The sequence below is a fragment of the Poecilia mexicana genome, unplaced genomic scaffold (genome assembly GCF_051168715.1).
Source record: "Poecilia mexicana isolate PSO_F unplaced genomic scaffold, ASM5116871v1 scaffold_19, whole genome shotgun sequence".
Lineage (NCBI taxonomy): Eukaryota > Metazoa > Chordata > Actinopteri > Cyprinodontiformes > Poeciliidae > Poecilia > Poecilia mexicana.
In genome coordinates this window covers 18114045-18256872 of record NW_028263388.1, presented here as the reverse complement: position 1 = coordinate 18256872, position 142828 = coordinate 18114045, and the positions used below count along the sequence as shown (strand labels likewise).

The window sequence follows — 142828 nt, the reverse complement described above, 5'->3', positions numbered from 1 at the left end:
CTGAGGGTTGTCCTGAAAAACTTAGAGTGGATTTAGGGACAGAAAATGTTAATGCAGCTGACATGCAAAGATATTTGCATCTTACAGAAGATCAACCTGAAAGTGATAATGTAATATTTGGTCCAAGCACTGGAAATCAGCGGATTGAAAGATGGTGGTTGACCCTGCGAAGTGAATGTATCCAGTTCTGGATGGACCTCTTTGACAAACTGAAAGCAGATGGACACTTCTCGGATAACTTCTTGGACAAAGCTTTGATCCAGTTCTGTTTTCTCCACATAATACAGGTGAGCTTGATTTGAGCTGCTCTGTCTTCTCACCTATTGAAAAAATGTATGATTGCTATAAAGTGGTTATAATGTGCAAAGATTTATTTTCTGAGTATGATACTAAATTAATAGCATATCTTAAATATTGCACAGATTGCATGTTTGGGTAGTTGCTTGATTTAAACTTCCCTGTTTTTGGATAAATAGCAGTCATGCTAGATTTACACTTCCATTTTACTTTTGAATGCTTATTTCAAAGCTATGAGTTTAGTCTGGTTTTTGTTTTCTTCTAGAAAGAACTAAATGAAGTTGTTTCAGCTTGGAACCACCACAGGATACGTCCAGCACACAATTCACGAAGTCCTCATGGGCGACCATTCATGATGTACACAGTACCTCAGGCGTATGGAACCAGAGACCATCTACACAGCATTGATCTGAACAGGGTTGAAGCCTGCTTGGAAAACTGTGTTTTCAAAGACTTTCCATGCGATGAAGATGTCTTCAGTATCTGTGTGGACCTGATTTCAGAGCATAACCTGGATGTCACAGATGATGTGTTTGCAACAACTGATCTATACATAAGACTCAGACAGCTGATTACCAGAGATTTGGAGCTGCATTGATAAATGTAAAAACATTTTGTTGCGTTGACAGTTTGCTACCTCGTCCATAGTTTGGACTTCAGTAGATATTTGATGACATTCTGAGAGTGGCAGCATTTGTTTCAACACATTGTTGCACCAGTATAAAGATGGGTCAAAGCCATTCACAAGCTCTGTAACTAAGCAAGAAGAGACACTAAAATAAGATCAATGCATGCTGAGCTGATAAAATAAGTCTGACATTAGAAAAATATATTGATGCATTGGACTAGTATGGACAGATGATTTTTGGTTTTGATATTTTCCCTTTATTATCAATATCATTGCATTACAGTTTGAACATTATGCTGATTATTCAACAGGAAATAAAGGAATTGAGAACTGCTGTAGAAACCTCATTATTTTTCAGGTGTGCAACCCAATGCTGGTTTAAAGCTTCCCCCTCCCCAAATAAATCACACATATAAACTGGAAAAAGCGGTTTATTGTACTTCAAAATTAAAGTATCTATTTAGCTATTAGAGAAGCCTTTGAGTGTTTTAAAATAATTCTTTAAGATAATGACAATGCTTCAAGGTGTAAAAAAAAGAAAAGAAAAAAGTGTTCTTTTTCAGTTGTTTTCTGGTTAAATCTGATATTGAGCTACTGCAATGGCACCAATCTGTTATTGAAACTATTTTAAGGTTATGTTTACTTAAAACAAAAATATAAATAAAATGCTGAGTAAACAAAAGAACATTTTTCAGGAATAAGGGTAAATGAAACACTTTACTCCATTTCTTCCAGAACTGCATTCAAACAGGGTAGCAACATGTTCATCCACTTAACATTTAAATTATGTGACTAATATAAGAAACAAAACATCAGAAATTATTCATAAATTAGTTATCCAAATAAGAGCTGCTTGTTTTACAAGCGCGGCAGCCATATTGCATTTTTAATTGTGGAACAAACCAGCTTTTGCAGCCTCAAGTAAAATTAAACGTAAAAAAAATTCTAGTAACAATATAAAATATTTAAATTTAATAAACCCAAAATATTGAGAAAATACATTTTACTGCCAACTCAAATTTATGCTTTAAACTTCAACTTTGGAGTACTTTAACAGAAAAAACCCCCAAAAACACTAGTAGTAGAGTGCCTACTAAGACATTGCAGGTCTTATAAATACTCCAGAGAAAAATAAATTGCAAAAAGTAGAAACTCTGTGGAGTTAAGATGAGCTAAAAAACTTAAGATAATGCTAAACTTTGAAAGTTTAATACAAAAAGATTTGGTAACACTTTATTTGAAGGGGTGTGCATAAGACTGACATGACACTGTCATAAACATGACATAACATCTGTCATGACCATGACTGTTGTCATGAAGTGTCATTCGGTAAATAATGACACTTTTAATGCTAAGTTGCTCTAAAAGTTGCATTGAAAGTCCATCAAAGGTGCCAACTTTGCATTAAATTATCATAATTCACAAAATCATGCAAAGTTGGCACTTTTAATGGACTTTTAATGCAACTTTTAGAGCAACTTTGCATTAAAAGTGTCATTATTTACCAAATGACACTTCATGACAACTGTCATAAACATTCATAAAGACTCCTTCATGTTCATGACAGATATTGTCATGTTTATGACAGTGTCATCATGTCAGTCTTATGCACACCCCTTCAAATAAGGTGTTACCAAAGATTCCTTAAATTCACATGTTCTTCAGCTGATGTCTGTTAGACTATATCCATCACCCATACACTACTTTCTAGGACCTTGTTTATTTCGTGTCGAAACTCTGGATAGTTATCATAATTAACTGGCAACTCTAGGTAGCAACCGCATGTGTGGGCAACTGGCCGTCTCTGAATACCTTGAAGTTGAGTGAAGCTAACACTGATAGTTTTTTGAAGAAACAAATAAGATCCTGTGCAGAACCGCAGAAAAAGTGACAGGTGTTGGGAGTCTGATTCTCTGAGATAAGAACTTAAATATTTGCTGATGTTTTTCTGCTGTGCATTCATGACTGCAGGATATACAATTGAATGTATAACCTTTCTTAATGTTGGCTGGAGATTTTCATATGCAGTTGTAATACTTTCCATCTCTGACCTAAGCGGGGAAAGGACAGTGCTCCACTGCTCAATAACAAAGGCAGGTTCCTGAATGAGCTTTTGGTGGGCAAGCTCCTCAAGTAGTAGCTCTATGTTATCGGCTGTTGGTATTCTTCGACAGTTATGGATATCCATGATTTCCAGAAGCTCTTCTTTGTCAACACTCTGAAAATCTGAAAGGCAAGATTCAAACACCATACGATCGTACTCTGTAACATACCTTAAGAAGCTATCAACAAGAGGACTCTTTATAGAACCAAGAACTGCTTGTTCCAGTATTACTGGAGCAAGTTTTATAGGCAGGTACTTCTGTTTTTGCCAGCCAAAGGCAATAATTCGGCCAATGCTTTCCCATTGTTGCTGTCCAAAATCATGACGCAAGTAGGGCACCTTAAAGTTATTGCCCATTGTGCACTGTTCATAAAAGTCCTGCCAAAATTCTGAGAGGACATCCCTCAAAACTCCTCCATCATCAACAGCTTTTTCTCGCCTTCCATCAGGGAGCACCACTTGAATACATATGTCCTCCTGAGTGACACCTGGATCACAAAAATGTGAAATTAGTTCTTTCAGGATCTGGCCACGGTGAAGAACAAGGATTTTCTTAATCCCTTCTCTCTGAACAATTGGCTCGTTCAAAGAATCAAATTGTGAAGAAGAAAGCACTGGACTAGATGGCTGTGGAAACAGAGGAAGGGTGTCATCAAGACTGAGACTATCTGTGTCAGAAATGTGTCCTGTGAAAAAGGTAACAGTGCCACTGTCTTCTAAAATGTCCCCATTGATTCCTGCATCTAGCTCTTGGACATTATTGGACAAATCACCCATGTCATCAGTAGAGTAAACTAGGTGAACATTATCACTGCTGCTGTTTGTCAGGACACTGCTGGTTCCAACATATACGGCATCAATGCTGTCTGGTGCTTTGGATTGAGTCAGTGGTGTGCAAACTTGAGAGTGAGTAGAAAACCTTAAAGCGTCTTGGTCATTTCCACTGGGGTTGTCTGGTTCTGAGTCGCTGCCAGTGTCCTTCTTTTTGGTTGTTAGGTAAAAACGCAAAACAGGTAGTTTTGTCTGCTCATAAAGTTCTCCAACTGTAATATGTTCATCAAGTGAATGTTCCTGGAAATCTGTCATGTCAACCTCAAAATCTGTAATTCTTCCCTGTGAATTTATTTGAGATGGAAAAAACAAACCCACTGCCTTCTCAATTAATTCATTTTTTCTACAGTCCTTTGAAACATCTATTTTTCTTGTTCCACCACCTTTCTTTGTCCGAACTTGAAAAAACTTCCCATCTCGAGAATTCATCCATCCTATCTCAACTTTTCGAACACTTTTTTGAGCATTTCTGATGCTAACATTTTCTGAGATCTGCTTTTGATCGTTGCCTTTGTTCCTTGAAATCTTGGCTCTCAATCGGTCAAAAAGTTTTGATTTCCGGCCAGCAGGATCATTTTCCCTTCGTCTGCAATATCCGAGAAGTGCCAGTCGGTCACCATAAGATGGGAGATACTCCTTAAGCTGCTCATCTGTCATGAGCAGAAGGACACTGGAGTCAATCTAGAAAAAAAAAAAGTTAAAACAGTTATTTAACCTATAAAAATGGGGCGGGGGGAAACCCAGTAAAAACAGCCACATGATAAAACTGATCTGTATTCACCATGTCTCTATAATAGTGTTGTATGATAACTTCTAAATGTACTGATTTCCTTAGCAATCTAGCTACCTTATCCTTTTGCAGTCTTTGTATGACTTCCTCTGAAACATCCCGTGATTTTAAGAAGTCATATATCTCCTCCATCCTGTGACAATTACACACAATAACTAATGAACAATGTCTAATAAAACATAACATTGCAAACAATTTATTATGAACATGAGAATAGGGTTGAATGATATTACTGAAAAGCATTTCACGATACAAGCATTTTTTATTATTTTACATCAATTTTTTTTTTTTATATCTGAAATACTGCCAAACTGGTGATGTGACCTTTCCCATTTTATCCACAGCTTTCACACCATAATGGTTTTTAAAAACATTTATGAGGCACAGTGGTGAAACATTAAACTGCTGCTCCGCAAGTTACTCAACAGCTTGTTGCTAGTTCACCAGTTAGTTAAATTATGCCATCAACCTAGATGAGCTAGCCTTGAGAGGTTGAGAAGCCTTGACTGTGCCTACATCCTCCAGAATGGAATGTGGTTCTGGATCAGAGTTTAGAGAATATTCTATTGAATATTCTGTCAGACTTATCTATTGATATTGATCACGTGTGTATCGTGATACATATAACTGATTTATTGTCCAACCCTACAAGACAGATAGAAACTGTATTTCAGACTCAAGCTCCTGCTAAAAAAAAGACAATAGACAACCAAACAGCTGTACAGATCTGCAATAATAAACCAATACACAAAGAAACTACATAAAAGTAATAAAGAAAAATCTACCAGTTTCTCCACAACTAAATGGTAAAATGTAGAGCTTAGGTCTGAAAGTTCTGTTTACATTTTTCCCCTAAAATATTTCAATGGTTGAACAATTCTCAAAATGAAATTCCCATCTTTATAAAAGAGTCAAGTACATGAACATCATCAGAATGATTTTAGTTTTGATCTTAATTACTTTCATTTAAACAGATAATATGATAAATTGGATTTTCACAAGAGTTGCAACTTACCTCTGTTTAGGTTTAGGTTCAGGTCAAAGGAACCTCCTCTGTCTCTTTTGTAGGTATCCTGAAAGTTGAGTAAAGTTGAGGAGTTAAAATTTTCAACAGGGCCTGCCTTGTTTTGGGGATTTTTAAAGTTCCTTGTTTTTCAATTTTTCTTATTTTGAATTGCTTTTATAAATATTGTCAATGTAAAGCTGTAGATCTCCAGCATTAGCTTAAGTGTACATGAAACTGCTAAGAAAACAGTTTGAAAACTGATGCATATTGTACTTCCATATTTTACTCTTGTCTATGTATTGACAAAAACAATTTAACGGGAAAGATATTGAATCACATTATGCATAACAAAACGTGCTAGTATTTATGCTAGCTAGTAAATAGCTAGCATAAATACTAGCTATTGCTTGTAGTTATGCCACAAAATAATTATACATATTAACTTACTGAATTTTTGGAGTACAAACTTCTTATCGCACTCTGAAATAAAAACGATCTAATTAACGGACTACTTTAAAAAAACCTGTTAAATATGCTATAACAAGGTTAGCACGCTTTGACGGTTAACCTGCAGCTAGCTCATGTTGCTAAAACAACGACGGATGTACATAACACCACACGATCAAAAAGCATTCAAAACGAAGGAATCTAAACAAAATCAAAAATCAAAAAAAGGCGAACCTACCTTTTACTGACTCTTAACGCAGTAGCAAAGGTCGGACCTTGGATTTAGGACCATATTTAACTGGGAGCTGGAGCACGCTGTTATTCTAAGGAGGCTTGTCTCCAACTGCTCCGGTATCTCATAATTATGACTTTGAAAGTCGAAATTATGACTTTGAAAGTCGAAATTATGACTTTGAATCTCAAAATTATGACTTTGAATCTCAAAATTATGACTTTGAAAGTCGAAATTATGACTTTGAATCTCATAATTATGACTTTGAAAGTCGAAATTATGACTTTGAAAGTCGAAATTATGACTTTGAATCTCATAATTATGACTTTGAAAGTCGAAATTATGACTTTGAAAGTCGAAATTATGACTTTGAAAGTCGAAATTATGACTTTGAAAGTCGAAATTATGACTTTGAATCTCATAATTATGACTTTGAATCTCGAAATTATGACTTTGAAAGTCGAAATTATGACTTTGAATCATAATTATGACTTTGAAAGTCGAAATTATGACTTCCTGTTGGTCTTTTTTTTTTTCATGGCGGAAATGGGCTTCCATACAAATCAGCACTCCTGCAAATGCAAAAAATAAAAATGCTAAATTATAAGTGTAGCCATATCATAAACTTGTACCTCATGGCTGCATGATCAGGAGCAGGTGATCAAAAAGGAGGAGAGAGAGAGAGAGAGATTGCTGATTGACTACAGGACCAATCGATTGGTTTGCCTGTTTGCATTAGTTTGCATTTATATTCTGGCTCTCTCAAAAACCTAATTTGAATTCTGTATTTCATAGATGCAGACACCTGCACAAATCAGGTTTTGCAAGGTGGCTTTTCAAAACTGTCATGAAAGAAGGACTGTTTTATTACTTGCTCTTTTCCTTGAGTTTCCTCTTTGTGAAATTATAAAATCTTACTGGCAGTGTTTTTATGGAGTTTATTGCAAATGGCCTTTAGTCGCTACACCCTGCTGTAGCCCTGCCCTACCCAGCCCTCTCTCTCTCACTCTCTCTATGTGTAATATACACATCAGGGTGCCTAAGTTTGTCTGAGTGATTTTTCTTGCGTTACTGGTCTGGCATAGTTATAAGTCATGATTCTGCTTTTTTTCCAGTCATAAGCTGCAGCGTATCATGTCAGCTTCAACCAGGACTCTGTACAGCACCTCTCAAAAGTCGACTTTGGTGTTTAGCTGAGCAGCAAAAAAAAAAAAAGAAAAAAGAAAAAGAAAAGAAAATCCTCCACTTTTCAGCAATGATGATGGGTCGATCGCTTAAACTTTGGTCTTTGGTGCTGGTGATATCGGCCACTATTATCTTTTTTATTATGTTCTTGGAAAACTCAGCAAGAGAAAAAACGTAAGTGCTTTTGAAATTTCTATAACAAGAGATTACAACTGTTTTACGTTTAATTAGATCACAGTTTTGGTTTGTCGTGATAATTAATATTTCTTTTAGTTTAAACTACAGCTGGATTTCCATGTCAGGAATGTACAAAGTGAGCGGAGAAGACAAGCTGCTGTGCGCCGGTGAATTATTGCAAAAGAAGGGAGAGTTGGCTACAACAAATACAACAGCGCTGACATCTGATCCGGTTATTACCGCTTCTTCTGAAACTCCTATTCCTATGATTTTGAAAAAGTTTTTCAAGAAACTTCCTCAGTGGAGCTTTGAGGATATTTACAACTTGGACGCTCCGCCTAGGCCTATGGTAAGTATTTTAAGATAAGATAAAATCATAAATATATGTCATTTATCGTTGCCAGCAGTTCAGCTTGGACTTATTTTTACTTGTTTGCCTTTGGTGTGGATTCATCACTGAATGTCTGACATCTTTGTGTGCTTAGCTGTCTTCTGATCAAACTACAGAATAGTCTTGTGTCATAAATCTTTTAGATCAGTTTTAACTTCGATAGCAATTTTTAAAAATGGAAATTAGGAATCCTTGCTTTTTGTTACAAACAGATTCAAAGTTTTACAAATGATTTTTTTAAGAATCTTTCCATTCATTCAAGAAAATTGTATTTTTTTGCGTTTCTTATTTTAGTGCATTTAACGCTTTCCCCTTTTGAATATATTACAATATACCAAAACTGCCATGAATCTAAAACTTATTTTAGAAAATCTCGGGTTAATGACAAATTATTTACCTGAGATCTGATCAGTGTAAGATTATTTTATTCTGCACCAGAGAGGATCAAATGCAGTCGTAAAAAGGTTGGGACACTTCAACATCACCTGAACAGATGATTTCTAGATGATGCCGCATGTTTTCCGTGGCAAACAGAAACCAAAGTCATTTTTCAACATATCATTGGGTGAATATATTTATGCAAAAATAATATTTAGGGTCCAAATATCACATGTACGATTTAACCAAAATTATTCATATCCCTGGCAGATTTAGGTTTCAAGTACCGGTATTTTTTATTAAATTAATAAGTTTACTTCTGACTGTAAATGAGACATGAGTCTCTTAAAATGTAACAAAGTACTACAAAAGGAGTATCAACTTGAGGACATTTTTTTATCTAGATTTATTCAAATTTTCATTAGAAAAATGCTAAATTGAAAACTATTTATACTCATAATTAATCACTGAAAAAAAACTTTATTGTGATTACAGCAAGCCTTCTTTTAAAAAAAATTTTTATTCATACTTAAAGTAAAAAAATTACACATTTTTATTTTACCTACTAAAATAAAAATGTAGGTAAAATACATTTTTACCTACATATGTCTTTGGCTAAAATTAGGCTGTTTTTAATAACAACACAGTATTTTCTCATGATTGTTGATTTGATGGTACTGTACAGTTTATTGTTAGTTCTGTTTTGTGTAATTCTACATGCTGTGACTTGCCTGTCACTTTGCTACTGTTACCCCTGAATTTTATTCTTTACATAATTAATTGCTTGTTTAAAGTGCCTCTCATTTCCAGTGGAAAGTTTCTTGGCTCTTTTGAATTTTTTTCTCTCCCATTTTCAACTTCCAGCCCTTAAAACTTTAGGTGACCATCACTTAAAACATCTACTACCCGTCTTACATCAAAATCATTGTCGAAATCTTATTCACCTTCACTTCCAGAACTTATAATGATCATTTTCCTGGCAACTGGGTCCCACTTCACTTTGACAAACACAACATGTCATTGCAATGTTGTGAAATCTTGTGCCAGAATATCACATCATCTCACCTGTGTGAATTTTCAGTCTTAGTTTTGCTTTATCTCGATGTTTTCTCTGGTCAGACTTGTCCACAGTCTCTGCGTAACTCCAAGGACGAGAATTTCCAGAAAGCTTTCCTTCCCAACATACGCATGTTTCTGCACAAAGACAACTTCAACATCAGAGAGTGGAACCGGCTCTCACATTTTAATAATCCCTTTGGTTTTATGCAAATGAAGCATGATGGTACGTATTCTCTTACACATAGTAACTGAGAGCTACTTATAATTGTTCTACTAGGATATTTGTACAGCTCAAAAAATTTGAATGTTTTTTTATATAATATATGGTCATTTTATAGAGATTCGTTACATAATGAGTGTAATATTTCAAGCTTTTATGTTTTGCAATTTTAATGATAAAGGCTTTCGGATAAAGAAAACTCAAAATTGGGTGTCTAAGAAAATTAGACTAATCAAAAATGGACGTTTGCAGTATTTCGCCCATATCATCTTTCAATTAGATTATTACATCTTCACAATGCAGAAACAAATACTTGTGTAAAAGAAAACTGAAAATAAGTGTAAATATGAAGAATCTAAAGGTCTTAAGTTACAATCTACTAAAATATTTTAATATTTACCAAAAAAAATGTATGGTTGTAACTGAAATTCATTGAATTTTTTTATTTGCAGATGTAATGCCTGTAGTGAAGCTGATCTCAAAGCCCAAAGAGCCGCTGCTCCTCCCAAAGCCAGGCGGGGACGGCTGCGTCCACTGCGCTGTGGTGGGAACCGGCGGCATCCTGAACGGCTCGAAGATGGGCGCCGAGATTGATGCTCACGACTACGTGTTTCGGTAGGAAAACAAACGAGAATAGACCTGTTGGTTGATTCAGCTGAGCAACTCAGTGAATGTAAGGCATGCAAATTACTGGCTGGTTAAACCGGGTGGATGCAGCAGTGTAGGTTTTCACAGTCTGTCGCACCTTCAAAGATTTAATGGACAAAAGTTATGCAAATAGGTCACGAATTACATAATAATTTAGCAAAGTATCTTTTTTTCACTGTTACTTTTAAGAAGGAAGCTGTTCTGCACTCATCTTACCGTGTGAACTCAAAGACCTTTTATCTGCAGAATGAAAACACTGTTTCAGTTCTAGGATGAGATAGAGAATTCATTTTATTTTTACAAAGATTATTTAAATCCATTATCAACTATATAGAACAGCACTCCACAGATGTAACAGAGTAATTTCTTTAACAAACATAAGCAAAAAAAACAAAACATGGAATGTATAGCAAATATTGCAAAAGTATTTATGCCGCTTGAAATTTTCAAGATGTTGTGATTTACTTACAACCACAAACCTCACCATGGCTCACATGTGATAGATCAATGCAAACCGATTATTGTACAAATGAAGGAAAATGATAGATGTGACATAAATTTAGATTTCACATGCTTTACTCTGATATTTCAAAACAAAGTTCAGGGTAAGACATTTCCTCATGATTATTTAATAAAGTCCACCTGTGGGTAACTTAATATCACCATTGTCTAAGTGTGAAGCAGTGACAGCCAAAATATGAGGAATAATTGTTTTAATGAAATATAGAAAGAACTTGCAAATGAAACATGCAGGTAAAAATGACAAGGAAAACAAAAAATGAATGCAAAAAGTCAATGAAAAGGGACAAAAGAGCAACAAAAGAATCGAGAAGGGAATGAATAAAGTCTAGTAACTTTTATCTGATAACTGGATCAGAAACAGTTGGCTGGTTAGAAACCGGGTGCAGCTGAGAGAGGAGACCAGTGAGGCAGGCTGAGGGAGAGAGAAATGGCAGCAAATCCAGACGTAAACAGTGGCTGCAAATTATAATTATGAAGTTATAATTATAATTTGATTTGTTGATCACTGAAGTGCATCACATCACATAATCAGTCCATCAATAAATCTGATTAATTGTTTCAGCTCTATTCAAAATGAAAATTCAGGTGGAAATGATTGATTTAATGATTTAATTTAAGTGTATCAGAGAAAATGGTATTTACAATAAATTCATACAACATGTTTTAGAGTTTTATAAAGTGTTAAACGTTGTATCATTTTGCAGCCATTTCACAATGATGAAGTATGTTTTTCTGAGTTTCAATTAAAATCATTTAAAGTCACAAAATGCTTAAATATTTAAGAGGCTATGAATACTTTAACAAAGCACTTGGTAAAATCTTTGACAACAGTTGAAAACTTACACAAAAAAAAAACATGGAAAAACATAAAAAGATTTAACATTTGTTGAAGCAGACAGAATCACTGAATCTATTACAGTTATATAACACTTTTTGCAATTGATCAGCATAAACACTTACATCTGGATTGTGAAATTAATCTGAAACCAAAGCCTGTAAACAGTAGCCGCCTCCTCAGCTGCTCTGGTAGTTATCAGAGCAAGGTGCCACATTGATATTAAGCCATTAATATTTCCACACATTTGATTTTCTCAAATCACAAGGAGTGTCTTTGGCTCAACATGAGCACATCATAAAAGCATTGCTTCATTTATGAGCAAACTATAAATTAATAAAACAGTGATTGTAAATTTACCCACGCATGTGGAGCTTTTATAGTTCTCATAATGTTTCAGAAGTTTTTGGTTCACTGCAGAGAACAAAAAGGTGAAATATGAGTTTTGTCTTTCTGGGTAAACAGAACAAACCTAAACACTAAAGTTTTGCTGTTGCAACTATAAACCAATGCGTCTTTTTATTTTTCTTTCTTGCATTAATAGCAAAACAAAAAAGCACTGCAGTGCAGACTTTTTTTGTTTAAATTTATCTAAGAAAGAAAAGTTTCCATTGCGCACTTTATTCTTGTTTTTGGTACTGTTACTTCACAAAATGAAACAGGAACAAATCTTACATTTTTCAAGTGCAACTTACCAAAATTAACAAATAAAATGACTCGTTTAAACCAATCCATCAGCTTTTTTTTTACTAACACCTGGGAATTTGTCAGACTTTGACCACCTGACACCATTCCAGTGGACAGCTCTAGATTTAATTTCTTAGCCAGCTTTAATTTCAAATGATAATTTATGTGACAGGATGAACGCCGCGGTGGTTGACGGTTATGAGGAAGACGTCGGAAACAGAACATCAGTTTATGTTCACACTGCTCACTCCATTACAGCATCCCCTATTTTTTACCGCAAGTTTGGATACAAGGCTGCTCCGCATGATGAGGTATTAAACTAACAATTTATGTAATATTGTGTTTATATTCTATAAAAAAAATAAAATAAAAATGACTTTGTCCTGCTTTTTCTTCTGACAGGGTATAAAATACGTCCTGATTCCTGAGGGCTTGAGGGACTTCCAGTGGCTCAACGCCGTCATCAAAGGAGAAAGAGTCCCTGAAGGGGAATATCGTAATAGGAAGTAAACATCAGATTTTACACATTATTATTATTATTATTATTATTATTATTATTATTATTATTATTATTAGTGAAATTTTCTGAATATTTGTATGGGAGTGAAAAACTTGGGTATCCGATACCTATACGATTCAGATGCGACTTAACGTCCAGGTGGAATTCATTTGATCTGAACGTCACTGTTACTCGACATACATCGCTATTCTGCGTCCTGATACGCTCAAGCGGGAAGAAAAACAACAACCATGGTGGTTATTGTTAAGTTGTTAAGATGCTACTCCGGTCGGATAACAACTTCAAACGTGAAAGTTATGCTCCACGTTAGCATCCATGTTTACTTCCGCAAACACTGAGCACTTCTTCTTCTTCTTGAGGCGGTTGGCAAACCTGAGAACGCTGGCGCTATTGCGCCCTCTACCGCGCATGCGGGACACTTTCAGGTCGTTTGCCCGTTCACACTGCAGAACGCATACAGGTCGCCTTTATTTTGGAAGTGTGAACGGCAACGACACAAAAAAATCCGATTTGACGAAAAATAGAAATTGGGTCAATTCAAGCTGCAGGGTGATTTCCTGCTAAGAACCATGGTTTGATCAGGGGTCATAGGTCAATTGACCCAATCATTGATGGATCATGGTTTTAATGGAAAATGCACGATTAAATTACAATATTCATGATATATTATGATATTTTATCATTTTTATTTTTTTTCCTCCATAATTTAGGGACATAATTTACCATAAATTACCACAAAAGTATTATTTGAGTGCAAACACAGCGGATGCGCGCAACTTGACTGCAAAAAAAGCCAGCTGTTACCAGTTGCCATGGTTACTCACATTTATCTTGCTGTTTTAACATTATCCTGCATGTTGTCGGCTCCTACAACTGTTTATCACGGCATGATAAGTTGTGCTACAAAATTGACATTAGTGAACGAGTCATAAGCAGCTGAGTGGATATATGATGAGAAAAAATGCCCAAAACGTCAATGGCCGCTAGATATCACTTACTTGGAATATTATAGCAATTTTATTCACGGTACAATCATCAGCACGATCCATGGTGAGAAAGAGTTTTTTCTAAAACTTAAAATTTTTGTAGAAAAAAAAAACAAATTCATATTTATCCTACAAAGGGCAAATGAAATATAATTTCTTCCTATTTTGGTCACAATTAGCGGAAAAATTAACATGTATTTGTAGCCACTAAGGCAGTTGGTAAACTAAGCCATCAGAAATTCAAAGTACAGCAGGTTTGAACGGGAGGCAGTGTGAGATACAGAGATGCTGTACTACAAATAAAACCTCTGATGCAGAGCTGCGTGTGCGAGTTTCCCCGGGTGAAGAGAGATGATCTGCGCTGGCTGCAAGTCGTAAATTACGTCATCAGCCTAACTGTAAATGGTTTAAATAGTTAGAAGAATGTATTATCGCTTGCTTTCTGCAGGCGGCATCCACAGTACAGCAGGTGTTGACGTAGCGTGACTGGTAATCCCTTTACATGACACAGGATGAAATGTGTGTCTCCCCAAACTGGCAAACGCACCCAAAAACCAGAGCGCAAGCTCCAGTTTCTGGCAGAAGTGAATAGATGGGTGGAGGTAGTGTGTGTGAACATTCACTCTGTGGAAAAAATAAATATACTGTTGTGAATGTTTTTTTAAACACTCCTCAGGGTATTTGGCAGGAATGTGATGCCATACTTGGGGATTAAAAGCATCAAAAAAGGAGTTTTTCATAATCGTGCCACTTTAGAAACCGTTTCAACCCATACAAGTTTGAAAAGAAAATATTTATCTTTGTTTTATATTGTCTTTTATTGTTTTGCCTTTCAGCGCCAGGACCTACTATTCAGGCCAGTACAATGAGACCCGGTTTTATGTCCTTCACCAGGACTTTCTGCGATACGTACGAAACAGGTCAGTGTTTCCAAACAAACATCCTGTAAATTCACTTCTCTTTTCTACAATAAACATGAATTTTAGCTTTTTCTCACCTAAAGATTCAGTAAGATGAACTAGAACTGTTTTATTGGATTTGGACTCCATATCCAACAAAACAAATGATATTTAGAGATTTTTTTGGGGTGTTAGCTGCGTTAAATCAAAATGTATCCAACTTGATGTCGTCGTTCCCAGCGTGTAGCTTATAGTGTTGTTTCTCAACCCTTTCTCTTTGCCCACAGGTTTTTAAAATCAGGCAATCTTAATCGGGGCTACTGGGCCATCGTCCGACCAACCAATGGGGCATTTGCTATTTTTACGGCTCTGCATGTTTGTGACACAGTAGGTTTATTTTTATCATAAAACCAGTATTTGTAAAAGAGGTGCAGCCATTGTAGGTGTGTACTTCTGAGAAACTGTTGCTTTTACCGGTTCACTTTGACCTTGTCAGGTTATTAATGACCATGGAAAGAAATGTTTCACTGCTTCTAAAGAATCTGAAAGGCATGTTATCAAATCATATAATTATCTCATCTACAAGGACAATGTTGTGTTGCTTTGCATTTCAGTAGCATAGGAATGTGTGCATCTTTGAGTTACATAAATATTTAATAAAGTGGTGATTTTTTTTTTACATTTTGCAAAAACACCAAATTTGCACGCGTTTTATAATCACAATAAATTATTTTGCAGTATTAAGACAGGAAGTAGTTTATTATTTATTTGTTTTCTCCCTGTTCTGTCATCCCCAGGTGAGTGCGTACGGATTCATGACTGATGACTACAGTGAATACTCCAACTACTACTTTCAAAAGTACCTGAAAACCAATGTAGTTTTCTTCGCCAACCATGACTACATTATGGAGAAGAATTTGTGGAAGAGCTTCCATGAAAGAAAAATAATGAAGCTGTTTCAAAAGGCTAAACCACAGGAAAAGACAGAAAAGCCGCCACCGCCCTGACACTCTGAGTCAAACCGTTTGCCGTCCTGATCAGCAATATTAAAAACCGGTTAATTCTGCTGCATAATGAGCACTTTAAGAACATTTTAGTTACTTATGCTGCTGCACTTGAAGAGCCATAGTTTTATATTTAAAATAAATCTGAAGGGTACATACAGAGAAGACTTGCTGTAAAGGAACAGACACTGTGCAATTAGATGGAAGATTTTGTGTTTATATACATCAGGCTAAAACTTTCAGGGAATCCAATTTTCTCAATTTTACAGCCATTTATTGAATTTTTTTTTTTTTTTAGCTTTGATGTTTTTTATTACTTCAATAACACTGGTTAACCACCAAAAAAAAATTGGCTGGGGTTTTTCAACTGTTTTAGGGTAATTTTGATGTGCTGAATGCAAAAATCGCGTTGGTTTTGCTCAGTCAGGTCAACTTTCTGAACTAAGGATGAAACACGAGCATCAGTGTTTATTATTCTATTCCCAGAGATCCAAGTTTGTAACGTTTAATTAAAACACTGTTAGAAAACGATTTTTTTCTTCTAAAACCTTTTTGGATGAGAAATAGAAATGAACTGAGAATGTCTCAAAAATTTAATCAGTTAGTCAGAAGATTGGATTTCTCTGAATCAAATTAGAATAAAAACCTGACTTGATTGAAAAAAAAATTATCATTTTTGGATTCAGCTGTGCAAAATAGTCCTAATTCAGTTGAAAAAAACAAAGACAACTTACCCAGTTTAATTTATATAGCTAGGTGGGTAAATTAAGAAAAAAAAACTGCAAGTGAAAAAAAACAAGTGATCCAAAGCCATTGGATAATTAAACTGTCAAAAATACAGCAAATGACTGGTTTGTTTGCGGTCTTTGAAATGCATCAGAGTTTGACAGATTCCTCAGAACTGATCGTGAATAACACTCTACACCCTATTAATATGAAGACACGTTGAATGCAGATAAACACAGATAAAAAGAAATGACCTCATGAAGATTTTAATAAGCTTAGTTGTCTTTGAAGTAGTTTTTGAAAAACTAAGAAAAACCTTTTCCTTCTTGTCGTCAGCAGCTCACCCTGGTATTCAACCTGCTTTGCTAAAAGACTTGTAGCCAAGTAGAGACTGGAGAGTAAAGCATTTTTACTGTATTGGCACAAATTGAAAAAAAATTCATCTCAAATCGGAGTTTTACTCTTTTCTGTTTGTGCAAAATGTATATTTTCACAAATAATCCAATTTGTCCATTTAGGAATCTTTTGTGCATATGGCTTTCTGCACGACTCTAAATGTATGCAATAATAATTAGGCAAAAACCTTCATTTGTTTTGAAGATAAAACTTCTCCTTAATATTAATATATTTTGGCAACACGAACGTTTCCCAGTTACAGCTGAATGTTTTTAAAACTGTGTGAGCTATTCTCAGCACTGAATATCTGTTGGCAATTTTCTTTTTACATTTAAAAAAAATTTCCCTTCTATTCACATCCGAGGAAAACTGTCAAGCGTTTTAATCTTAAATCCAGTTTTAAGAGATTGTTCTGAATTGTTTCTCCTGATCTTTTCTGGTTTATAACTTTTTTTTTTTTTTACTTTTAAAGGTGTATATTTTTCCTCTCTTAGGCTTATCTATGTATTTAAGAATATGGAACAATTACTTTTGTTTTTATTTAACCATGGTTATGAATTTTATTTTCTGTGGACTGTCAGGTTTATATAACAAACATTACACTAGGTTGTCAAACAAATTGTAATGCATTCAGTAGTTTGTCTTTATTGGAGTCGTAATTTCATAATCAAAAGTCATTTAGTTTGTCATGTTTTTGTAAGAGATGTTTAAGTGTTTGAATAGTTTAACAACAGATGAACTCCCTGATCATAAAGTTAAAAAGCCTTTCTCTCTCCCTTCAACCAGATAGTTCATGAGAAGAACAAATAAAAATAAAAGGGAGTGTTGGCAAACCTGCCAGCTAGAACAAAATGTTTACTGGAAATTCAAACTGAAACTAAACTAAACTAAAGCCTATGGCCTTTTTTTTTTTGTCAGGACAGAATGACTAAATGTTTCTGTTGTGAACTTTTCATACGTCGGTATTTTAAATAAATACGGTTTGTTTACAGCCTTCAATAATAGTGTTTTTTAATTATAATCTAAGTTGTTTAAAGTTAAATATGAAGAAGTCAAGAAGTGGTTTCCACAATGCCAATTTACAAACTTGGTGTAAATCAGATTTACACCAACTTGCAACAGAATTGGATCAATATCAGATCAGTACTTCAGTTTCAGATTTCCTCTTAAAATTTAGTTTTATTTTTGTGTTGGAGTTTCTCGGCTCAACAAAAAGATTTTGTTTTGCTCTGAAATAGTAACATTTTGCACTTAGTTTATTAAGGAAAAAATTTACATTTGTTTTGTTTTTTTATTGTTTCTGTTTATTTGTTTATTCTTAATAAACAGATTCATAAGCTTGTCCAAAAATATTGAAAGGAGGGGAAAAACAAATTTTCCTAACGGTCAGAAGTTTGATGATATATCAAATTTAAATAATAAAAAGTATTGGCATTGGTACTGTCCCATCATTTACTTGGCATCTGATCAATACCAAAATACACCGCACACAAAATTAAAGGGTTAACTTTCAAATACTTCAATAATTAATAAGGTTCAATCAGAATGAAAACATTTGCACTTCTTTTTTTTATTGATTTTTTTAAATAGCCTTCCATTTCAAAGAATACATCTGACTCAAATTTAGCTGTGAATGTTTTTATTTTGAGTATTTGAATGTAATTTTTAATGTGTTCTTCTTTGATTTGACTCATTAATAATTGATCTCAGATCATATTTTAACTTTGGTTCCAGTTAATTGCATGCAAACAAATTAATAGGATCATTTATTCTCCTGCATCATGAGCTTTGCCCCTTTATTTGAACATCTTAAAATGTTTTGACCAGTGATTGATCTGTACTTGAGTTCCTGATCACCATGGTTTCTACATTGCTGTTTTATCTTGAAGATTGATTTATAATTAGCTACAAAGTTCACATTTCAGGAGCTCTGCTACATTTAATGTTTTGACTGGGTAAGTTAAACGTTTATATTTAACATTTATAGTCCTACTGTTGGAAGCGTTAGCATCTGATCAGTCGTTTTCTGTTGTTTGTTGTGAATAAAATAACCACCAGTGGGATGGATGCTGCTTTAAGCTTTAGTACTTTGAGGCAGAGTTAGAGTAAAAATGTCAATAATTTAGTCTTTTTGGAAGTATTTAATGTGCCCACTCACTGATTCATGGCTTACGGTATGTGGGCGAAATGTATTTATTTTTCTCCCAGTCCTGAAGGAAACCTGATGTATTATTTTAATTAAGACTTTACTGCTTTCGTTTTCAGACCACCGTTTGGGGTTCGTAGTGTAACGTCCCTCGCTTTTAGCATTTGTTTGGAGTCTTCCAGGTCCACTTTGTGCAAATCTTCTTGGACGTGTGATTGATGGGAGCGGAGCAGGGTGGAGTCTGTGTGCTTTCCACTGTGCAGGACGCTGCACTTGTTACAGCATAATCAACGTCTGCATCTTACTTTCTTCCTTTGATCAACAGGATAAGCTATCAATCATCTATTTAGACTAGAATAAGCAGTGCAGGGCCATTGTTGGACTTCTCATTTACAAAACCCTCAATGGCCCTGCCCTGTTTTACACAAAAACAAAATTAATCCATCTGTATCAAACCTTTCTCTCACAGTATGCAAACTTGCACTAGCTCCTTTCCTGGGTCTGGGATGAAGATGCTCTTTATGCTTTTAATTTTTACCTGAAACTGTAAATGTTTGCATAGGATTATGTAAATATGAAACTTTAGTTATTATAGACAGAAACTAGTGATCAAACCCAGAGTAGTGATGGACTCAGACTTGAACCTTTAGAGACACATGAAGACAGTTGCAAAGTCGGCCTTCTATCACCTGCAGAACATTTTTAGGCTTAAAGGACTAAAGATGTCCTTTAAGCCTAAGGGACATTTTTAACTTCTAGAGAAAGTTATCTGTGTGTTTTTCTTTGGTTAGAATGATTACTGCAACAGCGTCTAGATCAATCAGGCTGCTGCAGATGATCTTCTGAACCAGGTCTTCTGGTTCTGGTCTGCATTGCATCCCCAGAACCAGAACCAAATGAGGAGAAGCAGCATTCAGCTTATATGCGACACAAATCTGGAACAAACTTCCAGAAAACTGCAAAACTGCTGAAACACTGAGCTCCTTTAAATAAAAGCTAAAATCCCACCTGTTGCTTTTGATTAATAATAACCAGAACATTGATCTATACATCGGATGTATATTGGATGATTTTGAGGGTGTCATTTGACAAAATATAATGTTTATTGCTTGTTTCATGTTGTTATGTTTTTATGGTGTCTTTCAAAGGACTTTGAACTTCCTTGTTGCTGACGTGCAGCACAACTAAACTTGACTTATCCAAAAGCAAATCTCTTTCAACAAATTTACCATCAGATTTTGACTTTGGGTTACATTAAAAAGTGCCATCTAAATAAAACTGAAGTTTTAAGTTACCCTGTTACAAATAGTGTTCCAAAACTACGTTTTACCATCCACGCCCTCACAGCAGCAGGTTCCTATTTCTTTAAATCCAACATTCATGTGACATCCATGCACACCTGCAAGAATCCGGTTATTCTGCACCACTAATCTAAGAAAGGGCAGTGGAGCATTGTTTCTGCTGTGACTTTTGAAAAAATACCAAATGTTAATAAAAAAAACTAGATGTTTCAGTTTTGTCTTACTGCTGCTGTTCAAGTGTTGCAGTCCTACCTGGTTACTTTTGTGTGCGACTTCACTATCTTTGAGCAAATTCTTCACCTGATCTTATGGGAAGTACTCGTCTGACGTTTCTGCAAGGCGTGTTTTCGTTTCTGACATGTTTAAAGAAGTGTGAGTCCTCCTTCATAAAACATTTACTTATCAGGTGCACCCTTGTCCACATTTTTCACACCTATATTTCTCAGGAATGGCACGTCAAGCAGTCAAGCTGTTTTCTTTTGTGTTGGTGATTTTATTCAGTATTGTACTTTTCATAATGTCTCAGGGAAATTTACCAAGTAATGTCAGGTAAGTGCTTTTATGATTTCTTATTTAATATATATGTTGATATGTTTTGTGTAGTGCTTTGTGATCACCTTTTTTTTTGTTGTTATTTTATCCAAACCCAGATATAGATGGATAGCCATGTCGGCAGTAAAACATTTCAAAGGACTAAGCTTTTATAAAAATGAAAGATTGTGGCAAATTGAAGGAAATGTGACCTTACTTAATGCTACAAGGGATTCACTGATGCTGTTAGAGATGGATCAAATGAATAAATCTCGTGTTGAATATCCCATTCCAATGATACACAAAAGATACTTCAAGAAGCTTCCTCAGTGGACTTTTGAGGATATTTATAACTTGGATGCTCCGCCAAGACCTACGGTAAGGAGGGGAAAAAAATGTAAGTGTAAAATTGTAATAGGGTTTAGCAGGTCTGGTAAGTCTTCTGTTTACTTATTAGCTTTTGGTGTGGCCGTGTTGACTTTCCTCCTTATATACTTTGGTTTTACCTGAAGTATAGGTAAAACCTCAGGTAACTAAGTTATTAAAGGACAGTGGAGCATTGTTTCTGCTGTGACTTTTGAAAAAATACCGAATGTTAATAAAAAAACTAGATGTTTCAGTTTTGTCTTACTGCTGCAGTGCAGTAAATTCACAGCAGCAGTGAATTAATTAATTTGACAAATTTAATTTGTCAAATTAATTGTTTGACAAATTAAATGTCAAGCGTTTAATTTGGCTCTAGCCAAATTGAATCTTTGGCTAGAGCCAAACAAATTACATTCTGTTTTCACACCTGATAGTCCAGTAGACTCACTTTGATTGGTGATCAAAATTAAAATGTTACATTTTCACCTGGTGCTGTTCGCTTTACTGCACTGTATCAACCATCCAAACTAATAGGAAAAAAAAAAAAAACTGTTCTCCTCCTCGCCTGTGGTGGCGCTGCTCCAAGAACTATTAAAGGAAACGGCAGAAAAACCGCAGAAGAAGACATGAACTCAACTTCCTTCTTCACAAAATGTAAACGAAAATAGAATAGAGTCGCATTTTACACGCTGCAGGATTTTGCTTTTGTATTTGGCAACAGACCACAAACTATTTCTCCCTCTGACGTTAGAGTCTTGTGTTTGTTTTGGTTGTATTTACCCAGAATGCTCTGCACTTTAGTATACTGCCTGCGGTCTTCGGTTAGACCGCAGGCAGCATACTAAAACAGGACTGGTGTGAATGCTCCCTAAGATAAAAATAAATAAAAAATCATATATATATATATATAATCATGGATAAATAAAAATACGACTACTGTTTCATCTTCAGAAATGTGCCCAGTCTCTGCGCAACTCCAAGGACGAGGACTTCCAGAAGGCTTTCCTTCCCAACATTCGCATGTTTCTGCACAAAGACAACATCAACATCAGAGAGTGGAACCGGCTTTCTCATTTCAACAATCCCTTTGGCTTTATGGATATGGCATATGAAGGCAAGGGTTTGCTTAGCTTGTAAAAGAAACATTTTCTTCACACTTTCTCTTGATTTTAAGGTATTAGTTAAAGGGGTTGCACCAACATGTCGACAAGTCGATTCCTTTCTTTGCAGTGACTTTTTGTGTGGCTAGTCGACTCGTCGCAATCACATAACAAAACTGATTTTTCAAGAAGACGAAAGACGATGAACTAGTTTGAATTGTATACAAATATGAAGTAATTTAGAAAAGACTATTGGAACAAGTTTGAACATACTTTTAGCTAATCTAAGCCTTTATTTTGATGGGTGAAGAATGTTCCATTATTGCAGAATTTAATAAATTTTCTTATCTTTCATTTGACGCTTTGTACTGGAATAGAAAAGGTAATCTACTGGCACATCACCCCCACATGCTGCCACTGAGCGTATCTTTAAAAATCACCATCAAACATATGTTTGCTTTTGTCTGCAGATGTAATGCCAGTGTTGAAGCTGATCTCAAAGCCCAAGGAACCGCTGCTCCGCCCAAAACCAGGCGGGGACGGCTGCATTCGCTGTGCTGTGGTGGGAACGGCAGGCATCCTGAACGGCTCCAAAATGGGCGCTGAGATTGATGCTCACGACTACGTGTTTCGGTAAGAAAAGAGCAGACCAAAGCAGGCTGCTTTAGATAATTGTGCACTACGTATTTTAAACATTTTATTTGCTGGTTTTGAGATATTTGTTGGAGTTGCTCGCCCTGAAAAATAAGCTCATCATTGAAAAGATGTGCAGCAAAAGCTTGACAGAGCTTCCCCAGTTCTGCAGAATCAGAACAGCTAACGCTATTCTTGCTGACCCAAATCCCCTTCATTACAGCCATAACAATGTATGGTGGTAAAATCCTCAAAGTGGACTATCATCCCTTTGAGGATGATTCCTTTCATAACATTCTTTCTGACATTAGACTATCAATTGTCTTAGGGGGATGCTGTCGTCCAATTCACCAAACATTGCGTTGCTACATAATTTTCATAAAACCTTACAAAACCCAAAAGCCTCTGAAGACATATTTTCATCTCCAAAGAACTCTGATACAACCATCTTAACAGTTGAGCATTTTATTTCTCTGTGTCCTGGTCTTCCACAGTCAAGTAAACTGAAAGTTATTTTAACGTTCTCAGGCTGGTCATGGTGCCACCATGACATGTAAATAAAACACCATGACGTGTAAATAAAAGCATCGAGAGAAGTTCATATTTGTGTAAGGATGCTTGGTTAATAACGGCCTCTTAAAATCACAAACCGCCCTTGTGGTTTAGTTTTTTGTTGTTGGAACATCTTTGTTTTTGTTTCCATTAGAGATCTGAAGCATCTAAAAACAACAAGACGTAATTTGAGAAAACCGAATCGCAGATAGACATGGCTGTTATTAAAAAGTCGAACCAGAAGTTGGAAAATGTAAATCAACAACAAATCAATCAATGTAACACAAAATTTTATCCTAGTTTTCAATTTTAATCCTTATTGAAGCACTTAGCTTTTTAATTATGCTTCCATCTGTTCCTGACTGTTCAACAATACAATAAAAAGATCAATGAGCAAATTATGAAGCCAGTCCTAAAGTAAAATATCTGGAGTTTTGGTTCTTCATCCTCATTTAAAGCTAGTCAAGATGTTGCAAGAATAAAATTGTACACATTTAGACTAATTTGAAACCTTCTGATCACCAGCAGCATCAACAATATCAACTTTAGAAAATGTATTAAATGTTTGAACCTCAAACTCTTCTCAGAAATCCTGCTTCAGCGAATCATGAAACATCTAACAGGAATTTTAAAAGTGTCTTTAAGTGAATCATCTTTTGGAAAACATATTAATTTACTATCAATTTCTTGAACTTCTTGAAATTAATTTGCTTGTACTGGCATAATATTTGAATCAAATTAAAACAATTTCCTAAGAATGTCCAGCTTTTTACTCTTGTTCTGTTACCCCCATTTCTTACTGAATTTGATCGTTTTGGGGAGTTGTTATGCGTTTGTGGTTGCAGCAGAGCAAAAGTGCAGACAAGAACTCATTTGATAAAACTTTGAGTAAATGAGAAAAGGAAAAAACTCTGGAATAAATAATAAACTAAATATGGCAAGTCCTGTTGAGCAACAGACGCGTTTAGATGGACAAAAGTAATTGGAATAAATAATAAATGGCCAATCAGAATAAAAATGTATAATTTAAACGTCTCAGTTAGAATGATTCATACCGACTGACAATCCGAATAATTTCCATGCAAATACTTGTTCTGACCATGTGATCGTATCATTGTTGTCTGTGACAAACTGATCTGACCAAGAATGTGTGTCCTTTGTCAGAGTGACATTTTTACGACTTCAGTGGCGAGAAAACATGTCGGGGAATCAAAACAGACTTGTTAATCTATCATTCAGGAAAACCTGCAGCTACTGTTTTACCTGTAGCTTAGTGATAGAGTACAGTAACATCTCAAAATATACTCCTGCAGGTGTTTTTATGTTCAGCGCTGACAAAAACACAGCTCTCATCTGTGCTGAACATAAAAAATGTGTCGGTGCTTCTATTCTGAAAAAATTTATAGATTTGGATTATTTAGTTTGAATGCAGTCCAGGTGTGCGCTTGTAAAAGATGAGACACACAAATATAAAGAAAAAGGAAATGATTGAAGAACAAACACAAATGAAAACCGAAAGTTAAACAATCCAAAAATGTGATGTTTGTGTCTTAAGTGTTACTGCTTTACATAAACAATTTTTATGTAACCTAACATCTCAACTTTCTTTGGATAAAAATATAAAATGCAGAGTATTCGTTCCACTTAATTTATGTCCCAAAAACGTAAATAAAAAATTTAAAGGGAACCAGTCGTTCTATAAAAAGCAGGAGCTTGACACAAAAATATCAGCACCGACTTCAACGAAGTGGGAATGGTTATTTTCCAAAACAATTCAAAACGTTTATCATTGATGAGTGAGATTATTTAAGACGTCTGCCCACCAACTTCACCTCCATCAGATCGCTCACCGAAACTGTGAAAGAGCTTCACTCCAGGCTTTACGTGACTCTTCCCGCAAAATAAGGCTTGGACTTCGTGATAATTATATGAACAAGTGTGACTGGTTTACTGCGTTAATGCCTCTTGACAAAAAGGAATGCAGCAGCATTGTGGTTTACTTATTTTAACAAGTGTATCCACCAGAAGTCTGGCACAATGGCTCTTCTTCGGTGACGGTGGTGGCCTTTTCATTTCGACTCAACCGAAGCTGATGAGTGTTTCTGAATCTGTGGCTAATGAGCCGTGAATCCTCTACAAAGACATCAGACTGAGAGGATTTAGCTTAGAGTTTATTTTGTTTAGGATCCACATGTCACTTCATCACAACAATAAAACAAGTTTTAGAAATTAAAGAAAAACATGACAGAATACAGGTAACTTTAGGCTAAATACATAATTAACTCTGAGCTGACATTACTTGCAGTTTACAAAAATATTGTTTTATTCGTCCTTTGAAAGTTTTACTATTATTAAATGTTGAATTAGTTGGCATTAAATTACAGAGTTGAATACCACAGAACAACACATTAGTTCTGACTTTGGTAAAATGCATCTAATTTTAATAGCATAACAATAGCATAAATATTCAACCTCTTAACAAGAGATTGAATAATTTTAAAATTTGAAATGCTCAATCGCTTGCTGAAATAACTCTTTAAGAGTTTATTTAACTCTGCCAACTTCACATTTTGACCAAACAATACATTTTGAAACAAAATCACAGTTGTTCTTGTGTCATAATAAACACCTGAAAGCTCTGATGTGTTTTTGCGGCAGGATGAACGGCGCCGTGATCGAAGGCTACGAGGAAGACGTGGGGAACAGAACATCAGTGTATGTTCACACATCTTTCTCCATCTCTTCGTCCCTTTACATATTCAAAAAGTACGGATACAAGTCGGCTCCACATGATGAGGTACAGAAGCATCAGCACAAAGTGTTAGTCACCGTGTCCATGAAACATTAAGATCCCAGCTGATATTCTGCTCTTTTTTGCAGGGTATAAAGTACGTCATGATTCCTGAGGGGATGAGGGATTTCAAGTGGCTCAAGGCTCTGATCAGAGAAGACCAGGAGTCTAAAAAGAAGTGAATATCATCTCTGTTTACTTATTTATTCCCTATCTGTAGAAGATGCAGATGAACAACAAAATACTCTGCACTAAACAAGTGATAACAGATTAAAAAGCTTCAAATTATCTGCTAAATCTGATTATTACATAAAATCTTTTCGGTATATTTACTCAACATTTAGCCAATTCTCCGTTAGCTTGAATTGATGCAGAAAGGTTTTGTGTCATTGAGGCAATCTGTCCAAGTGGTCACCTTGTCTCTGTTGCTGGTTCTGGTGTCTTTTTATCTTCCTGGTGAAACAAACTCCAGAAATTTTCTAGAAAGTTTAGATCTGGCCAGTTAGCTGATCAAACAAGCACAAACACTAAAGCTGTTTCTCACACTGTTCAAAAAAAGTATTAAGCAACTTTCTATTCATGTTTTTTTTTTTTTGTTTGTTTTCATGATGTTTTCTTCGTGTTTTTGTCCTGCAGCCCCAGAACTTACTATTCTGGCCAGTACAACGAGAGCCGGTTTTATGTTCTGCACCAGGATTTTCTGCGATACGTACGAAACAGGTCAGTCTCTGATCATAATCCTCTTTAAATGTCTTCAGTGTAAGCTACAGCTCATTTATGCAAAGTGACAACTATTTAAAATGTCTTTTCTAAGTAGGTTTATGTCTTTTTAGTTGTTTGTTTAACTTTAATGGAAATAAATATGTTGAATAGTTTCCTGAATGTCCAGAGAAGTGAACATGTAACTTTTTCATCAGGATGAAAGTTAACATCTAAAACAAAATTACAAAAAATGTTATGCAAGTCCCAAAAATTTGAAAAAATATTCAGGTCTACTTTTAGAAAATGATGCATAAAATATCTTAAATAACATAACTTGCATATCAATAACTTTTTGACTAAATAAAATAAATCTGATGAACAAATAATGCAATTTTGACACACCACACATCAATAATATTGTTAAAATAAAACCCTGTTACACCTATAATTTCTTACTGTATAAGTTTACCAGTAGCGCGTCAAACATTGGTATAATAAGGTCGAACTTTCACAAAAATGGAGATTAGAAATCAGCCATAATGCTCTGATTGATGCATATATATTAATAAAATATTTTTAAAAAGCTTTTGGACGTACCTTTAACCACAACCTTTTCCTTAACTCACAGGTTTTTAAAATCAAACAATCTTAATCGAGGATACTGGGCAATCGTTCGTCCAACCAACGGGGCATTCACTGTCTTTACAGCTCTGCACGCTTGTGACACTGTAAGTACATCAAACTGCACTTTATTTATGAATACAGCTTTTACTTAATGCCTTTTTTTTTTTTTTTTTTTTGCTTTTATGTAATTCATTACACTTCACCTTTCCTCCATGTTCTTTTTCAGGTGAGTGCCTACGGATTCATCACAGAAGACTACAAAAAATACTCCTGCTATTACGTCGAGAGGCACCTGAAAACCAACGTGATTTTCTACAGCAACCACGACTACATCATGGAGAAGAATTTATGGAAGTGGCTTCACGACAAAAAGATAATAAAGCTTTACCAAAGAACTTGATCACAAGACAGGATCAGCAAACAGTTCTGTGAGGGTGACTGTTGCATATTTTAAAAACAAAATACGGAGAGTGTATTTACTTTGGTTTGGGTTGTGCTTTTACGATGACTTAAATAAATGTGACATGTATAGGCCAGTGAAGATTTTTGGTATAAATGTTGCAGGTGATATTAAGAAATGTAATAAACATTGTGTGACTGAATGAAATGAAGATTTAATTTCAGTGTCTAACCTGAATTCCCAGAAAATATGTGGCAAATTTAGATTTTATAAGATTTGTGCAAAAGAATGTCCCAGAACTTACTCTTTCCTGCAGAACAATGGGACTTTCTGTGATCTGGTCAGTATTATTTTGCAGATTTGTTGGCACTTAGTGGTCTTTATCGGATAATATAAACATTGCGGATAATATAAACATGTTGGTTCGCCATTACCATCTTTTATGTCTGGATCTGGAAGTCCCACAGGATCTTAGCTCGGTCATTCTCCACCACCTTTGGTGGGATGGGGAAGACTTGCAGCAAATTACAGACCAGAAATCAAACCCAAAACAACTGCATCGCGGTTTATAGCCTCTTAATTGTTGCTTCATCTCCAGAAACTGAGCCATCCAGCAACCCAAGGTCAGTATTTAATCATCATAAAGCGGTGGACACACTTTCGCTAATGTGCTAATGACGGAGCTAATTTTTAGCTTAGCGGTGCACCTTAAACCTCAGAAACTAAATCCTATGGTCATAAAATAAATCTGTGCACCTCAACATCAACCACCCAGCATTGTTTGCAAGACAATGTGTGTGCAAGTGATGCATATTATGTGAGTAAATGTTACAAAATATATTTGCGTGTCCCGAACTGCACTCGTAACCGCACCCCATCGCATCGGTGCCAGAAACATGAGATTAAAATGTTCCTCACCAGGAAGAATTTTCTGGTTAAAGTACAATGCGCTTAGTCAGTCCTTTAATTAGCACACTTTTTATGGATTAAAAGTTCATACAAGGGTGTGAAAAGTACGGAATGTTCTTTCAGTGTCATATTTTAAATCCAGCTTAGCAATATGTTGGTTTCCAGGGCCACATATATTTATTGAGCATGACGCCGTCTCTGTTTGCTTTTGTGATGCACTTCAGAAGAAGAGAAGGCATCAAGTTGTCTGTTTAGATTCCCGATCATGAATCATCTGCAACACAATCTTCTTTCTGCAATTCTTTCTCTTCAGCTACTATTAAAGGCAGCTAGTGCCACAAAAAAGTGCTCACTGAAGCTGCACCAAACAAACACTTAAAACGATCAAGAATAATGGTACATTATCTACAAATCTGGAGAAAGTTTGGAAAAACTCGACGCATCCTGAAGCATTTAACGATCAGGTTTTAATTTAGGATTAAAATAAACGTTGGTATTTTTGGTATAAAGACTATTGGCAGCATTGTTAAATTAAATCAAAATTGTATTTCTGTCAAATTAGATATTGGAGCTGCTGAATGTAATATTATTGTTATGATGAATTTATTAACTTACACCCACTTCATTCATAATTTATCGTGAAAACTTTCTTTTCACGACAATAATTTTGATTCATTGTTGTCTTGATAAATTCCAATTAATAAAAAACAAAACTGATAATGTTGTCTAAAACTTTATTCTATTATTTTCTCCATTATTTTGTTCCACAAGAGCATCAATAAATATCCACAAATAGTCAATTGTGCAGTTTTATTGACATAAATGGCACTTCTTTAAGAGAGTGATGTCCTGAAAGCATTTTTTTTTTTAATGTTATTCAGGAACAGCATTTGTGTTTGTGATGCTATTAATGCCATGCCATAGTCACAACCATGTTGTCTTCTAACAAGAAACTAATATTTTTATTGCAATTTTTGTGATTTTCACAATAATACTATGATAAATTCTCACCCATCTCTATTATCCAGTCATGTTTTTGGACTGTAAGGTTACACCCAGAGCGAATCCATACCCAGTTACATGCAAACACCACCAGTTCAGAACATGAAAACAAGGAGGGTGTGTTTCTGGAATATTGTCTTTCATTTCAATGTGAGGTTATATCAAAAGATTACAAGGTTACAGTTCAAACGACAGGACAGAACAGGTCTCCTATTAATCTGAAACTGAACTGGACTGCTTTAAGCTTTGTGACCAAATGTTTACTTTCTAAACTTCACAGATTTTTAAATGTGCATTTATAGATCAGAGCAATGTCTCCAAATAATTAAATTAAATGTTGAAAATTATGAGACCTTTTAACCAATTTAAATGCTTTATTTCTTTCTCTAACTGCTTTCCTACACTCTTCATTCCACCATGGAACTAACTTTCTCCTATTTTTCCCTGATGTTTTTGGAATAGCCTCCTCAGCAGCAGCTAAAATATGCTGACTAATCACTTGGTTCATACTTTCAATACTCTGATCATTTTGAACATTTAAAATTTTCCTATCACATAAATATTTCAGTGCTATGCACCTGGCCCATCCTTATTTTGCTGATTATAATGTAGTGATCACTACCAAATGACTTATTTTTAACTTGCCAATCACATATTGGAGCTAAACAGCTAGAAACAAATGTCAAATCTAGTACAGATTCCTTACCTGAATTTATATCAATTCTTGTCTTCTTACCATTATTCAAGCAAACCAAATTATTATTATCTAGAAATTCTTCTAAAATTTTCCCATTATAATCTACTTTTCCACTACCCCATAATGAATGATGTGCATTAAAATCTCCACACCAAATAACATTTCCTTTCATATCTATCTCTTCAAGTTTACTTACCTCAAGCTTTTTACAAGGATTGTAAAAATTTAGAATCAACAGTACCTTCTCTTCCACATACTTCCACATAGTTGCAACATACTCCAAATCTCCTTTTCTTCCAATAACTTTATACGGAATACCTTCTTTAATCAGAGAAAGACCCTCCCCCATTTCCTTCTTCTCTATCATATCTAACTGCAATATATCCATCTAATTTGAAATCCAAAAAAGGCCTCAGCCAAGTTTCCTGTATACAAATTATATCAGGTTTTTCTTTTAATTCATAAATAAACTGTTTAAAATCTTGCCCATTTGACAGAAGACTCCTCGCATTCCATTGCAATATTGAGACTATCCTTCTTGACTTGCCTGACTACACAGTTCTCCCCTTATGTCTTCCCACCGAATATTCTTTAAGTCTAAACTATGGCATGCTGCCTTTACAATAATCTGAATCCTTTCCGTTTTTGATTTCACATCCAATGTTGCATTTATAACTCCTGCAATAAAAGTCACCATTTTCTTTTTTTCCTCTTCAATTTTCTTCTCAACCATTTCCATAATTCTTGAGATTACTTGCTTTTCTCCTGTTAGAGATTTCCCAGTTTGTTTCTCTTTCTCAACTATTTTACACGCTTCTGCATATTTTACTTTCTGCGTAACTTTCGTTTTCTGTATAATTGATTGTCGTTTCATTACTTCGGATCCCCAAAAAGCGACACTATGCTCTCCTACACAACTACAGCACTTTGGTTTAACTCCAACTCCATATTTACCATATTCATGGTCTCCAGAACATCGGGCACATCTCCTTTTTCCTTTGCACATTTTTGCAATATGGCCAAATTCCTGACAGTTGAAGCACCTCACTGGTTTGGGCACATATTCCCTGACACTAAATCTTATCAAGCCAAAGAAAACCTCCCTTGGCATTTCTTTTGTTTCAAACTCCAACAACACAGTTTCTGCTTCAATTTTCTCTGTATCCCTTGTCATTCTTTGTGCCCCTTTTACTTCCTTGTTTCTTTCTTTCAGATTCTCAACTAAGTCCTTCATGTTAACACTCAACAGCACTCCTATTATAATTCCTTTGCTTTCCTTATTTCTTTTTTCACCCACTTTAACAACTGCTCTGACTTTGACTTTACACACCCATCCAAGCTTTTTCGCCTTTTCAACCTGACCTTCAGAATTACATCCAATCAAAAGATTTCCGTCTCTCAGTATTTTAGCATGTTTAATTTCCCCAACATGTGTCTTAAGTGCTTTTGTTAGTTTAAGTGGATCAAGTTTAAGTGGTGCAAGTAGCATTCTTGTGTTTTTTAGGCAGCAAACTGTTTATTGTCCTTCCACAATTCCTTTTTAGTTCCTTTGGTCTCTTTTTGTAAAAGCTGGATGTTTAAATTGGATGACTGCAAATGTTAAATATAGCACATTACCATTATTTCACATACATGCACACACGCACTGTCATGGTGTAAGCAAACCAGACTGAGGCGACGTGTTGCAGAATATTTAAAGAATATGAGAAAACATGAATTAACAAAAACTAAGGAATCGCGACAAAAACCAGAGATGAAACAAAAAGCCACACCGGAAGTAACCAGGCAGGGAACTGAGCAAACAGAAGAATCCAGCAAAGAGTGGACGAGAATGAGGATCTTAAATACGTAGGAGCAAATAGTAGCAGGATGCAGCTGAGAGCAGGGACCAGAACACTAACCTGTTGGTTTGTCTTCTAAAGTGAAGATAACAAAGAATTCAGAGCATAAATGACCTTAAGTGGTCTGAAGACTTCCCAGACTCAAACCTAAAACTGACGGCCTGCTGAAGCTTTTCATTCGTTCTGGCTGAGCTTGAAATAATCTGTGGAGACTAAATGGAAAAAATACTTCTTAAAAAATGTGTCCCAATCCTTTAAAGACATACCCCCAAACTATTAACCCATTTGTGCTTTGATTATTTCATTTTAGGTGTTGTGTGAAGATTTTCCAGGGGAAAATAATTAAACCACTTTGGAATAAGGCAATAACATTAAGAAAGGTGGAAAATGAAACAATAAATGCACTTTGGTTGCACAGAATGTTGTTGTGGAATAGATCTGACTATTTTTCCTGCATGACTCAGTTATGTTGTAGTGTTTTTTCCTCTGTAAAAAGTGCTGTTTTCACCATTTTTTCTTTGACCATCCCTTCAGGTCACTTTGAGAAAAGTCCTCTGTTGCACTTGTCTGACTTACTTAAAAAGGTGCGATCTGAGTCGTCTTGCAGTCTCAAAGTGCCGTAAATTGTGGCATTTCTATTTTTGTTTAACTCTTTCCAAGCAAACTTTCTACCTCAGGCTGAGGGCAGGACAAACAGTCAGGAATTTATCTTTGGTTCTGGTGATTTCAGTCACCATTAGTCTTTTTATTATGTCCCTGGATGATTCAACAACAGAGAAGTGGGGAGTATTTTCCTTCTAGTCCTTCAGGGATTCAAAGAAGAAATATTCTGATAGTTAATTTTTAATCTGGCTAAATTACATATTTTGCTATTTCATCAAACCAAAATACAGCCAGACAGCCTGGTCTGGAATAAATGCACAAAGCTGCTTGTTTGAAGCTGATAAACTATCTGGGTCACAAAGAGAGTCGCTAAAACCTGATCCGGTCAGCACCTCTCGCCCAGAGACTCCGATCCCCATCATAAAGAAAAGTTCCTTCAACAAACTTCCTCTGTGGAGTTTTGAGGATATTTACAACCTGGACGCTCCACCGAGACCTACAGTAAGCAAATTACCTCAAGAAATGCATTAGTTTTGTTTGGATTGTCTCAAACAGCTGATTCCTTAGTTTTTTTAAATTAATTTTGTTTTGTTTAAAATGTCTTGTATTCAGATTTGTGTCCAGTCTTTGCGTAACTCTAAGGATGAAACTTCAACATGAAAGAGTAGAACCGGCTTTCACATGTTAACAATCCTTTCAGATTTATGGACATGAAATATAATGGTAGGTGTTTTTTCATAAAGTCATTTCAAATTGCTGAGTTAAATCAGCAGGAACACAGTTAATGGAAATATTACACAAGAAAACCAAAACAATGTCTGGTCTTATATTCCTGCCCTAGGCTATAATCTCAGAAATAATACAACATGTACATTTGTACTTTAATAAAACCTCTTTTTTGTTGCTAAGGCTACAAATGCTAACAGTTCAAAGTTGAACAAGGTAATAATGTATCTGGTTAATTATGGTGTTCCTCAGGCTTGTGCACCAAGACAATTGCTATTTTATTTATGCTGCTACGCTGATGACATTCCGCTTTATTCATCAAATAAGCTTGAGTAATTTAATTTTCTACAAAATACATAAGTTTTGGATGTCTAGTGTCTTTCTTTCACTGAATCAAGTAAAACAAGTGTATTTTTCTATTCTGAAAGAAAACACAGACGTAGTATCTGTAGATGTTTATCTTTGTTTTCTAGTATCGATGTGAAAAACCTTGCAGTTGCTTTTAGTGTTTAACAGCCTTCTTCCACCTTTATAGCTGCAAAAATCAAGGCACACATTTTGTCTGTAGACGTAATGCATGTAGTGAAGCAGATTTCAAATCCAGAAGAGCTGCTGCTCCTCCCAAAGCCAGGTGAGGACGGCTGCGTCCACTGCGCTGTGGTAGGAACTGCAGGTGTACTGGACGGCTCAAAGACTGGAGCAGAGATTGATGCTCATGACTACGTTTTCCAGTAAGAAAAGATAATTAAGAGGAAAAACCTGTTTTGCTTGCAAGGTTGGTTGAACAATAGGAGTCCAAAACATTCTGCCTGTAAGTGCATCATCTAATTATTGGCTCCTTAAGGTTTGTTATTATTAAGAGGTGAGAATGCTCATGTGTTGAGAACGCTTGATGCTCTGATTTTCTTTTCTTTGAAGCTTTTTGTACAGATCCCCTTGGTGTTCCTTTAAATGTAAAACATTTGAAGGTGCTCTAACTTGAAAATGAAAGTCCAACTTCTGCCTTGGAAATACAATTTAGGTCAACAAGAAAATTGTTTTGGTTTTAACTCAGAAATTAAAGTTCATAAAGTTAATTTAACAAGAGATGAGTAGTCTAAGGATTGTTTCTTTTTTTTTTAAGTTCAATCATCTTGAATTGTGAGTTTTAACTTAACCAAATAATTATTTTACAATATACAAAAAATGTCCTCATCAAGTTAAAGAGCACACGTTTGTCTTTTATTTTTACTCACAGTATGAAGTTAAAATAACAACGTATTTTACTTTAGAATAATTTAATGCAATGACACGGCGCCTCCCCTAGGGGGCGCGCCCCACAGTTTGGGAACCTCTGCTTTAAAGTAAGTTGAACATATAAATAACAAGGCAACAGGTGTATCTTTTTTCAGTCCTCAGTGCGACTACACCACTATTTGATGCCATCTGTGCAGTAGGTCCAGTTCTTACAGCTGTGTGGCATCTCTTCAGGAGCCGTGTTTTGTCTTCAGTCTGTTCTGCATGACCTTCGTTCTGGCAGGAATCCAGCTGACATGAAGTTGCAGTCATCTTGTTCCTCCAGGTTCCCACGGTGTTTCCCCCTGCTGCAGGCTCTCTGTGTCTGTCAGCCTATTTATGCAACAATCTTTGAGCGCGGAACCAGCTTCGCTAGACTATAAATTAGTTTACTGCAAAGTTTCCAAACCGTACAGTTCAGTTAGCAGGAACCAACATGACAAATATCTGGAGAATTTGCCTTGCAGGGCCAACAGCCTCCGGATAAGGGCAGCTCTTTTATGCATATGTTGTTCACAGTATAATTTAAAAATTATACTGGCTTTAATTAAAGCGTCTGCATTTTTCTATTGTTCTGTTTTTAATGGACTGTAAAGCATTTGAGCCGCATTTAGTTGTGCCCACTATCTTCTACTCTTTAAGTCAAATAAATGTATAAAAATGGGTATTGATACGTCAAGCCTGTACTACAATCACATGCTGAGACAAAAGAAGCATTATTTAACAGGGAGGCAAAGAAGAAAACCTAAAATATGTGGAATTTAATGTTTTATTTTACTTCCCATCAAAACTCCTCTTTTGAAGAAGCAGAACTCTTTCAAAGTAATTCATGAAAGTACTTCTAGTAAGTTTCTCAGAATATGTGCCTGAACTAGTTTGAACATTGTTACTTTGGCAGTTTCATCCTCTCTTCACTATCATGATGCTTTCTGAGCGTGATAGTTAAGTGACGAGTGAAAGTCAAAAACAACAAACAAAGAAAACACGGAGATTATTTACATTGCAACCGGAGATCAATTTAATCTCATCCAGACTGACTAAGTTTCTTTTTGACTCTCGTCCAAAGACAACTTCTCTCATCTGAGTTTAAAAGCAAAAGATTTTAAGCCCTGCAGCTTAAGTCTTCAAGACAGAGTGTATGCTTGTGTGTTTATGCTCTTTGTTTCATTTGTGTTTCTGTTTTGATTTGTTCTGGTTTGTTAACTTGCTTAAATCTTGCCTCTGTCTGTCATTGAAAAGTTTGAGCTGACTGGAGTTTTGCTAATAAAGTTCAATATGGATGCAAAATATAAATATTTATGGTGTAATCTTTGACTTTGGCACTATGAACAATGACCATGTATGTCCTGAATTACACCCTCAATAAATTAATCATTGCAACACAACAATGGTGATTTTATAAAAGGAAAAAACAGAACTATATCTCCACATTTCAAAATATAAATACAGTTGTTTCCGCCAACACAGTCAGTACATCAAGCTAGCATATTTTTGACGAGAGCTGCATTATGCACATATTCACTAATTTATGTAATTTCTAGTCAGGCAGCATTGTTTGCCTTGCACTTAAAACAAAAAAACCCCACAAATATTAAGGTGTGGTGTTCACTTCTGCTCAGGTTCACGACAATTTGAAGCACTCTGGTTTATAGAACCAGAATATCAGGATTATTTCATACAATAACTAATTACACTTTTAGTATTTTCATAAATAAGCTTACATCTAAATCTTTTATCATAATTTTTTATATCTTCCCCCTTAGACAGATTATTTACAAACATGATGGCATGTCCTCCTGTCATATATACGCTGATGATATTCAGCTTTAATGTCAAAATGTTCTCCCTTAACCAGCTGCTCAGCTGCTGTCAACCATTGATTAAATAACTATTTACAACTGTGCTCTGATCAAACATAAACTCTGATTGTCATACTTTATCTCTGAAAAGCTTCAGACCTGAAAATCCTCATTTCAAGTATTGATTTTTAGATTAGCAGCCATTATTTTATGTCTTCAGGACTTGACTGTAGCTGCAGTCGGTTACTTGTTTTAATAGGAAGGAGCTTGACTCCAGGGCTGCACAGTGGCACAGCTGTTGCCTTGCAGCAAGAAGGTTCTGGGATTCAATTCCCAGCCCCGGTCTTTCTGCATAGAGTTTGCATGTTCTCCCTGTGCATGCGTGGGTTTTCTCCAGGTACTCCGGTTTCCTCCCACAGTCCAAAAACATGTCAGGTTAATTGGCCTCTCCAAATTGCCTCTAGGTGTGAGTGTGTGTGTGCATGGTTGTTTGTCTCTGTGTTGCCCTGTGACAGACTGGCGACCTGTCCAGGGTGAACCCTGCCTCTCGCCCGGAACGATAGCTGGAGATAGGCACCAGCAACCCTCCCGCCCCCACGAAGGGACAAGAGTGTAAAGAAAATGGATAGATGGATGGAGCTTGACTCCCTCCTAGTGGCACAAAACGCCACTGCAAGGATTTAACCGGACCTCAAAAGAGAGCCCACATGATGGCTGTTTGGTTATCTGTGAAGCTAAGAGTCAGTTTTAAGATCCTGAGCCTCAGTTGGGGACATTTCTTTTTGAAACAACCTTCTAGTTAGTTATAGTTTTACAACCAAACATTTAGTTTTAATCTTCTTTTATTTGTTTCTTTGCTCTTAACCTCTGTTTTATGTAAATATTTTCCATTCACTTCACTTTCTGACTGTCTTGACATTTATAATGAAAACTGCAATATAAATGTATAGATGTACTTGCTTAATGTGATAAAGTCCAAAAAAACACAAATGCAAGTTGGAGGTTGATTAAGCGCATTGGTTCTTAACATGTGGCAGGGATTGCTACCTTGATAGGAGAGGTTGAGTGTAACATGTTGCTACAGATATAAAAAAAAATCTTGAAATCATGGATACAAAAAAATAACACATTTGATGACATTTCAATGGGGCAATGTGTACTGGAAGAAATCAACAGAAACTACAAGGGATATAAAACATAATCTGGCTGCAATTATTTATTTGGTTTTATAAGTGCACATCCCTAACCTAGTACCTTGTGAAAACACCTTTTGGATCAATTGCAACATTCTGTCTTTTGTCAACATGCCACATCTTGACTTGGGAATATCCCAGCCTCCCTTGCAAAATTTCTCAAAGTGCCTCAGATGGTGAGGACATCTTTTGTCACTTCTGTCAGATTTTCTCTTAGATTTATTTCTGTATGCTGAACCAGAAGTCTGCAAATTCACATGTTGCTCTTTGATCCCTCCACTGTGGCTCAAACCAAATAAGACATGTTTATAATTATAAATATCACTGTAAAAAAAAATGTAATAAGTAAACGTTTTGTTGTTTGTGTAACAGGACGAACGGCGCCGTGATTCCAGGCTATGAGGAAGATGTTGGGAACCAAACACACATGTGTGTATGTTCACACACAGCCCACTCAATCACTGCGTCGCTCACCTTATTCAAGAAATACAGATACAAATCTGCCCCACATGATGAGGTACTATAAATGCAAAGTTGCAGTGTTTCCGTCTACACTCCTTAAATTGGCTTTGAACCTTCTGATTTTGTTTACAGGGGATAAAATATGACCTGATTCCTGAGGGGTTGAGGGATTTCCAGTGGCTCAAGGCTGTTATTAAAGGAGAGAGAGTATCTTCAGGTCAGTTCCGCAACAGAAAGTGAACATTAAGTCTTCTATAGCACCTGAAGAAGTTAATTTATGGAGCATCATCATGTCTGTCTTTACCGTTCAGAGAGTCATTTTCTTTGCCAACCATGACCTCATTCTGTGAATTTCACCTGAAAATAATTGGGTTGTGGAAGTAAAAATCATTTAGCCATTTAAATAATATATTTGCATAATAAATATGAAGTGAAGTTACAGCAACGTTAAATTACCAGATTATTAATAAATGTAGAATAAAATGCATGCTGTTATAAATATATGTGAGGGACAAGTGGTGAATAAATGTCTGACCTTCTTATGGGAATCGAAATTATTAGAATAATGAGGGAAAACTGAGAGCTTTTCCTGAGAGTCTGCGACCTGTTGGAAATCTCCTGAATCAAAATTGTTACAAGTTTGGATTTTATTGATCAAAAGGTTGTAGTTGGGGGGAGTTACTTCTCCCTTTGGTGTGTTAAATATTTCAGTTGTTTTTAAGCTGTTTGTAACTTCTTTTAAATGTGAAATGACCCATTTTAAACGTGCAACAACCTCTAGGGTGGTACAGAATGACGACAGGATTGCTTTGTGTGTGTTAAATGTGTGTGAGCTGCGTTGAATGCAGCAGAGCTGACATCATTGTCGTTTATGTCTTTGAATATTAATTTATTCTTCTACTTCTCTCAAATTGCAACTTATTAACTACATAACTAAGATTATAGGGGTTTTGAGCCGAAAACCTAAAAAAAAAAAAATTGCAACCAGAAACAGCTGCAGATCTATTTGTGTCTTGTTGGTTGCTCACTAATTATCCTGCTTCTGCTCCTTTGACAGAAGCAGTTTGAAATGTCGATCCTCCTCCTTTTCAAACAACAACTTCTCGTCTTCACTTCCAGCAGAGTTATTTTTGGGTGGGTTGAGTAAATAATTAACTGCCATTTGCAGCCCAGACAGGTTTTCTATTGTTGTCTCTACCCCATAAAATGTGTACATTTCCCTTCAGGTGGCAAAGCCAAAGTAACAAGTTTAATATGTTAATCTTCAGCTGTTCTCTAAAGGTTAACAGAGGAAACAATCGGGTGGCTTTTGTGTCAAAAATATGTGAATATTCCTTCATGTTTAACATGTTTGCCTGGTGATACATTGAACCAGAATTAAAAACTGTTTGAATTGGGACTTTCTTGATGTTATTTTAGAAAAAACAAGACAGTAAAAAGAAATGTCTTTGAATTCTTCCTTGCAAGGTTCTGTCTTTGTATTGTAAATAAAGAATGGCTGCTAATTGTTTTAAATTACCGCTTCTAAATGTCTTGTAGTTCATTCTGCTTGTTCTGTTGTGTAGATGTGTAACTTTTATCTGAAAAACAATCTGATTATAATTATATTTTTTCATAACTAATTACTTCCTCACTTATTTAAATTGCCTTGTTGCTGAAAATGTGCTATATAAATAAAATTACCTGACCTTACCTTACCTTACCTAATCGTCATTGCTAATTGCCGCTCTCTTGAAGCCAGTAGTTTAGTCTAGCAACCAGCTGACATAATGCGTATTTCTCTGCAGAAAGACCAAACGAACAGCACCACCTGCTGCATTTTTATAGTAACTACAGTAACCTGCTTAAAGTTACATTTTAACAAAACAAGTCATTTAAATTTTGAATTTTGAAACATGACGGTGGCAGCATCATGCTCTGAGCAGTGATACATAAAATGTTCATAGATTATGTAAAATGCAGCCAAAGGTGCAAATGTATTGTCTAGATTAAACCATATACATGTTTGAAATTAACTCTTCAAAGGCCAGGAATTAATCTAATGGAGGATTTTTATCCAATTTGACTGAATTTGGGGTATTTAGCAAAGAAGAATGTTTCTTCTGAAGTTTCTTCTGAAGAGCATGATGTTCCTCCTGTCTGTACGTCGCCAGTAAAATGGTTAAAAAACATTTATCATATCAACTGATTTTCCATAATTGAGCTTATGTAGCTATATAATGCACTGTGTTTTTTGTCACCAAATGCGTGTGTAACGAGCTCCGTGTGCGGAGGAGCGATCATAAACGGCAGAGAACAGATTCTAATAGCAGCTTCTGGCACAGCGATCACTTATTAATCATCGCAAAATAAACGCTAAGCCTAAAAACACACTACTGCAACAGACTAAATGTTTTGGTTGTGTGGGAAACATTTGAATGTTTTTGTTTTTTGGCGTTGAATCCTGAAACTTAAAGTGGCATTGTTGTCAGTTGCTATGCCAACGAGTCTGCGCGTAGCTTGGACGATACAGAGGGCTAGAAACAAGTAGTTTTGCTGTTATTGCATTTATTTTATTTATTTATTTATTTTTACAAATTTTGTTGCATAGAAACTCAGTTTGTGGTGAGGTGTTTTTGAGTATCATAATAATTTATAGGGTTATTTGTGATCATAATAAGAGAGAAAACCGTTTTAGACAGAGATTGTTTTCTTTTACTTTATTTCATTTGCAAATGCATTTATCATTTCTGTAAGTTCTTCCACACGATAAATTGATTACTATTGTGGACTAAATGGCAAAATAAATGCGATTTCTTAAAAAGTAGAAGAAATAGCACCATCTGGTGGATGATTAGAGTCCCTACTAGCAATGTTTTTCAGCGTGTATTTCCAAAACTCACTGAAAATCTGGAATATTAATTACAAAATCAAGAACAAACATGCTGCTTTCGATTATAGGGCATTAATTTTGTATTATATTCTAAATTCGGGTCAATAAACACAGCTTTTTGTTTGTCTGTTATGCCTTACCTGCTAAACTAAATCGAGGGTGGGCGGGGAAGGCAGTAAAATCCCATCATGCATTGCGTCAAAATTGTTAAAAAGGTTTCCTAAAACAAATAAAGTTAAATTATTTTTCATTAAAAATAAGTGAAAACATAGTCTATGATATGTTTACACTTTTTCAGATAATTTACGTTAGTTTATGCGTTTTTTCTTTTTTCATCTCTGAGACCGTCATTGAAAACTATTTACCCGTGAATATAAGGGCTTACTATCAAGGTACATATCAGTACACTCTTGTTTCTCTTCAGATCGTATAAATCTTTCGCCTTTTACTAAAGATTTCCGTGGAGAGGAACAATAAGAGTTTGTCTCAATTTTTGAGCGCCCTGCGAAAGTAGGGCTTTCTTTCACTGTTAAATTTTAACTGAATGTACTGACAAGGCGTTAACGTCATAGATAAGTAGATAAGAATTCTCGCTGTAAGTATCGCGGTATTTTATTGAGCAGGAAGATGAAGCATATTGTATAAATACTTATTTCATAATCAGTCAATAAAAACTGGAAGTGTTTCATTTAATCTCATAATTACGTACATAATTTCACTATAACCGAGTGAAATTATGTGTTGTGATCAACTGTGACAGTTGTATTACCATCATTGATAAACAAATGCAGAGTTTTAGATTAAAAGTTAGTTTTAAACAGAAATTGTTTACAATGTTAGATTCTTTAATTTTTTTTAATGTAATTTTAGTTACCTTTTCACATAAAGTTGAAGAAAATATTAAGATATGCTGTAAAAAGTGGCATGCAACATTATGTTGTCACAATTTGTTGTTAAATCAAACTATATTTCCCCTGTTTTTGGTCAGTGACATAAAAATTATTACTGTTTCTGAAATACATAATTATTGTGGATCTTTATTTATTTTATTGTTGCTTTGGGTGTTTGTGTAATTTATTTTCTATTATTTCATTAAATTCTTATCTCAGTTTCAAATAAATAGCAGTAATCCATTATTTCCTCTCATAATTCGGTCTTCTGAATGCAGTTATGGCACAGACTGCTATAAAAAGGGCTTCTTTCATTTAAAAAAATTTGTTGTTTCTTTTTTTTAAAAAAAAGATGTTTTAAGCAATGGAAATTAGAGATCTCTTAAACTTTATGCTTTTTACCCAGCAACAACTTCTAAGTTACATGAGTTCATGCGTAAATTCATCATCGGTGAATTAATTTCTGGTGGATGTTTATGGAATATGGCTAAAATCTCTGAAGATCCCACACATTCTGGACACAACATATAAGACATGCAATGCATGTATTCTGTATTTAAATATTGGCAATATTTTCAATTTCCCTTCTTATAACTGAAAATTTAAATTGCATTGAATCAAAACACAAACAGACTCCAACAGGCAGAAGCTTCCAAGTATAACATTACCACCACCATGCGGTTGTTATACATTTACGATTTAAAATCTTCACGTAATCTTCTTGTTATTGGTTTCCCATCGTTCTTATTGTTGCTCAGTCCAATAAGAGCTGTGAAACAGCTCCTTTTTCTGCTGTCAAAGAGAAACTATGGGCTCCAATCAATCACAATCATGTCAGAAATTAATAGTTAAAAGTAATTCTGATCAAATTATTAAAAGATTTTTGGACCAAATTTTAATTATTTTAGCTTATGTGTGTAATTGTGACTATGTTTGGAGAATAGAAAACAAAAAAGAAAGTTAAAACCTTTTCATTCAATCTTGTTTTTTTATTCTTCAAAATCCATGTTCATGATGAGTGTATGCAAACTTTCTACTGTACTTGAATATATAGTCAGTGAAACCCAACCATAGTAGCAATTAAAAAAAGGTGTAAGCAATTGTTAGAATAAATAACTAATCAATTCTACTTCTATGTTACAAAATGGACACTTAAACTTCATCTTTTTAGGTCTAACTTGCTGGTAGCTGATATTTGGGTATGATTTTATTGCATAAAAGTGTACAGGTTGTCCAAAAAACTGCATGGTGAGGGTCCAGGTCTCTTGACACATACAGTAACCCCATTAAGTGTAATTCCGGCCTTTCCTCCCTGGTGTGTCCAAATCACGTGACAGTGGAGCTGGTAGGAAGGTGGAAGAAGGAAAGAGGGGGCGGCTCATATGGTTAATGTTGAAGAGAAACTGCGTCAGGTCAACCAAAGAGTCGCTAAATCAAACAGGAAGCTCGGCCATTAGGTTTCAAAATAAAGCTCAGGAATGACTGGGTAAGCTTTTTGACCTTGATTTTTTTATTTTAATTTGAGCAACATTGTGTTTTAAAAATATTTCTTCCCCTTCAACTTTTTTTTTTTATTTTTTTTTTACATTTTGTCATAATACATAAAATAAAATAAAAACCTAAGGTAAAGACCAATATATTTGTGAAGTGGATGGAAAAGTATGCATTGCTTGGTTTTCTTTTTCTTTACACATACAAATCTAAATTAATTTTTTAGACTTTTGAACATTTTTTTAATAAATAAGATCTGGCTCACCCCAGATCCGTAGCTCCATTCTAAAAACATAACCACAAAAGCCAAAAGATAAAAAATATGGCTTATTCAAATCAACTGCAAATCATCTTTGATTGTATTTTGTTTGAAAATATTTGTACTGTAATGCTACAGTTTTGCCATAAATTAAAGAAATTGATTTGTCTTTAACTAGCTAGCTAAGAAGCTAATTTGCTATAAGCTTAAAAGCCTTAGTTCAAAATTTCACCTTTCATTTGTCATGGCAAATATGTCTGAGATCGTTTATTTGACGATTTATTTTTTCTTTGTTTCATTAAAATATTGCATGTGGCTTGCTCACCTCTGCAAATATGCTTGTAAAATGTATATTCATATAACCATATCTGAGCGAAAACTGGATCAACACTGGAACTGAGGTATTTTAGGGAATAGAAATTTAATTCTACAGAAGGTTTTGACTCCCAGAAATAGGAAATACATTCAGGAGAAGTATCTGGTTTATAACGAGAAAGTTTCTCGTTTTAACAAGTTTAATGGGATTAAGGAACATATTTTTTATATCTTACTTTAACGAGATATAAATTTGACAGGTTACGACTTCCTAAAAGTTCATAAAGGGGACCCATCTGAGTCTCCATTTATTCACTCTGTTCTTCAGGGCGACACTTGAAAAGGTGTTGCTGTTTCACTTTTATGACATTTCTCATTTCAAGAGAACATTCTGGTTTTTATTATATAAATCTTGTCATAAAATGAGTTCTGTGTCTTATTAAATTGACAAAGTATCTCACTAAAATGAGAAAGTTTCTCTTTTATCCAGTTTTAAGGATTTTTGTATCATGTTACAATGTGGTACTGTTTCAGAATTTATTCCTTAGCTCTGGCAGGTAAGTGCTTCTGTACAGTTCAGAGTTAAAGTCAAATTTATGTTTTTAGTGGCTCTAATCCTCTTCAATATCCTTCAATATCCAAAAGGTAATATTGTAATGAATCTTTCTGTCAAAAAATCTTTCAAATATTAGTTACGTTTTAACTCTGCTTCTGTTTATTTTTAGGTGTGTTGCAAAAAAAGAAATAAGTAGAAAACCTTTAGAACGCAGAACTTTATTTTGAAAAGCCCTTCCGGAAGTGGTGTGCTAACGCTGTCGGTCTTGACTCAGGTTAAGTCAGCTTGTCTGCATTCCTCTTCTCTCCCCACAGCCTGGCCGATAGAGACAGAAAGAAAAGAGAGAAGAGGAAGAGGAGGGGGGGAAGAAAACACACATTATTATTCACAACCGTATAGGATTTTATGAAGCACGGAATCGACTCATACCGGATACATCAGGCCACGAAACATAAGCATAAACCCCCCCTCCGGTTCAGACGGCTCCTTCAGGACTACAAAACCGAAAGAAAGACAGATTTGTATTTTTTAGTGACGGGACTTTTCCTTCGTATATTTGTGCGTAGCTCAGCTATCGAAAAGCAGCTTCGTTGAGACAGCCTACAGCCTTTTCTCGGCGGATATTTCCTTTTCTTTTTTTTTCTTTTTTTTTTTTTCCTTTTCGTTTTTTTTTAAATGAGGATTTACAAGATGGCTGATGACAGCTAGCCCCAACAAGGACAGAAAACTGCGACGTCCCCTTTAAGAACAGGAGGGTATATTTTTGTATTTTTATTAGCTAAATATAAAAAAATATGGCTGCCTCGAAAAAGCTATTAGTGTAGCTATAATGAAAGGCGTCTGTCCGGTGTTTGTGTACCTGTGCTACGGTAGAAAATGGTGAGGTGACGTCTGAGGTAATTTAGGCGATTTAATCGAGATAAGGAAGTGGGACGAATATGTTGTTGGCTAAAGGCTGAGGCATCGATAGGCTAATAAGGTTTGAGACCAAAGTACAAAACAAACTGTACTTTTGGGGGGGGGCGGGTATTGGTGGTAATAATCATTGTTTAAAGGAGATATTTGATAGATGTGTCAAAGCGAGAGAGAGAGAGGAGAGGAGGGGGGAAGCAAACGGCTCTGCAACGACAGCCAACATTCCTGCGGATCCTAAAAGCCTTTGTTTTGTGCGCAGGAGCTGGACTGGACCATTAAAACGATTAACTATGCAGTAAACAGCCTCGACGTGATGGCCTGGGTGTAATTTTCAGAAGAGTTAGATTATAAGGCCTTTTGTTGTGGGAGAGAAAACTGGATAAGGCATAAAAAGCAGAAAGCAGAGGCCTTGTGTACATATATATGCCACATTCATCAAACAGAAATATCGCTTTGTGTGTGTGTGTATGATTATAAAGACAGGAGGTTGTGCTTGGGGTTTTTTCCCCCTCTCATCTGAGCAATACGACGGGTTTTTCTCAGCCTGCGGCCAAACGATCGCAGGTTGTGTGTGATTAGATTGCTGCTGGATGCTTATTTATAATTCAGCGGACAAAAGCATTGCGCTGCGTACTCATTATTGAGGGAATCAGGCGTCCTTGAGGCTCCTATGGAATACAGTCACATTTTCAGAGGCGTTTCTCTGTGTGAATAGAGAATAGCAACCAGGGTGTGGACCTGAGCAGCCCGTTTTTCATTCTGAATTGGTTGCTATAGTCGACCATAATCCGTCGTTAGGTTAGGGTGAAGGCCTGGAGTGGCAGCAGGAAAAAAGATCAAGATCCCTGTCATGTGTCACATGGAGATGCATGCATCTGGGTGATGGTACGCGGTTCTCTGTGCCTTGGTTTACCTGTAGCGGACGGGGTTTGGTTCTGTTCTGTGAGCACACACTGAATCACTGAAGACAGGTCTGGTGGTTCCGAGTGTGACTTGGAGGAAAGGAAAGCACCGCTTCCTGTAATCTGAACAGCGTCATCCCCCCGTCTGTTTTATGTGTTGAAATCCACCAAGGTGTTTCGCCTGAAGCCTCCTTCAGCTCAGTTTTCCGGGAATTTGCCTTCATGCTGCATTACTAAGCAATACTCGTCATCTGTCAGGGAGGGTGTGCATACAAATATTGATCTTTCAGGACTCGGGTTTTTGAGTGTCGGGTTTCCACTGGGAGAGAGACGCACAAAGCGGCCTAAAAAAGGTCTGATTTGTATGCCTGCCTGCACCACCATGGCCTCTGACATGGCTGAGACGTGGAGGAACTGTTTTGAGGAGGAGCTCATCTGCCCTATCTGCCTGCACGTGTTCTCTGATCCCATCCAGCTGCCCTGCAAGCACAACTTCTGCCGGGGCTGCATCAGCGAGGCCTGGGCCAAAGACTCCTCACTGGCTCGCTGCCCCGAGTGCAATCATGCCTACACGCAGAAGCCCAGTCTGGAGAAGAACCACAAACTGTCCAACATAGTGGAGAAGTACAACGCCCTGAGCGTGGAGAAGGCCAGCACGCCGACACTGCAGTGCATCCTGTGCCGCCGGGGCCCGCCGCTCCCTGCCGTCAAGGTGTGCCTGCGCTGCAATGCCCCGTGCTGCCAGTCCCACATCCAGACGCACCTGCAGCAGCCGTGCTCGGCCCTGGGGCACCTGCTGGTGGAGGCGGAGGCCGTCAAAGCCTGGACCTGCCCGCAGCACGACGAATACCGGCTGTACCACTGCGACGCCGAGCAGACGGCGGTGTGCCAGTACTGCTGCTTCGCCCGGTGCCACCCCAGCCACGGTCATGCCGTCACCGACGTGGAGCTGCGGCGCAACGACATCAGAGTAAGACGCACTAAATGCCGTGTTCACACATCAGTGCTTTCAGTTTAATGTTTAGTTTATCTGTAAAGATGAACTCTGTTCTCTCCAGGCCTGGACGATAAGTTGTCCCATTATTGTTGTTTTTTGAAACGGTAAACTTACTTTTGTAAAGAACTCTTCAAACTAGAAGTGGAAGACATTGTAAATATCCACAATAAGACGCAAATAAAGTCAACTCACAACGGAAACCATAAACAAAATGGATTATAAAGTCTCTGTAAGCAAAATTTCCCTTCAAAAAATCTTAATAATCAGAATGGAAATGATTAAACTCATTCAATTTTATCATACGATTAATTGCAACATAATGAGTTGAATCTAATAATGGAGTCAAAATCAACTGCAATACATTCCAGTTAAATCCGGTCAGATTCAGTTTTTAAAGCCCGGTGGGTAAAGAGTCTCTATCTCAGGAAGCCCAGCCAATTTCATAGTCATTGAACGAGCTGCTGCCGCTCCTTCTGAGGAAGTATGTGGCGACAGTGGGAGGGAACCACTCCCTTCTAACAGAGAAACATTCTGTCAAAAGTAGGGCTGCAGCTAAACGATTGAACAATTAATTAAATCGGCTCATTCTTCAGGTATTTCATTTAAGCATTTTATACATATAAGCCAATAGTTAATTTCCTTTTTTTTAAAAAAGTATTGCCTAAGATGCAATAACACAGCGTTCCTTTACCCTTGATTATTTGTACCAAAGGGTGCATCTGCATCTAAAAAACTTTCTAACCTTGCTGCTTGACTTAGCATCAATACATCAGTTAGTTGTTTAATAAATGTGTGGCAAAAGGTGCTTATGGTTTTTGCACAATTTGAACTGGGAGAAGCTAAAACTATGCCACTTGAGGAGTTTTGTGCAGAACATATTTTCAAAGTTTTCGTATCTTAAATGAAAAATGTGTATATTTTTGTCCAGTTTCGTATAATTAACTCAGGCTGTTGATGCTTCTGCAGTTAATCAGGATTAATCTGATTAGTCATTTCAGCCCTTGTCAAAATGGATTCATTTTCACAAATTGCTGCAAGATGACACAAGAAGTAGTAAAATAAGAATCAAAGGAGGGTGACATGTTGCAAGGATGATTGATTATGTAAAAATAAATATTGAATTTAACTCAAATTTAAAAAATTGTGCTCAGAACTGCACTTAGGTTCTGAAATATGTTTCAAGCATTTTTTTTTTTATTATTTGTATAACGGTGGGAATGACCATTGAATCTCTTTATTTTTTTATTGGATTAAAAATGGCTGCATCTATCAAAGAGCCTGCAGCACGTTTTGGACTAGAAAACATTTTATAATCCTTATGGGAGAAAAACTGGGAATTGGCCAGTCAGCACTAAAAAAACAAAAACAGAAATTGGTATCAGCCAGTCAGTGCACCGCTATAAGCAGTTAAACAGGCTATTGGTCGGTTTCTCTTTTCCCTAATTCACACCTCTACCTCCTACTCACTGAATTATCTATAATTTTTTTTTAAATTTGTTTTTCAAGTTTTCTTCTGAATTCTAAACAAATAACCAAAAATCAAATCTCTCATTTTTAAATTTGATCTCATGTGTTTGTCTGAAAGACATATATTGCATCCAGTTTCAATTATTCAAGGCTTTGACTCCCATTTGGGCGAGTTAACTCTTGCAAAATATGACAAATATGACTCTAATCAGGCCAAAATAAACACAAGCAACCTCCTGGGAGTCAATTTTAGGCATCGGAGCCAAATGACACCATTTCCTCACAGCTAACTGATTAGATCATTAATAAAAAAAAACCTTAAATCATCACTTGCCATAGCAGCTGTGAAACATCCCTAAAATATTCTGTGGCAATCGACTCCTTTTCATATCCAGTTAAATCCAGAAACAACCAAAAAGGCAAACTGACATCCACTTGTAAATTTTCCAAACCTGACTTGTTGGAGTTTGTTGTATTATGGTTATCAAGAAGGAAAGTTCAAGTGTATCTATAATGCCACTTCACTAACCAAAAGAGTGTTCTTTACATACATCTACTTTATATTCTTAACATCAACATAACAAGTGCCACATTCTGTGGTCTCTCGCTGTCATTTAAAATTACTTCACTGGAGAAATTTGGGATGAAAATCTGATGGGGGGGGAGGGGGAATATCAAAATCAGATGTTCATGTTTTTATGAAATGCGTGCATTTTGAGTGCTTCCACTCTTATCCGGCATGTTTTCAGTTGCGGCCCGTTCCAAGCCTCCATTCTCATCTGTTGGAATGGCAAACAATGCGGTGGAGGGAGGAACAATGAGGGCCCCTCAGAGGGCCTTATCTCCCCAGCACAGGTGCATCCGAGCACAGGGATCACCAGTTGTCGAGGGGAGGGGGCGGGGCAGTTGGAGAGAACTCGAAGGAAAGAGGGATTAAAGTGATTCATCACTTGCCTCTGCGGACTTTTCTTTTTTTCTTTTTTTTTTTTAACCTATTCGGTTTCTGGGGGAGGGGTCCGGGTGTTCACCACCTCTGGTTCGCACAGGGGTCACACCGGTTGCTCTTGCCGGTTTTAAAAACGTTTAAATGGGGTGTGACAACGCAGCTTGTGCCGAGAGGAGAAACACGAAGGCGTCACTTCTCACTGACTCATATAGTTCACCCAACATTTTTAGGTGTCAACCATGACATACTAGGCTGCCTTTCCTGTTGGTAATGCTATGACTCAGCTGTACGTACAGTTAAATGTCCTCTGAGGGTCCGTGACATGGCCGTTGGGTGGAACTATTAAAAACTGAACAGAGTCTTCTACTTTTACTAACATGCAATGTTACAGTTTTACCCAAAAAATGTATAGAAACTACTTTTTAGGGCTGTACCTACTGGTTATTTTAATTATCAATTAATCTATCTATTGGATAAGAAAAAGAAAGGCACAATCTACAGATTTTTCTTTATTCAACCTTCTTTATGCAATATTAGAAAAACATTAAAAGATGCAAATGAACAAATCAATTCCCTTTATACATTAGATAATGAAGATTTTATTGCCCAACAAACATTCTTTTAGTGAACACTTAAACATTTGTAACAAAGCAAAAAATAAATAAATACTTCTAACATCAACACATAAAAAACTCAGTGTAGCATTGATCTGTTTATTGTTGTTTTGATTAAACGATTGATACATGGATAGCCAAAGGTGCATACATTTTTTTACAGAATTTGAACCAGGTGAAGCCAAGACCAAGATATTTTAGTGTTAAGTGGAAAATGTATGTTTTTTTGTGTGTTTTTTTTAATAGTTTTGGCTTTGTGTTCTTTCAGCAAATTGACTTTTTTGAATCTTTGTGGTTCAGCTAACCAATTACTATATTAGTTGACAGTATATATCAAAAATTGGTTCGTCACGATTAATTGTTTCAACCCCACTACTTTTGGTGTTTTCTACCTTTGGATAATTATTGAAAAATAATTTTAAAAAATTGAAATTTTAAGGGTATTTTTTTTATGTTCTATGAACCCACAACCATATAGGCTACCAGGTCGTGCTATTAGAAACATTACACGTTGGTGTGGAAGTTGCTCCTGAGGGAAGGCTAAATGGTGCACAGCAAAGGTTTTATCTTTTTCAACTATCTGCATTGAATATTCTGAACTTTAAAATATTGACAGCTTTTGTTAAACTAAGGCTTTGTTGGTCTGTTTTTAGTCTTGTTAACAATTCTGACCCTTAACAGCATCAACATCTTAAATGCTATTAGCTTAAAATCTACACTGTTATCATTTTCCTTGTTTAACATGTGACCTCTGCTCCCAATATAAATAATTACTGCTAGAAAGACTGGAATAAATATATTTTCAGAGCTGCTCTTATAGGTTTTAAAAAGAAAAACTAGTACCAGCAGGTTATGGCTTCACAGAACTTGGCCACCAACTTGTGATCGGTGGATCCCTACCCATCACATTTTTGTTTATCTTTGCAATCTGGTGGTTTTCATGCGGTTTGGATTGTATGAGTAATAAAACATTTGTTAAAAACAAACATCAGCAGAGTTGTCACCATCCAAATCCAACAGATTAATGGATTAGTTTTTAAATGTAAACTTCAAATCATTTTATTTTATATACGTTTTCTATATTTGACATCTACATCCCTTGGTTAGGAAGCCATTTGTTGTGTAAATGTTGTATTGCTTTTACTTTTTTATTGCCATTTCTAAAATGCCCTACTTTTATTTGTCCCAAATACCTACTATATAAAATCCCATCAACGCTTTTTCCAATAAACTTTTAAAACTAACATCTTGATTTTGATTTCTAGTGTAAGAGATTTTATTTGCACTGTATTGTCCCACCCCCCCCAAAAAATACATTATAAAATATAAAATCTAAGTTAGCCCACTAGACGTGTTAAGGCGGTTAAAATTTACAGGTAAAACAACTGAAAGGTGCTAAATCAGGAAAAAACCTGCATGTTTCCATTTTTATGTTTTCTCATATGCAGACATAACACTGAGCACAAATAGCCCCGATTAAGTTTTAAATATTCTAACTTGTGCTGTATTGATCCAGGTTATTAAATTTGTACCAGATGGTTAAAACAGGTCTGATGAGCATTTTCATATTTGGTTGCACATAAAAAAAAAATCAGGTTATTGGTGCTGTTGCAGAGATTAATATCTATTGGCTATCCATCTCTAATAATGTTTTGTAGGTGTTGTTCTTGTTTCCCAGATAAATTCCTTTAGAGATCAAGACTTTTTTTGAGCTACAGCTCCTGTTTTAACCAAGACTAGTGTTTTAAAAAAAATTATATATTGCTGCACAATACTGGTAATTATTGCGATGCCAATATCGGTTGCTATTTTCTTTCTTTGTCCAATTGGAGCACCTTCTGCTGTAAAGCTTTGTCCACCTGGTTAAATGTTACATTAGCATGTAAAAGGCAAGTTTGTAGTTCTTTGTGATATAAATATTGCACACGCTGATATTGAGATTTTATTTGCACAAACAGAAATTTTAAATGTGAAAACTGACAGTTCAGAAAAAGTGCAAATATAAACCAGTTTAAAAAACTGCTTATGCAACATTGGGAAATATGTTGCATAGATTCGGTGTCCCAAGGACCAAAAATGTTGTTGTCGGTGATAAAAATTTATAAATGATTGTATATTTAAGGATAAGAATCAGTCATGTAATGTGGAAATAATTTAAGTTTATCTGGTGTTTAGAGATTTAAATGTTTGTAGATTGATGAGTGTGAGAGGAGCAGGAAATCATAAAATCGTTTATCTTCAACCTGCTCTTTTTCGAACACACAGTGCAAAATTGCGTGATAATTAATTTTATTTTATTTTTTAAATTGTTTTTACTTTTTGTCTGTTTGAAATAAATAAATAATGACAGAATAACTTTCTGAAATTTTGAATCTTGCATCTTAAAATCTGTCCAGACTGTCCTGGTCTTTATACTAAAAGCGACCTGCACTGCTGACGACGGTGTTGGGGGCGTCTGTGCTGCAGCAACATGTTTAGCACTGACATGGTATTTTAGGCTTTAATGACTTTGGTGACTGGCTAACTCCTTTTAGCACAACTTGACCACAACAATAGTCTTTTTGAAGCAAAACTGAGTCCCCAATGGTCCAAGACAAGCAGCTTTGTCATCCATATATTTGTTTGCAGACGCTGCTTATGCGTCACTTTTATGGACGTACTGGAAACACACAAGAAAGGTTCCGGCTCGGGACTTTTAGATGCAGAAAAAAAACAAACGTGATTCACTGGGTTAAAATGTTTAACACATTAAGATTTATGTAATTAATTAATTGAAATTGACACTTTAAAATCCTGGTCCTAATTTTAATATAATGTAAATATTACATAAAAAGTCATTTTGTTTTCATTTATTTATTTATTTCAAACATGTTTTTGAAAACAAGAAATCAGTAGGACAAACAGCAAACATGCATACATAACTGAGAACAAAGTAATAATAATAATAATAATATTACTTACTGACTCAATAATTGTCAGAAATGTGTAATTATGCGACTTTAGTCAGCCGCTGTAGGACCAGGACCAGTTCATCCAGATATTTAGTTATTTGCCACCATGTCCTCATGATGATGATGATGCACTCGCCACCCTACAGCCCCTCCCTCACCCTGCAGCCTCTCCCTTGCTCTGCTCTCCACCTCCATCAGCCCCCAAAACTCTTTCACCTCTCTCTCGCCATCCAGCAGCCACCCAAAGCCAGACCCGACCTTCCCCCTAGCCCTCCTCTCCTGCGCTGATGGAAGGGGCTCTGTAGTGAAATGACAGCTGAAGAGCACCCTTCCTCTGTTTTTTAACCTCTGCTTCCCTCCCCCAAAGGTATCCCATACATGTAGCTAGACACGCCCCCTCCTCCTCCCCCTCCTCCTCCTCTTCTTCCTCTTCCTCCTGGTCCTGGCTTCTGCTCAGAGCCTAACTCAATCAGTCAGCACAACCAGGTCACCGTCCTGGATCCAACCAACTGTGCATGTAACAGAGCTATGTAGGGCAGCGATTCCCGACCATGTGCCGCCGAGACCCGACACTGTGCAGCTTTTCCTTCCTATCAGCCTCTGAAGCAGCTGATCACTAATGGTAAAATCAGCTGCTGTGTGCTGGAATGCCTCTGTGCTGAGGATGATGATGGCATGTGAAGAAACCTTCAGCTAGAGGGAGCAGCTGATTGTTTAGGATTCACTCTCTCTCTATCTAAAGGCTTTCCTGCAATATTAATGCAAGTTTTCTGTTTTATTTGTGAGGATATTTAAGTTTTCAGATTATCCCCGATACTAAATCGATGAGGATTACAGAATGTTTATAGGTAAATGGTTTTGAATAAAGAGGAGTATTTTCATAAGTTATGATGAGGTTTTATTTATGTAGGTTGGTTCTCCATGTTTGATTATACAACTAAATGTTGCCATTTAGTTGTTTTGGGTTGCTAAGTAGATGATGGTGCTGTCTAAGTTTGTTCTAGAGTAGTAAAGTACAAAACTGAACGTTGATTCTCCATGTTTGTATAAACACAATAAAACAATAATACTCTGATAGTATTTCTAACACAAGAAGAATCAGACAATAATAAGACTCATAGGCCTATTTTATTGTTTTGGAAACTCTGCTTTGTTATTCATGCAATTTTTCTAGCTTTAAATGATAAACAACCAGAAAATGTTCTGTTATTGGTTACACTGTAGACATGCTCAAGCATTTAATTATTAAATTCAGTACCCTGTAAGAGTAGCATAATCTATATACTTTTTTGTTTGTTTGTTTGTTTTTTAAATTATGATTCAGGGGCTTAAGAAAATCACTTTGATGGCCTCAAATGGCCCCCTGACCACAATTTGGACACCATTAGTTTAGCAAGTCCAAATTAATTAGTGCTGGACAATAAATCAATTTCTATCAATTATTAAAATCAAATATTTTATTTTTAAGCCAGATTGTCCAGTTATAATAATAATAATACATTAATAATAATGATAATAAGCACCTGTGTCTAGTTTATTTGCAGCTAAAGCTGAACATACTACAAAAACACAATCTCTTAGTTTTGTCTTATTTCAAATTTACTAACTTAAAAGTAACTTTTCAACTTTTGAAAGAGTACTAGTTATAAATGAAATAATCTGCTAGTGAAACTAGTACTTTTTGAATCAATATTAAGGAATTGCTGACTTAAAAAAACTCCTATGTCTTGCTTAAAAAGTTACTTGTACGTTTTGTGTTATTTCAGGCTTGCTAAGATATTTGCACTTGAAATTGCACCAGAAACACCCGATAAGATGTTTTTGTTTTTGCCGAGCAGGGAGATGGTTTGGCTGAGCAGCCGTCTGCCACTGCTCACATGCCATCCTCCTCCCAGAAATAACAGGTGCTGTTGCTAACACATCGCCACGGCTCATGGAGCAGCCTCCAGTGGGTGATCTAATGTCTTTTAGGAGGAAAGTGCTGGACGGGGGAGGAAGAGGAGGAGTAGGAGGAGGAAGAGGCGGAGGTGCACCAAGGGGAGAGCAGAGCTGCCGGAGCTTTTTACTGACCATTTATCTATCTCTGCTCTCTGCCTCCAGCTCCCCCAACTTCGGTCCTCACTCTCTAATGCAAACACTAAATAGCTGCTGGTTGCCATGGCAGCATCCCCCTCCTTCCCTCCCTAGCAGGGATTGCATGTTGGATGGAGACTAAATTAGCCAGCTCCAGGAGCTCTAGTATCTCTGGTATGGTGAGCGAATGCTTATGGCTAACTGGAGGTTATAACTTCCCTTTTTTCTTGGCTTTCTGTTGTTTTTTTTTTTCAGCAAAACCTGCTGAGACAGCAGGAGCGCGTGGAGGAGCGAGTGCAGGAGATAGAAGAGCAGCTCTGCAAGCTTGACTCTGACAAGTGTACAGTGGAGGTACGTATGAAGGACTTTATTCACACATTTTAACTGTAAAGCCTGGTGACCCGCCAGGCTTATAATAAACTGGGGGAAACCCTGAGTATGGTATGAGACAGATAATCTGTGAAAATATCTAGCTCCTCTGCCTTCTCACAATGAGAGCGAGAAGGCAGGTCTTAAAGCTAAGGCTAGCTAGAATGACCAACTAGCCAATAACAGCAGGTAACTGGTTTTCCTGTAACTGTAAGTTGTTGTCCGTCATTAGCATTTTTATCAGCATGTACATTAGTTGATTGACATCACTAAGACCCGCCTCCTGACTCCGATTGGTTGTTTTTGGTCGGGAGCTGTGCATTTCTGTAGACTGCAATATTAGCTCAGGGATTGCACTGGGCTACTAAAAAATATATTTTGGAAATTGTCTGTTTTTTCCATTGAATTAGGACTATTTTACACCACTGAATCCAAAAATGCCATCCATTTTTCTCAATCGGGTCAGGTTTTTATTCTAATTTGGTTTAGAGAAATCTGATCTTCTGACTAAATTGATAACATTTTTGTGACATTATCAGTTCATTTCCGTTAAGATTTCTCATCCAAAAAAGATTTTGGGAGAAAAAAAATTGTTTTATACCAGAGTATATTAATTAAATGATACAAACTTGGATTTCTGTAAATTGAACCTTACGTCTTCACTGGGGCATGAACTTCTGTTCCTTTGAACGCCTCGTATGCTGAGCAGCAGAAATGTCCAACAGTAATCAGGTGTCATGACTGCATCCCAAACTAATGCGTAGCTCAGTTCAGAAAGTTGACCCGATTGAGCAAACCCAACGTGATTTTTGGATTCAGCCCATCAAAATCACCCTAAAACAGTTGAAAAACCCCAGACAATTTTTTTGGCTGTTGCCCAGTGTTAACTGTCTCATACTATGCTTTCACAAAATGGAGACAGTGTTTTTTCTGGAAATATCCAAAGAGCAGTTTTAATTCACTCTTAAACCGTCCACAGGACAGAGTGTGTGAGCTGAAAGAGGAGGTGCGCCTGCAGTACCAGCGCATGCATCAGCTCCTGGAGGAGGACCTCGGCCGCACGCTGGAGGCCCTGGACCGGGCTCAGGCTCGCTTCTTCCAGGAGAACGCGGCGCAGGTTCTGGCCCTGGGGGAGCAGCGGCACGAGGCCCAGAAGCTGCTGAGCTCCATCCACACGGCCTTCAGCAAGGCGGAGGAGCTGAGCTTCATGAAGAACACGAAACCCGTTAAAATCCTCACAGACAGGTCAGAGAGCTAAACGAGGAGATCGCCTCATTTTTTGCCTGCCTTTTGGGTGATACTGGTGCAGAATGAGCAAAAAATTCATTTCTTTTCAGCAGTCCAATTCATAATGTGAACTCATGTATTGTGTAGATTAAATTATTTACATGCAAATAAATTTTTGTAATGTTTAGAAAGGGAAAGTAATAATTTTATGAGAACTCCTACATGGAAAATAACAAAAAGTCCAAATGAGGAATGTTGAGTGTCTTGTGAAGTTGGTTTTACAATAAGCAAATACTTAATCTTTTAACACATTAGCATCAAATTATTACCAGTAATAGAACTTTGAAACCATTTTAAACAGTTTAATTATAAAGAATCACATGATGCTGTCACATCTGAGCAAAATAACTTATCAAATTGATCAGTCATTAAAATGTTTTTCTCGTAATTTTAAGTTGCTCTGGAAATCTTATGTTTTTATTCTGCTAATATGAAGACTTTATTTTTGTAATTTAGCAAACATTTTCAGCAACATCACACCACTCACAGAAGGCAGGCTTTAAAAGAAAATGAATACATTTTTCAAAAATGTTTTCTGTCATTTGTAATTTTTGTTTTAGAAAATAAAGTGAGAAAAAAATCAATCTGGTATGAAAAATGTTTAAATGTAATTTTTTAAGCCATGTGGCTCATATGCGAACTGTTGCATCGATGCAGCGTGACATGCAGGCGATCAGCAGCGGCGATTGCACATTTTGTCTTAGAAGTGTCGTTTAGCAATTTACTGAAAACAGGAACACGAGTTCCTGAACTGGTTCAGTTCACAGAAGGGAACTTGATTTTATCTACCAGATCGCAGACGGCCATCGTGCTTGATGATGACATGTGAAGGTGTCATGTGGGGGTCATCACCCTAATATGTGAGGGTGATTAGTCAGGACAATTGATAACTAATTTTGCTGAAATTAGAATCGGATTTGAAACTTCAGCCTTTGATCTAAACTAGAAAGATGGTTTCACTTACTGTGGAAAATTTCACACTGGACTTCCAGCTATTTGGATTCTCTGGCTCTCCACTTTTTTATTTTATGTACCTTAGTTTTTTCTTCTCCTAAACTTTCCATTAATGTTCTTGGATACAGTACTTTATCAATAGCCAGCCAGCTTCTCTAGAAATTAACTTTTTGTCAGTGATGATGCAGCCATAACTCTGCATTTCTGCATTAAAAATATTTCTTAATAATCTTATTCAATATTTAAGTTTTCTCTATAACTAAATTCCTTAACAGGAAAAAAGTGTTTGAAGAATATCACTTTGTGTGTCGTAAATCAATTTTAACAAACGAGTTTAACTTTCTGAAGTGAATTACAGAAACAAACGTTTTGATTATGTTCTACTTTATTGCGATGTTTCATCATGATTTCTTGCTGTTGTCACCTTGTTGCAGGTCGCAGGCATGCGTGGGCAGCAGCCTCCCTCCTTACAAAGTGGGGAATCTGAACTCTAAGCTGTTTCTTTCTGAGATCGCAAAGCGAGAGAAGAGCTTGAAGCGAACGCTTGAGGGTAGGCAGCGTTACATTTGGCACGTGGAGAATCAGCCTGACCTCTGTGATTAAATGTTTTTTAATTTGTGTGTTTTGTCTCAGTTCCTCTCACCCCGCCGTCGGCGTTCCTGCAAACCGTCGCCGCTTTCCCCAGTGGCCAGAGCTCCGGCTCCGGCTCCGGGGCGGAGAAACGGAAACATTCCACCGCCTTCCCGGAGGGAAATGGCAGCACGGGGAAAAACGCCACTGCGGGTTTCAAAGACTCATCCTCATCTTCCTCCTCTTCTTCCTCTTCGTCGTTAGCCAAGCAGCCCTACTTGGGGTCCGGCTCCGCCTCTGGAGAGGGCCAGTCCGCCAACCAGCAGACTCTGGGCCCCTGTGCGCCGCCTCACATCGGCGAGGGTGGCGGCGCCGGGAGCGGGAGCGGCTCCCTGACCAACCATCACTCTGGCTCCGTGTTCGGCTCCTCCCACTTCCCGCCGGGTGGCAGCGGCTCCTCCCACTCCTCCCAGCAGGCCGTGCTGCCGCAGTACGGCGGCAGGAAGATCCTGGTCTGCACCATGGATAACTGCTACTGCTCCGGAGTGCCGTCGGTGTCGGGCCACCGCAGCCACCCTCCCTACCCGCGCTCGGGCTCCTTCCCCTGGGTGAGCCCCCAGGACTACCCGCCCCCTCCGGGCCTGGCCTCCGGAGGGCCGTCCATGCAGGGGCTGGCGGTGAGGGACTGGATAGACGCCTCACAGACGCACAGACATGCAGATTTCTACGGGCTGTACGGGCAACCGTCCACCAAGCACTACGTCACCAGTTAACGCAGCGGTTATGCTCTTAAAATAGAGACGGGCACCAAAATAGCACACACCTTTACAGATTTATAAACCTGAAATCTACAAATAGTGGCTGAGCTCACGAACACTGCAAAAACAGAATCCGACCAAGTATTTTTCTCTGGTTTCTAGTGCAAATATTTTAGTAAAGTTGAAATAAAACCAAACTAATTTTTCAGGAAGATATAGGAACTTGTTTTAAGTCTGTTCCTTTAATATTAATGAAAAATTAGTAATAGATTATTTCTACTGTTACATGGAGAAAATGTCTTGTCATAGGTGAAATAATCTGCCAAGTACTTTTTCAACAATATTAAAGTAATCATTGACTTAAAAACAGGGGAGTCCAAACAAACAAACACATGAACCAAAGGGAGGTTGGGGGGGAAATGGGGGAATTTTTTTTGTAAGAAAGGGATGTTATTCATTCAAAAATTAAAAATAATTTTGCACACTTACTGTTTTAAGAGGCATCTTGTTTCAAATTTAAAATTTTTTCAAGCTCGCTACATTAAATTTATTCTCAGTAAAAGGATAAATTTGAGGCTGAAGAGTTGCTTTCTTTCAAAACATTTGCTACAAATAAGACATTTTTAATAGAAACTAGACCAAAAATATTTGGTAAGAGTTTGTTTTTGCAGTGAATGAAACTGATGTAGAAGACGCACACACACACACACGCGCACACACACACACACACACACACACACATTCGGGGGCAGGGTTGATCCATTTTAATTGTTCCTTTAATTTCATCCAGTGTTTCATGTAGATAAAACACAAACTCTGCTCACTTCGGCACAACTCGGCTCTGCGTTTTTACACAGGGAAGAAAAAAAAAACTTTATCTGGAGACAAGAGGGTGATGTTAATCTTTTTATTTATAGAATAGGATGCAAATTGATAGAAAATGAACTGTTATTAGAAAAAGTGTTTTCATTCTTCTACACAATGCTTCACCGAGGCTAAAGGGAAAAGGAGATAACAGGCTTCTGGTTTCAGCTCGTGTTTCTCTTGATATAATCACCCCTGCAGTTATGCTGAGGCCCAGCTGCCTTATGATGTTCATATATTATTTTTGTCCACAAGCTGACTTTGTTTGATCCTTTTTCAAAAAGAGGAGGAGATGGCCTCCACTTCTTCCCGCTCTCTCCGTCTCGTTTTGATTTTTTTATCATCTCTGCACTTCTTCTTCCTTTTCATTTGCTAAGTTCAGGGATGCGTCGCACAGCTTGAACGCAAAACGCTCTTCCATGGAACACCCACAATGCACTTGTGGACGCCTTCCTGCTACAGGGGTGGGACTACAACGCTGCGTCTTTGGGCACAAGCAGCCCCCTAATTCCTTAAACTCCCTTCCTGCTGCCACAAGAGGGCAAACAAAAACCTATGAAGACTGTTTTCCCCCTTTCTTTGTGATTACTATGGCTTTGTGTTATTTGGTACATCTGTAGGAATCATGTAGAGACAGAAACTGGACAAACCAAACCAATCATGCATCTGGACGATCTGACGATGCTGTAACTGTACTTCCTGCAGGGCAAAGATGTCACTTCCTCTCAAAAAAGAAAAAAAAAAAAAGCACATGAGCTCTTGGCTTCCTGTTTGCAGCTGAAAGCATGCAAGGAAGAATTTCTTTCTGTTTTTTTTAAGCACTCAAACGCAGAACAATGGGGAAGGGGGGGACTGTATGCTGTTTTAAATGACTATGAAAGAAACAAACGGCGGGAGGAGGAAGTTTTTCATGAACTTTTTCTAAAAGAACAAAGATGAGAGATGTAAGCAGTGATTCATCGTCCTATAAAGGAGTTGTTACAACAGCTAACATTATGGGAGGGGAGAAAAAAAGTATCTTTTTTTGTAAATATTTTGTGAAATGGGAAGTAAAAAAAAAACAAAAAAAGGAGGGGAAAAAAGAAAAGTTTCCGACGTGATTTGGAGATGGGTTCCAAATAAACGAATACATTTAATCTGGTCTCTGCTGTTAACTGTTCACGTGCAAATCCCATCATCTCATTTAAAGGATAGAAGTGGTGATATCCTATATTTTTGTTACTGTAAATAAATCCCATAAAAAAGGCAAACCAAGAAGTGTGTTAGTATTCAAATACATCCTGTTTCACGCCTTGATTCCTCATTGTGAAAGTCGTTTGTTCCTGGGGATGATCACTTGTTTTTGCAGATGAAATTTGATTAGAAGACACTCAAATTAAGTTGTTTTTACAGTTAAAATAGTAAAAAAAAATTAAAATAACCCTTAAAAAAAGAAATAGAAAAGAGGTCCTTTTTTTTTTTTCAAAATTATGTTTTTCATCTAAGCTCAAGAATATATACTTGTTTTTTTTGGGGGGTGGGGGAGTTGCTTTATGTCTCTTTAGAAATTCAAGAAAATTGATATAAAACACATTTAAGATTATTTGATAGGAAATATAATTGCACCATCATTGCAAAACATGGGGAAAATGTGTTATAAGTGAAATAATCTGCCAATGGAACTAGTACTTTTTCATCAATAATAAGAAATTATTGATTTAAAACACACATATCTTTATAAGTTAAGACATAGGAGCTGTTATCTTATTTAAATTGTACTGAGATATTTGCACTAGAAGCTAGACCATAAATAGTTGGTAACATTTGTGTTTCAGCGTACAAATCATTCTCGATTTCTCTGCAACTTGTCATGGGAATATTATCAAAATTTTAGACTCTGCGTGAATTAAAGTTATTCTAACATGTACTGGCAGTTCTTGTTTCCAGAAAGAATTACTTGTAAATCTAGAATAGCTTGACTAACCCAGAAAAAAAAAAAGTTCTTTGGTATGAATCCATCAGTTGTGCAATCAGACAATTTATTTCCACAAACCAGTGCTAGCTGTGGCTTTATCTTACTTCCCTACAGGACTTCTTTTGGATGATGCAAACAAGCACAAAAATACAAACAACAGTTCATTTAACCATTATGTAGACTTATGTTTAGTTTATAAGAAAAAAATGAGTAAAAATTTTTATGCGTTACATGCAGTTGATACAGTTGGTGCACAAATGCGACGAGTCAATGTGGGCGTTATGTTCTGCTGGTAAACATCCATCTACTCATGAGGGCATCGCTTTGACATCTACGACTGATAAAATTCATAACTTCTTGCAAATTCCTGATGGTAATTTGCTGTACAGAGCCAGCATGTTTTTCAAGCAGCGTTTCCGAGTTTCTCGTTTGTGTTCATGCTTGTAGTTCACGTTAGTCGATGTTCGAAATCGAGACTTATGCACCAAGCTAGCTCAAGGCGATATGAAAAGCGCCGGTGCTGCGAGGACAAAGGTATAGTGAAGTCTGCTGCTTGAAATTGTGTTAATAAAATTAACACAAATGTTGCCTGAGTACAGCGGCTTGTAGACGTAGCATACAGGCACCTTACCCAGAGATTTAAAAGCACTCTGGCAAGCTCAGACTTTTAACTCCCCACAGTGGAACATTTACAACAAACTTTAAAACACGTAAGAAGATTCTGACAACGTTCAGGTAATTAGTGTCACGTTGACTGATACAGGTGTAGCTTAACCCTAACTCTGTTTCTCCAGGACGTTTTACATTAAAGAGTCTTGCAATTGCCACACAAATCGGTTTGCATTTTACTCACTAGCTGCACTACATGGCTACATAGCTGTCCTTCATTTGGCTCAGAAAGACAAAAAGAAAAGTATTGAAACTTTCCTTCTATATTAAAGAGTCAGTTTCATTTTCCTGGGTCAAAAGGCTTTTCCAGTGGAGAAGTTTTAGTTTTGCATAGATGATCTTTATTGAAAATGTGAAATATTTCACTTTACTGCATTCATTTGACATGAAAGGTGCCAATACAGACAGGAAACCATCATAAATATATGGACAGCTAGCTGTTTTTGTGGTTACTGCTCAAAAAGCTGTGTTAAAAATGTGTGGTTTAATATTTAATATTCACTTTGAAAGAAACAGAAAAGTCAGTTATGATTCATTTGTTTCATATTTTCCAGAATTGTACGTTTTTAAGCCCTTTGACCAGTTACACTGACAGTAATGAGAACTCTGTCTTTCATCTGGATTATCAATGCGATCACTTTCTGTACAGACATGGGACTCTGAAGTGTCAATACATCAAATTACATGTAATTACATAACTATAGTTTAACACCACCTGAAGTTATAGATCAGTTTATGGCATAATAAACCAGAAAGGTCACAATTTTGCATTTGAGAAGCAAGAATGTGGATCTTACAGCGTTAGTAACTCAACGTTTGTTGTTTTTAGTCTTAAAGCAACAGAATGACTCACATTGAGGTTCAAAGACATTACCTTTTAGTCAAAAAGTTTCAGATTCTTACAGTTTAAATACAATTTGTTTTTTTTACCTCTGCAGTTTAACAAAAATACTCTACAAAAAAGCAAAATCTTACCTTAAATCTTAAGTGTTTTTGGTCTAGTTTCTTGTGCAAATATCTTACTGCACTTGAAATAACACAAAACTATCAAGTAACTTTTCAGCAAGATAAAGGAGCTTGTTTTAACTCGGTTCCTTAGAAAAAGTACTAAATCCACTGGCAGATTATTTAACTTATAATGTGGGACAAATTTGTCAGTGGAACTAGTACTTTTCCATCAATACTAAGCAATTATTTATTTATAGGAGCTTACTATATCTCGTTGAAAAGTTTCTTGTAAGTTAGTTTTGTCTTATTTCAAGTGCACTAAGATATTTGCAATAAAAACTAGACAAAAAATACTTTGTAAGATTGTGTTTTTGCAGTACAAACACATGATCGAAAAGATAATTGAGCATAATATGAATGTAGACATGGTAATAACACCTTAAAGGTAAACCGATTTAACATTTCCCACAAAATAACATTTATTTTTTATTTCTTCTTTCCGTGCTGTAAACCCCCCAAAGTAAGTCACAACAAAAACACAACTTTTCCCATTTGCACTGTAACGTTACACAAGTTTTACTGTGCCCTCTTAGTTCAGCAACTAATCTGCCTGGCTCCGCTGTTCTGCTTGATGTGTTGGGTGTTCGTTTATCTTAAAGGACGCGTTGATGGTGGAAAAACCCATTTAGTCAAAACCTTAAATACTTCTGTGTCCACTCAGTGCAAAGAAGGCTCAGGAGTGCATGGGGGTGGATGCCTGCAGAGAGAAAACAGGATGGAAAGTCTTGAGATGACTACTCACTCAGAGAGTGTGTGTGTGCGTGTGCGTGTGCGTGTGTGTGTGTGTGTGTGTGTGTGTGTGTGTGTGCGTGCGTGTGTGCGTGCGTGTGTGCGTGCGTGTGTGTTCCCTTCAGCCTGATTAAGCCGTTGCATTACTGCTTTCCCCTACCCAGCACTTTGAGCCTCAATCCCATTCACACAGCAGGGATGATCCAATTGTGTGGAGGAGGGTCTCAGAATAGGAATAAAATTTAAAAAGTGGAATAATTTGTTGATATTATGACTCCATTTCAAAACAAGTATTTTAAAACCTCTTGTGATTGTTTTTTTTATTTGCCAAGTTGGTGGTTAAAAAGAAAGTCTTGAAGAAAAATGAACTTCTTAGATGCAGCTGAAGCTTTCTAAATGATCTGCAGCGATTAAATGTCCTCAGTTTTGGTAAGAAATGTATTTATTTACAGTTCAAGTCTTAGGTTAATATCTCCTGGCCTCTCAAGTTTATGCAACAAAAATGACAGAGTATTAGTTTCACGCTGAGAAAAAAAGTTAAATAATAAAATTCTAAGAATAAAGTCATATGAGAATACAGTCAAAATAAACACAATATGACTTTATTCTCTAAATATTATAACTTTATCATATTATTACAACTATTGCTATTGCAATTTTGCTTTGAATTCTCCTACTTTTTTTTCTCTTACTCAGTCACCAATTGGTGATTTTAGATATTTTATATTTAACACAGGTTGATTTTACTACAGTCACATTGTACATAAAAGTGACATTAATTGACTGTTTATGCTTTTCTGCTCTGATTGTTTAAAAAATGTCTGCATCACTGCAGGAAGAAGATCTTTGTGGTCACATATCCCCATTTAGTGTCCGTGCATTGTCCTTCCTCCCACCATTTTCATACCAGTAAACAAACCACTTTGTTACCCAGTGCTGCACAAAATCTGTGCACTTTTCTGCACCATCTGCTGTCCAATAAGAACTATTAGCAGCGCCACCATGTATTTAATTAATGCTATGCTAAAGTTATTTACTTTGCTGCAAAAACACAAAATCTTACCAAATATTTTTGGTCCAGTTTTTAGTGAAAATGTCTTGGTACACTTGAAATAAAACAAATACAACTTCTTCTGATTGTTCACTTATAACTAGCACTTTTTCATCAATATTAAATGAACTATTGACTTAAAACATGTTCATATGTTGTTGAAAATGTACCTTTAAGTCAGTTTGTCTTTTAAAAAGATATTTGCTCCAGAAAATAGACAAAAAAGCACCTTGATTTTTGCAGTGCCAACAAGGTAGGAGGTGAAATAAGTGCAAAAACCAAACGTACTGATGCAACTTAAACCTAAACGACCCTGTTTTTAAGGTGCTTCAAACCTTAAAAACAGGATTTCATCTCATGTTTTCTTCTTGGTTTTGTTCGGCAGGCACTCATTTACATGTCAGTTTCTGAGCGCCATGTCTCCTTCCCGTCTAGCAACATATCGCGGTTGACATACACGTAAAACCAAACATTTCAGTCATTCTGCATCTCGCTCCACCTTCGTGTTCCTCCCACCTCTTTCTCCTCTCGAGATGAAGCACAACTCCCTTGTGCTGCGTTTTTTTTTTTTTCTTTTTTTTTTCTCACGTCAGCAAACCTCAGCAGAGACACAGGCAGCCAAAGAGCCGAGGGGTCGGAGGTGCAGCATAAATTACAGCGCCGCTTTTCTGTCTTTCTCTCTGTGTCTCTCTCTCTCTCTTTCTGACACACACTAACAAACACTCCCTCTTTTATCTCCTGACACACACACACACACACACACACACACACTCACAGTTTCTCACACTTGTGCACACAGCTGCTGAACAGCTGCTTGATCCGCAAGAGAGACAGTAAGCCTACGTCTCAGATATGGATCTGTTTCAAACACACACTGTCCTTTAAATTACCCACACAGCAAAGGGAAAGAAAAGTAATTACTCAACTCTGAAAAGAAAAAAAATACAGAAGTGTTTGTTCCTTCAGTTAAAGGTTTGGTCAGAAACTTAAAAGGCAACAAATCTTTTTTAGTCACACTGTAAACTATTTTCCTCTCCATATTTGAAGTTAATGGTAGAAACAATCTAACATTTGCAGAGACACAAATATACATATCTGACTGTCTCCATGGTGAGAAAAAGAGCTAGCTAAGTTTAGTGTAAGACTTGTTTTAGTTTATCTGGTTTCAAACCATAAATAGTCTTCTTCAATGAGTTGGGAGATGATAAGGATTAAAACGTAACAGCTTGACTAATTTGTTCTTTCATAATGTGCAAAGCATCACAAAGTCAAACCAAATTTGGCAAAAATTGTAATTAAATCAAGAAAAGTTTGAAGGTAATTGCACTGCACAAATTTCAGGGCATTTTATCTTGATTTTAAATGGTAGACCAACGAAGAGTAACACATAATTGTGAAGTTAAACAAAAACGATACATTCAAACGAATTTGATATCTCTTGAAACATCCAGTCTTCAGTTGTCAACCAGTAAGTCAACAGAGTCCATTCTTGTGGGTAATTTGATCTCAGTAAAAATACAGCTGTTCTTTTCAGACCTCAGACGTTTCTAAGAGAACAAAAGCTTGACTTTATGCGCCAAAACATATATTTATACATATGTATAGAAATCTTTGACATCTAGTTATGTTCCAGTTTGCTCTTTATTGCTCTTTCAATAAATAAAAGCAAACTTTCGAAACTGCTTCATGTGACAAACTGATCTACAAGCAAACCTAACGTGCCGCCTCTAGATGGAAACTAAGATAACGTTTCCTGAGCTGAGCTCACAAGACAAATACAGACTTGTTCTAAATAATCTACGGAATTTAAAACATTTTATTGACACGTTTTCCTCCATGTCAGCAGTGAATGATCTGTTTGCAGTTTGCAGTTTTATATTAATTGTCAGGAGAAGTTTGACAAAAAAAAAGTGGAAGGGGATTTTATTTAAATCAACTCAAAAGGAAAAAGGATGCAATTTTCATATCTTATACAAATAAAAAATCTATGGTGTATGCTTAATATTTAGACTCCTTCACTCTGTATAGTTAGTGAATATTGGGTTTCGGGGATGCTTTCACTGTTGTTCTATTGAATAAAATATTAGTAAATCTTTCCATCTATATTTTATTCCAAATTCACTGATACACTGATGAATACTGATTAGCGTTGCTAGCTAATCACATAAACTGGTGTTAGGATCCATTAAGCTCAAATTACTGCACATTTTCAGTCAAAGTAACTTAAAAATGACTGAGTAATATTAGAAAACGGACTTGTAGCATAACCTTGTTGCTTTTCTAGGTGAAATACGTTGGGGGGTTTTTAAGTAGCCCTCGTAATGAGGTCATGCTAACTCTTTCACCACGTAGCATGTTAAGCTAACTGTAAGCTACACTGTTTAATCTACACTTCTGGTTATATAAAATCTATAAAACCTTTTTAAATGTGAATCTGTTAGTGTTTTATGTTTTGTCCAAGGGTGATAATAATGATAATGTGAGACGGATAAAAGCCACAGACAACAAGGAGCAACAACAACTCGTACTTTCTGCCTGTGTGAGTTGAAGAGGAAGGCTGAACAATGACAATCTTTGTGAGGCGAGAAGAGGAGGCTGCTTAAAAGCCTCGAAGGGCCTCGGTATTATTCGACACAAAGCCAAGTAAAACACTTTGTGCACTGTTCCTGCAGCAAGAACACTCTGTTAGACATTTAACACCTCCAAAAGTCCTCAACTGGGCCGCTTTTTATTATCTGAAAATAACTGTGTTCTGCAAAAAGCCCACATAAGTCAAACCTGCTCATGATGGCTTTGAAATCAGACATTTCAGACAGGAAAAATGATGCTCTTGTTTATTTCTAAATAGATTTAAGTGGATTTAAGAATAGTTGAATTTGTTGTCAATGTTTTGCTGATCAAATATAGTATTTCACCTCACTTCTGTTTACTTTTTTTTGCTGTTCCTAAGGTCACTGTCATGGTGTGTGACCCAGCATCTGGTCACATTTGACTCAATAAAACTTGTGGCATTAATAGTAATAACAGGTAAAGGAGATAAAATCCAGACGTCCCTGTTTTCTGCGACATTTACTAGCTCATTCTGAAGAATCCCATGGTATTCCCAAACTGGATGGGAACAAAAGTGCCTGGAAAATCTCCAAAAGAATGTAATTTACAGATATTTAAATATGTTTATTTACAGATTCATATTTCTACTCAGACTCACTAAGTCTGGAAAAGAAACAATATATATATTGAAATAATATTAGAGGTCATACCACTTTATCAATAAGTGAAACATATTATATAGATTAATAACACAGAGATGGGTGTTTGAAAGAACTAATTTATGTTAATTATGATGATTTTCCACCTTCAGCATTAATGTTGACAATATTACACCAGACCATTTAAAAACAGAAAGTATGTTACCTGCTTAAGGTACATACTTTATAAACATAAAATCAGTTGTTTGATTTTAATCAGACAAGCAGGGCTCACATCAGGATGTATCTAATTTATTGAATATTAATGTATTTTCCAGGTCTTGGTAGAAAAAAAAGGATTAGGGAAAAATGCTATATTTCCAGATTTTATTCTTTTCTTATATTCTTCTTTTTTCTTCCTTGTGTTATCTTTACCTCCTTTAATCCCATTAACACTTTTTTTGTTATTTCGCTCTGTTTTTTTGTTTCTTTTCTTCTTTTCTTCATTTTTTCCTTCCTTCTTTCTTTCTTTCTTTCCATTATTGATCCTTGTCTTCTCCTTTCCCCATACTTCCTTTGTTGAATCCTTGTTTTCTTTCGTTCAAGTATTTTTAGGTTCCATAATTAAAACCCGATCAATGTAAAAATATCTGGCATAAATTCATGTTAAACTTCCGTCATGTATATTTTAAAATGTATAATAATAATAATAATAATAATAATAATAATAATAATAATAATAATAATAATAATAATAACAACAACCAAGGACCAAAAATAAAGAAAGAAGAAAAAAAGAAAAAGAAGAAAAAACTCTAAGTTTAGTCTGGAAAACTCGAACTTTTACAGAAATAAATCTCTGAATCATAAAAATAAACGCCTCCTGAATCCTGCTACAAATGTTGGCTCTTTAGTGGACCTTACATACATTCCTCCACAGGGTGGAGGTTCAGGACTGTCGTCCAGCAGATGTTTCACCACTGCAGATCCCTGCAGCTTGCGGGTGGTCTCGGGAGAAGCAGCGGTTTTTCCAGGTGGACGAGGCCCGTGTTTGTTTCCTGGAGTTGTACAGCTTGTCCTGTGCAGCCTCTGGGCCGTGAGGCTCTCACACTGGCAGCTTAATACAGCACCACCTGTCTGCCTGTCCGAACAAATCAAATCTGATCTCAGATCGCAGCTTTTATTCCGCAGCTCAGACTCACAAACAGAGCGTTGAAACTCAGAGTTATTATTTCCAGGCACAACCAGCGGACGTAAAGCAGAAAATCACTGGTGGACAGCTGTGCATTTTCAAGCGCAAGGATTAAATGTGCTTCTTCTGTATCTAAATAAACTTGAATGTCCAGAAGACGTGTCAAAGTCAAGGCCCGTGGGCCAAATCTGGCCCGCCATAGATATTGGCAAGGTCCTCTAGAGTCCCTCCCATTTTAAAGGTAAACTCAACAGATCCCCACATAATGCATAAATGTGCTTTTTTTTTTCTTTTTCTTTTACGAAAATGGTCAAAATGGTTGGGTTTATGTGACGCTAACTCCCACCTGCAGGTGGCGGTATTTCTCACTTCTACTATACAGTTAATGATTTTTCATGAGTTTGAAATTGGCTCATCTTTTTCCCCTTGTTGAGATAAATGTGATTTTATTTATGCATAAATTATCCCTCCATCCATCAGGCAGGCTGATTACTTCCATACAACGGTGCATTGATGCAGTAATTCATGCAAAAGGAGCCCAGACCACGTAATCAGTGGATATTCAGTGGTGTGAAAAATGTTTTAAATGAAAGTACTCTTTATTACGGGAGGAAAAAAATCAATTTGAGGTTTTCCTGAGCTCAAACAAATGAAATTAACTTTATGATATTGTGATTTATTGAGATGCCTTTTGTATGTGAATGTGTTGAATTCTTAGGCAGCCATTTTGTTCAGCCAACTTTTCAAACCTCTTTAATTTTTCTTTTTTATGCCACGTACATTTTCTTTCAAACCGGACAGATTACATTCAAGAATAATAAAAAGAAAATGCTAAAACAGTGAATTCCCTCACTAACCCAAGGAGTACATAGAAATGTTTCAAACCATACAGTACATTTATCTCTGCCATGTTAGAAATGCAAACATTATAGACTACACGGTACAGCAGGATGCAGAATACTCTACGACATGACAAAAAAGGGCCGGTTTATATACAACTGATCCAAAAATGTAGTGTTCCTCACACATTAATTTATTTGTCTTTTTGTACATATTAACACAGTATCATTTTTAAAGGGGAGAGTCCAGGCAATTCTCTCGTTCTACTTCACCATAAATAAAACAGTTACAAAAATATACCTCACTTCAAACAGAGCAGTAGCAGGAAATGGGCTGGGAGCCGCCGTGGAATGATTAAAACAAAAAAGTAATAAAAATAAAAACAGGAATTCATCAGAATGAGATGGAGACGTGCCGGAAGATCCTGCAAGAAGCAGCAGATGAATGGAAACGCTTCCAATAGGCGACAGTAAGAATCACATGGGTGGTGCTGGTTGGTCCCTTTCGAAGGCTAACGCCTCTCTTCTTCATGAAAGCCAGACGACGCGCGGAGATTCGTACGCATCTGCGATGTAGCGATGCTTTGGGGGGGAGGAGTTAGAAAAAGTCCACGTCGGATTAGTAGTGCGTGTACATTCACAGGTAAATCCCACCGTACTGAGGCTCAGGACGTGTCGCGTGTGTCAGTGTGTGTTTCGCACGCTGCTGCTGCTGCTGCACATCCTGAGTCGTGAAGGAGTGAAAGCGATGCTATTTCTTCTTGGAGTTGACGCTTTTGCAAACCCAATTCATGCCCTCCTGAGGAGCAGAAGAAGAAGAAACAGTTTGATGAGCGCGGAAAAGCCTCCGAAATACAAGTGAATCTAAAAGAATATAATATTAACAGTCATAGTGTTTCATTACACACACAGTGATTTATTTTTGTTGAAACACACATCTGTTTGGGGGCGAAATAATCTGGGTGTTCATATGTAGGCAAACATATTACTGGAAAGTTTAGTGGAAGAAAAAAGTGCAGTGCAGGCTTCAGGCACTTAAAATTCAAGGGCTTTTCAAACTTTCCAAGCACCACACGTTGGAGATAAAAACAATACAAATGACCTAAAAAAAATAAAAGACAGTTACATAATATAATTTATTATTGTTATAAATAATGTCTTGTGCTAGAGTAACAACATTTTATGTTTTAAAATGTCTCTCACACACCCTTTACACCTGACTGGTTTGAGAACAAAACTCTACCTTAAGAAAAAAATCTCCCAATTTCATTTACGTTATTAAATGTATAAAATATAAACCAACATTTATTTCAGTTACACAGATCAATAATTCGCCTTTTGAGAAATTAGGAATAATAAATTTTCCTTACAACTATCCAAACAAATTGTGTTCAAATTAAATGCTTAAACTCAACACGATGTACAACAACGACAACCTGACCATCCTCAGCATGAGATTGTCTTGGGAAACCAGAGTGTCTTCAGTCAGAGGCTTCTTCAAATTTGCTGTAATACAGACTGCTACAAGAGACCCTTCACGATTTACAATAACTCTTTGAAGAATTTGAATTCATATGAGTTACAACATTTAATTTCCCTTTAGGTTCAGTAAAGCATTTTTGAATTTGAACGCCACAGGCTGATTGCCTCCAGCCTCACTGATCCAGTAATTCATGCAAAAGGAGCCCTGACCAAGTGCTGAGTGAATCTACTGTACAATCACTTTCACTAGACCAACATCGCTGTACTTTAAAAAAAAATAGTGGTACTGTTTAATATTCTTATTTTCTAAAAAAAATTAATTTGGGATTTGCATGCTGTGACCCATTTTGTGAATTGCTGACATGAATTAACTTTCTAATTCATTGAATACTGTTTAATGTTTGTGACGAGCCAGACGCTGGGCTTCCTGCTCACCTGAATCCCCTCTCCAGTGAGAGCGGAGCAGGACTGGATCTGCCACATCCGATCGCGGATGGTGTGCAGGTTGAGTCCCTCTGCGATCTCCGAGGCTGGAGCCGCCGTCAGCAGGTCCTGCTTGTTTGCAAAGATCAGCACAGGAACGCCGCTCAGCTTCTCCTCGTCCAACAGCTCCGCCAGCTCCTGCAACAAACACACACATCTGTCCATCAGACACACGGATGAAGCCAGGAAAACAGAGGGAATTCAGCTGTCTGCTGGTTAAAGCCAACAAAAAAACAGAGCCTGTAGTGAATCTGTTTTTACACATTAACACAAAATTTAACTTCTGTTATAACATAATTTAAAAAAAATCATGATCCGTTCAAATGAATGTGTCTTTCAATGAAAGGGATCAAAAATGAATCAAAGTAGAATTTTTCTTATTGAAATGTTCTTAATGTATTGGATTAAATCACTTATTTGGGAATAATTTTACACTTATTTTGGTGTTTCTCGATAAATAAACAAGCACAGCCAAAATTGAAACAGCATCTTATCAAAATGGGTAGTTTTTTGTTTTTCTTTTGTGACAGAAACAACATTTCAGAGTGCTCAGGAACAGAAAGGGCACCAATAATTCATGATAATGCCAGGTATCAAACTAAACCTAAATATGTTTTACCTCAGCATACTTAAACACAAATTGCAAAATAAATAAGAGCAGGTTATCATTTCCTGTATAAAACAATAAAATTACAAATTATTGATTAGCTATTGCAGGATCCAATTAGTGGCTAATTTTTTTGGTATTACCAGAAAGGTTTAAAAAAAGAGAAAATATACTTTTTAGTTCTTAAAATTTGAATTTCATTTAATTTTACAACAATATGTTAAAAGTATAGAAATGAATCTCCTTATTGCACATACCTGCCCTGTTTCCTCAAACCTCTTTCTGTCAGCACTGTCAATAACGTAAATCTGAAACGAGGAAAACCGTTCAGTCATCAACGCAAACATCTTTATTTAATTCAACGACTACAATATAAGCTCCCAGCCCGGGGGTGGGGAGGAGCTCCCCTTACCAGCACATCTGTGTTTTCAAAGTAGTTCCTCCAGTACGGCCTGATCTTCCGCTGGCCTCCGATGTCCCAAACGTTCAGCTTAAACCCCTGAGACTGTACACTCTTAATGTTGAATCCCTGCAGAGAGCACAAAGCACAGAGCTGCTGCCAATCCGCGCTGGAAGCAGGGAGCGGAGGAGTCTTCGGCGCTTTGCTACCTGTGTGGGGGTGATGTGGCTGATGTCCTCTGAAGCCAGCTGTTTGAGAAGCGTGGTCTTCCCCCCGTTGTCGAGACCCAGCAGCAGTATCCGAACCTCCTGGTCTGGAGTGCTTTTTAGCTTACGAAGGATGGACAGCAATCCCTGCAGCAAACAGTGGCAAGGTTCATTGTTCCAAGGGAAAAGAGAGATTATAATAGCAGGGAAAATTACAGAATATGCAACAAATTTACTAACAAATCCATAATTGTTGGTTTAAAGTAACAACGTGACAGAAATGAAGCATTGCCACGAGTAGACAAACAAATGAACAAAAAGAAAATGGATGTGTTTGATGAAAACTTGACAGATATCACTTTAAATTAAATTACTATATGCTTGTAATATATTTGAAAAGTTTTTGAAAGTAAAGAGACTTAGCCAATAAAAACTCTGTGGATGAAATGGAAATATCACATCTTATTTTATTTTTCCCAGTAGATAGACAGACTATTCATTATCTGGAGTTCATGTTTGCTGTGAAACACTTCAAAATTATTTTGTTTATTTACTGCAAGTCATATTGTCATACTACCGTATATTATGTTTCCATAATATTACCCACACTTTATAGATACCTGAAAATGGTCACCTAACAAAATTATAATTATTACGATTTCTGTTAAACTTAAATTCATCTTGAAAATATAAGAGAGACAAATATACCAGAAAACAAACCTGCATGAGATGAAGCTTATTGTTATTTGATAGTTTTGTGAACAAATACTCTTAATTTTTGGATGCTCTGCATCTGGCAGGATTTTTACTCGTACCTTTTTTCTTTTGGACAGTCGTTATGACACGTAACCGTGGCACCAATACATTGTTTTTACAATTGGGAGCAGCTGATTATCATTTCAAAAGCTCAAATACCTGAACTATAAATCCTAGTAACAAATGGAGGCTGAAAGGATGCATCTCTGCCATCGATCATCATGGGTTTCTAACCATACAGATAGAAAGAAGTTTAAAGAGGAGCGGCAAAAGCAAATGAAGTAGATTAGCAGTTCTTGCCAACAACTAATGGCGTCATCCAAGGCATGCTACCGTGGAATATCATCTCTGCTGCCCAGATATTGAGCTGCTTGTATGTCAGTAATGAGCCTCAAGTCAGAGGCCTCCTCAGATTCGTTGCAAGCCTGACTGCTACCAGATCCTTCCAGCCCACAGCATCACCATCCAGATTGTTTTAAGAGTCTTGGATAATATGAGTTACATCATTTAATTTTCCTCTAGGATAAAAAAAAGAAGTATTTTTGAATCATTTTAAATGTTCTGCACTGGACTCAGTTTTTTTTTTTTTTTTTTTTTTTTTTTTTAACTAATCCGTCTATGGCCTGGGGACAGGATGAGTTGTTACTCTTCTTCCCTTCATCCACCTAGACTCCTCACCAACAGGCCATACAAGTGCAGCTAAACTTTATTTTTATTTCATAGCTGAATAAACCCTCCCCCAATCGCATCAGATCATGACAATAACAGGTAACCTTGTGAGTTTCCTGAGCCCGTGGAGCGGGATGTTTCCACGCAGCGCTGCATAGATAACGGTACACAAACAGGAGCTGCGCCGAGCTAACGAGCTGAGCTAATCTCCCCTGGTAACTGAAGGAGCAACAAGACAGCTCCGGCTGCGTTTTCTCTTCAAGATCCAGACCGCAAGAACCGATAAATCAGCTCCTAGCAAAAGTAAAATCTACGTACTATAAATATACACAAAAGTAAGGGTGATATTTAACAGTTATTGGCTATTTTTTGGGATAAATTAAACTCACCATCTTGCTGGATTCTCTCCTGGAGACGCCGCTAAACGTGACGTCAGACGCACAGTGCGTACTCTTGGGATCGTGCTGCATTCATGGTACTCGGGAAAAATGCTTAGATATCGTAGAGTCACACTGAATTGAATTGTATCAGATTTTATCACGTTGTAATCACACTTCGGAGTATTTTTTGGGGATTTTACGTGATTGGAAATCTGTAAAACGTCTTTGTCTGAGTTACACTGCAACTCTAGCTAAGTCTTTTAGTATATGTGTCCAAAGGCAATATTTATTTACTCATTCTTTGCAAAATTGTGGAAGACCATTTTCAGCACTCTGATGAAAAACACTGGTATCACTTGATTTAGGAGATAATCTCTCATAATAATGACATAGCTATCTCAAAATGATATCTCATAATGAGAGTATGAGATACTGCATCATAACATCTCATGTTTATGTGATATTACTTCATAAAAATGAAATAAAATCTCTAAATTATGAGATAATCAATGAGTTAGTTATGATAGCTAGTTATAATTATGAGATTGTAGATAGTATTTCACTCTTGAAATAGCTAGTCATAATTCTAATGATCCTAAAGTTGCACAATTGTATGCTTACTTTATACACAAAAGGGTGATATTTTGTTGCCTATTTATTAATACTATAAAACATAATCTTTTGTTTTACAGTATAAAATTTGTCTTTTTTTGTTTTTACTTTTACCTTCGTGTGAATATTCCTGTCTCTTTGCTGAGGAACAAATTGGTTTATATTATATTCTGTAGAGCTGTTTGATGTATGATAAATTGCCCCAAAAGTTATTGCGATAAAGGACAATATTGTCGTTTTGAGATAATTGTCAAGTAATATAATGGTATAGTAAGATGATAAATACATTTTACATTCTAATGAACATTTAACACTGGAACTGGAATAGTATCTTAAATCAATAAACAAAGCAAACTGAAACAACAAATAAAACAAATTATGACGTCTCTGGAAATAAAATTGTCCTTCAAAAAGGGGTAGTTGAGGCCAAAGCACCAACTTTTAGTACAAAGAGGGAGGGGAAAAAAAGAGAAAAACGATAAATTATACAAATGGAGATTAATGATCTCATTTTTATTTATCATGCGATTTATTGCGACAAGCCTACTATTCTGTATGTTTCTGATTTTATGTTCCAGTATTTCCTATTAGGGATGCGTGTCAAGTTTTGCCACGTAGGACGGTGACGAAAGCGTACCACCGCTGTTGTCATAGAACTATTTTAAACCATTTCACCTGAACGCAACACCAGTTTCATGTATGAAGAGCATGTTTGTTTAGCTGCGTGCTAAATGTTCTACAGGTAAAAACAAATAAACACCACAATATTTTGGTTATTGTGAGCTACACTCGCTCCTGGATGTTTATAATTTCCCTCTCCCACGCTGGCAGCAGGAAAAACACGTCACGGAGGTAATTCTTAACTGGCTGTAAAGCTGAGGCTGCAGTTTGTTCCTCATGTATTGGGTTTGGTTATCGCGGGTTTACAGGAGGTGGGTTAGCAGGGGGGATCAATCCCAGCTTTTGATTGGATGACGCCGTGCTACGTGCGCGTTTCGTTACCACCGTATCGCGTGAGCATATGTGATTACCTGACAGGTTGCTCGGTGTGGCGCTCGGAGATCTCATTGCAGGTATGTTGGATGTTCCGGGGTGTCAGATCTCATAGGTAACTGCAGGTCTGAGTTGCATCACTTTCTGCTTAGTGTGGCGTGTTTCTTTGAACTATCCCTCCTCTCTCTGATTTTTACACTCCACAGGAAAAATGATTGCGGTCCAAACACGTGATTGTCTTTTATTTAACCCAAGCTGGATTCAAGTCATTGAAATCGGTATTGGAAATTTGTCCAGATATGTTGTGATGCTGGATGTGCTCTGACCTGCAGATCTGGTTTGTCAAGCCTGAGTAAATCCTAAGCTACAGTAACCAGTGGTGTAAAATGCATGCAAGTAAATTTGCAGTATATTTGTGCAAACTAGATCTACCTGTATAGACTACAACAAACTTTCACTGCTCGTCCATCTTTGGAAATCTCTACCAAAGTCTCAAGTGTTTTGCGTTGTATTGTGGCTATTTTAGATAGAAAAAAAAGCTATAAACCAAAGAAATCTCAGAAATGTTCTTAAAAAGACAGGGAAGTTTTTAAGTTTGAAAAGTGGAACATTTGCAAGAAAAAAAAATCAGAAATTTTTAGATTAATCTAAAAACTATTTCTAAAAAAAACAAACAAAAAAACAAGAAATTTCTGATTTTGAAAATTTGCTAGAAATAACCTGGAAATCTTTTGATTTATTCCAGATTTTTTAAAATATATTTCTGAAATGTGTCTTGCAAATTTGCCACTTTTCAAATGCAAAAATTTTCTTGATTTTTCCAAAACAGTTTCTGAAATTAATCTCAAAATTTGTGAGCTTTATTGTGGAAATATACTCCTCTTTTTTTCTATTTACAGTGGAGGTTGTATTTCCATCCAGCTTCCTTATACGTACTGGAAAAACACCCCCTCAACATAATGCTGCCACTACCATGTTTAAGTGTGGGGATGGTGTGTTTGTGGTGATGTGCATTGTTGGGTTTGGTGTGTAAGAATCATAGCAACAAACCAGCAAAATGCCAAAACCTTTGCAGTTTGTTTCAAACAAACCAAGTGATTGAGTAAATTAGTTGATGACAGATGATGGTAGTTAAAATGACTAGTTAATTCATAATGTTAAACTTATTCGCAAGAACACTAAACTTGCTGCCTCTGTGAGTAGTTATTTAGTTTTATTTACTTGAGTAACTCCTTGGGAAAAACTGAGTAACTTTACTTGACTGTAATTTTTACTTCTACTTGATTATTATAAACTACAGCTACTATCATTTGAATAAAATTACCATATATTCCATCCTTTGCTAGTTATTTAATGCTAGGAAGAAAACCCACCTCTTTCATTTCTGTGCAGAAGTTGCAGAAGCTCACTATTGTTTTTTACGTATTTAAGGAATGTTTATTGTTGCAATAGACAGAGCAAAGTCAGGGAGGAGACATTAGACCAGAGGCCAGCAGCAGGGACCATGATGCAGGGTCTGCAGGTAAGGAGAGATTATAACTTAGTGAGAAAAAGACATTTGTTGCAGGGAGAAACCATGGAAGGATTTCACAGATATTTCAGAATCACTTCAGATTATTTTTTGTCATTATAGCTAGGATGAGCAGTATGCTGTCTCCATTTGCAGACAGTTTATTTTTCACTCAACAATGTCTGATTTTGAGTTTGAAGAATGAGACTTCAGAGATTGGAGACTTTAGTTCCTTAGTTTCTGTAACATATTTGCTAAAGTTTATGCTAATAAGATCATAATTACTCAGCATTTTCTCTCTTGCTCACATGTCACTGGTTTGTAAATATTGTTTAGTTTGTATTGATGATTATTTCATTTGGAAGGCTACATAAACTATATAAAATGTATATTTAATGTTTGTATGAAATAAAAAGCCCCAAAATAAGCCATAATCTCCCCAGTTTAAGTCTTTACAAAAACAAATAATTACGCCAAATCAAATTAAAGAGGGAAAATCTTAAACCATTTGGCATCAATAATCGACAGGTTTTCCTTTTCTAGAAAAATAAGACCTTCACGTTACTGTTGAAGTATTTTTCTATTTTTTTTTATTTGGCAAATTGGTTGTTTCTTGGTTGCAGATGCACATTTCTCTGTTTTTATCTGGTTTATTTGTTTCTGGATGATTTTTTTTTTCTCAGTAAAAAATACTATTTGTTTTGTCTCATGCTGCTTTTGTAAAGTTTAAAATAGCTGATTAGCTTTTATAAGTGCATCCTGCTGCATTCCGATGCTTATTTTGCTTCAGAATTTAAAGCAATCTCTGAGGTATATTTGGGTAACCACTGTTAAAACAGACCTTATTTCAGGTTTCACATATGGTGAATAATCAGTGTTTATGCTAAAGAGACTTACAATTTTTGCTGCACCCTCCAGATCCTTTCATCTGCACGTTAAATCAGTTTTGTGACACTGTGAACAGTGCAGTTGAATCTTTGGTCGTACTCTGTGTCCCCCACCAGCATATGCAGCCCTTTAACCTACTTTCTAAACAAACAGCTTCAGAAATAATCCAGTTCCAGTCAGACACTATAGATATATATGTTTTTCTTTCTTTCCTGTTTACTTTTAACCTGAAACTTTGAGGTTTCATTTCACATACAGAGGAGAGTTTGGATGTTCTGCTGCTTATTCAGCAGGTCTTGATTCGTCTTGGTGATTAAGATGAAGTTCAGCAGCTGCAGAGACACAAACCGACTAAGCGTGGAAAGATTTAGCAGGTGGTGGTCAACGATTTCCAGTGAAAGTCTGATGGGCCCTCAAATTGTTTCAAGGGGAAATGGGAGTTTGTTTTTGTTCAGGGCTGTGAGAGTACGCTGGATGTTTCCAGCAAATCTGAGAAGTGCAGAAGTTTGACGGTTATGCAGACGATAAAAAATATGTAATATCTTTAATTAGAGAATATTGTGTTGGTCCTCAGGTTTCGTCTGGAGCCCCTGTTGACCTCCTTCAGGGCGAACAAGGTGCAAAAAGCCCGACTTTGACTAATAAAATGGCTCTGAGCTCCTTTGACATCGATGCTCCCCGGTGGGATCAGTCCACCTTTATGGGGCGGCTGAAGCACTTCTTCAACATCACCGACTGCAGAACCGCGGTCCTCCCAGACTCACGGCTGGATGAAGCCAAAGCGCTAGTAGAAAGCTGCAGGTGAGAAAAAAATGAACGTAACTCCACCTGTAGCATCTGGGAGGAGCATTTCCTCTTTTCTCCCACCATATTACTGTAAAAATTATTATTTCATACGAGCAGAAAAATTTGCATGCTCGCCCCTCAGGTTGTATATTCTTCATGTTTCCCATTAACTACTTGAATTTCAAGATGACAACCATTTTTCAAGATGGCCACCATTTTTGAGGTTTTTTTAACCAATCATTGCCATAAAATGTTACCCATTTCCATTTCCTGGGATGAACTTTGTCACATCAGAAGTTTTTTACTTTGGTCATCCTATTTGTGCAATTTAAAATAATAATATGTTGCAAAATTAGAAACTGAAGACATTGTCGTCAGCTGGAAGGAGATGAAGATGTGCAACAGACTGAGAGTCTCAATGGTTAGTGTTAGTTTCTGCTAACTTTTGTGTTTTGCAGTTTAGCGTTAGCTCTGCTAATCAATCAGCAGAGCTAACGCTATCCAATCAGCTTAACCCCATTAGCTCTGCTAAGCAATTAGCAAATTAATTAGGTAAACAATTCACTAATTGTTTAGCGAATTAGAGGTCAGTGAGCCTAATGTTTTGGTCAGCTGTGCACTTCACTTGTAATAACTGCTAAAGATTTTAATGCAATAATTTATTTATCCATTGCAACCACAGTGACCATTTTGAAAATAAAATATATATGACTTCCATTGTGAAAAATATTTAAACTAATCATCAGTTTTATTAAAAAAATATTTTATGTTGGTGGTCATCTTGGAAAATCAAAACAATACAAAAATGATCATGTGGGTCCAACAATGGTTTCACACCAACGACATTATCAAATTTAGTGCAAAAATATATGTTCCTTGAAGACCATGGCGGCCATCTTGAATTGTTCGATGTCTTATGTTTTTTTTTTTTTTTTTTTTTTTCAAAAAGACAAGCCTCTGGGAAGATCTGTGCCAATTTAGGTTCTTGTCTCCGCATGTGAACGATTTGCTGAAGTATTCAATCATCTGCTGCACCACACCTGAGTGGTATTGTTCTGTGGTTCTGTGCAGGGCCGGATCCACTCCCCCAGGTACCTCAGTGGAGCAGCTGTACTATGCAAAGAAGCTGTACGATTCGGCCTTCCACCCAGACACGGGGGACCGCATGAACCTCATCGGCCGCATGTCCTTCCAGGTCCCCGGAGGCATGACCATCACGGGCTTCATGCTGCAGTTCTACAGGTAGCCGGGCCGGACCGGATCGGACGCACTGCCATATGTCTTTCCATCCTGCTGTGAAGCAGAAGCTGAACCTGCTGCTCTGGTTTCAGGACTGTTCCTGCTGTGGTGTTCTGGCAGTGGGTCAACCAGTCCTTCAACGCTCTGGTCAACTACACCAACCGCAATGCCGCCTCTCCCATCTCCCCAAAGTAAGATCCATCCATCCATCCATCCATCCATCCATCCATCCATCCATCCATCCATCCATCCATCCATCCATCCATCCATCCATCCATCCATCCATCCATCCATCCATCCATCCATCCATCCATCCATCCATCCATCCATCCATCCATCCATCCATCCATCCGTTTCCCTGACTTCTGTCAAACTTGATTTCATAATGTCATCATATTTTTAATATTATAGATGTTTTGCCTTCAGTCATTGAAAAAATTTTTTCCTGTATATTTACAACTTTTTAACATCATAAAACATCAAACTTAATCCTTGTAAATATGCTTTTTGGAAGAAATTAGCTCTTCTCTGGCCACATCATTTTATACTTTGCTCTACAATTGACCTAATAAATACTTGAGATTAAATTTCTGTTCACCAAGTATTCTCGAATAATTCCTGAAATTATTCAAGGATAAGAATAATTTTTATGTTTTCTTGTACATGAAAATTACAAGAAGAGAGGACCTTGTTGGGATTTCAATGCAAACATGCAGACGTTAAAGCTCATCTTACAAATGTTATCAGCTTCCGGGTTTCAACCAGTTCAGTTCGGTTTAGATCAGCTCTTCTTTATCAGTCGTGTGTGAACACAGGGTCAGCTGGGCACTGCTGGCTGTTTATAGGGAAAACTGTTTGGCTCTGCAGTCAGATGGCTCATGTATACAATACTATAGAGATGCTTGAAACAAAATAAAATGATGTAAAGCTACATAGTTGGTGCTAAAAACCTACCTGCTGGGAGACAAACACAACACTGCGTCATTGCGATTTTAAGGACTTAAATTAAACTGATTATTTAATTTGAAAGTAATTAGACAAATGAGAGACAGGCAAAGATACCTTTGTCTTCGAAGAGGTTTCAGATAACTTTAATGCTTTATTCATAAGACAGGAGGCTTTAGTATCAGCAGTGAGCATGTATCTATGGGATAAAAATGAGATTTTAACTTCAATAAACATCCAATCAGACATGCTAATGGCTCTTCTCTAACTCTGATTCTTGTTGTTGAGGCAGTTTTAACAGCTTTTGTCCTGTTCCTCAGGCAGATCGGAGTGGCTTACGTTACAGCAACCAGCACAGCTTTAGCAACAGCAGTGGGACTCAACCTTTACACGAAGGTACAAACACACACAGAGCAGTTCACTCGGCACTAACTGGTCCCTCTGCACATCACACCTCAAGCTAGCGGTCCGATTGGTTAAGTTTTCAGGCTGGTGTGCTAAAACTGCAACAAATCCGTGTTATTTTATCATGTGATGACCTGGGAGGTCATTGGTGTTTATGATGATTTGTTCTGCAGAAAGCTCCTCCTCTCGTGGCTCGCTGGGTCCCGTTTGCTGCCGTGGCAGCAGCCAACTGTGTCAACATTCCCATGATGCGGCAACAGTGAGTCCTCTGCCGTGTAGCTTGCTTTACCCATGAAACCTTGCTACATTGTGCAGGCTTTTTAATGTATTTGCATAAGAAGTATCCTAAAACAAAAAACCTCATTTGAAATAAAACCTAAACTGCAAAAACACAAAATATTACCAAGTATTTTTGGTTGGGTTTCTGGTGCAAATATCTTAGTTCCCTTGAAAAAAGACAAAATTAAATTACAAGTAACTTTTCAGCAAGTTATAGGGGCTTGTTTTAATATTGACCACAAAAAGTGGGAGATTATTTCACCTATGGCATAATAAGACATTTATGAGTGGAACTAGAACGTTTTTTATCAATATTAAGCAATCATTTATTTTAAACAAGCTCCTATATCTTACTGAAAAGTTACTAGCAAGTTAGTTTTGTCTTATTTCAAGTGAACTAAAATATTTACACTACAAACTAAACAAAAACTACTTGGTAAGATTTTGTGTTTTTGACAAAGGACTAGATTTATTTTATTTTTCTGAGTTGTTTTTGACGCATCAGTAGGCTACACTATGCTTCTGGACTGATTTAAAGCTCATGTGGTCTGGTTAAATATCTTGGATATCTTGTTTTACTGAAAACACTCATCAGCGCTTTTTACACATCTACCTATTAGGTGTCAGATTGAAAGCTACAATGCACATCTTGAACCATTTAACTAGTTTATTGTTTTGTCTGCATGTTGATCTTCATAGCTTTTATCTACCATCTTCAGTCTGGACCACAGAAGTCAAAAACTGGGTCACATTCTGAGAATGTCTCTAAAATTCGTCCATTTTTGTTGTTTTTCAGGGAGATTCTGAACGGCATCGCTGTCACGGATGAAAACGGCAACAAACTGGGTCACTCAAAGGTCAGCACATCATAATCTACATTTATAACTCTATAATAGACATGAACTAAGTTTAATCTTCTGACTTCACTTATTAGTTCATAATAGTAATATTGTTTTGGAATTTGAGAAAAAAGAGTCATGTTATATGGAATAAACAGATTTTGATATAAATCATTTTTAAAATGTCTTCCACAGGCTTTTTACTTTCTTTGTACTGAGATAGTTTTGTTTTTCAGCTCAGCTAAGGATGATACATGTTGGATTAAAGACGGAAAAAGTTTAGTTTTTAAATTTTGATTAAAAGAATAACTAATTTTAAGAACTTTTTCAGACACTTGAGCAGCCTTGTTTTATCTAGTAGGGCTTTTGCATGAAAAGTAAACCTGCTGGCTTGTGAAAAAGGAAAAATGTTCAGATTTACTCTTCAGGATTGTCAGGGGGTTCGAATTATACTAATTACAATCAGGGGAAACTAATTAATTCTGCTGCTTTCCCTTTTTTCTAATCAGAAATGGGCAATCCTTGCTCTTTAGCTGCCACTGATTGACTGAAAAACTAAGAAAAAATCTTCTAATGACTTTTGTCCCACACATTTATTTAAAATTAATACCTGGATGAAATGTAAATTTCACATTTTGCGTGTTTGTGTCCCAACTGTTTCTAAAATCAGCCAAAGCGCTTTAAAAAAAACACCCAGATGGTTTTTGCCAATAAGTTACTGCTTTTTTGGTGTCTAGAAAATTTGCCCATTTGAAAATCGGTGGCATTGCTCCGTTACCTAGCAACCCCGGCTGAGCCCAGCTCGTCACCTAGCAACACACCTAGCAACCCAAGCAGAGCTCCTGCACATTTCATCAGCTGGTTTTTCTGCTGTATGCAATAAGGAATTAATCAGTTAATCACATGATAAATTAAATGAGATTGATCATTTCCAACCTGATTGTTATTTTTTCCAAGGGCAAATTTATTTACAAAGACATTATGATCAGTTTCATTTATGGTTTCAGTTGTACGTGGTTCTTATTTATTGTTTTTGGTTGCCATGTTTTATTTTGGACATTTAAAATATCTTCCAGTTGCAGTGTTAAGAGTTCCTTAAAACATTTAAATGAATTGATCTTTGAAAGCTTAAACTTGCATTATTATGCCATCATCAACATATTGGTTGAAAATGGTGTGAAAACAGCTAAATTATCATCCATCGCAAGAATTACTGGGACAATTTATCACCCATCAAAATTTGTTATTGCGACAGCCTTGGCTGTACAATGGCTGCTGGAAAAGACAAGTGTTTTATTGTTAACTTGGCATACAGAAACCAGCTGTTGCATTCTTGTTGGTTGTGCAGGAGGCTCCACTTCTGCTTTTTAAACATGTGTTACTGTATAACTGTGCATCTGTTTGCAGTGATGAGTTGCCGTGGCAACCAGCAGCTTATGTGGCGTTAAAGTTACAAGATCCTTATTATCGAAGAATGATTTTGTGGGAAAAAAAAATACATTTGATGAATATGTTTTGAGTAGCCCATATCTACCCTAACCTGTTCAGGAAAGCATAACAGGTTACCTTTAATGTCTATTTTCCACCGTGAAATCTCATCTCTCACCTGCAGAAAGCAGCAGTAAAAGGCATCACTCAGGTGGTCATCTCCCGGATCACCATGGCAGCACCAGGAATGAGTACGAAAAACATTCCTACCTTCTTTATCGCCATCATGTTGAGATTTATTCCCCTTCCCTGTCTTGACTCCCTTTACTTCCTCTCCCAGTAATCCTCCCCATCATCATGCAGAGGCTGGAAAAGTACAAGTTCATGCAGGTCAGATCGTTTGTCTCCATCAGCGTGATAATGTCAGGTAAATGTGTCCGCCCGTCCTCACGTCGCTTTCCGCCCGTTAACAGAGAATCACATTTCTTCACGGACCAATTCAGGTCATGCTGGTGGGAGTCTTGTGAGTACAGAAGGTCACAGGGTCACATTAGTTTTAATGGACTACACAGGTTTTAAGTGGTGACTTGTATATCTTCTCTCTTTTAAAAGTCTGATCTTCATGGTGCCGGCGGCCTGCTCCCTGTTCCCTCAGCGATGGTAATGAAAATATCCTGTCCTTTCACCTGCTGCCACATTCAAACACCTCATCTCTCGCAACTTTTCCGCTGTCCCTTTTGACTTCATGTCTGATTGAGTCAAACAAGTTGGAAATGGGGAGAGGAAATTACAATCTGTGAGCTGTTAAAGATGCCAAGCAAGTTCAGCGCTGTAGAAAGTCTTGAGCCAAGGCCTCATGATTTTCCTTTAATATTGTCACTTATTGATAATATTTAGGGTTCTACTGCAATCTGGAAAAAATCTGAATGCAGTATTTTCTAGATCTGGACTAGTTTATTCCTTCTTTGAATAGTATATAATAAAATATTTCTTTATTAATGCCAGAGTGGGGAAATTTACTTGTTATAGCAGCACAGAAACAAAATATACAGAATATTAAAATATCTAAAAATAATGTAAACTGTTTACTAATATATAGTGTATTCCTTTCTTCCATGCATGCTTGCACCTCCATATTCTTTCTCTTACTCGTTTGCTTTCTTTCACTGTTTCATTATTTTGCTCTCTTTCCTCCTCTCGTTTGCTCTTTCACTCTGTTTTCTTTCCATCCTTGTGACCGTCGCAATAATTTCAATAAAATAACTCTTCCCCCGACACTTCTTCGATTAGTATTTGCAAACCTGTAACTTTGACTTATTTTAACGCTCTCTGCAGTATTTTGTGAAGCTCTGAAATTGATCTCTCCACCACTCAAACAGCATTGCATCTTGAAGTCTTCAGACCAGCAAAGAAACTCTCAAATTAAAAAGTCTGCTAAATGTTATTGAGCAGTCCAGATGTTTTTCTCGCTGCATTCATGTTGATTTACTTGGTTGACTAAGCAGTCGTAAAACTGCTCCTGCTGTCTGGCTAGCAGATGGTTTTTATGACCTGCAAACAAATCTATAAATCCCTGTTATCTGACTTCAGATGATGAAATAAAATGTCTGCAAGGAAATAATAACGGGGAGCTGAGCTGTGAGCAGAGAAGCGAGCGTCAAATAGTTAAAAACAGTGAGCGGAAATCTTTTGGATTGTCTTACGGGACATATGCTTACAAAAGATTCTATAATTCAGCTGTAATAAAACTTTGACAGCTGATAAAAGTTTAATTCCTTCTCTGAAGACACCCAGTGACCCTTACATTTTTTATAATAGTTTGCTTCTTTTAAATGTGTGGGAGAAACCAAATCGAGCAAATAATTTAGGAGCTACGATCAGACATTCTCTGTCGCTCTTCAAACATTAATCAAAGTGTAAATATAGGCCAGAACCAAACAAAGAAGTGTATTTATTAGGAATAATTAATTTAGGAATCGTTTTTCATGCAGCTTCACTTTATATCTAGGATATTTAAGATAAATTAGAATCTGGTTTTGAATCCAGTAAGGAAGAAAAGTCACTCATTAATATTTATCAGGTGTAAATTATTATTATTATTATTATTATTATTATTATTATTATTATTATTATTATTATTATTATTATTATTATTAATGATAATCATTAGTATTGTTATTAGTTGTAGTAGTATTAATAATAATACAATAACTTATTATAATTATTATAGCTATTATTAGATAAATATTAACAGTAATAACAATGTTAGTAATATTGTTACTAATTTGTTAAATATTGATGTAATGTTAATAATATATAATAATGTTACTAATATAATAATTTTTAATCATGTAAAATATATTATGAATAATATTAATAATTATTATTTTAATGGCATTATTATTTATTGTATCATAAATAAATAATTTAATAGCAACAATAACAAAGATAATTTAGATATTGATTATGAGAAAAATAATTGTAATCATGACACTTGTCTGTTACTATAATTATATCAACAACAATAAGAATTGAGATATAAGGACAATGATTATGTAGTAAAAGTTGTCATCAGTTATTACTGTAAAATTATATAATATTAATTTAAGTAGCAGTACTTTTGATTATAATAAGAATGATAATGAAAGTAATATATATAATGATAATTTTGATGCAACAATATGAATAATAATAATAATGGTGATTATAACACTGATATTGATTTAAGACATTTTTATGGTTGTAAATCGGTTTAAACTGTATGTTTTCATTAACTAATTGATGTTGTTTTTTCTTTTTTTAATGTATTTTTTCTCCTCCTGCAGCTCCATGGCCGTGTCGAAGCTGGAGCCCGAGCTCAGAGACTCCATCGTGTCTCAGTACGGAGACAAAGTCCAGCTAGTTTACTTCAACAAAGGCCTCTGAGGGTCAGACTAAGGGCTGCTTGCTGTTTCTACTGTCGCACACTGCATGGGCTGCTGCAGTCAGAGCTTTCACAAAGCATGCCGCCATTTTTAATCATTGATCTAAAAGAATTTATAGGTTTATTTCATTTCAGAGTCTGCTTCTTGTCCGTCGTGTTCAGCTTTCCTTTGTCACCAATCCCTTCTCTGTAGAGAGGACAGCTGTTCTGAAACCAAACGATTTCAACTCAGGAACGCAGCATTACTTTGCCTTTGTAGACCTTTTCTTTGTGGTAAAATGAGCCGCCAGTGTCCTGATCCTTGCTACAGCCTGTGCCTTTTACAGAGCAACAGGAGCAACGCTGCCGAACTCAAGTTATTTGTTTTTATCCGTTGGCTTCACTGTGGAGCCATAAAATGCCTTTATGAACGCGATGAGTCTTAAACGGTCCCTCATTCTAGTGGAAGCTGCTGCCCTCTTGTGCCAGAAAGGAGTAATGCAGGAGATTTGCTGTTTCATTTGAAATGGTTGCCAACCTGACGGTTTAGCTGTGTAAACTTGAACCTCAGCATGAACTGCAATAAAACCCACACAGTTTTAAAACTGAGCGCTTCAGAGTGGTGTTTTCGGAAGCTTAAATAGTACTACTCTTGTGTGTTTTTTCCCCTTGCACTAGGATAAATTAATAAATGGTGACTTATTATGCTACGCTTCCTTGAACAAGTCATAATACATCTGTGGGCTATAAAAATATGTTCAATTTTTCCCCCCCCCCAGAAAATCATGCTTAGATGGTGAGATTTCAGTCTGCCTATTTTGAACCGTTTCAGGGCGTCTTGTCTCTTTAAATCCAAATAAATTCCTTTGGTCATGCCCCAAAATTCAACATTTACACTCGTACAACAAAATGGCTGCAAACTATGGTGGCAAATTAGGGCCATTGTTGAAAGAAAATAAATAAATAAATGCATACATTTCCACCAAAGGTTTAGTCTTGGAAGTTTTCAAGAAAAAAACTTAGACATTTCTGAGTTTGAAAAGTCAAAAATGTGCTAGAAAAATAGTCTGAGAAATCTCAGAAATTTTCTAGAATTTTTTTTTTTTTGGTGAAAATTTGAGTTTCAAAAATTTTCAACTTTTGACACTGAAATTTCCAAGTTTTTTTTTTCGAGAAAATTGAAACATTTCTGACACTAACCGTGCCTCTCTGAAAAGCAGAAGTGGAGCCTTCTGCACAACCAACAAGAATGCAACACTTGATTTCTAAATAGTGATTCAACAACAAAACACTTGTCTTTTCCAGCTGCCACTGTACAGAACATACAGCAATAAAACCAGCTTAAACAAACATACTGGGTTGCTAGATAACAGGTTGACTTGCCAGGGTTGCTAGGTAACGGTGCAGCGCCCATTGACTGTGACTTAACATATGCTTAGCAATCTGGAGGTGTTTGAAATGGCTAATTTTTCAGACATCAAAAAACATTAAATAACTGCTAAAAAAACAACTGCTGAGTGTTTTTTTAAGTAGTTGATCTGTTTTTAGAAACGGGTCAAGCTTCTTTGCAGTTCAGTTTTATCAACGTATTACAAAAAGGTAACATTAAGTGGTATTTATTTGTTTAAGTGAGTAAGTTTCTTATAATAAAATGCAGAAATCAATCTCTGAAACAGATTTATGTGACTAATTCAGGAAAAAAAGGTGCACAGGAAATCTGATTAATTAATGGCTTTATCTGCTCTTCTAACTTTTACTGCTTTAATTTATTTTCTTCTTACTTTAACTCCTGTTGACTCCAAAAAGGGAATGTTAGTGTGTGGAAGCTGCTGCATTGTTTAAACATTTTCCCTTTTATATAATAAAAAGGGCTTTTCATGTAAAATTAACCTTATTTACTGAGACACTGCTGGAAAGATGAAGATGCTTTTGTCATGATCATGAAATACCTTTTGCAAGTTCCTGCGAAGGTTTTGTAAGATCTTTTAAAATTCACTGAGGATCTTGCTTAAGTACCCATTGAGGAAGCTTGCAAAAATAAGTTTGGACTTCAAATATTGTAAAATTTTTGCTGGAGCTCACAAAAGTACCTCAGAATTTCACAAAAGTAACTTGGTGAAAAAGTCCACTGGAGGATTGCAAAAATATCTGTGGGAGCATGCAAATACAACTCAGATTCTTGTAAAACCTTTGTGGGACCTTGCCAAAGTAATTCAGGGAGCTCTCCGTCTTAAGACTTCGCAAGGGAACTTTGGATCTCGGAAAAGTGCCTTGGGAGCTCAAAAAACTAACAGGATCTCCTAAAACTTTTGCAGGAATGCTCAAAAATAAAACTTAAAAAACTAGCTGAGAATCCAGACTCTATTTCATTCTCAAAATTCACAGTTTGGCTCCAACAAGGTAATTCCCAAAGAGGTATTAATCTAAAACTTGGCTTGCAGTCAGATGAATGATAATGTGTACAGATCTGTCAGAGTTTGTTGATTTTTTTTTTCTTATTTCTTAGATTTCTATTCATTTGATTTATACTGTGCCAGTTATCTAACCTAGAAATGACTTCTTTTCCTCTCAAAGGGACAATTTTCACGCCTTAAAGTAATATGCTGTTACAATTAAGTACAAATGTTTAGAGGAAAATTTGTAGAAAAGCAACAAATGTTTTCTACAATTCTACAATCCAGGAAAACTAAATTGTTAAGACCACTCAAGAGTTACAAGAAAGTTTTTGGAGTGGCATTAAACTTTAGTTGCTTTTGGCTTAAATTTTTCAGTTAGACTTGGAAAAATATAGATTGAAGTCCTGTAAAAATGCCTTAAACGTGGACAGTTTCTTGCTATAGTTAAACATGGCAACTACGTAGGACCTCCACGCCACCAGGGGGCCCCAAAGCTGCATGTTCAGCGTTCAAAACATTAAAATACCCCGTCGTTATCTGTAGTTATCTGTTTGCTACATCTTTTATATGTTTGAAAAACAAAGCAAACAAATAAAACTAGGTAGTTTTGTGTTTTTTGCGTTATTAGGCCATTTGTTGGACCCATTTGTTGGTGATTTTAGCCGGATAATTGGTTGCTAAGCACCTTTTTTTATTTTGCTACTAAGTTTCTGTTATGTGTGAGCTAGCCTTTTGTGATTTTCATGTAGCTGACCGGAATCTATTCATTAACTCAGCTATAGTGTCACATTGTATATAGAAAAGAAAAAAAAGTCAATTTTCAGGTGAAAATTTTTACTTTTTGAAACTCAAACAAAACTGACACTTCTCAAGTACTGGTACTGGTGATCAAATTATCAGTCATTGCATATTTAAAGATGACATAATCAGACGGACCAAAATACAAAGTTAAGTGGAAATTTTGGTATTTTGAGGATAAAATGATAATAATTCATACAAGTAACAAAAAAATAACTAAATCAGACAAAAATAAATCAGTTTCTTTCAATAAAAACTTATGAAACTGTAACAAAAACTGCAGGTGTGTGTCTGTGTTTGGTGAATTTTTGGTTAAAACATTCACCAAACCTTTCGCAATGTTCTTCATTCAGTGAAGTTACGTACAATAGGTAGAAAATCTAGAAATTTTACTCAAGAGTAGCGATACTTAATAAAATTACTCAAGCTAAAAGTGAAAAGTACAGCGTAATAAAAAAATATTATTGTAGGTCAGATTCAAGTTCTGTTGGAAAAAGGGACCTTTTCATCACATCATGTGGGAGACAGCGCCCTCTGCCGGTAGTCCGTGTAGCGAGCGGGGAGGAGCTTCAGATTTACAGAACCTCCTCGATCCCTGAAGTCAAAACACTCCGGGCAGACAGACATTTGCTGACAGCAGTGTCAGGACGGGTCTCTGGTCTCACCGTGTAGCTTCTCTGTCATTACGGAGTCGAACCGGCAGGTCCTGCCCGGTTGTTGTTGTTGACGTGCGTGTCGGTGAAACCAGTGGAGGGAGGAAGCGCTGCCTCTGGATCTACTCCGCAACGCATCTGCGCAGACGGAGACGAAGAGGCTGAAGAAAGAGAAGAAGAAGAAAAAGAAGAAGAAGAAGAAGCCCCGCTGCAGTGTTTACCAAGATGCCGTTTTCCGTTAACGGCATCCTTTATGCGCTCGCGCTGCTGCTGCTGCTGTGGCGCGCGGAGGAGCTCGCGGAAGCGTGCAGCTGCGCTCCGGTGCATCCGCAACAGGCGTTCTGCAACGCCGATGTAGGTGAGTGCAGCTCTGTTGTTGTTGTGTTGTGCCCGGCAGCTGTCCGGAGCCGCTGCGGCGCTCCAGAGCCTCCGACGCGGCTTCACAGACTGCCCTTGACCGGTGGAAACCGCTGGAAAGCCTGACGATGAGGGGGGTGTTGCTCCGTAAGAGTCAAGGCCATGGCTCAGGCAGCTTGCACCACATTCAAGCTGCACACTTGCATTCCTACGCAGATTTAATTTTGCCAATATTGCCAACTGAAAAGCAAAAGTTTAGCAATATTTTGGGGGAAAGAATAGTTATAAATATGCTTAAATGTACATGAGGTAATCTCTAAATAAGGAATAAACACAAATTTCCAAGAAAAGATTATATTAATTTTAACATAAACAGAAATCTAAGTCAGTGGCGTTGCTAGATGTAAAACTATCCCAGGCCAGGGCCGGACTTAAGAGGATGTGGGCCCTTGGATTCAGTTTTGCTGCCCTGCCCAGTGTACTCCATTGGCCTCCACAGACACAGATCTTAATCCAGTTGACTAACTTTGAGATAGAGTGAAATGGACCATTTCCGTCATGGAAATGCGTCTGGTTTGCCCAAACAAGTCTCCTAATTGCAACAGATTGATTGTTGATTACACTTCAAAGTTTTTAGTCTAGGTTCTCGTGAAAATTAACTTTTCCCAAAATTACAGATTTGTTTTTAATGGTCTTTCTTTGAACACAACGTCATCAAACTGAATATTTACTGTAGAGGATCAGCAATGACATCAATGTGCTCCAAACACAAAACATAGACGACACATGGCAGAGAAAATCGCTTATGAATAATGAGGTTACCTTCTTTCCAACTGAATCTAGCTTCAAGAGCATTTTTTGTCAAAAAACTTTCCTTTTTTCTTCTTCAACTCATTTCCTCATTCCTTAGCAAAAACCATAGTTTGCAGAGAGGCATCAAGGGATTAAAATCAAGGTAAAAATGAAAGTAATGAGCAGGTACAAAAACTATCAGTCAGAAGAAAAAATTCCAGAGTCGTGAGGAATTTCAGAAAATATAAAATCGAAAGCTATCAAAAATGAATAGGATAAAATGAAAAGTGGTCATAGAGGCTGCACTAACAATGAAGCAGGAATGTCCAACAAGTTCTGGTTGTTTTCTTCAATAACAACAATCTCCTGTTTCCTCCATATTTATGGGAAAACAGGGAAGAGATGCAACTTTTTAAGGGAAGATGTTACCAACATGATGTGACAGATTGAATACTAAAATCGAATCATGAGGTTGTTCAGGGACACATTTGGTCGATCATTTTGTCAGAGGTGCTTACACCTTTGAGATCTAAAATGTATTTTGATGCTTTTTAAAAATGTCAGTGTCAGATTTATTTGTGCAGCCCATTTAAATTAACAGCAGTTGACCAAATTGCTTCACAGTTTAGACCAACTATCACAACATAAAGCAAAGAATAGAACAATAAAAATAAAAACTCAGTGATATTAAACAGTGACAAGACCACAAGTGGAGTAAAAGTATCAGGAAAAACAGCAACTCAAACTGTATTAAGCTCCAGTGAAAACATAAATATTAAAAGTGGAAGCGCCTACTGTCTCATGTCAGAGGGCAAGTTGTTCCAAAGTTTAGAAACAACAACATGGAGAAACATAAGGCTGAAGTAACTCAGAGAAATTTGGGGGTAAAGGCACATATAGACCTTTATATGGCACTCTGCTATGACAAACTGGAGATATATTCTTTTTATGTCCACGAAAACCTTGGAAAGGTCACCTATTATGCTTCCTTGAACAGGTTTGGATAGATCTATAGGCTACACAAAATATGTTTACTTTTTTTTTTGCACAAACTTATTCTTGGATAATGAGATTTCAGTCTGGTCAGTTCTGCTTTTATTGAGCTCCTTTCAGATTGAGCTGTTTTAGGGCCTCTTGTCAATTTAAATCCAAATAAACCCCTGCTGGAAACGCCCCCAACTCCATGTTTACACTTGCAATGGCTGCAACAGATGCGCTATCATACAACCATATATCTTTGAAAAGCAGAAGTGGAGCCTCCTTCACACCCAAAAGAAATGTAGTAAGTAGTTTCTGGTTGGTAAGTCAACAACAAAGCACTTGTCTTTTCCAGCAGCCATTGTACATCGCACTCAGTGGCTCAGTTGGGGTTGCTAGGTGACAGAATGGGCTTCCCTGGAATTGCTAGGTAATGGGTTGGGCTTCCCTGGGGTTGCTAGGTAACGGGCTTGGCTCCCATGGGGTTGTTAGGTAATGGCTGGGCTTCCCTGGGGTTGCTAGGTAACGGGCTGGGCTTCTCTGGGGTTGCTAGGTAACGGACTGGGGTTGCTAGGTAACGGGCTGGGCTTGTGCCTGCTGATTTGTGACGTTACATTCGGAAGGTTTTTGAAACTGCTAATTTTCCAGACACCAAAGACATTAACTAATGTCCAAAAAGCAGCTGTTTTTTTTTTTTTTTTTTTTTTTTTTTTTATAGAACTTTAGCTGTTTTAAGAAGCAGTTTAGACCCAAATGGAACTAACAAAATGTGCAAAATGTTATATTTGCATATTAGGTCCCCTTTAAAGAAAATACTAAAGTCACACTTTTGGATCTATATGGCAGTCTGATCTTCACTAGCAGCACTGTGGATAATTCCTTAGTCTTTTCTTATTCCTGTAAATTTTCCTTCTAAGCATTTAGACTTACTTTCCATCTTTCAAAGTGGATCATTTGGAGCATGTGGCTCCCAGTAAAATAGATTTATGCCTTAAGTGCATCTGCACTCAGTCACTGCTCCGTTGGTGTTATTATTTCCCCCTGTGGTTTTATTTTCCCTTCTACCCTTATATGCACTATCTTAGTCTGATATAACAGGAGAAAATCCAGCCCCATCATTGCACTCAGCTCTAAAGCTCTAGGGTGAAGCCTGGGTTTTGCGGTGCAACGTGGCACCAGAAATCAGAAGGGGACAAGAGGACGGAGAGAGTATGAATGCTGGGTAAAATTCAACTGCAGAATATGCAACACCACAAACTTTTCTCAATTAGAAAAAAAAAATCTAAAATACCACTTCTGTGCATTTTTCTGGGTGGTGCTGGGGAGGAATTGCAGGAATGTTTCTGGGGTTTTCCCAACTTTTTTTTTTTTTTTTTGCTCCGGTGCTGCATGGGGACAACACACCCGTGTGCAGGCTTTCACAAACCAAACACACAACTGAAGGCCTGTGTGTCCATGCCATGCTCCCACTCACTGGCTATGTAGGACATCTGGCTGTCAGTGTTGGGAGGGGGAAAAACAGGCAATAAAAAAATGGCAGTGGAAGTTAAAATATGCATGGTATCCTGAAGAAAGTTGGAAAACTGCATTACTGTGGCTTCAGGTTTTCTGCTTTTTAACTCAAATCACACAAGAAGTGTGTGTGCTTCACAAAACGGAGGCTCTATTTTCAGGTGTGACTCAATCTCTGGCCGGCCGGGTGTCAGCCCCAGAGACAGGATGTCTAGCAGGAGAGGTGCATAGGTGTGCTTGTGTTGTTTTTTTTTTTCTGAGCGCGTATGAGTCAGGAAAACATTTTTAATGGTCATGCAGACCACCAAACCACAGAAATTCCCAGTTTCATTGGTGGCACATAATTTTTCACCAGCTTAGAGGGTAAAGCGGTAACGTGCCATCAGAAGCACCCACAGAAAGGACAGCAGTGGCATAGATGAGGGCAGGGATGTGGTTGAATGGAGTTTAGATGACTTCAAATCAGAAAAATCATGGAGAAATTTGCATAAATACAACAATGGAGGTTAGTTTTAGTAAACTGAGGCCTGGTGTTAGCTGGTTGACTCAGTGAGTGTGTGCATCATCTTCAGTTTTCATCCAAAGTGATGCTCCAGGTCAGACCGCAAGTCATCAAGAGTCCCGCCATGTCATGCGTCCACTCCACAACTAGCAATGCAAACATCCTCTTTTTAAATAAATCATTCGGCCACAGAGGGGGATTTCCCCCCACTGCCCTGCCCAGTCAGACTGGTTTATTGTCTGGAAGACCAGAGTCACCAAACTGTCTGCACAGAAGCAGAAGGGGAAAAGAAACATAGTATTTTCAGCTTAACATTTTTATCCATATATGTTATTTTATTCACTAAGAGGAAAAAACAAATGAAATGCTGACTTCTTCAACCAAATAAAATACAGAAAATCATCAAATTAGTTTCAGCTTATGAGAGCTAGCAGCTGAAATTTGGTATTGTTTCATTTTTTATCTTATTTTTATTAGACTTAATTTTATTTTTCTATTTTGTCATTTATGTGCTTGTGCTGTTGTGTTTGTTGTGAAGCAGTTTGGTCAGCTGAGGCTGTTGTAAATGTGCTTTATAAATAAAGCACATTTACATAAAGTGTTTTCTATAAAGTGTTTTGATCAAATATGGGGATAAATAATCAAAATTTGCTCAAATCTCATCGATAAACTATTTGTCTCAAGAAGTATTTCTAAAGGCTTCAAATGATTAAACAAATTTAGAATATCAGAAAGACATAAAGTCCTGTAAAAATACAACACGAAAGAGTAAATCTAACATTAAAGTTTTAAATGATTTAATAAATAAAAATAAAATAAAATAAAATTCCTCTAAACCTAAAAATCCTTGATGGTGAAAACTGTTTTAAAGAATTTCAGATAATTTTTTTGGTCACTGTGGAGAAACTTCAGCCTTCTTTTCTTGTAAGAATTGTTTTACCGGTAATTTAGCCACAATGGAGGATTTTCCTGTTTCAGGCCATGCCACAGGACCTAGATAAGGATTCATTCAGACTTTGACTAGGCCACTCCAAAACTTTCATTTTGAAAATTGTTTACTTTTTAACTCTTATTTTGTTCTTGACATAAGTGTCACAAGCAGATGGGTGGACATTTTCCTTCTTTATTTTCAGAATTCTTATTTATAAATCATAAATGATACTATAAGAGCCTACTCCTACTGTCAGCAGGATTTTCTTTCCTTAAACGCTGTGGTCGTTTAAACCAGATGTAACTGGGTGCACACCTTCCATAAAGTTCTGTTTGTGTTCAGAAAGAGAAATCCAGAGCTTGAACACAGATTTTGCACGACAGTCTGAGAGCAAGTCAGATTTTTATTTAATGCTCAAGTTAAGCAGAAGGTCCACTTACATCTGCAGCTGATTAAATCAGACCAAAGAAGACACTCGGATGATTTGGTGATCACTGGACGTCGAAAAAACAAGTTGACAGACAATCAGTGGGGGGCTCTGGTGTGTGTGTGTGTATGTGTGTGTGTGTGTGTGTGTGTGTGTGTGTGTGCGCGTGCATGCATGTGTGTGTGTGTGTTTGAAAGAAAATCATTGCATATTCCAAATAATACATGTGTGTAAGTCATTAGGCGTCATCTCAGCTGGCAGAATCAGGGAACAACTGAAATGTGGGTCACTTGGTGGTTTATGGAGGGGGTGGGGGGTCCTGGCTGCTGGATGACGCTCACTGATCAGACGATTTCAGGATCAACCGGCGCAAACTCAACCGTCTTACTGGTAATCCTTTACTTCTACCGATCTTACACAAAAATTATCTGATTAGTTCTCGATATATGTGTCGTCCCAATAATTATTGCGATAACTGATGATATTGAAATGGTATAATAACGCTCTCAAAGACTGGTAAACTTTAATTTAGTGGAAAAAAAATCCATAACACTGGAACTGGAAGATATTCTAAACAACCAAAATCAACAAGTAAAACGAGAAAAAAATAAATAAAATGGGTTATTTCGGTAAGCAAATTCACTCTCCACAAATATTAATCATCAGAATGTAAAGTATCGCGATTATTTTAGTTTAAGATGCAACTAAGTGGTACAAGCTGTGTTTATTTGTCTACTTTAGCTGATGCTGCTGCACATTTGCACAAGCTTCAAATGCAACTGAATTGTACAAGTTTTCCTGGGTATTTTGGTTTCTCTAAAGCAGAACCAACATATTGTTTTGCTTCCTGTGTCAACACTTTATGTTGCTGTCCTGTTGCAGCATGTCGGGCATGCCGCATGGAGAAGCTGCCAGGGCAACAAAGAATATCTGAAGATTGCTTAATTGCTTCATGGACTTTATGAAATCAGGACCATCAGAGTAGATGGGTTACGTTGGTAAAATGTGAGCCTGTTTTTTTTTTCTTGGTGAACGTATGTGTAAAGTAGATCTGTGTGGAGGAACTGCAACGATGTTGCAATGAACACAAACTGTAATGAAAAAACAAAAACGAGGAGGAGACCCAGGGCAGTTTTTAAAAGGGACTTCTTATGTAAAATTCACGTTTTGCACATTTTTAATACTTCCATTTAGGTCTCTAGAGTTTCTCCAAACAGCCCAAGTACTTAAAAAACATCCACCATTGCGTTTTTGGTAATAAGTTCATGCTTTTTGGTGTCTGAATAATGAGCAGTTTCAAAAATCTTCTGATTGAGTCACAATCAATAGACACTAGCAATCCAGCCGGAGCTCCAGCACATTTGGTCAGCTGGTTTTCCTATGTGCGCTGTACAATGGCTGCTGGAAAAGACATGTTTTGTTGTTGACATACCATCAAGAAACCACTTGCTGCATTCTTGTTGGTTGTGAAGTAGGCTCCATTTCTGCTTTTCAAAGATGTATGGTTGTATAATTGTGCATTTATCTGCAGCCATTTTGCTGTGCGAGTGTAAATGTTGAGTTTGGGGGCACGGCCATCAGCAGCTTTTTTGGATTTAAAGTGACAAGTGGCCCTAAAACAGGTCAATGTGAAAGGAGATAAAATTAGGCTGAGCTGACCAGACTGAAATCTCATTATCTAAGAATAATTCTGTAAAAATGTAGCAAACATGTTTTGTACAGCCCATAATCTGTTCAAGAAAGCATAATAGGTCACCTTTAACGGCAGAATGCAAAAGCCTCTCCAAGCATATAGAGTAAAGTGAGCCAAAGGGGCGTGAGAACAGCAGTGTGTGTCTTTATCTCTGTGCACGTCCTCTGTTCATGCTCATTGTAGCCACCCCCACCAAACACACATACACCCACACTCTTATTGCTCATATTTTCCATTCTGAAATAAATGCTCCTAGCATAGCTGAAGCTTGAAGTCAGTCAAGCCATTAAAACACACAAAACACACACACACACACACTCATGGCCGAGTCATTATCCGAGCTGCGGCCTGCGAGTCCAATTTTTTAATCCCTAAATCTGTTCCTGTCGTTGGTTCCTGCTCCTGTTTTGCTGTAAGCTGGTGTTGTTGTGGTTTCAGTGGACTTAGGCTCTGTTATTAGCCTGAATGGAGAATCAGAGGTTTGGGGGGTAATTTAGAGCAGGATGCGTTGGCTGCACTTCGTTTATAATCAGCTGCACGGACACATGGTGGTTCATAAGAAGAAAATGCTAGAGTGTGAATGCTTGTTTCTAAGAATTTTTATTTTTATCTTAGATTTTTATTTTTTTTCAGTCTAATACAAAGCAAATATGTAACGTTTTATTTGCTTTTCAAAGAATCTCTTTCAAGGGCTTAAATGTCTTCAGGTTTAAAAATGTCCAGCTTCTCTTGCATATTTTATATTTGGAAACTGGATATTAGAGTTCTGTTTGACTCCGTTTACACTCCAGTGTACAATCATTCACGTTGAAAACGTTTATTATTGGATTATAAATGAATAGGAGACATGTCGGCTCATTAAGCGTCTCAGTTACCAAGGTCCATCATTAATGTAAGACGTTTTGCAGCCCAGATTGTAACCGTAGCTGGTGCATGCAGGCTGCTAGCGGAGGTGTCCTTCATTTGATGCTATCAGGTTCTGTTAAGCCACAACAACAGCTGCAGAGTTTGTAGTTTGGGTTATTTTGGCTTTACAGGTGAAAAGCCAACATGTTTCTGCGCAGATGAGTTAAGTTCTTTATTTGATGGAAGAAATTATACCAATAAAAGACTGAGCTGTGGGCAGGATTAGCGCTAACATTCTCCAAAATTAATGCCATAAAAATTAATCTTATCTCTATGTATATATGAGACAAAAAGGTGAGGCTGCTTCAACTTTTCCCTGAATATTATTCTTACTACAATCTAGTTTCTGTACACATATTTGTGGAAATATTTCAAACCAATCAATGGATGAAAGTTTTAAGCTGGTAATTTTCTAGCTTCATGTAACACTTAGCTGCGCTGCAATCGTTCTTCCAGAAGCACAATATCAATACTATTTTAACATCTGTTATTCAAAATTACTTTTCACTTTTGGCTAGATATGCACCGAGTCATGTATTTTCTGGCCGATGTCATCTTTTAGCTTTTGTTGTCTTATTTTGTAAAATCACTGGTGAAAATAGGTAACTTATTTTATTTCGATTTCTTTAATTCAGCTTTTGATGACGTGATTAGCCCTCGCAGGTAGTCAAGCATAAAACCTGCCAGTTACAACAGATTTTAGTTTATCTACTTTCAAGTAGTTTGGGCATTTTTATTTATTAATAAACATTGTTTAGTATTTATCTCAATGTAGATAAATCAAGAAGAAATACCTGCAAATTGTGATTTTACACCCAAATTCTAACATTTCTGGTTTTCATTTGACCTTTTCTGAATAGAAAGTCACTTCTTCCTTTGTGCTCAGCTCTTATTTGGTGGACCAGGGTTGGCAGGTTGAAATCTGAACAAACACCTGGAGTTCCTCAAGGCTGGATTCTCGAATATGTCACAAAGAAGAAACGATATGCGATAAGAAGGGACATGAATGTGTCACCACTTTTAGACAATCTAATAGGTGGAACTACAAATGTTTTTCCTACACTTATCTCTTCCCACGTTTATCCAGACAGAGAAAATCTTGAAATCTTATTCCATACTTGTGCAGACACATCTATACGTCTGAGTTAAATCTTCATCTGACTCTGTTTTCCAGTGATCCGTGCAAAAGTGGTGGGTGAAAGAGAAGTCGATTCTGGGAATGACATCTACGGGAACCCCATCAAGAGGATCCAGTATGACGTCAAACAGATCAAGGTTTAAATCATCCCACAGATGCCCAACATGTTAGAAAAGGTTTTGGTGTTTTACTCTTAAATATTGTTGTTGATATTTCAGATGTTTAAAGGGCCCAACCAGGACATTGAGGCGGTTTTCACTGCACCAGTTTCTGCTGTGTGTGGCGTCACCCTGGACGCAGCTGGGAAGAAGGAGTACCTGATCTCAGGTATTTATACTAAATAATGTTGCACAACTATTGTGTTAATGAAGAAGAAAGCAAATCCACAGAGACTGATGTATATGTAGAAGTTAATTTGGACATTTCTTTGTCTTTATTGCAGCAGCTTCGGTGTAATAAACAAAAGTTAGGACACTTTGTGGAAACAGTGAGGAAAGCAACGGGAATTTTTAAAAAGATGACATTTGGGCATGCAGGTGTGCTAAACCAGGCAGACAAACACAGGGTAGATAAAGACTAGTGGGCATGTTGGGGGAGGAAACTGTTTATGTCATTATGGATAATGATACGTTTCTGTCTAAACCCTGTGGAGACCAGTGGGCCTTCGTCTGCCGTAAGACACTTCGAGACTCCGGGAACGGTTGAGTAGCTGTTTACTCCACAGTGCATTTCTCAAAAACTGCAAACAGGCGTAATTATCTTTTCTATGTTAACACACAGCGCAGCTTTAACGAGAAATGCATCACTCAAGAAAAAACGGAGCTCCACAGGGCTTAATATTTGACCCATTTTATTCATCGCTGCTGTTTTATAGAAATAATTTGACTCTTTTTAGACTTAGCAATATTGAGCATCTTAGAGTGAGATGAGAGTGTCACTATTTTAAAATAAGTTCAGGCTGAAACTAAATTATATTTGCAAAGGATCATGGATGCTTGAAAGCCTCAGAGGTTTGCTAGAGTCAGAAACAAAGATAATCATGAAGACCAAGGAAGAATAAAGCTGTTTTCATGGAGCAATGTTTAATCCATCACATGAAAATGGAAAGAGCTGCAAACCTAAAACTAAAAAATACTAATAAACAACTTACTCTATATTTGATAAGTTAAAATGAACATCTTTTGGCAGTATGCAGATCCAATCTGCTTTAATTTGATTCCTAAGAATTTTTAAGATTGTTTATGTGGCCCTTAATAATCTAGAGGGCCACATACAGAACTGTAGCGGGCAGGATTTGACACATGTGATCTAAACCGTCAGGTCAGAAAAGTAGTTATAATACTTGTAGCTCTTTCTCAAAAACTGAAGAAAGACTAAAAGTAGCTCCCAGTGACGCTTTTCTTAAAATTTTACCTCGGTAAGATGAAAGTTATTAACAAAGCAGCATAAGAGAACTGCTAACAAGATGAAATATTAGGATTAGTGAGCCTGGGAAGACAAAACGGAGAGATATTCTCTATCAAACACTTATAATAATACACTTTTTAAAAAAGGGACAAGCTGCAGCTCAAACGTTTTAACCTGTAATATGATAAATGTGTCTTATTCCACTGGTAGATTATTTTTCATCAATATAAAGGAGTTATTGATGTAAAATAAGCTCCTATATCTTGCTGAAAAGTTACTTGTATGCTAGTTTTGTCTTATTTCAAGCTTACTAAAATATTTGCACTAGAAACTACTAGACCAAAAATACTTGGTAGGATTTGGTGTTTTTGTAATGTTGCAGTGTTGACTCTGGTTAGATGACTGCACTTTTCAGAGTTTTATTTTCAAACAACAATAAAAAAAACATGTCTCTTTTGCTTCCTTTCTCACTCATGCACAACTGTGTGTTCAGCCAATTGCTAAAAATACACAGAAGTTTCCTGCTTCAGTACGACAAAATGTGAGAAAGCCTCAGGAGAGTGAACACTTTTTCACCACACTGTAATGTTTTCATGTTGAGAGAGGTTGATGTTGTGAATTCAACGAACAGGAGCATCCGAATGAGGCGGCAGACGAAGCCGAAGAGACTCAGCAGATCATGAGGTCATTCATGCTCTGGTTTCCCCATCACAGACAGAGATGCACCCGCAATCATTCGCCCCCCTCTAATTACACGGAGTTGTAAGAGGAGGAACTGCTGAAGCCAGCGTTTCCTTTCGCAGCCTCAAACAGTGGCAAAAAACAGTCAGCTTTCTGCTGAGTGGGGCATCTTTGCAAAATCATTTATCTTCTACTTAGGTGGAAGGGTCAAAAGTTGGAAGATTTGCAACAAATTGTGAGTCACATGAAGACTCCAACATGCTGAGAGGCGTTTTACAGACAGACAGCCATGAAGACGGAGCGACGCACATCTCAGCAAATCTGCAAACTTTGCTCCATATATCTTGTTTTGTCTAGTGCCACTTGTGTGGGTTGCACAGACGCTGGCACAGTCGTTAAGTGTAGATGCCTGCGGGCTCCAGTCTGGAAAGCAACAGCTTTTTATCTGGTGTACCAACAAATCTGTTATCTGTTGTTCAGCCTGTGAGAACATCCAGGGCTTGTTGTTTTTTGCCTAATCTTGTTTTGTCTGAAATGTTCTCTCACATGTGCTCCGCGCCACAACTCGCTCTTTTCCAGGCAAGGCCGAGGCGGGCGGACGCATGCACGTGACCCTGTGCGATTACATCATGCTCTGGGACTCCTTGAGCGCCACCCAGAAAAAGAGCCTCAGCCAGCGCTACCAGATGGGCTGCGACTGCAAGGTAAGGCAGCATAGGGCCATCTGTGTCTGTTTAACTCCCAGCATGACTAAACAAAACGGCAAAACAGGCAGCAGGTATTCACTTCCTGCAGAGAAAATCCAGACACAAGCAGGCTGGGTGAAAACAAGACATCACAACAACAAACTGGATTTTAAAGTTAGAATTGATCACTTTTTGTGGCTGGTTTTTAATTTTATCTTAATAAATTAGGTAAAAACGACATATTGTCGTTTAAGGAGTTCTTGGCGTCCATCTAAAGCTGCAACTTTTCATTTCAGTGATGTGATTCAAGTGTTTTTTATTTTAGTTAGATCTGATGATTATGAATAAAAACCCTCAATTGCATTTCTTAGAATATTACAAAAGACCAACCAAAACGGATATTTTAATACAAAAATTCTACATTGTCCTAATAATAAGGAAGACTGCTGACTTTGATAGTTGTTCAGCAGACAGTCATCAACAGCTTCAACAGGGAGGGTAAGCAGCTATAAAGTTTATTATTAAGTAAGCTGGATGTTTGCAGAGTGTCGTATCCAAACATCTTAATTTAATTTGAGTGGAAGGAAAAACTGGGTTAGGAAGTGATGCACAAGCAACAGGGATAACAGCATCTTATTTAGCGGTTTGGTAAGGTTTCTAACAAGTCTGCAAAAGCCTTGAAGAGTATTTGATTTGACTATTAGGGTGGAGAATAAGAATAAAGTTAAGAAAAACATTATTTCCAGACTTTACTGCTTATATCATTCTCTGAAAATGCTGTCCCTCTTTATATTTGTCATAGCATATAGTGTTTGGATATTCAAACTGCTCAAAACCATTTGTGTTTTTTAGTAGATGAGATGCTGGGGCTCACAGAAAATGGTGACAAGCTTATAATAATGTAAAATAATTATTGATGTTTTCACTTGAGCTCACAATTTTTTTCAGGCTACACAAATATTGTATAAACGTGGCTCTTTCTAAGTAATTACAAAACTAATTTCCATATAGGTATACATTAAATGAACAATATAAGTTACAAACAACATATAATTTTCCAGAAGTGTATGACCTAAAGTTGTTTTTCTTATAAAGTGTTACGAATTGATTTATAGTGGAGCATTTTTTCCAACTCCTCATCCAAACTGTTCCATAGTTTTACTCCATGCACTGATATCCACATTTCTGTTTAAAATCACACTTCATTCTGTTATTTTTGTCATCTTAAGACAAAAAACTTTTATAAATAAATTGCCAGTAATCTCTTCATAGCATTTTCAACATTAATAACAAAAAGAATCAGCAATATCTTTTATCTCCCGCAAATATTATTCAGTTTCACGTTAGCGCAGAGTTCACAGCGGCTTTGTTTTGTGTTTTTCTGCAGATTGTGCGCTGTCCCTCTCTGCCCTGTGAGATATCAGCCCCTGAGGAGTGTCTGTGGACGGACCTGATGATCGAGAAGCAGGTGCACGGACGCCAGGCCAACCACTACGCCTGCGTCAAGAGGGCAGATGGCTCCTGCTCTTGGTACCGTGGCGTCGCCCCACCCAAGAAGGAGTTTCTGGACGCAGAGGACCCTTAAGTCCGCAATCTGACAGAGAGAAACAGAAACAAGGCAATTGAAATAAAAAATTAGGCTATTTAAAAATTTAAAGCTATTGTGATAGAAATTAGCTGCTGTTCTGAAAATAACTTTTAGCCTCTTGTCGATGTGACCACTTTTCATGCTAAAGTTTCCCATGATTAAACAACTCAGAAGTGGCTCAAAAGTTGTCGTCGGATGCAGCATTTTCATTAAAAATTAAAAAAAAAAACATGACATCATGAAACTTAGGCTGTGTTGGAAATGTTCACTCACTCGTTATGTAAAGTTAATGTTAAACTAATTAGTATTTACAGTTATTTATTCCATAAATAATCACCAGCAAGACAGAGGCCCAAATTTGAGGTGATGGAATCGGAAAATCAAACAATTAGCATTGACGTTAGCAGTACAACACTGTTTTGCACACTTCACGCCACAGTTAGCATACTAGCATATTGATACTAACAGTCAGGCTCAGTTACCTTAATGGCCAGATGTTTAATATTAGCCTTCACTCAATCTGTTTGTTGTTAAAAGTGGACTAGTTTTCTTGAAAGCAACATAATTGAAGTAATTTCCTGTTTTATTCAAGTCAGGCTGTAGTTAGCTGCCACTGCTGTTAGCAATTAGCATGCTGGCATTAGTAGTTACCACTCGGCTATTAGGAAACTTCTTAACGTTAGCTTTGATTCATCTTTTAAGACCTTAAGTGAAAACACAGCAGTGGTCCTAGAAATCAGTTCCCTAAACGTCCATTAACAGTTAACATTTGCTAATGCTAACGGTTAGCATAAACCGTATGCTAACAGTGTACACTCCCTGTATTCTACTTTACAAAATGGGTGAATTGCTAATAGTGGACTCACTAATGAAAGAGTGGACAATTTGAACACAACTATAGACTGGTGAAGTGTCGGTGCAACTTCCTCCTGAGGCTGGCGTTAGGAGGTCATACATGCTTGCTGAGACAGAGCTCTCCCTGTCCAAAAACGCTCGACATCAGAGCGGCAGTCAATCATTCTCTGCTCCCTCTGACCATCATTTACTCTCCATCTTGTTTCAACTTTTATTACCTCATTCTCTTATTTTATTCCAAAGCAAATTTCAAGTTGCCTTTCTTTTTTAAATATCTCTTATTTACACTTCTCTCATTTTCTCCCCCATAAGTACTGGTGACGCCCACAACCTGCTTTCCTTAAATAGAGCGCGTAGATGAAGATTACCCATCTAAATTAAAGCCAACTCCTCTTCACTACTCTGCAGTCAAATCTTAAATACTGTATCCCCTTCCTTCTTTTTCATCTTTATGTAGCTGTACAGTACCTATGCATATACTTTTGGTGTTACTTGATAATTATTATTTACTGCGTTAGAACTAGATTTGCACTTTTTGAGGATGAATTCCAGTAAAGACAAGAGCCTGAGCACGCGGATGTGACATTTGTCGTTTGCCCAGACTGCCAAATCCACCTCTGGTGCAGATTTTGTCTGGTGATGAAAGAACACACGCAAATCTTCGCTATATTTGTCATAACACAAAATAAAATATTACAATAAAACCGTAGACGTGTGAAAGTTCTGGGTATCGGGGGAGATTGAATGTGTGAAAGAGGGATTGAGACGAGCTTGCAAGATGATATTTCAGTGTCTTTGTATTATCTGTCGATTGTAAATGCAAACAGCAGTTTAATGGTATTCTCTACATGCCTAATGTTAGCTCTGACTTGTCTTTCAAGTTATTATTAAATAAAAGCTTTATCGCTGTCCTAGAAAGCAACCTAATCAAAGTTTACAGTGCTGTTTTATACACCTCAACCTACAATATCTAATAAATATATGTATGATGAAGTATTAGAGGCATAATTTAAAAGTAAACTCTTTCCATTTCCATTTACTTTGTACTTTTCAGTGTTATTATAAAAGTCGTCATGATTTTTGTGTGTTTGTCCACAATTGTTTTTAGCTGTCTTCAAACAGAGGGACCTCTTGCGCTGGAGTAACGTCAGAGTGCGGTTAACAAGTCCTTTTAGCGGAAGTGTAGAGAAATAAGTAAACATTGTTTTATTAGAGGACTTTGCATGTTTTTGATGCTTTGTGTAAGTCCAGGCAAAGGACAGAATATTCAGTATTATCAAATAAAAACACAAGTTTGAAAGAGTGTCTTCTGCTTGTCTGTGGGGTTTTTATTTGGATTTTGTTTCATTATTTTAACTCAAAAGATATTCCAGACCAGAATACAATAGTGTCTTTGCTCTTTAAATTTCAGCATAAAAGCAGGTGAAAGCTTTACAAGAATGAGAGTATAGCAGCTAGATATACACTTATTCAAATTAGCATTATTAGCATTTCTATGGGGGAATTTTTCTGCCATAATCCAAAAGCACACATTTTCATTTTGAAAGCAGGATTTCATGTCTTTCTTCTCAAAACTTGTAATGTTTGTACACAAAACATCTCGCGCTCAGACATAGTCTCTGTTCGGACTCTCCTCGCTTATGAAACATTTTCTGCTTGCTTCTGGGACAAGAAATGCATCGTCGCCTGGCAACCTCTCAACCAGTAGTGTTGTACTGGGTGCGTTTGTTTCCTTCTAGCGGGTGTGCCTGTGTGGCTACTATTGATTGTAGCAACCTGTGCCGCCCACTGGATGTAGGAAGAAACAACAGCCTCAGCTTTCCACTCCATATTCCACTAAATATCCGCTAGCAGTGTGCTACTGATAACTAACAGCATTCTAATATTAGGTAGGAGTTTGTTCACCCAACCAACTCCTTACATCCAGTAGGTGGTGCAGGTTGCTACAATCAATAGTAGTCACACAGGCACACCCACAAGAAGAAAACATACACACCCAGTAAAACACTTTCATTCTATTGGCTAAGAGGTTGCCAGGCGACAGTACCAAAAGGTTCCAAAAGCAAGCAGAGAATGTTTTGTAAGCGAGCAGAGTTCTCAAGAGTGTGAGGAGAAAGGTTTGAGTAAACATTACAAGTTTTGAGAAGAAATTCATGAAGTCCTGCTTTCAAAATGACAATGTAAGCAAAAGTATTAAAAGTTTTGAGAACAAAAGACATGGAATCCTGCTCTCAGACAGAAAATGTGAGCTCTTGAATTATGGCAGAAAAATTTCCCCATACATTTCAAATAAAAACTGCTACAGCGTCAAACAACTCTCAATATTGCTCCATCAAACTGAGCACAGGCGTACCTCAAGACTGTGTTTTCAGTTCTTTATTTTTTACTCTGCTGACCTGTTATTCTACAAAATTCAGCACAAAAGAGGTGTTGAAGTTTTCCAACAAAAAGCAAACAGGATGAAACATCCTACCAGAGCAGAGTGAGTCAGAGTGGGAACATTAATCTGTCTTAAGACCTCAATAAAACTAAAAAGCTGAATGTCAGCAGAACTAAACTTCAGAGAGTCTTAAATATAACAGGCTTGACCCAGAAAACCCAGTAAAAGCTGACATTAGTGAGAATTCCCCTTCTCAATCTTCACTGCTTTTTAAAGAGACGGTCTCGACGAACTGCTCACATCACAGGATAACAATGACATCGCTCTCATTTCGCCTGTAAGCTTTCGTATGGCTACAGTTTTGTTGAATTAACAACATTTATAATATGAAATAGCTTATATTTAGTGCCAATTATGCTGCCAAATTCCCACCAATAGTCCCATGATTTTCAGAAAAATCAAAAACTGAAATATTCTCAAAGCATCTCAACAATTTTTTCTACAACTTTATGCGAAAGTTACAGTTATGTTCAGGTAAACTCATGAAAAGACGTCAAGCTTGTAGAAAAGATTGATGTTGAGGCCACGGATGTTAATGACAGTAACTGGATCATTTTGTTTTAACTCCGACTATTAAGCTGAATAAACTTTCCAACCTGCGGTGAATCTTCAAATGTTCAGAAATCTGTAGTGGGAATGAGTGAAACTTTTTAAAATGTCACTTCAGTGCAAAAACATAAAATATTACTGTTTGTTGTCTACTTTCTAATGCAGATATCAGAGTATACTTGAAATAAGATAAACTTACAAGTAACTTTTCAGCACAAAATATGAACTTGTTTCAAGTCAAAAGTTACTTAATGCTAATGAAAAAGTTCTAGTTGTAAGTTAAATAATCTGCCTTTGGAACCGGTATTTTTGACATTTAACAAGCTCAAATATCTTGCTGGAAAACGTACCTATAAGTTAGTTGTGACTTATTTCAACTGAACTAAGATTTTATGTTTTTGCAGTGTTCAGAGCAGAGAACCACTGAACTAATAGAAGCAATAAAAATCCCAAATGAAATATGTTTTCTGTTTTATAGTTGTGTCTTTGTATTAAAATACATTGTAAGCAAGAAAGTTTTACTTTAAAACCTTCATAAAGCAGAAGGTTTATGTTTCACTGGGCACATAAGTTCAACATTATATATTTATCTTATGTCACGGCTTTAAAATTGACCTTCAATTTTTGGCTGGTTTTAATTTCCCACTGTGGGACGGAGCGCAGGCAGAACTGAGTTGTGTCCTGTGAGAATTCAAGTAGATGTGGCAATCGACTCAGCATGGAAACTATTTGAGCAATGTAGAGGCTAGGCCCGCATCAGGCGATTTTGTCATCTCTGTTCATTCTCTGCTTGATCATTTCAAACAGGACTGTCATAATCACCCTGAGTCAGGAGGGATTTTCAGGTCAGGTCAACATATCTCAGAGAGGATGTAATTTTAGCAGGTGGAGATTTTTTTTAAATTCTAGTTCTGGGTCGTTTTGTCAAACATGAATTCAACTTTTACTTGTACGCCTGTGTCTGAAAGCTGTTGGGCAAACCAGAGCAGAACGTAGATGGGGAGATGATGTTGCAAGTTCTGCTGTGCAATCCTGGTTTGCCAACGCAGAGAAACCGGACAGGCGGTTTCAAGCAGGGGTGTTAAACTCAAACACACAGTGGGCTAAAATTAAAGACTTAGTCAAAGTTGTGGGCCAACTTTGCTTTATAGGAAAAATGTAACAGCTTCGTTGGCTCCACGCACAAGACGCAGGTCTGTCATTAACCTGGTGAACAGATATTTTGCTTCCCACTTGTCCAGACAAAAAAAAAAGGTCTGTTTTTCAAGTTTTGTTTGGCCGTTTTCGGGAGTAGCTCATGGTTGACACATCAATCCACCAGCAGAGTTGATTAATTTATTATGTTATTTCTGCATTTCTATATTTATTTTATTTAGTTAGTAAGTGAATTGTTATTTTATGTCTCTTGAGATAAAATCTTTGATTTTATTTAGGGAGACCTGGAAAAGAGGATAGAATAACAGAACAAAAGATACACACAAAACATTATACAACTCACATAATTACAAAACCAAATTAAAACTGATGAGAATTACAAGATTACAACCATGCCATAAACTAAGAGTTAATATAAATAATACAACAATTATAATCCTGTATCATACAGTTAAATAAGAGCAGTTTGATTTTTGGGTTGTATGGCGGTGATTAAAATAAGAACGATTTGTTTTCTTTAGTTTCACTGCCACCTAGTGGCCACCAGGCGACACATCAGTTTTCTTATACCTGTGAAATCTGTAATATCTATAATAATTGAGTAAGAAAGGCAATGGTGATTAATTATTATATAAGTAAATAAAATGTAACGAAACAAAAGCTGTTTTAAGTTCCTTTTCTTTATCTAAATAGTGAACCAAAGTGTAAATAAATGTAAAACTTTATTTTACTACATACAGATCGCATATTTACAGTACCTTGAAGAAGTATTTACACCTGCTTAAGCTTTTCACATTTTGTTACATTACAACAAAAACCTTCAAATTATTTTTATGTACATTTCCAGTTGCAGTGGACACAGAAAACATGTGGAAGAAAGATCTCAGATGAGAAAAATGTACTTTTAGCCTAAAGTCTAACATTAGTGAGGCCTAAAACTACAATTCCCTTCAGCACACCACAGGCAGCAACATGCTGTTCATGGGAAGATGGGAGGGCCTGCAAAAGGTCGCAGATTGAATTTATTTATTTATTGTATTGACAAAAAACTGATTGGTGTACTCCTAACAAACGTGAAAGAGAAACTGACCCTTTCTTTTAAATATTATTGGCCTTTATTAATCAGTAAATAGAAGAGAGAAGGGAAATACATACAACAAAGCGGCAGCGACCAGGAAACAAACCACAACCGCACCGAGGACAGCAGTTTCTGCGCACTACACCAATTGAGGCACCGAAATGCACCCAACTAAACATTAGTTTCTTAATGTGGGTATAAATATGCAAAAATATGTTCTTTCCAAATTTTAATAATGAGTGATCCGTGTGTTTTTAAAGCAATATGCAAAATATAAGTACAAAATAACTGGTAAATCTGGTCATCCTGCATTAATTTTTGGGTCAGTGTAACAGTAATTAACCTGTAATAATTCAACGTTTCTGACCAAAGAGCAACAAAAACAATTATAAGTCAGATATTTTCTTCTCTTTTTTTCTGATTTTGAGAACAGTTCACTCTTTAGCCATTTATTCTCCAGAGATTTTTTCGATTCCTTTCTCATTTAAAGCTCAGATTTGATCGTTTTTGTGTTCGTGTCTGAAACCATGTTGGAGATTTATGGAGCTGCTTGTTCTCTGACACTCCCAGGTGAATTTCTTCTTAAAAGACTTCAAGCTAACTTCAATCTGTTGCCAGGGAACTGAGTTCTTTCTAAAAATATGACTGTGTGACTCTGCATCGTGATAACGGTCATTCTGAAAGTGTGGGCACAATTTCAGAAGGCTTGATCTGTCCTCTCACTGTGACAGCATTATTATGGCTCCTCCAGTCACTGTGACCACTTCAATATTCTGCAAAACATTCTGTCTAATATAGCACACATCTTTTGGCAATGTTTGTAAAGTTGTAAATTTTATTTAAACTGAAACCAAAAGGTTTACAATTCAAATTATTTGTTGTTATGTGTGTTCACATAAGCAACCACTATAGAGAGGGATTAATTATTGATAATTAATCCCTCTCTATAGTGCATTGTGATGACCGACTCAAAGTGATTAATCTCTGTTGGCAAAGGAATCAATTCCCTACACTTAAAAACAGAGCAGATATCTATTGGTCTGAAGATGTAGGTGTTTGATAAAAATGCATTTTGTTTAAATAAAAAGACCAGCAATTGTCTAGTGTAGGAATTAAGAAAAACTGTTTTCCAAACATTTACTCTGTTTGTGTGGAATAAATTAACATGAATTTATTACTTTCACTTTCTTTTTGCAGAACATTGTCACCATTTTGACTCAGATTTTAGTTAAGGCAGTTTATAGTTTATAGTCAAGTTGAAAGCTTCAAACTTTAGTTTTCTTTTTCTGGTTCAGCTTGTGTTATTTATTTGGTGGGACAGACGGTTTGTTTTGGAGCAAAATGTTGTTTTTGTTTTTGAGTAAATGTATGGAGCTCTGATAGTGCCAAAAAAGACTGAGTATACATTTTGGTGATCTTAAAAAAAAAAAAGAAATCTGTAGATTTTTCTAATTTTGCAAAAAATAAAAATAAAAAATTTCCAAAGAACAAATAAACAAACAAAAAACACTTCAGTCATTGTTTTATTGAAATTAGATTAAAAAAAAATTTGGATGTTAAAGAAAAACTTAGTTGAGTTTCTTTCTGTCCAGTCCTGTTTTCCCCTGAGTCTCTGTGCTGTCTTGATTGATCCCAGCTGTGTCTCGTTCCTGTGATTATCCTCCCAGTGTATTTAGTCCCACCTGTTGTCTGTGTTACTGGTCGGATCCTCTTCTAACGTCATACGTCTTACGTGTAGCATCTACCGTCAAGCTCTCCAGTCGCACTGTTTTCAAGTCCTGGTTAGTCTTAGCTCCCGTATTGAGTCACCTTGTTGTCAGTTGCTACCGGTTATTAGCTGTGTGCTATTGTTCCTGCCGTGCTGCCTGACTGGACTGTTTTTGAGCAACATTCATCATTAAATTCATCATCATCTTCTTCTTCTGGGTCTCCTGCGTTCATTCTCACCACCACCAACCACACCCCATGACAGTAATAAGTTCATTAGGTTTAGTAAATAAAAATACAGCTTGCCTTTGCCTACTTGTGCCAAAGACAAAACACTTGGATATTTATTAAACTAAAACATCTATAAATGTGCTTTAATTTACCTTAGCTGCATCAATCTTTGTATGATTTAGATCATACAATTAATGTCCACAGCAGGTTTTATTGTTTCCAAATAATTTGTAATCTTATATTTCTAAAGTATTTATACAGTGTATTCTGCAAAACAAAAAATATTAGGGAGGGACAAAAAGAAAATCCAAATTATTTTATGCTCTATTCTAATAAAATAGAGCATATTATTTTGATATCACTATTATTGAAATATTTTGTAATTGCTGAAAAAAAACTAAATTACATTTGGGAATGTTATTTTAAAAACATACTTCAGCAAACCTTGAGGAGCTTAATGTTACATGACGCAACATTTTCTTGCGTCAAACCCCCCGGATCATGCCACCCTGGTTGGACAGCCACATCAAAAATCTCACTGCAATAAGGCTTTTCTCTCGTTGGGTGTGTGCTGCTCTGTGATGCAACTCTGCAAGGATAAAGAGAACATACAGACGTAGGCTGTTGGGTTGATTTTATTGTTCATGTTGTTTCAATATTAGCCTTTAACAGCCATCACAATAAGAGTTCCTACAGCAGTGACTCATACAGAGCCAGGATGGGGTTCACAGGATGCATTTTAAACTAGTATATTAAATAAAAGGCATTTATTCAGAATTTGCCCACATCTCTCCCCTCAATGCTGTAACCTACCTGCATGCTGGAGCAAATATGTTTGTGAATGTAGCGTTTACTGTCTGAGTGGGAAAGCTTTGCAGAAAAAGAGATCCATTTACCACCCACTGATAAAATGCTGCTGATTTTCAGCTGTTCACTTCCATAAAACACAATTTAAATCCTCAGCAACAGGCGCTTCAACTCTAACCCGATGGTATTTATCATTCATATGAAACATGGATTTATTCCGGCACAGACGAAAAAAAAGAAAAAAAAAAAGACCCTGACTGGCAATTTTTCCGTCCATATGCTAATCTTGTAAAAAGTTCACAGAGGCTGCCTACATCACAACACCTACTCTTTCTCTTTCTTTTCAGTGACGCTCTTGTTCTTTCCAGATCTAGACACACAAAGCAACGAGACGTTCCTGGTTGTTCAGAGTGTTATCTGCTGAGGGATGAACACAGCAGGGAAGATAAGTGGCACAGAAAGTTCAACAGAGGAGGAGGTCAGGTCTGTAGAGAGAGAGAGAAAGAGAGAGAGAGAGAGAGAGAGAGAGAGAGAGAGAGAGAGAGAGAGAGAGAGAGAGAGAGAGAGAAGAGGCTTAAATAGATTTAATGAGAGCAAATATTAAGAAAAATCATGTTCCTTCAAAGTGAGCATAAAAAATTGTCAAAATTGTCAGCTCAAAAATATATCATTACAAAAACAGCGACTTTTTTTCTACTTACTCTAACATAAGCTAAACGTTTTGTTTAATCAGATTAAACAAGTAATCAACTTTTTTTTTCTTTGTAGAAATGGGAAACTTCAAGTGGCTTTTTCAATTTTTTTTCTTTTTAAATGAAAGGCATGTAGTTTGCTTATTATTTTTGGACTCAATGGACGAAAAATTTAAAAATATTTTGTCTTCTCTCAGCCACAAAAACAGGATCTACGTCAGCTTCCATTTGAAAACATTTGCTGTATTTAACCAGGGTTTTATACAGCATTTCAAAGCAGATTTGGTTGCAACAAAGTGTAATATAAAGCATAGATTAATGAGAGGCTGTGGTAGTCACCCAAAAAAATAGATGGAAATATTTTTGTTGCTTTGCCGCAATTTATTCTTGAATTGTGGTTATGGGGGCCGCCAAACATCATTCCACGGGCCACAAATGGCCCCTGGATCCCAACTTTGAACACCCTCAGTCTAGACAGCAGCAGCAGTGCTTTACAGCAGATGCAGTTTATATTTAGATGTAGAAGAAGCTTCCTGCTGGGGCAACTGCTGACATTTTTAACGTCTATTTGATTCGAGTTGTTATACGACCCGCTTTTAAGTGATTGTGAATAAATCTACAGTCGCTTCTGCCCACTTTGAATCGGCTTGGCAGTGATTCTTCAATTATTTTCTCATTTCAAAAACTTTCAAGGTTTTAAAACTGGTTTTTAAACTATCTTGATATTTAAAAAAAAAGAGAAAGAAAGAAGGACATTTGGACAAGATGGAGCCTGAGAGCTAAAACAAACTCTATGCTGTCCTCAAATAAGAAGAATAAATCTTGAGAAATCTGGGTGAAATAAATCAATTTATTGCGGAGCTGAAAATGAAAGATACGTTTTTCATTTCAATGTGTAGAATTGGGGTAAAGTTGGTGTCAGTAGAACCAAAATATGCAGAATAAAATGGGCAAAATGAGAGTTATTAAATCTGAAGATCTACAAGGTTCAGACACTTGAATAAGATTTTTAAATTTGCATCTGAATGAATCACTAGATGTCATTCATCAACAGTAATTTGACAGACAAGGGAGAAGAAAATTAGATTTCTGATCATATTGTGCAGAGCAATGTTTAGAGAAAATCAAACGGGTCGAACGTGGTGGTGGAGGGATAATAATTTGGGCTTCTTTGTTATTCACAGGATCTGAGCAGCTTAAACTCCAAACATGAGAGCAAGTCTGTTCAACATCTACAATTTGACTAGAAATGTGTCCTCAGTGGAAAAATAATCCAAAATAAAGCAGCAGATCTAAAACAGAAGGGCTGAAAAAGACCAAATCCCCAGCGGCTCAGTTAAAATTCACATCTCAACCCAAGTAAAGTACAAAGTTTGATACAAACGTCTTCAAACCTCAATGAATTTAAGTAAAAATATAAAGATTGAGACAATGAAAAAGTCAAACAGAAAACGACTTCAGTTCCTGCTGCTGAGATATCAGGTGTAGTGTTTAGTTGTTGTTGTTTTTTTTTTTGTTTTTTTTTTTGCATTTCTTTCCAACTTACTAACTACAGCAAATGTTTTGTCAATATAAAAAGTTACTTTCTTTTTTTAAGCACTCTTTAAACAAAAATGTAGCCCACTTCCAGTCCGTAAATATAAAGGCATGGAAAGGTGCAGAAATAAGGCTGGGACTTTTTTCTCTAAATGCATCCATTTTTATTTAGATTCTTGAATCATTTCCTGCTCAGATGATCACTTTTAGGCCTGAACTGTCAATAAATAAACCAACAAATAGCTTTAAAGCAAAAAAAAAAAAAAAAGAAAGAAAGAAAGAAAAATATTTGAAGTGGTCCCAATCAACAAAAATCTTGAATGACTTGATTAAAAAAAACACTGACAGGAAAGCAATCACAGTACATGATGCTACCACCACCGTGCTTAACAGTTTGAACTACGTTTTGAATTTTTCTTGATAAAATCTCTTGAAAATCAAGTATCATTTCCCTCCAACTCTCAGCATATGAATGCTCTTTTAAGACTCTGTATCCCTTGCTCTTATTACTGCATGTTTACTCAGCTCTGACTAAACTTAACTGGGCTCTGATGCATTGTGAGTAGGTGTGAAACAGGACGCTGCGAGGTGCATGTGTGTGTTTGCATTTGTCATCGCCACCAAAAATACTTTTGAACAACTGTTCAAAGTAACACAAGAAGGGGAGGAGGATTTGAACGCCCATTAGCGCTCGCTGGACTCCTTTAAGTAAGAGAAACACTTGAGAAAGATGGTGGCGTATTTTTGGTGTGGAAGAGAGCAGCTCAGGAGTGAGGTCAAGTGTGTGAGCAACAAGCGTGGAGGGAGGAGAGAGAGAGAGAGAGAGAGAGAGAGAGAGTGGAGTGGGAGTGTGGGAGAGTTCGTCAGACTCTGGTGATGGTCGGTAGGGAAAAACACAAACGCTTTATTCTCAGCTTTTGACTGAGATCGTTCAAGAGAGAGACAGAGAGCGAGGGTGATGCAGGGAGGTTACTGTTAACCTTACTTATTTTGTCAGCGATCTCTGAATGAATGCTGTGTTGTGATGGGGACTGTTAGTGAGCTGTGTGGGTCCAGTTTCCAAGCTTTTCTCTGCCCTACTGTACGAGGAGGAGCACCTGCTGCTGCAGCCTCAGGTGAGTACTTTACTTATCTTATCACTGTTGTGACCTGATGTCATTAAAAATTATGTGTTGTAAAAAAAACAAAAAACACAGTGAGATAAAGTAGCTCCATAGTTTAGTTGCTGTGGTGATCGCAGAGCTCTCTATATTTCTGACATTTCTGTGTTCATGTACACACATGAGTCAGTGTGTGTGTCTGTGCGTGTGTGTGTGTGTGTGTGAGCTTGATTTGAGAACATGACGCACTCCCATCACATTCTGGTCCAGGATCCTCCTCTCCGGTGGGTGCCGAAGTGACATAATCTCCATCTCTGCCCACTGCTCTCTGCTCCTCGCAGGTGGTTTCTCACAGTGTCGCTCATTCAACAGCAGTTATTTACACTCTAGAAAAAGCTTGGCAGGCACTCACACAGGTTAATTTGATGTGGCTGACAGCTTTTTATAAATACACAGTGTAGCCGAGCCCAGTCATTTCTCCCCTTTTTGTTCCTTATATTAAAGTCATGGGCCTTAAAACTGTGAGAACAAGTACAAATTTTCAGATAAGCCATTCAGAGCTGTGGGGAGTCTTCACCTCTGGACGTACTTTCCTGAATACTTGACATATTAGCAGAAATATAGTTCCAGGTAGGAGTGAAGATCATCTGCATAGATGGCAAATTGTATTTTTTTTTTTCTTTCAATCATATACCTGCCAGTGATGGCCACACTTCCACTAACGCGTTAGTAGCAACAAATTGTTTTATTTAGCACTTTTGGTAACTTTGAAATCATTAAGCACACTTAGCTTCCACTAAGTACATTTTTACAAATACATTCTAAAGTGTTACATTTTGTAAACGTTTTGTCAACCATTTACAGTTCTTTCAGGATTAGACATTTGTATTCACGCTCTTATTTCTTACTTATAACAGTTCTGTTTTCTCTCCTTTTTTCCTTGTCAGTAACTTTTTTTTCAAACAACAAACAGTAGCGAAGCAGTATAAATAAATACAACATGTAAAGGAATTATAGAACATTAAATTGGTGCTATAGTCTTTCAAAGGCAGATTTGAATTGAAGCTTTAGCTTTAGCATTAGCTTCTGCTAAATACCAGGTTGATGTAGCAGAAGTGATGGGTGTCATTTGTGCTTTAGGGCTAGCGCACCTAACATTTTAGTTTTATCTGGAGCAAACTACCAGAAAACTGCAAAACAGCTGAAACTCTGAGTTCCTTTAAATCAAGACTAAAAACTCACCTGAATTGCTTTTGAACCATAATAAATGAAACATTGACCAACACATTTGTTGTTTAGATTTTGGTGATGAGGCTCATCAAAATGAAATGTGTTTTTTTTTTATTGTTGACTGTAAGGTGTTTTCTTCATGACTTTGTAATTTTATGTTTTTGCTGAAATGTGCAATACAAATAAACCTGATTGATTGATTGATTGATTGATAGCTACCCAACTCTGACAACCGCACGTATAAGATTGGTAAAAGGTCCAAAGCAACACTATCCAGTTCATTTAGGGGATCCATTTTTTTAAGTACTTAAAAAAAACATTGATAACACAGTGTATCACTCCAATGGCGTTTAAAAACAGTATCTTGGTGCACATATTTGACTTTTATTAAGTTCATATGATCCACATAAGGCCATAATTATGCACATAATTATACACCCCCACTAACATTTGGTTAAATGTCCTTTAGCAAGTTGCAGACCAGCAACACACTTTTTGTAGCCGCTAACAACATTCTGGCATGATTCTGACTCAACATTAGATCATTCTTCTTAGTAGAGTTTCTTTTAAATTTGTGAGTTTCCAGTAAAATTAATACATTTTCAATAAGCTACAGGTCCTTCCTGTTCCAAAAGCCAAATGTTAGCCAGATTTATCCAAACCAATACCAGTGCCAATCTGTGTTTGGGTTCATTAAAACATCCCCACAGCATGATGCTACCACCACCATACCACAACCTCTTGTGCACTTTTCTCAGGTTTGAGTACTCCCAACACGTTTCCCGTTATCATGGACAAATGGTTTAATTTTTCATTCGCCTGCCAGTTAAAAATGTCTCTGGAAGGAATTGGGTTTGCCTATCAGGACACTTTCAGTCGGGCCTGAGGGGCTCCTTCCTTGGTCAACACCCTCTGAGTTGGTGTTAATGTTCAAACTGGACAGGAAAACTGCTGTTCCATCATTTCCAGTAGCAAAACCTGGTGGGTCCTGGTTTGTTCCTAAACAAAGTGACAGTTTGGTTCAGTTGAGACTTGAACACGGTTGAATTGTTCCAATAGAACAATAAAACTGGTTTTAAATAGATAAAGCAGGCTGGTATTAAGCATCTAGAATGGACTCAATGCAAATGCTATTCTCCATAAATTTAGGAAATTCAGAAAAATGCCTGTAAGCCGAAATATTTGAATGAGAACTAAAATTTCAGCCAAAAAGAGAAATCCTTGACCATGTCTATATGTGTAATTTTAATTTTGACTGGATTGAGGAGGATTCAATTCAATATTTTCTTTTTCTGAAAGGATTAGTTGAGAGGAAGAAGATGCAATATCATCAAAGGTTGTGAGGATCAGCATGAAACTGATTAAACATCCTTCAGCCTGACTTCTCAGACTGAAAATATTTATATTCTCTTCCTGTTTACTGAGATAGTCAGACTAAGAGAAACTATCAGATAAAAAAGTTTTTAACCAAGAAGAGAAAAACTTCCATGATTGTATATCATTATTAGTCAAATTGTAAAATGATAAAGAGAAAAAAAATCTCCACCAGGAGGAAAGCAAACCCTAACAGTGAAATAAATAAAGTGTTATGAAAAAGATTTATTTTTTAGTAAATGAATAACAAAGAGAAGTTAATTATAAATCAAAATGAATAACATTAAAGATAATGTCAGACAAAACATCAACAAAAGTAAAACTTAAAAAATCAAATTAAATTGTTCAAAATGGCAAAACAATCATTTGAAACACTGATTAGTAAAAAATATATATATTAATACAAATTCAACAAAATGACTCAAAGTCTGTGCCCTCAGTCAGCTCTTTGTTTTTAAATCTTTGGTTTGTGCAGTTTATAATTAAACCCGAGAATGACTGAGCTGCTGCATGATAAATTAGTTGTAAATAAAATATTTAGTCAAGCAGATGGCATGAGCCCAACCTTTGGATATAAATGCAAAACTCTGTTTATGGAGGGGGGGGAAGCACCATTCCTGTGGTTTAACATGATGGTGGCTGCATCATACTGTGGGAATGTGTTTCTTGAGCAATAACAGGAAGGCTGGTGGACAGAACAGGGTTATCCTGGAAGAAAAGCTTTCAAATGCAGCAGAAGACTTTTGACTCAGAGAAAATGACTCTAAATATTTATGCAGCCAGAGCTTGAATGGTTTAAATCTCTTCTTCAGACGGGAGTCGAACTGAGAGTTAGTGGAAAGTTCTGAAAATCGATTTTCACAGATGCTCTCCACCCAATCTGACTGAGCTTGAGCTGTTTGTGCAAATCTGGTAGAAACTTGCCCCACGGACTGCCCCACTTTTCAGATTTCAGTTTGTAAAACAACTGAAACAAGTTTTGCTCCCAGTTCACAATTGTTGTGCTAATCTAATGCTTGTAAATCTTCCCAAAACACGAAGTGGTAGTCACAAGATGTGAAAAAGTTAAAAATGTCTGAATACTTATTCAATTAGCTGTGTATGAGGAAGCTGTCTTGATTAAACTGTGAAATTCAGCAGCTTTTTTCCCACCACCACGCCTGACCACATCCTGTTTTTTGGTGGGTCCAGCCTCTGAATAAAGCAGTGATTCAATCACACAGCTGGAATCCCTTGCCCTCTTTTTCCTCTGTCCTTCACTACACCCTCTCCTCTCCCTTCCCTTTTTGCCCGCTCCCAAACGGTCCATCTCTGATAGCACACCAGCTTCCCCTTAAACTAATGTGTTTCTGTATGCTGCTGCTATTCAGCAGGTGGGGCTGTTATTTCAATTTCCTTTTTTATGTCTATCTTGTGAGGCCTGCTTCCTCTTCCTGCATAAATGTGGAAACAGCGATTTCTCTGCCAGGTATGTTCTCATACGGCTTAATAAGTTGGACAAACCCACAGCCCAAAAGGTTCTTGGAGTACTTTTTAGCATGTAGACTTTTATTTATTTATTTATTTATTTATTTATTTTTGTCATACCTAGAATAAAAGGTGCAAACAGTTAAAGTCCAAAGAAAACACTCCATAAGATCTTTTAAAAGCTTGAAGAAATTGTAACTAAGGTCAGTTTAGGCTTGAAATCATACACCTCTCTAGGTGCTTTAATTTCTTGCTTTTTACAAAGATACATCGACTGTGAAGAAAAAAAAATATTTTACTCACCTACAATAGGTTACGCCACCAAAATATAGAGCAGAAAAGAGCAGTTCTCATGCCGCTAATGCTATGTGCCAGACCAATTTATATTAACTCATCATTTAGTCCTCTTCTATAACATTTCAAAAAAGTTGTAGCATTGAGAAAGGGATTGTTGAACCTCCTGGACTGTCTATGGCACTCTCTTCTCTTTAATTTATCCCCAGTTTTTCCATCAGATCTAAGTGTGGGGACTTAGGTGGCCATGGGAAGCTTTTTCTGTGTTGAATTGATCATTTTTTACAGTCCTAATCTGGTTGAAAGATCCAATAGCGACTCATTTTATGCCTAGAAGTGGAGTGCATCAACTTTGAATTTAAAATCTCCTGATATTTCAAACTGCTCATCAGTGTTCACCTATATTTACCAGTTAAGTAACTTCTTAAGGTTGCACAGATTTTATTTATGGGTATCAGAGTAAAAGAGAATTAAAAGGTTTAACGTGACAAAGTGCAAAGGACTTCCAAGAGGTACTAATACTTTTACAGGAGACTATTAATACTTAAAACAAAGACGGATGCTACGGGGTCAAACAAAACGCAGATGTTTGTAAGGCGATCTCTGATTGGTTGCTGAGAGTTGAGGCTCCGCCCCCGCAGCCTCTCATCCACCGGCTGTTTCTCCGCAGCCAGTTGTCACTAACTGGCAGTTTAACGGTGACGGAGCTGTGAACGAGGGTTCCCCTTTGACCCCAAAACTTAATTAAAAAGTGACCAAATAAGATCTCCTTACGGAAACAACGATACCAACATGGTGTTGAAGTCCGAAGATGGAGTCGGTGAGTTTCCAGACACGGTTTTATTAGTTTGAGTGCTTCGCTAATCCAGAGGCTAAACGGGTTAGCTGGTTTAAACTAGTTTAATTTTACGTCCCGGAATAACTGACGTCTCGTTTGTGTCCTGATATCACATCGTTAGGCGTGTTTTAGCTTTCAGTTTCCTGCCAGGGCAACAAGTCCTCATCTGGCTCATGTGTTAATGCTCTTTGGCAGCCCTTTATAGACTGACACAAGGGATCTATTATTATTATTATCTGGATTGAGGCCAGCCCTCATGGGGGGGTCTGTGCTTATTGTGCAGCAGCCCGTGTCTCTGAAACCAATCAATGCAGCCATTTATTAGCTGGATTGTCCTAAAAATACTCAGTTGACTTGACTTGATGTACTTTTGTGCTCTCCGTTTCCTAACTTGGAGCCACGGAGTTGGAGTCTGTCAGCAGTAGGAATCTGTGGAGAAACCGGACCAAACAGTGATGAACCTTACGTTGTAAATCAGCCACAGCTGTGCACTGGTGTTTCCTGTGAAAAACTGAGGTGCACTTTCACCATGTATTCAGTTACAGCACTCAGTTATAATATTAGGAAGACCGTTGAATCTGAGTTTGAGTGAAAGTGATAACTTAGGAAGAAACACCAGAATCTGAGCTGAGGATAACACATCTTTTCATTTCACAAATGATGATTAAATTTGATGAATACTGTAGATTTCCACATTAGTTTAGACCATTTCACCACTGTAGTTCCTATTAGTACTTATGTTAACAAATTTGTCAATGGAACAGCGAATCAGAACAAAAAGATAGTCGTGTAGTCTCTTGTTGGATAAAATCATGGTTAGATCATGTTTTTCTAGACCGACACTGATTCCTGGTTCTCCCTAAAGTCTGAGATGTTGAGATGTTCTTTTTACTTTCTTTTTATTTTTCTTTCTCACTGTTTCCTTGTCAAACGATGTTTTGAAAATCATGTAAAGCACTTTGAAATGCCTGCTGCTGAAATGTGCTATACAAATAAAATTTGATTGATTGATTGATTAAAGAAACGAAAAAAGTTGTGTTTCAGCTCCTTTTTGATTTGCAGTAGTAGTTTTAAAGCCGGCTCTCTGCCTTTCTGGGTACTCCAGGTTTCTCCCACAGTCCAAAATCATGACGTTAAATTAAAGGGTGTCTCTAAATTACCCTTAGGTGTGAGTGTGTGCATGGTTGTTTGTCCTGTGACTCTCTGTGTGGCCTGTGATGAACTGGTGACCTGTTCAGGGTGGACCACTCCAGCCTCATGCGACTACACACCCACCAGCGGATCTAGACCATGGATGCTTCAATTCATAACTTGCCAGTTATTATTCTACCGATTGGTTCACCTTTAGTTTTTGACTCACTCACACTCTCAAAACTTCCCCAGTTTCTCTCTCGGTCACATTAGGATGTTTTCGTTTCCTGTACGTTCAGGCTTACATTTGTTCCCCACTGTTCTTTGCTTCCTTTCTTCCAGTTCTTACTTACTGGACTTCTAAGCCTTGAGGCTGCATGAATGCAATCAGTAATCGGGGCAGGATTACATCAATCTTTTGAGCCAGTTATCCTCAGGCCAGAGAACTCTAAAATGTACAATTATTCCCTTTTTTCTCCCCAAATCCCCAAATGGACAATTGATGCCTTGTGAACAGTGCCTGACAGAGCACTTTCTCTCTCTTATCACAAACAAACTGCTTTGCCTCGGGTCTCGGGTCATGTTCTTTTATGTGAACAAACACATGAGTTAAAACAAAACACTCTACTGTCTGTGCCTTGCTTGTTTCTTTGCCATCGGTTGTTTTAAAGACATGCCTTTCCTCTTCATCGAGCCAAGGGAGGGAGCCTGCAGTTGATGCTCCACTCCTTGATGGATGGACGAAGGGAGGGAATAGGGAGGAGACGAGATGAGCAGAAGGAGGAGGGGGAGAGATGAGATTTTAAGGGTTTTCCTCCTTCACAGACACACTTAAAAAAAAAACAAAGTTTGTCCTCATTTAGCTTCTGGCAGGCTGTGTCCTCTCCCGTCTGCAGTAATGAAGAGATTAGAGTGGCAGAGTGACTGAAGAACCGCAGGACTGACCTGACTAAGAGAAACTGGTGACTAAGTTCCATCCTGAGGTTTTTTTTTTTTTTTTTTTAATTATTTTGGGCTCAAGTTGTTGTTCTGGAACCTTGAAGAGCTGTGGGGAAGAAGAAGAGCAGACGCCAGCATTTTCTGGTACGATCATCAAGATTGAGACACAAATGTGTAGGTGTTCGGTGCGTCATCTTAACTTCTGCGTGAAGAGTTTTTTTTTTAATGCCAAAACTTGAAACAGGATGAACGTGTGCATGCATGAGTTGTCACATCTTCTTTAGAAAACTTGTGAAAGCAGGAAACCTCAGCTTAACGTACAGTAGCTGCAGATTGATTATTGTTCATGTTTTAAAGGATGTGATGCATAACCTGCTAACCACCAAGGCAGGGAAGGAGGATAGAGAGCAAACATATCCAGAGCGGCTGATCATCAGTAGCTTTGCAACAATGAAGGGTTGCAAGTTGCAGAACGATTGCAAACTCTGTGATATGTAGAGCTGAATTTTAAAAAACGTACTTATGTTGGATGTGTCTGGATTGTGCTTTATAAGCTGTTATAAACAATCTAACCTATTTCCTCTTGCAATAAACCGTCGGAGGAAGTGAGTAAATGCCAGTTTCGCTACCTTTTTTTTTTTTTTTTACAACGGCATGTTTTTCTGGTCTTCAGGTTAATAACGAAAGCCGCTCCGGCCTATTTAAAGCCTCCTCTGGGCGATAATGGGATGTGTGTGATTAGTTAGTGCGTCACTGGGTGTGTTCTTGCACTAGATCATATCTAAACTGATGTCAGACATTTGTGGGTATTTTTTTTTTTTTGGGTGGGGGGTTGATTCAACACATCCATGCCTTATGGTTATAGAAAAGGTTTCTAAAACTAATGCTGTAAATTTGTGACGCGTTGATCTGATTTGCATAAATCAGAAACAGTTGATCACCACAGATTTCGGAGTAAAAACGTAAGAAAGTAACCATTCATGGTTCCCACATTAAATTTATTTCACTACTGATTAATATACAGCTCAGTGTAGGTGTGGGTTTCATCCAGCCAAAGATCTGTTTGTAAATATAAGTATGATGGAGTAACCTGAAGTATTTTGAAGTAGATAAGTGCAAGTTCTTGGGAGCAAGTGAAATGTGTAATCTTACTGCTGTCAGTTTTTATTTAAACAACTGGGAGGAGCTGGTTAGAATCTCTAACAGCTCAAATGAACTCCGACCCCAAACCCCAGAGGAGTAGAAAAGGAGGTGGATTAGCAGTTCTTTCCAAAAGCTCATGGTGTCATCCAGGACTTCCTGCTGTGGAATATCATCTGTGCTGCTCTAGATATTAAGCTGTTAGAATGTCAATCAGAGGCTCCTTCAGATTCGATGCAAGATTGACTGCTACTGGAAATTGGTCAAGCCGACAGCATCACAATTCACATTGACATTTGAATAACATGAGTCACTACAACATTTAATTTCCCTTTTGGATACATAAAGTATTTTTGAATTGAATGTTACAAGATTTTGAACGCAGAAGTATTGATGGCTATACTTTACTAGTTGTATTATTGGACTACTTGTATCTGTAGGTTTTAATTAATGTACAAATATTTGGACAAATATCCCCATTTTGACTGTAGCAGCCATGTCACTTTTTTCTGAAAGATTTAAAGACTGCCAAGTCAGAACAAAGAGTTTTTAAGCGTTTTAGTCTCCTGTGTTTGACCAAGAAAATTTACTGATAATTTATGTAGTCCATGTGAAATGGAGCTGATGTACTAAGTGACCCTGTTTCATGCATTAGTGGTGATGAAGCCTGTTCTCACTGTGTGCCCTGCTTCTGCAGAGTAACGTTGTCATGTAACCAGGGAGAACTGAACAATATGAACTGATTGAAATCTCTCAGCAGGATTCCTCTAATGAGGCTGATTTGTCCTCCAACTGGTTGCTACTCCACTTTAATTGCTCGTTCTCTGCTTTTATTTTCTTGGCTTGCATACCTTTTTAAAAAAAATAGATAAACCTTATGAAATAATAAATTAACTACTGCTCACTGTGTCTGGGAATAAAAAAAAATGTGAATGTACAGCTATAACCACAATCTTACTTTCCCACCTGTTGCCGGCCTTCTTCCTCTTCCTTTTCTTCTTACGTAAATTTTCTTGAGAAAAACCACCAGACTGGCTCCGCCAGATCAGTGTTGGTCTATTTATCACGGCTCTGCAGATGTTTTGTGTGTTTGCGGTACATGAACTTCTGTTCTGTCGGAGCCCACACTCGGTCCTGTACTGTTAGGGGTGTTTTCCCAGCAGGGAGGAAGCCAACACCGCAATTTGAGCTTGTAATTGTAAAATATGATATGAAATTTGTTTCCCGTCCTTACTTTGCTGATATTCCTTTTGTTGGAGCTTTTTGGTTTTGGTATTTTGCTCTGCTGAAAGTATAAATCTCTCCAGTTAATAGTTAAATGGTGCCAAACCAATCAATTTTTGGTAAATGTTCAACATTTTTTAATCCCCTATGCTAATCAGAGTAACTTAGGAATTAATTTTTATTTGCCAAATATTGTCTTATATTAAATATTGCTAGGCTAACACAATGTTCGCCCTTTTGTTTTGATATGACTCAGTTCATATTTCACCGTAGAGCATGTTAGTACTTCTACAATTCATTGTATGTGGGTAAAACTTGTAATAAAATTCTAATAAGAGTATTTCACGTTATAAAACAATTTCTAGTAGAAAATAAGAAGTACACACATCTTATTTATTTCCATTGTTTTAGCTTTTATGATTCTTTAATCACATAAATAACTACTTGAAAGTCTAACACTCAGTGTTTTATTATTTTAATTAACAATTACTTCAGTGTGGCAAAATCTGTAATCATAAGATTGAAAAAACTTTAGAATAATTGTTTAAGCTTTATATTTATTAAATCTTATAGTTGTGTGAATTTAGTCTACTATGATCTGGCTTCAACACTAACTTGTGTGTGGGGGAAAAAAGAGCAAGTCTGGTGGCTCCACGAGCGCTGATAAAAACCATTTACCCACTTTTATTGTTCTAAACTAATATTTGTTTTCTATCGGATTAGTGCACTTAGTCTTTCTATTGCTCATATAAAACAGCTCAGAGCAAAAATGAGAGGTCAGTGCTTTTATAATCTCATTTTGTTCTTCATATTCATTTTTCCCCCCCTCCTTTCATTAGAGCATCATTATTGTAGTCAAACGATATAACTTCAGCTTTATGTCTGAGATCCTGTTTGTTTTGGGCAATGAGCTTGAGTCCATATTCCTGTTTGTGTCTGTGGTAACGGGTGGTGTAATCTGATGGAGCCCAGATTGTGTTGCCATAGTGAGCCAGAGCGGTGGGACTCTTGGATCTCCATTCTGCTGTTGTTTCGAAGTGTGTGTGTGTGTGTATGTGTATGTGTGTATGCTGTAATTGCATTGTGTGTAGGATGAGGTAATATTTGATCTCTGCCTGAGTGCTGCGTTCGTTTCTGCCCTCAGTGCCTGATGACCTAAGTCCAGAGGAGCGACAGGAGCTGGAGAGCATCCGCCGCAGAAAACAGGAGCTGCTGCAGGACATACAAGTAAGAACGATTCTCACAGACGTGAGCCGTTCCTTTCGTTTTTATTTCTCATAATCATCTCTCAAACTGTAAACGGATTTCATCTAAAGCCTTTGTTAGTAATAGAATCACTTGTTTGTGTTTAGAGATTTGTGCCCACTCTTGTTGCATTTAAAAAATAATCTAGACTATGAGTGTATGAATAATAATGAAAGCAGTTTGGTCATATTTAAAATTGTTGTTTTTAACATAAACACACATTTAAACCTTCATCTTAAATATTTTGTTTGGGTGAATATTACACGATAGAATAATATATGAATAAATATGAAACATAATGCCGTATTTGCTGAACCCCTTTTCCACTGATACCCCTAAATAAAATGCAGTTGCCTTCAGAAGGCACCTTATTGGTAAATCCAGTCCATCTGTCTGTAATTTAATCTCAACATAAATCCAGCTGTCCGATGACGCTGCAAAAACACAAAATCTTACCAAGTTTACGTGGTCTAGCTTCTACTGCAAATATCTTATTTCAAGTGTCCTAACTTAAAATTAACTTTTCAGCAAGATGTTTTAAGTCAATGATTGCTTTATATTATTTAAAAAGTACTAGTTCCTCTGGTAGATTATTTCACTTTTAACATGGGAAAAATGTCTGGTTACAAGAGAAATAATCTGCCAGATTAGGCTACAATTAAGGAATTATTTATTTAAAACAAGATACGATAGATTGCTGAAAAGTTACTTGTAAATTAGGTTTGTCTTATTTCAAGCGTCCTAAGATATTTTCACAAGAAACTGGACCAAAAACATTTATTAACATTTGTGTTTTTGCAGTGTAACTCTGAAGAAGTTGCATAGATCTAAAATCCAGTTATGAATCTGTGGTGAGACCTGAAATTTGATGTTCCCAATTCTCTCCATTCACATTTGATTTTGGAAAAAAATGAACAAAATAATGGGGGAATGAGATAAATTACATTAGACTGCTTCATACAAGTCAAAAAACATCTTGATACTCACAGTTACCAAAGAAAGAAGTGAGGAGACGAGTGAAAGTCAACAATCAACAGAGAGTTGGAGAGTTAATTACCGAAAATGTGTAACATAGAAAGTGTTGGAACTCACTGCTGCTTTGTAGGTCAAAAAGTAATCTGTGTAGCGAAACCAAGAGACAGTTTCATAATTAATAAAAAGCTCCATTTGCAAGGTTACGTTCATAGGTTAATATTAAAATTAGAGAGCCAGTCCGCCTTCAGAAAGCACTTGGTTTAAAATGAGAGGAGGCTGATAGCTCATCTGCCTATTATCTACTTTAAAAAGCCGATGCATTAGAAGAAAGTCAGGGTTTCCTCCAGTGTTTTATAAGCCTGTTGGGCCACCAGGCTTTACTTGTGCCCCCACCAGACTAAGCATTGCTTATTTACTTAAGTATTTTTAAAATGTTTGCATTTTTTAACACTTTATAGTTGGTGTTCAGGCATTAATCTTCCAATCTTTCAATAGCACATAATTATCAAGTGATATTTTCAAATTTCCTGTCAACTTTAAACTTTTTTAACTCAGAAACACAACGGATTGCTGGATGAATGACTGAACTAGCACCCACCCACTGGATTTAGCAAGTTTTCTGGGAGAAACCTTGAAAGTGCATTATTTACTAATATAATTTGATGGGGTTGTTCCACTCTGAACGTTCAAAGCCAGGTTATTTCAAGATGAGTTGTTTATAAAATAAGGGAGAAACCCGGATTATATTTCACATGTGAAACCTTGAGTTTGCAGCTGTTGTTTGCATTTTCTCCTCGTTTGAATACCAGTCTGTGTCCTTGAGTGAAATTAGACTTTCATGTCTGGACCAGCGAGTCTCGTTGGGCTGATGGGGGTCAAAGGATAGGATCACCAGAGCGACGCTGTACACAGACGAGACGGATGATCCTCTTTGTTTGGGGGTGGGGGGGCCCCACATATAGACGACCTGCAGGAACAGATTCCCTCCTGCTTTTGCCCTCTTTACAAATAAATCAACAGATAATCTACTTTTAAAGGGACAGGACAGCTATACTGTAAAAAACTAGATGACTTTTTTATATTTAATTTTATATCAAAGATTAAAAACTGTTTTCAAATTACATTATTCGTTGAGAAGAGAAATAATGACTCCCTAAATTTAATAGTGAAACCGAGTATTTCTTTGCAGATTTGTTTGATTTTTTTTTTGGGCACAATAATAAACGTCTCACTAAAGGTCACACCCCCTATTGTGATCTTAGCCTAGGCTTTGACTAGGACAGTCATAATTATCATTCTGCTGATCTATGAAGACTGGGATTTGATGGTTTGTTTAGGAACTAATTGTACTAGAGCTCAATGTAGCTTCTAGCCGTCTATCTTTAATTATAAGAGCAAAAGGTCGTTTTTCTCGAGAGAGAGAGAGCCATTTCTGTTAAACATGGGTTTCTTATTTTAAACAAAATTAATAAAGCACGAATCTTTTAAAGTCTTTAGTCGGTTTGGCTAACTTTAAAACGTATATCTGGTAATAAAACTGGTTAAGTAATTACATGTTTGGGTCTATTTGATGAGCACTGACAAATTATTTCAAGTAAAGATACATATTTTACATATTTATTTAATAGAATTTCTGCATTTATTTATTTACCTAACATGCATTATACATTTATTTTACATTTTATTTTGTTAAAATAAGAACACATACAAAAATATTAGCTTTTTTATTTACTGCATTGTGAATCTGTAGCCTATGATGACATCAATAATAATGAATCTGTTAATAAACTATTTTTTAATTAGCTGCACAAACATGAGATCATGGAAAATTAAACTTGGACAATATTAGCTCTGGGAAAGTGGAAAATGTTATTGTCTTATAGACTGAAGGGTTTAAGAGTGCAGTAATTAAAACTACAGTTTTTTTGTGTCAATATTGATTATAGAGAGGTTTTGATTGCTGACTTGATTCAGTTTCAGGTTAGAAAATGTTCTTAAACGAGACTTTATTAACTATACATAAGATCTTTAAACAGTAGTTTCTACTAAAATGTGATTGAAAAACCAGACAGGTTTAAAAAATGATTTGAAACGTGGATCCAGATCAAAGTTTTATGTTGATTTGAAGTGTTTTCTATCTGCTCTGCAGCCTGCAGGTGGTGATGATGAGCAAACTGATGAATGTCATGTTGTTCTCCGAAGCTCCGCCCACTTCCAGCCTCAGGGACAGATGGGTTATGAACCATTGCAGCAATACAGAGATGGTGCATTGTTTCTGTGTTTCTGGGAAACGGAATCAGAAATAAATGCAAAAAATAGTATTTATTGTAGTTTCCAGATTCCCTCAATGGGAGACGTTGAGTTTTTTTTTTTTTAAATATTTGACTCCAGATTTGTTTTCTGTTTCTGTTCTTAAGTTTTCTGCTCACAGGATTCAATACACCGTCTGCAAAACAAATCAAATTTAGTTTAGTGATATTTTCCAAAAACAATGTGAAAACCCCCCCAGAAGTATTGAAAACTAGTTTTCCAGACTTTAACACTAAGTATATCCTTTCTCTCTTTCTCCTCAATCCTTTTTCTTTTCTTCCACCCTCATGTCCTTTTCCAACTTTATTTATACCTCTTTCCTTTCTTTCTTTGTTCATTTCTTGGTCCATCTTCCTTTTCTCCCTTGTCCCATTTTTTCCCCATTATTCTATCCTTGTTGCCCCATTTTCCTCTGTTTTGTCCTTTCATTTTCTTTCCTTCATTCTCTTTTCCTTGTCCTTCTTTAGTTTCATCCTGTTTTTTTTGTTTGTTTTTGTTTTTCCAAATTCAATATTTTATTCCAGATTTGTTCTAAATCTCGTTAATCTTTTTAAAAATATATCTGCTTTAAAATTCATGTTGAAATTTAGTATTTTATGTTTTAAAATGAACATGAAGGACTGGGAACTCTGGGAATTTGAGTCTTAAAAGTGCGTAGGAACCCTGTTGTTCTCCTTCCTCTCATAACTTCGGACTTGCCTGAGCAGCTCCACTAAGCCGGTCGGTCTTTGATCCATCATATTCCCGTATTCTCCCCGACACCCAGGCAGACCTGTGAGGGCGTCAGGGAGGGGCGGCCCGATAAATCTGGGTCAGCAAAGGGAAGAGGGGGCGAGCGGCGACCCCAGCACAGGTGCCGCAGCGGATCTCTGCAGAGCGAGGCCGTTTCACAAAACTCCTGCTGAGAGGAGGAATCGCTCAGGAATGAATCATGGCGGCACTTTTTTAGGAGGCCTAGTGGGTTGTCACTAGAGTGGGAGGTGCTGGTCGTGATGAACTGCTCAGTGGGTTTTTTACTGAAAGAAAGAAACTATTCTAATAATGAAATTAAATCGTGACTGTTTATGTTGAAGCTGACCGAATTTCCCCTGTTCCTCTTCTCTGTCGTCTCTTAGAGGCTGAAGGATGAGATAGCAGATGTGACCAATGAGATTGAAAACCTGGGCCTGACTGAAGAGAGGTAAAGTGTCCCTCAAATACCATGTCTGTGCGTAGGCAGCGCCGCTCTGCTCAGCCTTTGTTTTACATTCACAGACACAAAGAACTTGTTTGCCTCATCCTTTTACACGACGTTCTGATTATGCATCGTCTCGCTTAAATCCAGTTCGTTGAATTGCTAAAATGAGATTATATTTGTAGAACTAAACTGAACATTTATTGTTAAGTGCTGAGAGTATTTTTGCTTTATTTGATTGCAGGAAAAGCATGCAGAGGAACAAACAGATGGCCATCGGCCGGAAGAAGTTCAACATGGACCCCACAAAGGTGAACGCATCAGTCAATCTCTGCGTTTAACAAACAGTGGCAGACATTGACATCGTCAATTAGCTTAGTAATTGATTAATCTTTAGCTGGAGTACACAGACTAATTGCTGAAAGAACAACACACTCAGTGCAGAAGTTAAATTAATGCAACAACATTATCGCAGTTAAACAAATTCTCATAGTCTGGACAGGAGGGATGATTCAAATAAAACTTTTTGAAAATATTTTCTGTCTGTTTTTAGACTAGAAAGCGAGAAATCAAATCTGAAAAATTGGAGATTTTATTTTAAAGCCATATCGCTGACCCCTACTTAGCTTATTGTTGAGTATTTTTGGTGATTTTAGTTATTAAAAATCATACATTTTTGTGGCCCATAAGTCCTGAAATAGACTGATTTTGTTCTTATTCAGTTGATATTTTCGGATCCTCAGCCTGAGTTGCTCGTTTTCATTTCTCCTCCTCAGGGGATTCGCTTCCTGATCGACAGCTCCCTGCTGAAAAACACCAGCGAAGACATCGCTCAGTTCCTCTACAAAGGAGAGGGCCTCAACAAGACGGCCATCGGCGACTACCTGGGGGAGAGGTGCGCTTATTTAATCCACATTACTGGAATTATGATTCATGATGTTGCACAAGCAGCTCCAGGCGAGCTTTAATCCCGCGTTGTTTCATTGTTTCTAACGTGGGCTTGTGGGTGTGTGTCTGTGTGGGATCCTGTGTGTCGTGCAGGGATGAATTTAACATCAAGGTTCTGCACGCCTTCCTGGAGCTGCACGAGTTCACGGACCTGAACCTGGTCCAGGCGCTGCGGCAGTTCCTGTGGAGCTTCAGGCTGCCGGGCGAGGCCCAGAAGATCGACCGCATGATGGAAGCGTTCGCCCAGAGATACTGCCACTGCAACCCGGGCGTGTTTCAGAGCACCGGTGTGTGACACCGATTCAAACGCACAACGGTTCTGATGTGCACACAGAAACTTTAAGGGCTCAGAGTGGAGACAGTCTGCAGAAGAACAGGATTTTATTTTAGTGTTTTACAGGATAAGAGTTTTAAAAAGAAAATAAATGGATTAAACAAATATTTCCAGATCCCAGATATTGCCTTCCTTCCTTCTATCATTCTTTATCTATCACCTTTCCTTCCTTCCTTCCTTCCTTCCTTCCTTCCTTCCTTCCTTCCTTCCTTCCTTCCTTCCTTCCTTCCTTCCTTCCTTCCTTCCTTCCTTCCTTCCTTAAGGCCTTCCTTCCTTCCTCCCTTTTTCCCTTCCTTCCTTGTCACTTTTCTTTCTTCCTTTCTTAGGACTTTCTTACCTTCCTTCCATCCTTCCTTATTGCCATCCTTCTTCCCTTCTGACTACCCGTATGTCTTCTACTTTTTCCTTTGTTGATTCTTTCCTTCCCTCTCTTCTCTCCTTCCATTTTCCTCGTACCCCATCTTCCCTTTTTCTTTTTCTTGTCTCCTTATCCTTCTTCATTCCCTTCTCCTTGTCTCCTTTCTTTATTCCTTCTCATTTCCTTGCCCTTCCTTCCATCCTAAATTGTATCTTTCCTCCCCTCTTTTCTTTACCTTCTTGTTTCCTTTCTTTTTGTCCTCCTTTCTTCTGTCCTTGTATGAAATGTAAACAGCTCTGAGAGTTTGAGATAAATTGTGTTGGAACCTGTAGAGAGCAGCCATCAGGTATCATTTCCAGGTATGTTTCTGTTTCACCTGGAAACAGAAACATATTTTTATTTTCAGGAAAGCCTAACGAAGAACACTACGACAGAAACTTGACATTCAAGTTCTGCCTGTTTTCCAGATACATGTTACGTGTTGTCTTTCGCCGTGATCATGTTGAACACGAGTCTGCACAACCCGAACGTACGAGACAAACCATCAGTCCAGAGATTCACTGCCATGAACAGAGGAATCAACGACGGAGGAGATCTGCCGGAGGATCTGCTCAGAGTGAGTCCAGTTCAGTTTGTTCTGAGAAACTCCTTCTCTGCCGAGGCTCCTTTGTGTGTGAACAGACTGAAGTGAATTATATCGTCTTTCATCTCTAATACTTCCTCCAGGAAGTATTTGTTTTTTATTTCAACTCTGTTCTAAAAGCCACACGTCTGTATTTTAGATTTAGATTCAGGATTGAGTTTTCTGCAATGTAGTTTACCATGGGGCTGCACAGTGGCGCAGTTGGTAGAGCTGTCGCCTTGCAGCAAGAAGGTTCTGGGTTCAATTCCCGGCCCCAGTCTTTCTGCATGGAGTTTGCATGTTCTCCCTGTGCATGCGTGGGTTTTCTCCGGGTTCTCCGGTTTCCTCCCACAGTCCAAAAACGTGACTGTCAGGTTAATTGGCCTTTCCAAATTGCCCCTAGGTGTGTGTGTGTGTGTGCATGGTTGTTTGTCCTGTGTGTCTCTGTGTTGCCCTGCGACAGACTGGCGACCTGTCCAGGGTGTACCCCGCCTCTCGCCCGGAACGTGAGCTGGAGATAGGCACCAGCACCCCTCCCGACCCCACTGAGGGACAAGGGTGAAGGAAAATGGATGGATAGTTTAACATGAAGTTTGCTCCTTCATCTTCTTCAAATTAAACGAATTTGGCATCAAACGTTTGCGCAGAAAAACGTAGCAAATATGTTTAAAATGATAAAAACGTATCATTTTAAAGATATTAAATATTTCCTGAGGTCATCAGAGGTCAAATATTTGACACCAATTTTGTTTAATTTGACGAAGGTGTGGAGGCCAAAACCACTCGGGTAAAATGGATTTATAATCTGTTTATTATTTAAACAGATTTTTGCTGTTATTATTATTGATATGCTTTTTGAGTGGGACTAAAAAAAAACAAATCAAAGCAATGCCTGTAACTTTTTTTCTTGCGGGTTGTATTGAAGCTTTTGTTCTCCTGCTAATGTCAAACAGAACCACGGTGACCACAGGACCGTGGATGTAGCCAGACAGGAGGTCAAAGTTCATGCAGTAACCACAGCTTTTCCATCAGCAGCTACAGCTTCATTCACAATCAATCCCTGCTGTGCTTTTCCTGTAAACGGCTTCCATGTTTACTCTGTAATCCATATTCTGTGTGTGTGTGTGTGTGTGTGTGTGTGTGTGTGTGTGTGTCATATTCATGACATACATTCAGCAGTGAAACTCTATATACTCTTGCTTATTTTGTGGAGATCTGGGGAAACGACTATATATATTTTTTCTTTTGGGTTTATAGAACCTCCAACATTTTTAATTTCTGCCAAAAAAAAGCCATAAAGATATTAAATCCCATTGAATAGAACCAACTAAAAACCAATTAAACAAAGCTTTGTTTATCTAGTTAAGGTTTGCTGAGTTGGGAAACTATAAAACTGCACAAAGTAAAAAATAATTTGCTCCTTAAAATATTCAGAAACTGTTTAAGGAAAAGGATGACGATACAAGCTAGGAGTGAAATATAACTTAAAACAATCGCGTATAAATATTAAATTAAAAAGCATGTGAATAGTTTCAGAATATCTTTAATTAATAACACGGTTTATAAGGGATTGAAAGCTGAATATTTGAAATCTGATTGAAATCTTTGATGGTGGTTTTTTTACTTTTTTAAAATCCTTTTATGTTCCTCTTTTTTTCTTTTGGGTTTAAATGTCGGTTCTGAGTTTTCTGTTAATATTTTCTGTACTAAATTTAGTTTAAATGTATTTATAATTAACACTTGTAAGCTGAGTAGCTTCAGCCTAGATTTTTTCAATCTTTTGACTTTTTGAATCTAATTAAATGGAATTGGAGGTTTTATTGACTTTAACAACCATTACTATTATTTTATTGTGTTTATGTGTTTTAGATAAAATAATATTATATCTGTCGTCATAATCTGCAGAATCTGTACGACAGCATCAAGAATGAACCGTTTAAGATCCCAGAGGATGATGGGAACGACCTCACACACACCTTCTTCAACCCGGACAGAGAAGGCTGGTTGCTGAAACTCGGTACGTTTACTTTAAATGTGTTAAATTAGGCAAACGGAGAACTGTTGTTACGTTGTGTTAATGTTCTTCTTCCTGCTTGTGTTTCATGGTTCTGGCTCCAGGAGGTACGTATCGTTTCGTTTTACCCTCAGTGCTTCGCCTGCGGCTGTGTGTGTGTGTTCGCTTCTTTCCTTCACAATGCTCTTTAACGTCCCACTTCCAGAGTTCATATGGGTCCAAATCCTTGAAAATGCTTGAATTCAATTTGGTGTTTTCAAGGTTGGGAAATTTCTTGATATTCAAACTACACAGTTTGGTAATAAAGTGAAATTTAACATTTGATTAAACCAGATATTCTCATCCACCTAATAGCGGGACACAAACCACGTCAAGTTAAATCAGACTAAACTTTTCTTGTTTTATGTTAGTTAGAATTACTAAAATTATTTCTATTTGCTAAAAGGACATTTTTAGAGATTTTTTTTAATTTTATTTGTAACTTTGTGTTTGAGCGTTTAATTTGAGCAGGAAGGTTATTTATCTTGACATGATTTGTTTGGATTGTTCCAATGTAATTATTTATTATTCCTAATGGCTCAATGATTTATTGATTTGTGTCATTTATCAATACATTTATACGTTTAAGAAAGTTATTGGAATTGGGGGATTTGTCATTAAATTAGCGTTTTTATTTTCAAAACGTAAAATTTTCGTCATATATTAATTTTATTCCTGAATCTCAAGATATTATTACTAGCAGTGAGAAATTAGATTATATAGCAGTGAACTGAATCTGTTTTTTTTTTTAGTTGATTTGTATTGTTTTTATCTCCAAAGTGGTGATGGAAAATGTTGGAAACTTGCCTTCGAAATGCTTAATTTTACCGTACGAACCCTGGAGTTCACGCTCGTCTTCCTGCTGCTTCATCCTGATGTGAAATCCACGTCTGCTTGTGGCGTCTTAACCTCTGCTGTCTTGCTGGACTTTGATTAACCTGCTGATTTGTGTCGCAGCGCGTCAGTTTTCTGAAGTCTATTCTGTCCTCAGGTGGACGAGTGAAGACCTGGAAGAGACGCTGGTTCATCCTCACAGATAACTGTCTCTACTACTTTGAATACACCACAGTGAGTGTCGGTTTGCAGACGAAGGCTCTGCTGCGTTCTTGTAAAGCCTGTTCTTATTTGTTTTATTTGTTTTCCTAAGGATAAGGAACCCAGAGGGATTATTCCACTGGAAAATCTCAGCATCAGAGAAGTTGAAGACTCAAAGAAACCGGTAAACTTTTTATTTTGTAGGTTTCCACATCTGGTTCAGAATCAGATTTAAAAGAAACGATAAAAAAAGTTGACAAAGAACCTCAGGTTTCTGCAATACTTCAGGTTTAGAAGAATGTTTTTATGATTTTTTTATTTATTTTTTGTTTAAATTGTGCAAATCATTTCCAGCAGCATTTATACCTTTAGCTCTGCCAATATAATGATGTGACGACTCATGTGTCGTCACATCATTCATCTTCACCCAGAGGTGTTTATTGTTCGTCAAACATCTTTTATCCTGAAACAAGAAGCTCTTAAAAGTTACAGGTTTTCTTTACTCTGTGGTTCTCGGTACAAACGGAAAAATTTGTTTTCATTTTCCTAAAACTAGATCACATTTTGTCTCCTTGCAGCCACAAACTTTAATGTATTTTATTGGGGTTTTGTGTAATAGAACAGAAACTGAATGAAAATGATGCGCATCATGATAACAAATTATAGTAGGCGATAAATGCCTCAGAAGTTATCGCAATAAATGATAGCATTGTTGTTTTGAGACTATATTCAAGGAATAATGCAAATACTCTGTCAAAGACCAATAAACTTTAATTTATGAAGAATATTAATCACTGGAAGATGTTTTAAATATCCAAAATAAATAAACAAAACAACTGAAACGACAAAAAGTACAAAATTGTATTTTTGTCATTCAGTCTTTGGCAGACTCATTTTAGTTTATCTGTCATGCAATTAACTTATTCATTGCAACCGGCGGATTTCAAATTCTAATTTGGGATGAAATAAAACGTGTGATTTTGTTTTGTTGTTTTGTTTTCTGTGTTTTAACTCAAAGTTTCCGACCCGTTCTGTGTTTCCTCGCCCAGAACTGCTTCGAGCTTTTCATCCCCAACAACAAATACCAGGTGATCAAAGCCTGCAAGACGGAGGCGGACGGCCGCGTCGTCGAGGGCAACCACACGTTTTACAGGATCTCTGCTCCGACTGCAGAGGAGAAGGACGAATGGATCAAAAGCATCAAGTGAGACCTTTAGCTTCTTCTGGATCAGAACCACAGAACAGGGGGAGGCTCACGTTCAAAGGTCCAAATCCCATTTCTAGATAAGATCAAAGCTCCAGAGCATCAAAACAGGATCAAATATCTTTAATTAAATCTGCTTACAGCTTAAAATGAAAAGAAGTGACACTTTGTTTACAGATGGTCGTCTGCTCTGATTTAGAAACATGGAACATAGAGAAAGCTTTAGATTTATTAGAAGATTTATCATATAATGCAACAAAATGTATAATGCTCAGTTTTTACATTTCATAAATTAACAGTTTGATTAGAGAGACTTGGACTAAAATATGTGTTGCCTTTGAAAATTAAACTTAAAAGAAAAAGAATAAAAACGATTAAATGTTTTGTAGAGTTGGACAACTTTTTCTAGTTGAAGCTAGAATCTGTTTTCACTTTTTTGTCGAATAAAATAATTTCACATTATTACTTTTTCTGTGAATGTATTTTGATTGTAAAAATATTCCAACTCATGATAAATTGGGTTCAGAAATCTTGTTTAATCTTCAGGCGTTTCTAACTTATTTTATACGACTTGTTGATCATTTTTCACTCATGTTTTGAATCAACAAAGTACTTTGAGTTTGAAAAAAACAAACAAGTAAAACCAGAATTAGTAATTAAATGCATATTTAAAACAGTAGTTTATCATTTTAATTATTTTGTTGGATGAATGGACCAAACTTTGCGCTCAGCCTGTGATTCTTCTTCTTCTCCTCCTCTCACCCTGCAGGGCCGCCATCAGCAAAGACCCGTTCTACGAGATGCTGGCGGCTCGGAAGAAGAAAGTTTCGTCCCTGAAGGGGCTGTAGGCGTTGTCGGGGGATCCATCACCATGACAACGACTCCGTTACCTCCAGCGGTCCCCTGATTCCTCCTGCGTTTGACCCAAACTTCAGGCAGGTTGAGTCAGTCAGAAGCCTCACCTGTGCTTGGACTGTTCCCTTTACGATGGCCTAATTGAGTCATATTGACCCGATGAGTTTTTTTCCACGCAGTATTTGGTTTCAGCGCGTTAAGACCTCAGACTGTTTCTCCAGGAGAGAAATGCAGTAAAACCTTTAAAAAAAAAACAAACACTGCAACTGGAATCAAACAAGGAGGGAAGAAACGAGCATTTCTTATCGAATGTTGTTGCATAAATCCCAGCAGCGCTGAACGTCAGTGACCCGTTTGTAAATGTGTAAACAGTCATCATGAACGCAGCCTGGACCTTCATTCTGTCCCAATTTCTAACTGCTTGTTTAGATGGAGGTAATGTTCAAACAGCTTAATATTTATTTATCCATATTTCCTGTAATTTATTGTTTCTTTTCCTTGTATTAAAAATTTGCACAAAAAAAAACCTCTGTCTCCTGTTCTGGTTTCTAAAGTTGATAAAATCTCATTTAAACAGGTTTTGACCGTAATGATCCGACTGATTAGAGGAAATTAGAAATGTTCTCTCAGCAGGTTGAACATTGACTGGAAAATCTCGCTCCGTCTGTCTGGTCCTTACAACCACTCACTCATGCCGATGCTCGCTGCAGATAAAACCGTTTACAAGATCTTATCTGCAGGACATTTCTGTCAGCAGCAGCGTTTTCCGCCTCTTCCTGCTGATCTGATCGCACCGCGTTTTTCAGCACAAACATGGGTGTCAGAGTTGAGAGGGAAGTGGGGAGATTCCCCGTCTAGACTCATGACCTGAAGAGCAAAACGGCGAAGAAGCGCTCCTGAAGCGAGCCGGTGGTGGTTTGCTCGGTTACCACCGACGCCCACAGTCTGCAGCGCCGTGCTGCTCTGCAGGGTTTGGTTAAACTGGGCGTTTTAATGGTTGGTCTGTGACTTTCTATGAGAAACTGCCTTCACTCGTTTTCACACAGGCTGGATTTTACACCTCATGTGAATCAGAGAGTGAACCACACAGAGCGGTTCACCTCTGCAGCTCCTCCACAATCGACCTTTAAAGCATTTAAAACTTAAACGTTTTAAAGAGCACGCTTACATTTTTACTTGTAACTGGGACTGGATGGTAACTACCTGCGTGTACTGGAGTAACGATTTGGGGATAAAAAAATACTTGGAGTATTTTTGCTACAATCTTATGAAGAATCAATGCTGTTGAGTAAAAAGTGAGTAATTTCACTGAATGAAGAGCCGAAAATTCATCAGACAGACCTGCACTTTTATTAGTTTAATAAGTTTTAAAT

At 37.0% G+C, this 142828-nt stretch overlaps 9 protein-coding genes, 1 non-coding gene and 1 pseudogene across 14 annotated transcripts in view; 9 read left to right on the top strand and 2 right to left on the bottom strand.

Annotated features, from left to right (window-relative positions):
* Nucleotides 1-895, top strand: part of LOC148153705 (uncharacterized) — a 1248-nt gene extending 353 nt beyond the window's left edge. The window contains exons 1-2 of the mRNA XM_088001061.1: nt 1-287; nt 563-895. The exon at nt 1-287 is cut by the window's left edge and continues 353 nt beyond it. Of these exons, the coding sequence (XP_087857187.1) occupies nt 1-287; nt 563-895 (620 nt within the window). The remainder of the gene's footprint in view (nt 288-562) is intronic.
* Nucleotides 896-2455: 1560 nt separating this feature from the next.
* Nucleotides 2456-5157, bottom strand: LOC148153704 (uncharacterized). 2 transcript variants are annotated; one of them, XM_088016620.1, is made up of 2 exons: nt 4708-5157; nt 2456-4541 (listed from the first exon to the last, which is right to left on the bottom strand). In XM_088016620.1, exons 1-2 carry the CDS (start codon nt 4891-4893, stop codon nt 2601-2603), a joined length of 2127 nt encoding a protein of 708 aa, XP_087872746.1. In that variant the 5' UTR covers nt 4894-5157; the 3' UTR covers nt 2456-2600. The 2 variants fall into 2 exon arrangements, with proteins under 2 accessions (XP_087872746.1, XP_087872747.1); XM_088016621.1 differs by lacking the exon at nt 4708-5157 and having other exon boundaries at nt 2456-4605.
* A 2051-nt stretch (nt 5158-7208) lies between these two features.
* On the top strand, nt 7209-17970 carry LOC106927481 (alpha-N-acetylgalactosaminide alpha-2,6-sialyltransferase 1-like). The gene is made up of 9 exons (XM_015003090.2): nt 7209-7694; nt 7794-8046; nt 9586-9748; nt 10198-10360; nt 12610-12748; nt 12840-12943; nt 14780-14863; nt 15130-15229; nt 15640-17970. The coding sequence occupies exons 1-9, from the start codon at nt 7591-7593 to the stop codon at nt 15847-15849; spliced, it is 1320 nt and encodes a 439-aa protein (XP_014858576.2). The 5' UTR covers nt 7209-7590; the 3' UTR covers nt 15850-17970.
* A 2833-nt stretch (nt 17971-20803) lies between these two features.
* Nucleotides 20804-28321, top strand: LOC106927457 (alpha-N-acetylgalactosaminide alpha-2,6-sialyltransferase 1-like). The gene is made up of 9 exons (XM_015003041.2): nt 20804-20964; nt 21066-21324; nt 22264-22426; nt 22883-23045; nt 26256-26394; nt 26478-26566; nt 27025-27108; nt 27719-27818; nt 27941-28321. The coding sequence occupies exons 1-9, from the start codon at nt 20864-20866 to the stop codon at nt 28112-28114; spliced, it is 1272 nt and encodes a 423-aa protein (XP_014858527.2). The 5' UTR covers nt 20804-20863; the 3' UTR covers nt 28115-28321.
* Nucleotides 28322-32475: 4154 nt separating this feature from the next.
* Nucleotides 32476-38938, top strand: LOC106927458 (alpha-N-acetylgalactosaminide alpha-2,6-sialyltransferase 1-like; annotated as a pseudogene).
* Nucleotides 38939-41897: 2959 nt separating this feature from the next.
* LOC148153703 (U5 spliceosomal RNA) lies at nt 41898-42011 on the top strand. Its single transcript, XR_015761552.1, has one exon. It is a non-coding gene; the product is annotated as a U5 spliceosomal RNA (small nuclear RNA).
* Nucleotides 42012-45209: 3198 nt separating this feature from the next.
* On the top strand, nt 45210-61928 carry trim8b (tripartite motif containing 8b). Its single transcript, XM_015003070.2, has 5 exons — nt 45210-47791; nt 56125-56220; nt 57218-57483; nt 58914-59029; nt 59113-61928. The coding sequence occupies exons 1-5, from the start codon at nt 47186-47188 to the stop codon at nt 59820-59822; spliced, it is 1794 nt and encodes a 597-aa protein (XP_014858556.2). The 5' UTR covers nt 45210-47185; the 3' UTR covers nt 59823-61928.
* A 9259-nt stretch (nt 61929-71187) lies between these two features.
* Nucleotides 71188-76391, bottom strand: arl3b (ARF like GTPase 3b). Its single transcript, XM_015003069.2, has 6 exons — nt 76294-76391; nt 74483-74626; nt 74286-74402; nt 74131-74181; nt 73219-73404; nt 71188-72100 (listed from the first exon to the last, which is right to left on the bottom strand). The coding sequence occupies exons 1-6, from the start codon at nt 76372-76374 to the stop codon at nt 72053-72055; spliced, it is 627 nt and encodes a 208-aa protein (XP_014858555.1). The 5' UTR covers nt 76375-76391; the 3' UTR covers nt 71188-72052.
* Nucleotides 76392-77569: 1178 nt separating this feature from the next.
* Nucleotides 77570-89269, top strand: sfxn2 (sideroflexin 2). 3 transcript variants are annotated; one of them, XM_088001008.1, is made up of 12 exons: nt 77570-77638; nt 80862-81088; nt 82145-82315; nt 82405-82503; nt 83578-83653; nt 83836-83921; nt 84738-84798; nt 86393-86459; nt 86549-86598; nt 86682-86731; nt 86821-86868; nt 89034-89269. In XM_088001008.1, exons 2-12 carry the CDS (start codon nt 80934-80936, stop codon nt 89131-89133), a joined length of 963 nt encoding a protein of 320 aa, XP_087857134.1. In that variant the 5' UTR covers nt 77570-77638; nt 80862-80933; the 3' UTR covers nt 89134-89269. The 3 variants fall into 3 exon arrangements, with proteins under 3 accessions (XP_087857134.1, XP_087857133.1, XP_014858553.2); XM_088001007.1 differs by having other exon boundaries at nt 77579-77748; XM_015003067.2 differs by lacking the exon at nt 77570-77638 and adding an exon at nt 77853-77969.
* Nucleotides 89270-92873: 3604 nt separating this feature from the next.
* timp2a (TIMP metallopeptidase inhibitor 2a) lies at nt 92874-108715 on the top strand. The gene is made up of 5 exons (XM_015003068.2): nt 92874-93315; nt 102230-102330; nt 102412-102520; nt 104861-104985; nt 106355-108715. The coding sequence occupies exons 1-5, from the start codon at nt 93183-93185 to the stop codon at nt 106550-106552; spliced, it is 666 nt and encodes a 221-aa protein (XP_014858554.2). The 5' UTR covers nt 92874-93182; the 3' UTR covers nt 106553-108715.
* A 9777-nt stretch (nt 108716-118492) lies between these two features.
* Nucleotides 118493-141981, top strand: cyth1b (cytohesin 1b). 2 transcript variants are annotated; one of them, XM_015003059.2, is made up of 12 exons: nt 118493-118720; nt 129487-129569; nt 133988-134052; nt 134291-134357; nt 134823-134941; nt 135088-135281; nt 136154-136302; nt 138214-138325; nt 139353-139429; nt 139509-139580; nt 140446-140600; nt 141370-141981. In XM_015003059.2, the coding sequence occupies exons 1-12, from the start codon at nt 118630-118632 to the stop codon at nt 141446-141448; spliced, it is 1263 nt and encodes a 420-aa protein (XP_014858545.2). In that variant the 5' UTR covers nt 118493-118629; the 3' UTR covers nt 141449-141981. The 2 variants fall into 2 exon arrangements, with proteins under 2 accessions (XP_014858545.2, XP_014858547.1); XM_015003061.2 differs by lacking the exon at nt 118493-118720 and adding an exon at nt 123732-123890.
* Nucleotides 141982-142828: the final 847 nt, after the last annotated feature.

Coding starts and splice junctions, on each gene's coding strand:
- arl3b (XM_015003069.2), bottom strand. CDS start 76,374: ATGCAGCACGATCCCAAGAGTACGCACTGTGCGTCTGACGTCACGTTT. Junction 74,403..74,482: donor GCCACATCACCCCCACACAG/GTAGCAAAGCGC, acceptor TGCTCTCTGCAG/GGATTCAACATTAAGAGTGT. Junction 72,101..73,218: donor TCACTGGAGAGGGGATTCAG/GTGAGCAGGAAG, acceptor TCTGCTCCTCAG/GAGGGCATGAATTGGGTTTG.
- cyth1b (XM_015003059.2), top strand. CDS start 118,630: ATGGGGACTGTTAGTGAGCTGTGTGGGTCCAGTTTCCAAGCTTTTCTC. Junction 134,053..134,290: donor CTGGGCCTGACTGAAGAGAG/GTAAAGTGTCCC, acceptor ATTTGATTGCAG/GAAAAGCATGCAGAGGAACA. Junction 136,303..138,213: donor TGCCGGAGGATCTGCTCAGA/GTGAGTCCAGTT, acceptor CATAATCTGCAG/AATCTGTACGACAGCATCAA.
- LOC148153704 (XM_088016620.1), bottom strand. CDS start 4,893: ATGCTTTTCAGTAATATCATTCAACCCTATTCTCATGTTCATAATAAA. Junction 4,542..4,707: donor AAAGACTGCAAAAGGATAAG/GTAGCTAGATTG, acceptor TTTTTTTTCTAG/ATTGACTCCAGTGTCCTTCT.
- LOC106927457 (XM_015003041.2), top strand. CDS start 20,864: ATGGCACGTCAAGCAGTCAAGCTGTTTTCTTTTGTGTTGGTGATTTTA. Junction 26,395..26,477: donor AGTCGGCTCCACATGATGAG/GTACAGAAGCAT, acceptor TCTTTTTTGCAG/GGTATAAAGTACGTCATGAT. Junction 27,819..27,940: donor CTCTGCACGCTTGTGACACT/GTAAGTACATCA, acceptor GTTCTTTTTCAG/GTGAGTGCCTACGGATTCAT.
- LOC106927481 (XM_015003090.2), top strand. CDS start 7,591: ATGATGATGGGTCGATCGCTTAAACTTTGGTCTTTGGTGCTGGTGATA. Junction 9,749..10,197: donor TATGCAAATGAAGCATGATG/GTACGTATTCTC, acceptor TTTTATTTGCAG/ATGTAATGCCTGTAGTGAAG. Junction 10,361..12,609: donor GCTCACGACTACGTGTTTCG/GTAGGAAAACAA, acceptor TTTATGTGACAG/GATGAACGCCGCGGTGGTTG.
- timp2a (XM_015003068.2), top strand. CDS start 93,183: ATGCCGTTTTCCGTTAACGGCATCCTTTATGCGCTCGCGCTGCTGCTG. Junction 93,316..102,229: donor GTTCTGCAACGCCGATGTAG/GTGAGTGCAGCT, acceptor TCTGTTTTCCAG/TGATCCGTGCAAAAGTGGTG. Junction 104,986..106,354: donor AGATGGGCTGCGACTGCAAG/GTAAGGCAGCAT, acceptor GTTTTTCTGCAG/ATTGTGCGCTGTCCCTCTCT.
- trim8b (XM_015003070.2), top strand. CDS start 47,186: ATGCCTGCCTGCACCACCATGGCCTCTGACATGGCTGAGACGTGGAGG. Junction 56,221..57,217: donor CTGACAAGTGTACAGTGGAG/GTACGTATGAAG, acceptor AACCGTCCACAG/GACAGAGTGTGTGAGCTGAA. Junction 59,030..59,112: donor CTTGAAGCGAACGCTTGAGG/GTAGGCAGCGTT, acceptor GTTTTGTCTCAG/TTCCTCTCACCCCGCCGTCG.
- sfxn2 (XM_015003067.2), top strand. CDS start 77,868: ATGACGCCGTGCTACGTGCGCGTTTCGTTACCACCGTATCGCGTGAGC. Junction 86,460..86,548: donor CATGGCAGCACCAGGAATGA/GTACGAAAAACA, acceptor TTCCTCTCCCAG/TAATCCTCCCCATCATCATG. Junction 86,599..86,681: donor AAAAGTACAAGTTCATGCAG/GTCAGATCGTTT, acceptor GCCCGTTAACAG/AGAATCACATTTCTTCACGG.